The sequence below is a fragment of the Microtus pennsylvanicus genome, chromosome 6, assembly GCF_037038515.1.
Source record: "Microtus pennsylvanicus isolate mMicPen1 chromosome 6, mMicPen1.hap1, whole genome shotgun sequence".
NCBI classification, from domain to species: Eukaryota; Metazoa; Chordata; class Mammalia; order Rodentia; family Cricetidae; genus Microtus; species Microtus pennsylvanicus.
Window position 1 is genome coordinate 87,906,348 of NC_134584.1, and position 144,179 is coordinate 88,050,526.

Here is a 144,179-nt window from a genome sequence, read left to right on the forward strand (position 1 = left end):
AGCTCGGAGCACGCTCGCCAAATTTATAGGCAGACATTAGCCCGAGGCGAACACGCCCCCTAAGGGGCGGGACTTATCCCTACAACTTCTTTTATCTTTGTTAACCACAACCACACTTCTTTCTCTTGGACTGCTTTTACTCCCAGTTAGTTAGTTAGTTAGTTAGTTAGTTAGTTAGTTAGTTAGTTAGTGGGACACCTGTTTTCTCAGCAAATGTCCCCCTGCTTCAGTATCTCCAACATTTTGGAGTCTCCAAAGCAGTCCAGGCCTTATCTTCATAGCTTCACACAATAGCCTCTCTAGGCGTCTACGCAAGGGGCACTCCCCTGACACAGGCCTGGCCTTGGTCTTCCTTAGTCATGAAGGGAGATTCTGTCTCCCCATTCTCTGTCCTTGGCTCTAAAGTCAGAACCACATGGCCAGAGCGCCAAGTTCTGCATTTTGCGTCACAGTAGGTGGCATGCAGGCAGACATGGCCCCCTTGTTCAGTTACATCTCTTCCAGCTTTCTGTTTTTGATGGTTTCCTTCACTGTTTAGCTGTCCTGAAACTTGATATGTAGACCAGGCTGGCCTCAAACTCAGAGACCCTGCTGCCTCTGCCTCTCGAGTGCTGGGATAAAGGTGTGCACCACCACACCGAGCTCTAAGCCTTTCTTTAGTTCCCTGTCACCAGTTGGAAACTCATCTGGGTGGGATCTTGTTCTGAAGTCTCCACTCCCTTTTTATTCCTTTTAACATCAGGATTTTCTTCAATCTGTTTATCTCCTTAAACACAGGGCTTAGCTCCATCTCACTTCCTGGTGCTCCTTTTCCATACACTTTGTATTTTTCCTTGCTCAGCTCGTTCCTTTTCATATAGATCTGCATAATCAACATAGTTAATGCTACATTGTTTGAAATGTTCTGTGCTAAGACTGTTAATGTATAATCCCTCAATTAAGCCTCAAACAGACTTTTTGAACAAGGGCAGAAAGCAGTCACATTCTTCACCAAAACATAAAAACAGTCTCTAGGCAACATACTAATAATTTTCTCCTCTGCACTCTCTTGAGCCAGGCTCCCACAGTTCAAATCACCCTCGGCATCACCGTCTTCCATGCTCCTACTAATATGGCCATTAAGCCCCATTTGAAGCATTCAACTGCCCTTTTAATCCAAAGACCACATTCCTCCTGACAAAAGCACGGTCAGGCCTGTCACCACAATAGCCCAGTCCCTGGCACCAACTTCTGTTGCTGGTTTACGGTTTTAGAGGTAAAAAACCCGTCCATTTAGAGGTAAAAAATAGTCCATTATCATCATGGCAGACATGGTGCTGGAGAAGGAGCTGAGATCTACATCTTGATCCCAGGCTGCAGAAGCAACTGTGTGCTGTACTGAGTGTAGGAGACCTCAAAGCCCCACCTTGTGACACACTTCCTCCAACAAGGCCACACCCCCTAGAAGTGCCCCTCTGTGTTGGCCCATGGTGGGGCATTTTTATTCAGACCACCTCAAGGCTAGACATTGTTGAATATGCATTTAATCTCAGCTCTCAAGAGGCAGAGACAGGGGCTATTTTTTATTGCCAGCTTGGTCTACCTTGACATAACTAGTTCCAGGCCAGCCAAGTCTACATAGTGAGAGCTTGTCTTAAGAAAGAAAAAAAAAACCCACTCTCTGGCAGATGGTCTTTAACAGCTTGGAACTTAATCGGTGTTGCCTCATATAAACAAGTGGAGCTTAGATCCTGATGGTCCCTGGTGCCTCACAGTAACTGGCCTGGAAGAAATGAAGATACAATAAAGAGACACTTGTGCCTCTCAGTCTAACTATCAGACTGTTGAAACCGTGGACCTCAAAGAAATGGACATTTCAGGCACCAGCAGAGGGGAAATGTTTCCTGGAAAATAGATTTCACACAGTCCCACCACCTTACAGAATAAGACCAAAGCCTAGACCGTGATGGGACACTAATGTGCAGGACCACCCTGCCCTGGCCTTCCATTTACCCTTTACTCCCACTTCCAGATCCTGAGGAAGACCTGAGTGGGGGGGATCAGGGGATTTTTCGTCTCTTCCCACTGAACTCAATTTTTTGAAGTACAGACTTTGACCGTAGGTTTAGTAATGGGACCTCAAGTGGTATATCGCAGGGAGGACAAGCGTCATTATGTCATATAAAACAGTGAGCTGCTGTCTTGAACTCAGTTCACATGGGAGCCCCAACAAGTGGTCAAAGAGGCAAGCCTAGGTAATCCCTTCCAACTTATATAAAAGAACTCCTATTCCCCAGTGGGGGCATATCCCCCTTTTGTATTTGTCTCCTGTTTCTGCTCACAGTATCTATTCTTTATTACAGCTTCCATATCAATTCTGGTCTGACAAATAGTTTTGCTCCTCAAAATTATGCCCATTGTTCCTATCACTCCATTTTGTTTGAGACAGGCTCTTAATATGCAGTCCATATTGGCCTCAAATTCACATCAATCCCCTGTCTCATCACCTCCTCCCCAAGTGCTGTGACTATAGGCATGTGTCGCCATGTCTGGTTCTTTATAGTTTTGCTTCTGGTGTCTTGTTTACATACTATATTGAAACATGGATGCTCTTGTTACCATACTTGGGGTTATACTGTATCCCAAGAAGCCACGTTTGGCCACCCACTGTTAAGAATTCAATTAATAGCAAAAAGTGAGCCAAACGAATAGTAAAAAGCAGACCAAAGAGGCTTCTTTAATTGTGGCCACATTGGGAAGAGGAACAGAGATCCAATCCCTCAAGTCCATCTTCAGAGTCCTGAAGCGAGATTAAAAGTTAAACAGAGGGCCAAGGACTGGTTGTGGTGGTGCATGCCGGTAGGATTTGCTGAAGGAGGCAGAGGCAAGGGGATCATGAGTTTGAGGCCAGCATGGGCTATGGAGTGAGTTTCAGGACAGCCAGGGCTAAACAGAGAAACCTAGTCTCAAAAAACAAAAACAAACAAAAAAATAGAGGGCCAAGGATATGAACATTTAAGCAGTCCCAGTCAAAATGTGGTCCTGTCCGCCCCTGATCCATCACTGTCTGGACTCCTGCCTCATCTTCTAAGATGGTCTGACAAGGTGGAAGAACGGTGTGGAATGTCTTTTTTTTTTAAAAAAATATTTATTTATTATGTATACAATATTTTGTCCGCGTGTATGCCTGCAGGCTAGAAGAGGGCACCAGACCTCATTACAGATGGTTGTGAGCCACCATGTGGTTGCTGGGAATTGAACTCAGGACCTTTGGAAGAGCAGGCAATGCTCTTAACCACTGAGCCATCTCTTCAGCCCTGGGATGTCTTTTCTGGGAGACAAGTTCACCCCTCTGACTGAACTCAGGGATAAGCTGGTTGTTTTTGCCCTTAACTCTTTGTTCTTTGGGGGGCCTGCCACCCAGTTCCCAATAAATACACATGGAAACGGCCTGTTTCTTACACATGCCCAGCCTTAGCATCCTTTGTTTCTAGGCAGCTTTTCTTAAATCATTCCATCTGCCTTTTGCCTCTGGGCTTTTACCTTTCTCTATTTCTGTATAACTTTTCTTTCTTTCTTACTCTGTTGCTGGTTGTGTAGCTGGGTGGCTGGCCCCTTCTTTCCTTGTTCCTTGATCTCTCTTCCTTCCCCATCCCTCTTTTTCTCCTCCTACTTAATCTCTCTGCCAGCCAGTCCTACATATCCTTTCTCCTGCCTTGCTATTGGCCCTTCAGCTCTTTATTAGACCATCAGGTGTTTTAGACAGGCAAAGGATCACAGCTTCACAGAGTTAAAACACATGCAGCATAAACACCCTGGCCTCATCCTTTTTCTTTTTTCCCCACTAGATTCAGGGAAGGGGGGGATTCCAGTTTCCCAGAGTCTGTTGCTTCAGCAGTTACAGTGAGGGACACAGGTGTCTCTAGAATGTATCCACTTTTGTCATTTCAGTTACATTAGAACAACAGGTCCCCCCAGAATTATAATTTCTGCCAGGAAAGGATTTCACCCAATTTTCTAGCTTTTGTTTCATCCCTTTTTCCTTTTTTATTATTTTAATTTTATTTCATTTGGTTTTTCGAGACAAGGTTTCTCTGTAGCTTTGGAGCCTGGCCTGGAACTAACTCTTGTAGATCAGGCTGGTCTTGAACTCACAGAGATCCACCAGCCTCCGCCTCCCGAGTGCTGGGATTAAAGGCATGCACCACCATCGCCTTTTTAATTTTTTTCTTAAATTTAGATTTATGCATATGGGTATTTTGCCTGTGTGTAAGTCTAAGCACCACATGCATTCCTGGTGCCCAAGGAGGCCAGAAGAGGGTGTCAGATCCCCTGGAACTATGTGAGCTGCTGTATGAGCATTGAGAATCAAAGCCAGGTCCTCTAGAAGAGCGGCCAGTGCTCTTTCCAGGTGAGTCATCTCTCCAGTCCAGTCTGTCTTGTCTGTGATATGGTACACTGCTATAAGAAAGGTGGAGGGAGTTTAGGAAAAACTTTCCCTGGTTTGGACAAACAATGGATAACTCAATTTTTTCTATACCGATTTTTGTTTCTTTACATCTTTAGGAATACAGAGAAACCTTATGTGGTGACTTACATATGGAAGCCTGTAAGTGGGTGAAGCAGGAGGATTGCTACAAGTTTGAGGGTGGCCTGGACTATAGAATAAGATCCCGTTTTAATAAACCTTAAAAAAGTAAAGAAAGAAAAAAGAAAAAGAAAGAGGAAAGGAAAGAACAGGGAACTGGGGTGGTGGGCTCATCTTCCTGAGTGACCTGCAATGGTTCTGGTGAAGTCAACCAGGAGCAAAAGTCGCTTCCTACAGCTGAATCACGGCAAACTCCCCACCAGGAATTTTTCCTGTTTTTCCCTGGTTCTCAGTTCTTTCATTGATTGCGTATGATCTCATATGGATTAATTGCTGAAGAAAAGGAGTTTTTGTTTTCCCAGTCTTGCTTGTGTGAAGTACTCTAGTTGCTCAGTTTTATGACCCAGGGAGTTCTGGACCGTGGTTTGGTTTGTGCTCTTGGTACCAATTTTTAGAGAAGTTAGAATTGAAATGGCTGTCATTTTGAAGCCTCAGTTGAGCCATTCACTGAATGGTTGTTTGATAATGTTTTGTTTCACAGAGACAGTCTAATTTGCCATTGGTCTTTAGATTTTAATCTTTATCTACATATTTGAGATGTGAAAGACATTTGGACCAGCCGACAGAATAAAAAAGATCTAAAATATACAAAGAACTAAAAAACTAATCACGAAAACAAACCAATCAACAAATGGCCTAATGAAATGAAAAAGAGTTCTCAAGAATTTTGCTTTGACTTTTTCTCTATTTCTGTGAATGGTGTTGGATGGAAGTTGCATTAAATTTGTAGATTGCTTTTGGTAGAATGACTATTTTCTTTCTTTCTTTTTTCTTTTTTTTTTCCTCCCGTTTTAGCTTTTCAAGACCGGGTTTCTCTGTGTAATCCTGGCTGTCCTGGAACTCACTCTGTAGACCAGGCTGGCCTCGAACTTAGAGATCTGCCTGCCTCCACCTCCCGAGTGCTGTGATCAAAGGTGTGCGCACCATCTGGCTGCTAGTCTCATAATATCAGTTCTTCTAATCCCTGAGCATAAATCTTCCCATCTTCTAGTGCTGTCCCAGTTTCTTCTCTGGTGTTTATACTGCAGAGAAGTTTCACTTCCCTGGCTGGGTGTATTCCAAGTGGACTGTCCGGGAGGGTTAGTTTGTTTTCTTTTGTTGGTTTTTTTGTTTTGAAACTATTGTAAATAGGAGTGTTTCCCTGAGCCATTTCTCAGTATGCTTGCCATATAGGCTATTGAATTTTTTTGGAACAAAGTATCCTGCTAGTTTGCTGTAAGTGTTTATCAAGCCTTTAAGAGTTTTCTTGTGGAGTCCTTAGGGTGTCTTATGCATCCTATGTAATCATATATCTGCCAATGGGATATTTTGACTTCAGATAGAATACAGTGCCAAATGTTTAGGAGGCAGGTAACTGGCACCAATAGAAATTGATGTACCGCATGGACTTGAAATCAACCAAGCAAATCAAATTAATTTCTTTTTTCTAATAATTTTTTATTACTTTATAAATAATACCATTCAAAATTTCCACTTCCTCCCCTCCTCCCCACTTCCCTCCTGCTCCCCCTCCCCCTCAAATCAATTTCTTAAGAAAAAGCACAGTTCAGTGGAGAAAAAAGAGGTTTTGTAATATGGTATCCATAAGGATTGTCTGAAAGTTCAGTTCTTCATTCAAATGTTATAACATTGCTTATACTGTCATTTTATCTATTTTTCCTAGATTTTCTTTTTGGTCCTGAGTACGAAACTTAAGGACCTTGCACCTTGATGTCAACCCAGTCCTCTTTTACTGGATTAAAAAATACGTGTATGCACATATATACATCTATAATTAAAATATGATATTAAAATAAATATAAAATTAAAATATTTTCTGGTTATCTCTTCTGGGCAGCTCCGTAGGAAAGAGTCTCAGTAGGAAAGCCATAGATATATAGTTAAATGCTTAAAGAGGGAGATACACCTACTTTTTTTCCCTCACAAAGGATTTAAGCATTTATTTTGGCTATTACATTAGTTATCGCTCCTGCAGGCTGCCTGTGAGTGGTGGTGGGGACCCAGAGGGTTATGAGCTATAAAAGAGAAATAAAATCTTATGAACAAGCTGCTATTGAGGTAGGTCTTGGCACTTAGCACAAGTAGTTCATATTTGGAAACCAGCTTTGCAATTCAGAGAGACATTTGCTAAAGGCCGTAATCTAGCTGCTCTGCTTTGGTCTGAAAGCAGAAGCAGGATGGTGGCCAGAACTGTCCTCTGAGCCCAACGCCATTTTCACGAGTTCTGCTGTGCCTGCTTGCAGAAGATCATCACAGCTGGGCTTGTAGATTGTTGACATTCCCTCAGAGGAAGGGCAGGCAGGCTCATGGGACCTTCTCCCAGTACCAGTTACTCATCCCAATCAGGTCTATGCAATCTTCCCTAACTGCACTTGGCCTGGGGGAGGGGGACTAGAGGTCCACAGGAGGGAAAGACCAGGACAGGGCTCCATTTATGCATAAGGAGTTGTCATTCTGCTGGGTATAGACCTTCCAGTGTGGCTGCTTTAAGGCCACCACATTCCTGATGGACTCCTCACCCGTGCTCTGTAAGGAACCCTAATAAACTCATTGGCTCCTCACAGTGAACTTTGGTAGACTCGTACCTGCCTTTGTCATTATGAGGAAAGAAGCTCCACCCCCTGCCACACACATATACCTGGAGAAAATTCTCAAAACAAAGGGCAAAAAATTATTTTCCTTATTTCAGTAAGGGTTCTGTTCATGAGCAATGACTTGTAGTCTAAACTGTTTGAGACTCCCAGCTCTTGCTGCAACGACAGCTCTGTTCTGGAAAGTTCTGAGATGATCTCAGTCCAGTGTTGCTTCGGAGAGCATAGAACTGTCTCGTCAATCTAATCTTTATTGCCATCAGCTCGTAATCTAGTCTTGGCACCAAGAGGAAGCTGACACAACTCTGGGCCACAGAACCATTGCTCTCAAACTAGAGCGGAGCAAGGCAAATGCCTTGGCTCTCAAGTCACGTGTGCTGGGCTGAGACACACTGTCCCTGTCTGCTGATGTCCTATGTCCCCGTTCTTCTGCCTCTGTGATGTTACAGGGCTGGAGGGCACAGGACTGGGGAGGTGAGCAGGCCCAGTCGTGGAGCACATGCTGTCTTCACGCGGAGATTTTAGTCTGTAACAGAGGACTGTATATTGGGACATTAAAAGGATGACTGAGAATAAACTCAGGCCTGCACGATTGCTCAGTGGGCGGAGAAACTCACTGCTAAGCTGACCACCTTAATCCAATGGCCAGTACCCACATGGGAGAAGGAGAGTTCTGGCCCCTCTTGGGTGTTCTTTGACCTCCACATGTACACCATGGTACTTACACATGTCCACATGTACACCATGGTACTCACACATGTCCACATGTACACCATGGTACTCACACATGTCCACATATACACCATGGTACTTACACACATGTCCACATGTACACCATGGTACTTACACACGTGTCCACATGTACACCATGGTACTCACACATGTCCACATGTACACCATGGTACTCACACACATGTCCACATGTACACCATGGTACTTACACATGTCCCACATGTACACCATGGTACTCACACACATGTCCACATGTACACCATGGTACTCACACATGTCCACATACACACCATGGTACTCACACACATGTCCACATGTACACCATGGTACTCACACACATGTCCACATGTACACCATGGTACTTACACACGTCCACATACACACCATGGTACTCACACACATGTCCACATGTACACCATGGTACTCACGCACATGTCCACATGTACACCATGGTACTTACACACATGTCCACATATACACCATGGTACTTACACACATGTCCACATACACACCATGGTACTCACACACATGTCCACATATACACCATGGTACTCACACACATGTCCACATGTACACCGTGGTACTTACACACATGTCCACATGTACACCATGGTACTTACACATGTCCACATGTACACCATGGTACTTACACACATGTCCACATGTACACCATGGTACTCACACACATGTCCACATGTACACCATGGTACTCACACATGTCCACATGTACACCATGGTACTCACACACATGTCCACATGTACACCATGGTACTTACACATGTCCACATACACACCATGGTACTCACACACATGTCCACATGTACACCATGGTACTTACACATGTCCACATACACACCATGGTACTCACACACATGTCCACATGTACACCATGGTACTTACACACATGTCCACATGTACACCATGGTACTCACACACATGTCCACATGTACACCATGGTACTCACACATGTCCACATGTACACCATGGCACTCACACATGTCCACATGTACACCATGGTACTTACACACATGTCCACATGTACACCATGGTACTTACACACATGTCCACATATACACCATGGTACTCACACACATGTCCACATGTACACCATGGTACTTACACACATGTCCACATGTATACCATGGTACTTACACACATGTCCACATGTACACCATGGTACTTACACACATGTCCACATGTACACTATGGTACTTATACATGTCCACATGTACACCATGGTACTTACACACATGTCCACATGTACACCATGGTACTTACCACATGTCCACATGTACACCTCCACATGTACACCATGGTACTTACACACATGTCCACATGTACACCATGGTACTCACACACATGTCCACATGTACACCATGGTACTCACACATGTCCACATGTACACCATGGTACTCACACACATGTCCACATGTACACCATGGTACTTACACACATGTCCACATGTACACCATGGTACTCACACACATGTCCACATGTACACCATGGTACTCACACATGTCCACATGTACACCATGGTACTTACACACAGGTCCACATATACACCATGGTACTTACACACAGGTCCACATGTACACCATGGTACTTACACATGTCCACATACACACCATGGTACTCACACACATGTCCACATGTACACCATGGTACTTACACACATGTCCACATGTACACCATGGGACTTACACACATGTCCACATGTACACCATGGTACTTACACACATGTCCACATGTACACCATGGTACTCACACACATGTCCACATGTACACCATGGTACTTACACATGTCCACATACACACCATGGTACTCACACACATGTCCACATGTACACCATGGTACTCACACACATGTCCACATGTACACCATGGTACTTACACACATGTCCACATACACACCATGGTACTCACACACATGTCCACATGTACACCATGGTACTTACACACATGTCCACATACACACCATGGTACTCACACACATGTCCACATGTACACCATGGTACTTACACATGTCCACATATACACCATGGTACTCACACACATGTCCACATGTACACCATGGTACTTACACACATGTCCACATGTACACCATGGTACTCACACATGTCCACATACACACCATGGTACTCACACACATGTCCACATGTACACCATGGTACTCACACACATGTCCACATGTACACCATGGTACTCACACACATGTCCACATGTACACCATGGTACTTACACACATGTCCACGTGCACACATGCACACCACTTTTTTTTATTTAAGAAATTTTGAATAAGATCTGAATAGCATTCAAAGAGCTGAAAATCTAGTAAAGAGCGAGAGAAAACACCAAACTTTTGCGGACTCCAAGCAGTGTGCATGACATTGGCAAGAGCTGAATGAGGACAGAGCCGGTATTTGTAATCAGAGCCATGAAGGAGTCTGAAGAGATATGCCCAGACCTGAGACCTCTCGTGTGAAATGCAGTGTCATCTAAACCACCCACATTTTGGGGTCTTTATTCCGGGATTGGTAGGTGTTGAATGCAGGGATTATTCACCATATGCAAATCAGTAAATGTAATACGTCACACAAATGAACTTGAGGACAGGAATCACATGATCACTTCAATGGAGACATGGAGGCCTGTGACAAATTTCAACATTCTTTCATCATCATCATCATCATCATCATCATCATCATCATCATCATCATCATAAACCCTGAAGATGGTGGCATGGTGCCCCTTCTTTCAGGATTAGCACTCCGGAGGCAGAGACAGGTGTGGCTCTCTGAGTTCAAGGCTAGCCTGGTCTACATAGCAAATTCCACACCAGCCAGAGCTGCAGAGTGTGACACTGTCTCTACATAAGAAGGACAGCGTATGAGAAACACATACCCAACATCTTACAGGTGGAGAAAAACTGAAAGTCATTAGCTAAGATCAGGAACAAGACGGCATCATCTCCCTCCTCCACCCGTCAGATACACTGCTTGTTGACTTAGCAGGAAAGTCAAGAGAAGGAGAAAGGGATGCACATAGAAAAGAAAGAAGTCAAAGCATCCTATTGGCAGATGATATGATTATTTTATACATAAGAGACCCTGAAGACTTCACAAGAAAACTTGATAAACACTTTCAGCAGACTAGCAGGATACTTCATTCAAATAAAAATCAATAGCTTTTCCTTATTTAAAAAAATTTTAATTGCTTTAATTTTTTTAAGCCATAATGCTTCCTTTTAAAGCCTCATTTATAATCTTTCTTTATTTAAAGTTTATTTTTTAGACATATATAACTTTAATTATTGATTTTTTAAAGATTTATTTATTAAGTATAGAGTGCCTGCAGGCCAGAAGAGGGCACCGGATCTCATTACAGATGGTTGTGAACCACCATGTGGTTGCTGGGAATTGAACTCAGGACCCCTGGAAGAGCGGTCATTGCACAGGTGTTAGGGCAACAGCCTGGAGTTTATACAGGTGAAGACTCAGCCCCCGAACCTGCCACCGGAGACTCAGGATGCGGAGTTTCACTTTCCGTGTTGGACTTCCTCGGAGGATCTCTGTGGTCCCAACGCTACTGGAGGTCATGCTGGTGTCTGTGCTCCACGCTGCTGCCCCAGGCCATGAGGAAGCCCGAGATTCATGTGCACATTCGCAGTCTGTGCTGCTGCCCGATGCCTTGGTGATATTCTCGGGTCTCTGCTGCCTCGGGGCCATGCTGATGTAAGTGTAACCACCAGAGGCCGTGCTGAGGTTCACGGTCCATACAGTCGCTGAGGGCCGTGAGTGGGTCAGTGGTCCTGATACGGCCAAGGGCCGTGTTGAAGTCTGTGGCCCACGGTACCACTGAAGCCCACGCAGATGCCTGAGGTCTGGGTTGCTACCTGAAGCCGTGCCACTATCCATGGGCACTGAAGAGCTAGTCCTGCTCCTTGTGGGAGCTGGCTCCACCAGCCCACAGCGTGGGGTGCAGGTGGTGGCATGGGTGAGGGAGAGCTGGCCTTGCCCCACTGTGGGCACAGACGCTGGGGGAGAAAGATTCATCCTCCCTTGGAGGATTGGCCACTAGGAATTTGACCATGCTCCAGTGACTATATAAACAACACAAAATAGACGACTTTTTTCTTGTTGGCAGGGGACAGAGGTCACAGGGGAGAGGGCAGACATGAGAAGACTGGGAAGTGAGCGTGACTGGGGTGCGTGATTGTGATTCCCAAATAATCAATAAATAATAATAATAAAAGCCCTACTAGAGGGGCAATGGAGAGATGGTAGCAGTTAAGAGCACTGGCTGTTCTTCCGGGGGACCCAGGTTTGATTCCCAGCATCCACATGGTGGCTCACAATCATTTGTACCTCCAGTCCCAAGGGATCCAGCACCCTCTTCTGTCTTCTGCAAGTCCCAGGCACGCAAGTAGTGCACAGACACACACGCCAGCAAAACACCCTACACATTTCTCAAAGCTGCTAGAAACCTTTATAGGAAAATGGATGGAACTGGAAAATATTAGGTTAAGAGAACTAGATTAAATTCAGACACCTCCTCCCCCCCCCCACCAAAAGTGAACAGGAGGTATCTGGGCTGCTTCAGAGGGGAGAAGGGTAAATATAATGTGTTTTATGCACGTGTGAAATTCTCAAAGAATCATAAAATAGCATATATTTTAAAATAAGTAAACAAAGCATATAGATTTGAGAGCTTGGGAAAAATCTCTTAACATCTAATGATGCTCTCGGGCCTATTTAGTGAATCTGTTGGAGATCTCTTTCTTTTAAATTATATGTCTGTGTGTCTGGCTCGGGGTATGTGCACCTGAGTGCCGGTGCCTTGGGAAAGGCAGACGAGGACATCAAATCCCCTGGAGCTAGAGGTGGTTGTGAATCATCTGACAAGGGTCCTGGGGACTAAGGTTTCCTGGCAGAGCAGTTTGCTCTCTTAACGCCTGGGCCGTTTCCATTTCCAGCCCTCCTTGAACTCTTCTGACATATGTACAAGTGATAGTCATACTGCATTTGAGGTTACGAACCTTTGTGTGTTTTTTTTTTAACAAGGTCTCATTTAGTCTGACTGACCTTGCCCTCACTATGGAGCTAAGCCTAGTCTTTGTTAACCGAGGTTTTCTCTCCCACCTGGTCCTGTGGTCCTGCAGCCCTTAAGTCCCAAAGAATCACAGAGAGGTCTATATTAGTTGTAAACTGATTAGCCCATTAGCTCAGGCTTCTTATTAACTAATTCTTATAACTTACATTAGCCCATAATTCTTGTCTGAGTTAGCTATGTGGCTTGGTACCTTTCCTCTGAGGGTGGGTCACGACTGCCGACTGAGCTTTCCTCTTCCCAGAATTCTCCTGTCCTTATTGCCCCGCCTCTACTTCCTGCCTGGTTGCCCCGCCTATACTTCCTGCCTGGCTACTGGTCAATCAGCGTTTTTATTAAAACATAATTGACAGGGTATAGACTGCTGTCCCACAGCAGGTCTTGAATCTCTGATCCTCCTGGTCCTCCTGTTACTTTCTTTCTAAAGCTTTGACCACAGCCCAAGCTACCATGCCCAGGTTGGGGCTCAAGTATCTTAAGTAATAGGACTGAAAATTCTGTAGATTCTTTTGTCCAGAACTTGTAAAGCTACTTGCTTCCTTGCGTTTAGAGGTAAACTACGCATGCCCTCTAAAGTCTGTGGGGCTCACCATGCTTGCTCTCCTGGCTGCAGGCTCACTTGAAAGAACAGCCCTTCTGAAAGACACTTAGGGAAATGCTCAACATCCTTAGTCATCAGAGCAATGCAAATCAAAACAACTCTGAGATTCCATCTTACACCTGTAAGAATGGCCAAGATAAAAAACACTGATGACAACTTATGCTGGAGAGGTTGTGGGGAAAAGGGAACACTCCTGCATTGCTGGTGGGAGTGCAAGCTGGTACAGCCCCTTTGGATGTCAGTGTGGCGATTCCTCAGAAAATTAGGAAACAACCTTCCTCAAGACCCAGCAATACCACTTTTGGGTTTATATCCAAAGGATGCTCAATCATACCACAAAGACATGTGCTCAACTATGTTCATAGCAGCTTTGTTTGTCACAGCCAGAACCTGGGAACAACCTAAAAGCCCCTTGACCGAAGAATAGATAAGGAAAATGTGGTATATTTACACAATAGAGTACTACACAGCAGAGAAAAATAATGATATCTTGAAATTTGTAGGCAAATGGATGGAGCTAGAAAACATCATTTTGAGTGAGGTAACCTAGACCCAAAAAGACAATTATCATATATACTCACTCATAAGTGGTTTTTTAAACATAAAGCGAAGAAAACCAGCCCACAAATCACAATCTCAGAGAACCTAGACAACAATGAGGACACTAAAAGAGACATAGATAGATCTAATCTACATGGGAAGTAGAAAAAGACAAGATCTTCTGAGTAAATTGGGAGCATGGGGACCATGGGAGAGGAAGGGAGGGGAGTGAAGAAAAATGTATAGCTCAATAAAATCAATAAAAATAAAAGAAAAAGAAAAAAACAGCCCTTTCTCCCATTTTCTGTCACATGGCAAAGACGGAAAAGCAAATTGTCAAACCCTTTCTACGAGCTGGGTGGTCCATTACTGGTCTGCGGAAGACAGTTGGCCCACAGGTCAATGCAATGCACTTTACAAGGTGTGTTGGTTACGTTTTTGTCAACCTTACACAAGTTAGAGTCATCTGAGAAGAGGGATTGTTCGAGGAGGTACAGGTCCCATCCTTAGCAGGAGTCAGATCTGGTCCTATAACCCTGGAGTACTGTAGTGAGCACCGCGTCTTGAAGGCCGTTAGGCTGATCTGAGCCCGTGAGACAGAGAGGAGAATTGAAGCTTAGGAGGCTTCAGTCCAGCTGTTTCAGTCCTGAGACCCAAAACAATGTCCAGAGTGGCAAGAACAAGGATGAGTCGGGTTGCCCATGGCCCATTAGTTCTTCTAGAGGTCACCCGAATTACTTTTAGGGGTTTGGGGACATCAGTCTCTCATTAACCGCTTCAAGGCTGACAGAGGGCGGTGAGGGGAGCAGCAGTTAGAACGCCTCAGAAGAGGGTCCATCAAGGGGCCATGACAGAACTTGACAGTTGGTAAAGATCCAGAACAGAGGTCAGGGGGGAATAACTGTACAGCTTTGTGGGGAGCGTGAAGAGATAGGGTTACACGGGCAAAACTTTTCAACTTTTTTATGGTTTTTATTTGCTTGTTTTTTGAGTCAGGGTTTCTCTGTGTGGCTCTGGCTGTCCTGGAGCTTACTCTGTAGACCGGGCTGGCCTCAGACTGATAAATCTGCCTGCCTCTGCCTCCAGAGTGCTGGGACTAAAGATGTGTGCCACCACCACCCCGCAACACGGGCTTTCACACACGGTGAACTTTGTATATTTATTTTCAATATTAACAACATCAGCTATTACGTAATGAGCAAAACCAGAATTTCCTTAGTAAAACATACCTTTTGGTTAGAAACAATTTGATAAGGTAAAATTGTAAAATTGGGACTATTACCTTAAATATCCAGTGTTTGAAAACACAACAATGCATGTTTTTGTTAGCATCGAATTGTTATAGCTAAGTTCCAAGATTATACAGTAAGTATATTTTATATTGTCAGGCTACATCAAAAGATAATTTAATTCTAAGTTGTAAAGTCAGGCCTGGTGGCACACCCCTTTAATCCCAGCACTCAGGAGGCAGAGGCAGATGGATCTCTGCGAGTTTGCGCCAGCCTAGTCTACAAAGCGAGTTTCAGGACAGTCAAGGCTACACAGAGAAACCCTGTCTCTAGAAATCAAAACACAAACAAAAAACAAACAACCCCCCCAAAACTAAGCTGTATTCCCTAAGAAGAAATGATTTTTAACTTTCAGTTTAAAAACCCGTTCAGAGACAACAATACCTTGTTTCTCCTCAGTGGGCATTTCTTTAGAACACTACAAAACATCCAAAGTGACTGCCTGAGTCAGAGTGCCAGGTCAAGAGTCAATGCTTTCTTTAACCACCATGTTATAACTGATCCTACTAACAGACCCCTTTAAAATTTCCCTATAACATTCTCATTCTATACACTCAACCAACAGATGGCGGAAGCCTTCACACCTAGTCTGTAATAATTTACATGTAACATGGACTGAATTGGCAGAAAAAGCTAGAGCCAATTGTACTGCTTGGTTTTGTGTGTCAACTTGACACAAGCTCGGGTCATCAGAGAGGAAGGAGCCTCACCTCAGCTGAGGAAACGCATCCATGAGATCCAGCTGTAAGGCTTTTTGGTCACAGTGTTTGGGCGTAGCAGTAGAAACCCTGATTAGATACCAACTCTTTATGCTTTCTGTAAATGGACAGATCTCTAGGTCACCACACTGTGACAACACTAAGCATATTTCTTAACACTGCTCTATCTGAAAAAAAAAACTTTTAGAGGCATTATTTATAAAGCAAGATAACTACATTAAACGAACTTTAACAAATATTGGTCCTTAGAATTTCTCAGAAAACATCCACAAGCATCAGTGCCAAGGCCTGCGTGCTCTCTGTCTGGGTAGAGATTAGATCACAGTCTCAAAGCCACTGGTTCCGGGGATCTCTGCAACAGGCAACAGAATGATGCGTTACAGAGGCAGGAAGACACAGGCACAGCACCACTCAGTAGCCAGGGTTAGTTCACACTTCGGGGCCAGCCCCCCAGTTGTTTATTTTAGGTGCATTTAAGAACTGCATAATCTGACAGAAACAAATGTTGTCTCCTTCCATGTGCACAACAAAGCACCTAAGTCTCTTTGAGGGACGAAGTAAACTAAATAAGGACAGGCTGTGGCCAGATGGAAACTCTAGAGAACACGGGATGCCTTCCATAAAGATAGTTCTACAGATTGACTGAAGGAAGCAAGTTTACGAGCAGGGTTTGGAGGAGGATTTGGTGCCGGAAAGTCTCTGGCCACACAGACTTTGCAAAGGTCCCCAGGCTAGAAAGCATGTCCACTTCGCCTTCTCAGCCGGAAACGGGGCTTTCACTCTTTCTCTTGAGGCTTAATGTTCCAGGTTCCTTTAGCACAGTGATTCCAAAGTGGCGGCCCCATTGCGGGTTGCCTAAGGTCATCAGAAAATACAGATATTTATATTATGTTTCATAATAGGAGCAAAATTACAATTATGAAGTAACAGTGAAAAGAATTTTATGGTTGGTGGTTATCACCGCATGAAGAACTGTATTAAAGGGTCGTAGCCTTAGGAAGGTTGAAAACCACTGGCCAAATTCATGTCTGTGAGCATGAAGACCTCTGTGCTCCCTATAACAGGTGAGTCCAGGTTGGTGGGAAACTCCTTCATCTGAATCATCTCCTCCTGAAGAACCTGAGGGCTTCATAGAATCCTTTGTTGACTAAACAGACACAAAACCAATTGCCAAAGATACCATTTGAATATTCTGAATAACTTTCAAAGCTGTGAGATTAATAACAGTATCTGGCATGCTCCTATAATCAGGGAATATAGGTAGCTAGGATATAGATCCCGAACTTAATTTTTGCTAGGAGGAGGAATTGAATGCCAGGGTTAAAGTGTTAGGATTTACCGGGGGCGGGGCCAAGGTGTGGTGCAAAGAGATCACAGCGTCTAACATCTCCCACGAAAGGTTGACTGGGGTGGGGAGCAAAAGGCTGTCTGAGACAGGAGAGATTGAGACAGAGAATGAGAGAAAGCCATCTGGGATGGCAGGGACCTTTCAAAGGGCTGGCAGCTCAATGACCTACCTGCTGAGACCCTGAGTCCCTGGGGAACAGTCCCATGCTGTTGAAATGCCTGATTTTTGATTATTACAAACGGTGAGGAGACAGGAAGGGGAAAATGGTGAGGCAGGAACGGATTCACCATGCTCTTTAGACTGCCTCCTGTTGTCTGGGGGTGTCGACATTTTTGGGGACCCAGGACAGTTGGGATGCTGGCCAAGGCCTGGGAGAGCAGGCTGTTTCATTCAGGTCCAGCCTCTGTGGGACCATCTGGAGTTAGGGAAATGTAGGCCTAGTTGAAGCAGTCTGTGAGACTGGACCACTGGGGGACTGCCGAGGAGGGAACACCTGGACCTGGCAGGATGCTGGAACAGTATAGTGGGGGCAGGAGATAAAGTTAAGGAGTTTAAGGGAAATCTTTCCTTAGGTGTACATTTGAAACTTTTAGGCCCATGGTCCTGATAGTTGAGAAAGGGGGTCCCAGGAACAGAAAAGGGGGAGTACTCCCACCCTCAGGCATAGGCAGTAGGTGAGGAACTTAGGCTGTTGATTGACAGGAGTACTTACCTGGAGTCCAGCTGACCCAAGAAAGGTGGATTCAAGCCTCTTTCCTGATGCTTACAAGAATTTGTGTGTGGAGCGTGGCTCTCTCCTCTCCCCATCATGGCTTGTGCCCGTCCTCTCATATCGGTGTACTCTGAAAAGGGGAGTCATCTGGCAAGAATGTCACTTTGCCAGCTGTCTTCAAAGCTCCCAATTGACCTGATATTGTTCACACCAACTTGAGGAAAAACAACAGGCAGTCCTATGCCGTCAGTGAATTAGCAGCTCATCAGACCAGTGCTGAGTCTTGGGGTACTGGCAGAGCTGTGGCTCGAATTCCCAGAGTTCGAGGTGGTGGTACCCACCATTCTGGCCAGGGTGCCTTTGGAAATATGTGTCGGGGAGGCCGCATGTTTGCACCAACCAAAACCTGGAGTTGTTGGCACCGCCGAGTGAACACAACCCAAAAGCGATATGCCGTCTGTTCTGCGCTGGCTGCCTCAGCCTTATCAGCTTTGGTGATGTCTAAAGGTCATCGTATTGAGGAGGTTCCCGAGCTCCCTTTGGTAGTTGACGATAAGGTTGAAGGTTACAAGAAGACCAAGGAGGCTGTTCAGCTGCTTAAGAAACTTAAAGCTTGGAATGACATCAAAAAGGTCTATGCCTCTCAGAGAATGCTGGCAAAGGCAAAATGAGAAACCGACGACGTATCCAGCGCAGGGGGCCCTGCATCATCTATAATGAAGACAATGGTATCAGCAAAGCCTTCAGAAACATCCCTGGTATTACTCTGCTTAATGTCAGCAAGCTGAACATTTTGAAATTTGCTTCTGGTGGGCACGTGGGGCGTTTCTGCATCTGGACTGAAAGTGCTTTCCGCAAGTTGGATGAGTTGTATGGCACTTGGCGTAAGGCTGCTACCCTCAAGAGTAACTATAACCTTCCCATGCCCAAGATGATGAACACAGACCTTAGCAGATTCTTGAAAAGTCCAGAGATCCAAAGAGCCCTCCGAGCACCACGCAAGAAGATTCAGCGTAGAGTCTTGAAGAAGAATCCACTGAAGAACCTGAGAATCATGTTGAAGCTCAACCCATATGCAAAGACTATGCGCAGGAATACCATTCTTCGCCAGGCCAGAAATCACAAACTCTGGGTGAAGAAACTGGAAGCAGCAGCAGCAGCACTGGCTGCCAAATCAGAGAAGGGGACTGCAGACAAGAAGCCTGCAGAAAGGAAGAAAGAAAAGAAGCCTGTGGATGTCAAGAAGCAGAAGAAGCCTGCAGGAAAAAAGGCTGCAGCTACCAAGAAACCAGCAGCTGAGAAAAAGCCAGTAGAGAAGAAACCAACTAAAGAAGAGAAAGAGTCTGCTGCTTAATCTATTAAAATTACTTTCATTCCATTGAGCAAATAGAGACAGCCTATTTGAATAAAAACCTAATCAAAGATGCAGTGAAAAAAAAGAATTTGTGCTTGTGTGTGTGTGTGTGTGTGTGTTTGAGACAAAGTTTCTCTGTAACAACACTGGAACTCCCTCTGTAGACCAGGCTGGGCTCGAACTCACAGCGATCCTCCTGCCTCTGCCTCCTGAGTGCAAGGATTAAAGGCGTGCACCACCACCACCCCACTACAAGAAATTTTTTATGCTTATGAAAAGAGATATATTTTAGATATGTTAGCATTACCACTGTAATCTGTACTGAAATATGTGTTGGAGAAAAGACTCACACCTTTGTGTCATAGTTGAGAAAATGACTTTGGGTTTGAAAGACCCAGATAAATCCAGACTCCTCTAGCAGAAAGAATAGAGCCAAAAATCTAGCAGGGAGAGAAGAACCAAAAATCTAGGTTACCCAGGTTCAGTGACTCTGTTCCAGGAACTAGCTGACCATAAAGTTAGATTATAATCTTGAGAAATGGGGAGTTACCCCCTTGTGATTATCACTGGTATTTTCAGAATTTTCCAATGACGCCTTCCCTACCCCCTTTAGGTTATGGTTTCTACCCATAAATACCTCTTCTCCTAGCTACTTGGGGTCGAATTCCTCTACCCCTGCGTGGAAAATGAGTTTTGCCCCCAGCACGCTGGTTCCTGTCAATAAACCTCGTGTGATTGCAGCAAGGATGGTCTCTTGTGAGTTCCTGGGGGGTTGTGTTATCTCGAGACTCGAGTGAGAGTCTCCCCACCCTGGGGGTCTTTCAGGTTAAAAGCATGTGTACTCTTTACAGCGAGCACAGGGAGGACAGAGACCGGCCACGGAGCAGAAGGGCAAAAGCTCACCTGATCTAGATTTTCAGTATGATTATAGACCGTGGAAGCAGGGCCTCTTTCCTCTATCCAGAAGACTAGGTATATATAGATTAGACAGATGTTTTTAGCACAATGAGAAGCACTTTCAAGTCTATACTTAGAAAACCACCAAAGGGGATTTAAAATCTCGATCTTGTAACTATAATGATAGTAGTCAGTGCTTATCAGAGCTAGACTAATAGCTTATCGGAACTCTGTTGGTTAATGTTAAAGCTCTGAACTTTTGAAGTCTTAATATAGCAATAGCATGGCGAGGGAAAGAGACCTGAAACCTGTTTCAGTTTTGGACACCTTCAGCCACTTTCCTATCCCACTGGCGCTTCCCGGCCTCACGCTTCCCGGCCTCACGCCTTACATACGCTTACACCTTTTCCAAACAACCGTTCTCAGGAGACACGGGAGGTTGATGGCTGAGGGCAGTCATTGTAAACGGAGTTCCGTTTAATAAAGGAATAGTAAAAAGTCACTTTGGAATGTGTGTAGTGATTTATCTCTTTTCTAAGTCTGGTAACAAGGTAAACCGTGTCTAGATCTTGCAATAGCTCTGAGGAGGCAGCTGAAGCCTTGGTTGTTACTGTTAAGCCGGCAAAGCTACCACCAGCCTCATCATCAATACAGAGACTGAGGATAAATCTCACTGGAGTAAACAGGAACTGCAGACCACGCAGCTTCCCGATCTTTAAAACTTACAGAGACTTTCTGGCTACCTGCATAATCGTATTAGGTTCCTCCATGGTCGTTAGGTGCAGAGGTCTCAGGGCAACATCAGACTCTGGCCATCAGGCCCAGGCAACCCCACAGACTTTCCTTTGGAGGGGGATCTTGAAGAACTGGTCTACTTCGTCTAGGCAAAGCGGGACAATCAGCTCTGGGTCCTGCTTGTGCAGTGTTGACAGGGTGCCGGCAGCAAATGGTTTTTCTCCCAGTGGCCAGCTTTACCACATTTAAAGCAAGCTCCAGGAGGAGGTTCTTCTGTGCCCATTGTTGTCTGTGGAGGAGGCAGGGGTGCTTCCACGAGCTGGTGTGTCTTTCTATCATGGAAAGCTTTTTTAAAAAACACTTTAAATGCCATACTCAGCAGATCTCTGAAGAGTCTGAGTACCATTATCTATTACATATACCTGATTTAGTTGCTAAATAAGGCTTGTTCCTGTAATTAATTACATTAGTACTTAGCATGATTACAAGTATAGCTCTTAAGAATTTGATCATTTATAAGGTGACTATTAACTTACAAGTCTGAATATCTTTAATAGTTTATAGTAACTTAATAGCTTTCATAAGACTAGGACTTTACATTGATCCCTGTTAGGTTTAGCCTTAAAAATAAAGATTTTTGAATTGAAACTCTTTAAGTGTCAAAATAAGACACCTAGTCTGTACTTCCTGTTTATTCCAGTGAATCACTAACACACACACACACACACACACACACTCACACATATACTATCACACATACACACACTTACACAATACACTCACACACACATACACTCTCACACACACACCTATGTATAGATTTTAATGATAAGCCTTTTGTTAAAAGTTTAAAGCCAAATTTTATTACAGATTATATAGATTTTAAAGCATACCAGATGAGCAACTTTTACAAATCCTGAGAGTTTACAGCATAATCTTAAGATTGTTTTTGAGAGCAGAGTACAAAGAAATCATAGAGATTAAAGGTAGTGGCATTTCAATTGTATTTTAATAAATCAAGACTGCCTGAAGATCTTGAGAATAAAACAGTCCCACTGGTCAGTCTTATAAACCAGGTTATGGTAACACACACCTTTAACCCCAGTAGCCACATTAGTTGCCACAGAAATCGGGCAGTACATGCCTCTAATCCCAGCCCCAGGGAGACGGGGTGACACAGCTCTCACACTGTCTCATTCATTCTGAGATTCCGGGAGGCAGGACCACCATTTCAGACTGAGGTTGAGATAAAAGCCAGAAGCTGGCTGTTTTGTTTTTCAGGTTGAACCCCAATTTCTGACCCTGACCTTTTATTAATCGTGCTTCAGCTAAAGATTTTCACGAGTGGGAAGGAGAACCTTCGAGGTAAGAGACCTTTGGAGAGCAGAGTGAGTTTAGACAGGGGTAATCTGGGGATCATTTGTTTGTGGCGGTAGCAATTGTTAGAGATTTGTGAGAATTTGGAAATCAACCCCCCTTTTCCCCACTGATTTGTACTGAGGCCATACTGTTGTAATAAAATCTGAGGAGGAAGAGAGAGGGAGTTGCAACGCGGAAAACTGTGTGGGTGTGCATAGTAAATAAAACATATCAGCAGACTTCTGGCGTGTCTTATTTCTCATGCATCCTTGTTTGCTAAGAGGCTAGCATACAACTTACTATTGTGCTTCATGCAAGGGAACTACTTGAGCCTGCAGACTTGCTGCCACGTAAGTTTATTGTAAATTTAATCCATTTTTACCCAAGCATTCCTTTTCTTCACAATCAAATTTTTATAAACCTGATTTTGATATTGTTCTACATTAAGCAAACCAAGTTTACATTAAACTTGGTTTACATTAAACTTGGTTTGCTTAACATGTTCCAGGTTTAACTTTGACAACATATAGAAAAGTGTAGGAGGCACAGGAAGCATGCCATTGACTTTACCATCTTGGTTGAGGTAACCACATGGTTTTCCTCTGCTTAGCATTGTATCCCTTTTTATAGACTAAGATAGTAACACCAAGCTTAAAATGATTTGTTTTAAAACCAGGTCATATAAAAAACTGTGATATTTTTGCTATCTTTGTTAAGCTTTAGCTATCTGGTGAAACTGAGTCCAATAAAGAAACTTGTATTTTATAAAATCACACTACGGAGAGCCAGTTGGTGTGTGTGTGCAGATGGGAGCAGACAATCTGGAATGCTTTTATCTCCTAGTTGTTAAAGATTCAAACAGGACTTTCCAGGCTTGGAGAGGCAGAAACATAAGTAGACCATAAGCATCAGGCAAAGAGTTCTGTGCTATCTCAGCTAGGAAAGACTCAAGTTTGGAGGCCCAGCAAACTGTTATGGTCTTCCTGGCTGAGGTCATCTCATCTAGGAGTAGCTGTAGCAGAGCTCAGAGAAGTTTACAGTGAACTGTTGGGGACTGCGGACCACCAGACCCTGAATTCCCTGATGACAGGGGAGTGGGGTCTGCTGAGTCTGCGGCTGAAAGATCCCGAGAGCTGGGGCGTGGCCAGAGCCCTGTATAAGCTACCCCTGAGCACAATAAAGGGGCATTCTTGGCATTCTTGTTGCAAGGATGTTCCCGTGGCCCCGTCTGTCTGTCTGTCTCCATTTGTGTGTGTGTGTGTGTGTGTGTGTGTGTGTGTGTGTGTAGCAAGTAGAGTCTTCACTTGACCAATGTACCTGGAAAGCAAGGGGATGTCTCCAGCTTCTACAGTTCCAGGGTCAGGAAACCACAGAGCCAGTGGAAGGTTCTTGGAGCCCTTTGGTGGATCAACTGCTAGACCAGTGGAGAATTCCCAGAGTTAGAATGCTCAGCCAGACGTTCTCACAGTCAGTGGAAGGGCTCTGGTGCCTTTGACCAAGTGGGTCCTAGGACAGAAGAAGGCTCCCCTGAGCTCCTGGACCTAACTATGGCACCTCTGAGCTATGTCCTGTCACACTCGATTCGGTGTTACCCTCTCGGTACAGTTCGCTTGCCACTGTACTGTTCGCGAGCCAGGCAAGGGCCTGGAGATTGAAAGAACACACAAGAGACCTGGGTCATTTGAAAGGCGGTCAGCCGAATGTAGTTTATTTAACTTTGGGGAAATCCTTATATACCTAGCTGTTGCACAAGGAATTCCCCCCAGGCAGGTGGGAAACTGTCATACCCAAGAAGGGGTAAACAATGTCCTACAGCTAATCACCAGGCAGAGCAGAGGGGGCACAGGAACAAACAGAATGTTTTAGCTGGCTGACCAGAAACTGTCGTCAAGATGAACCCCAGGAACAGGGGTAGACCCGGGCCCTACAATATCCATCGGATTGCCTTGTCCCGGTGTTTTGCTATGCTTCGCAGGAGTGTTCTGGCTGACTGTAGTGTGGCTTCCTCCTTAGAGGTCTATGTCAGAGCAAGACAGTGAAGTGAGAAAGGGCAGAGACAGGAAGCGAAAAGAAAAGACTGTCTGAGGGTGGGCCTTCCTGCCCCCCTCGGCCTGGATCTGGGGAGTGTATGAGAACCAGGGAAGTTTATCTGGGGGTGGTCTTGAGCCACTGATGGGCTCAGATGTCCCATTCTGGAATTCCAGTACCCATTATGTTAGGTTATTAATGCATGGTAGGTCATTATGAGTAGACCTTTAGGCAGGGGCATGTTTATTGGTAGAAACATGGCAAGGGGATCATCTCAGATCTTACTCACATGGATGGATGGGTCATATGTCCCATGCCATGCAGGCAAATAAGAGAAAATCTAAGAGCAGGTGTCTGTGTTGTTGGTGGGACCGCAGCATGAGATGGGGGTCTGGAGTATCTGTTTCGGGGAGACAGACTGAAGGTCTTGCGCCACTGACAGTAGCAGTTGAAGGGGGAACGGTACCACAGCCTCAGGCTCCTCTGTCATCCCAGTCCACACGGGGCCAGAATGGAAGTGTGACCAGACTTAGGGTTAAGCTTGTGTCCCAACAAGACAAGGTCCACCACACATCCTGGGTAAGCCAATCAAAGGGCCAAATGAAGAACGAAAAGCAGAAAAGGGAGATTTATTCAATATAGCCACATTAGGAAGAGGGACAAAGAGATCCATGACCCCCCAAGTCCATCTTTGGGGTTCTGACACAAAGTTTAAGTTTAAGTAGAAGCTCAGAGTTATACACAGCTAAGCAATGTAGTCAAGGTGTGGCCCCCATCACTGTCTCCAGCAAGGTGGTCTGATGAGGCATTGGTACTATGTGAACTGTTCCCAGGAGACAAGCTCTTCTCTGGCTGGCACCAGGCTTCCTCTTTTCCCTTTCCAAGCATGAAGGAAGGTCTAACTCCCTGGGGTGCCTCATTTCACAGTCCCATGGCAAAAGGAGAGACACAGTGTCTCCTGCATCTCCATCCTTGCCAGGCCAGGTATAGGGTGGCCTAGATTTTCGTTCTTATCTCCAGTTCCTAGTTCATGAGTTTTCTCAATGCAAATAAGACTCTCTGTTTTACTTGGATATAAAAACAATGGTTCTCCTACGAAGACAGTGAAGGTGCTGGCGGTTTCAAATTACCAGGGGCAAGGAAAATAGCCGGGAATAGCGAGCAGACGACATGTGTGTTCCTGCACACGTCAATGTCCATTTAAAGAAAGGGTGTCTCGTTCTATTAGCATTGCAAGATGGGTTTGAAAGCCACTGAATTTTTCATCATTAAAGTCAACCTGAATTTCCAAGGAAAAGGATAAATGAATTTGACTTGCCAGGCCTAAGCAGCCCTTGCTTCTTTATTTAACCCAGTAATTACCTCCCAATTTTTCTTTCTGCATTAAAATGAAGGTCAAGAGAATCAGATGACACCTTGATTTTAGAGACAGAAATCTCCCTGGGGGCCCTGGAGACTATGGAGAGACCATGGGCCTACAACAGAGTGTATGGGCCAACCTTGGTTAGCCACGTGTAGTCATAGCCTGTCTTTAGGGCTTCCTGGGCAGAGTCAACTCCCTCCCTCCCTCCCTCCCTCCCTCCCTCCCTCCCTCCCTCCCTTCCTTTCTTCCTTCCCTCCCCTCACCCACCCCTTCTTCTTTGAGACAGGGTTACATATAGCCTTTAACTTGCTTTTAGTTTAAAATACCTTTGAACTTCTGATTATCCTGCCTCTACCTCTCAAGTGCTAAGATTACAGGTACGTTCTGCCATGCCTGTCTCTTTCTGCTTCTTGGCGCTTATAAAGAATGTACCTACATGAATCTGTCTCACAGGCTTGGAGCCCAAGCCTATGCCTATGGTGTTCTGGAACAGCTACATGAGAAGTGGAAGAACCTGTTGCAGTTGTTATTCTGGAAACCTAAACATCTGGCTTGTCAATTATTTTCTTTTTAACCTAGCAAAGCAAAGACACAATTTCAGAGATTCTTTTAAAATATTCATCATCATCATCATCGTCGTTGTTGTCATCATCATCATGATCATCATCTGTGTGTGTGTGATCCTGGGGCACATTGTCATTGTCATCTGTGTGTGTGTGTGATCCTGGGGCACATTGTCATTGTCATCTGTGTGTGTGTGTGTGTGATCCTGGGCACATTGTCATTGTCATCATCTGTGTGTGTGTGTGATCCTGGGCACATTGTCATTGTCATCATCTGTGTGTGTGTGTGATCCTGGGCACATTGTCATTGTCATCATCTGTGTGTGTGTGTGATCCTGGGCACATTGGCATTGTCATCATCTGTGTGTGTGTGATCCTGGGCACATTGGCATTGTCATCATCTGTGTGTGTGTGATCCTGGGGCACATTGTCATCATCTGTGTGTGTGTGTGATCCTGGGCACATTGTCATCATCTGTGTGTGTGTGATCCTGGGCACATTGTCATCATCTGTGTGTGTGAACCTGGGCACATTGTCATCATCTGTGTGTGTGTGTGATCCTGGGCACATTGTCATTGTCATCTGTTTGTGTGTGTGATCCTGGGCACATGCTATGGTGTGCATTGGTTCTTTCCTTCTACCTGTTCATGAGTTTATTCTAACTCAGGTGGTGGCTACACCTTCTTCTCATTGGCTGGGTCAGATCTCACAGTCTTATCTGATTGGTCAATCTTCAGAAAAGCCTTACAAGGTGGGAGAGATAAAAAGATGTGAATTCTGTCCTAGACATCAATTTATAGTATTTGATAGAGAAGACTCATGCCTAATATTTCTTACATGCAATAAGGGCCTTTACCCATGAGCCGTCTCACCAGCTAACAAGACTATTTTGAGTCAGGGTCTCACTGGGTAGCTCTGGTTGGCTTGGAACTCACTATATATACCAGGCTGGTCCTGAACTCACAGAGTTCTGCCTACCCCAGCCTCCCTCCTGAGTTGCTGGGTATAAAGGATATGCCAGTCACTTTCAAGGTTTTTTTTTTTTTGTCAAGAGTGATAATTTGATATTAAGCATTAGATATGGCACAAATACCAGCTAAAGCAGCAAATATGTAATAGTGGCTAGATGACATCCCCAATTGTCCTGTTCCCTTCAGGCCTAGGAGAACAGGGGCCCTGAGGCCGAACTTTCAAGTGCCATGTCCATGTGTGACCCCATCCTATGGAAAGGCCGAGGGTGATGGGCAGCCACTGTGAATTTGATTCATGGGGCGGATTTCTACTCCAGCAGGTGTGGAGTCACTGCGCATCCCTGGATGCTTGAACAGGAGAACACAGATCTCAAGGTCCTGAATTCCGAGACGGCTGAGCTGTGTGATCAAAAATGACAGCCCAAACTGCTTCCAAATGTAAGCATATTTCAGAACGGCGACGGCACTGATTGTCTCATACGGCTCCATGTTTCACACGCTTTTCAGCTCAATGAAGAGCCCTGCTGGCCATCAAAGCCCTGCCCAGCACGGTCACCATAATCAGAATAAATGAGTCCCAGTCACAGGAAATGGTGTCAAGAGATCACGGCAGCCAGGAAAGGCAGATTGTCTCGTCCTTGGCTCAGGCAGAAGGCAATCTCTTTTCTGTTTTGTGAGTGTGGCTTAATGGAAGAACACTTGCCCCTAGTTCTATCTTCAACACAAAACCAAAGAAAACAAACCAAACATGACGGGCAGAAAGCAGGGCTGTGCTAGGAGAAAGTCCAGGAATCCATGCGCAAACAATAAGAAATGTAAGGGCTGCTAGCATCAGTGGGTGCAACTATGGTCCCTCGTGAGGTCGGCTTCGCTATTCCATGCTGCCAAGGCAGAGACTGGAATAGAGGAGGTTGCAGAACTGGTCTACATCGCTTGAAAATACACAGACATGCTCCTTTAGGGTGAGATCTCTCTCTCTGTGTATTTACTCTTGTCATGCAGGGATTGAATCCAGGGCTCTGGCATTGTGGTATATACCCAATCCATTTAATTAATCAATGAGACAAATATTGCTATGTAGCCAGGCTGCTTTTGAACTTGACATTCTCTTGCCTCAGACTTCTGAGCACTGGTATTTTAGGGGAATGTCACTGTAAGATGGCTTACCAGTTGGGACAGTTTTATTTCAGAGTAAACCTGAGAAGTTCACTCACAAGAGTAGGCAGAAGCACAAACTTCTGTTACAGGCTGGGGTTTTTATTCAGGTTGAGGGGACAAAGGTCCGGTTCACTGCAAGCGTGAATAGTTAAGTTAGGACCGCAGCGGGAATGGCAACAGGAAACCGACTCTGTAAAACTGAGTGGCAGTCAGGTCAGGGGATGCCATCCCAGCTGGAATGTCGTCACAGGGCAGGAGTGTGGGGGGGAACAGTCACAGGGTGGGGGCTGCTTCAGTGTGGTGCCCTTGTTCCTTCTGTAGTTAGGGGCAATGTTGTCTATTATACCACTTTGGCTTTGGGGATGAGGAGCCTGAAGAAGGAAGATGGCTCTGATGCATTCCTGGAGGTCACTCAGGAAATTTCTGGAAGAGGTTAAATAAGAGAGGAAAGGAGGGGCCACAGGGAGGGGTCAGCAGTTAAGAACAATCTCTTTCTTTTGTAGAAGACTGGGGCTTGATTCCCAGCATCCACATGGTGGCTCACCTTATTCCAGTTCTAGAAGATCCAGTGCCCTCTTCTGGCCTCTGTGGGTACCAGGCACACACGGTACACAAGCAGACATGGCAGCAGAACACACACACACACACACACACACACACACACACACACACAAAGGTAGGTCTACAAAAGACTTTTAAGGGAGAAAGAGGAGCCCCCATATGACAGGGATAGAAGGCTACGGGTACGGCAGGGATGGGAGGCTGGAGGGCTGGCCATGAATTGGGGGCCCGTTGAGGGCAACGGCTCTATCTCTTCATCTTTGTGTCTCTTCTCTTCCCAGAGCTGACTTCTTGGTAAAGATGCATCACTGTTCATCCAGACGTGCCCAGATTTCTCATGGGTAGCTGCCAGGAGATGGGGATCCCGGCAGTCCTGCAGGGCAGCAGCGGCTAGGGAACTGACCTGGACTTGGACTGCTAGAGCCGATCAGGGGACACCTGTTAGGCTCTCTGATAAATGTTCAAGGAGGATGCCATGAGGGAGGGGTCCTTCCTCTGTGTTCTTCCTGCTAGCTAGTGTTGGTATAGCTGCCCAACATTCCCATCCAGTGCAGAGACCCTAAAATCATTTGAGAGACGTATGCTGAGTCCGTGTGTGGGTTGGGGGTGAGTTAGCTCTCAGCCACCAGACAGCTTCTCTGGCTTCCCTGAAAACCATCTGAACCTTCTTCCCAAGGGGCTTGAACCCTAGAAGCACTTACCTCCTGGTCAGATAGGGGCACACCCCACAGCAAGACTGTATGCTGCCAACCACTCTGACTGACAGAAGCTGGGGGAAGGCTCCAGGAAGCAGAGGTTTTGGAGGGGGCCTTCTGGGGGTGCTCCCGTGGCTAAGAAGAGCAAGGGCAGAAAGATGCTGTCAGAAAAGACTCAGGTGGGCTGTGTCACAGGACTGCAGGTGGAGGAGCAGTTTCAGGTGAAGGGTTTCCCCGATGAACGAACCAGTTTCCAGCTCTGGCCAGCAGAGGGCAGGCTGGCTTGTGAAATGATCCCCACCACTAGTGCTTTCCTATAGAGATGGTCCATTAGAACCAAGACAGGAAAACCCCTGGATGAATCCTCACAAAACATGGTACCTTTGGGGGCCAGAGGTGTTTCCCCAGCATTTACCACTAAGCTCCCTGCGTGGAGGGCATGGCGAAAGGAGAGGGAAGAAACAGCTGGGCCAGTTCACAAAGGTGTCTGAAAAGAAAGTCTATGTTCACGAAGGGAACTCTCAGAGGCATTTCCTCCCAGATGTTTGGGATACCGATTTCTAGCTGCAAAGGGGAAGATGTCAGAGAGGCAGAGTCATGGGAGACTGGAAGAGAGCAGGGTGGTGAAGGTGATGGAAGACTGGCACCATGGGTTTCCAGCTGTACTGTGTGACCTTGCTTGAGCCTCCACGTCCACATCTGGGAAGCAGAAGTTCAGCTCAGCCGCTTCAGTGATCACGCTGGAAAACATGTGCCTATGACGAATGCTCTGTCAGCAAGGGGCTGAAATCAGCATGACTGACACTCTCTGTGCTTCTTAAAAAATTAGGGGTTCAGGGGCTGGAGAGATGACTCAGAGGTTTAGAGCACAGGCTGCTCTTCCAGGGGTCCTGAGTTCAATTCTCAGCAACCGCACTGCAACTCACAATTGTCTGTAATGCGATCTGATGCCCTCTTCTAGTGTGCAGGCATGCATGCAGACAAAGCACTCATATACATAAAGTGAATAAATAAATCTTTAAAAAATTAGGGGTTCAGTCAAAGAGTGGGAAGACAGCTAAAAGGGGGAACACAGAGGACAGGAGCGCTCCCTGGAAGGATTTGACGTCCCCCTTCCTTGTGTTAAATATTCTAGAAAACCTGGGCTCTGTTATTATCATCATCATTATCTTCTTTGGATGAGGTGATCGTTCCTAATTCAATAAACATTTGTGGATCTCAGTTTCTGGTGTCCTTGGAGAGACTATTCGAGCATGGCCGCTGTCTTATTTGCTTGGCATGGCGTCAGAGATACAAAGCATATTTAATGGCAGTTTCTTAATTTGACCTCTAATTTTCTAAATTGGCTGAAATAAGGTTATATATCTATATCTATATATTAATCTTAGCGACAGGAAGCAAGAGTCTCAGTGGTACTGAGGCTGTTGCAGTGAGGGCCAACACTGCCCTTCTTCCAAACAAAGTAGCCTTGTTTATTGAATGAACGAACTGGGAAACCAGGATCTGGCCCCGTGTCCCTCAGTAGGACAAGATGTGACCCCAAGACTCTATAGGGTGTTTTGTGGCCTGGTTATTAAACCTAGGGTCAGTGCTCTACCTCTAAGGTTATTAGACATGCTAGACCAGTGCTCTACCAGTGAGCTAAACTCTAGCCCAGTTCATCCACCTTTTGAGATAATAATCATGACTTTAATTACTCTGGGTCTTCTGTGTATCAGGGAGCTCCGTCAAGCCTTCCATACAGATTCTCACTTAATCCTCCTAGCATGAGGCAGGTACTCAGGTGGGCTGGTGACTCTGCCAAGGTCCCACAGTGGGAGAAGGTGGATGGGCTCTGCAGGGCCCTGAGGACTGCCGGTGGGAAAGCTGAGTAGACTGTGCAGCCGCCAGACTTTCGGCACTGATGTGGTGTCTCCTCATTGCCGCCCAGGCATCACGCTGCAAGTCTTTGTAGGCTTGGTGGGAGAAAGGCTTGGGTGTGGCAGGGAGTTTCTGCTGAACTGAAACACAGAGTTCACATTCATTTATATTCTATTTATGTTTAAGAACAACTCGAAGATGGCAACTAGTTTTCAGTGACCACTTCTGTGGGGACCTTCTGACCTTCAGGCTGAAGGGGACATAAAAATGTACAGTCTTTGAATATTCTGTAATAAGCTTAATATTTTTAGAGACCTTGGAATTGAACTGCTTGTCATAGTGAAAAGGACGTCACTGAAATGTCCCCAGCTAACCCCAGAGATCCTTCCTGATCTATCTGGCCAGGATGCCCTTCCAGCTCAACTTCGGTGGAGGTGTTGAAGGTTCAGACAACATCTGAGAATGGGAATTGGTACAGATGCAAGGTGGAGGGAGGCGGGCTGTGGGACGTGGCAGGCTTGTCTTCCCGGTTCTGCCCAGTGGGGTCTGGTCCCATCTGGCTTCTACCAGTTTCCTTCCAGAGGAAGCCTGTCCAGGGCTGGGGAGAACAGAAATGCTTCCTGTCCAGCTCTCAGCTGAGGACAGGTACAGCTAAAGCTTTCTCATGGTCGCATCCCTAACCAGACTCCCTGAGGGGATGGGGTAGGAAAGGAGACTCGGTTCGTCCTTGTCCTGCGTGATCCATCTTCTAGACCAGTAGTGCTCAACGTGGGGTCCTAAGCCTTCTGTCAAACCTCTGTCTCCAAGAACATTTACATTACAATCCACAACAGTAGCAAAATTACAGTTATGAAGCAGCAAAAAGTAATTTTATGGCTGGGGTCAGCACAACAGGAGGAACTGTGTTAAAGGGTCACAGCATTAGGAAGGCTGAGAACCACTGCTCTAGACAGCCTGGATTCAGATTCTTTCCAGTCCCCTTTCTCCAGGCGGTGGCAGGCAAGCCTTGCCTCTCCATAGTTCTCCTAACCCCCTGACTTTTTCTGGAGTTACTGGGACAACGGAATGCTATCTTTGGAAATCCTGATTTGATGGTAAGCATGTAGCTATGTGTAGAGAAAGCCTGTGAGGGGGACTTGTCTAAAATGGTGGCCATCTCCAAATAAGAAGACCTTGGCTGAACTTCAATTTTATATTATTATTATTGTTGTTGTTTTTTGAGACAGGGTTTCTTGTAGCTTTGGAGCCTGTCCTGAAACTAACTGGCCTCGAACTCAGTGATCTGCCTGCCTCTGCTTCCCGAGGACTGGGGTTAAAGACATGCGCCACCACTGCCCAGCTATTATTATTATTATTGTTGTTGTTGCAACTTAGCTGGGCAGTGGTAGTAGAGGCACATACCTTTAATCCCTGCCCTCGGGAGGCAGAGACAGAGGCAGGTGGATATTTGTGAGTTCAAGGCCAGCCTGGTCTACAGAATGAGTTCCAGGATGGTCAGGGCTACACAGAGAAATTTTGTCTTGAAAAACAAAACAAAACAAACAAACAACAACAACTAGTCTGAAGCTCAGACCCACTTGCTGTCACTACCTAAAGATCTAAATGCTGGGGTCCCAAGTTTACACTGGTCCACCTGGCCCTAACTTGTTTTTAAAAGTTTGTCTATAGCCTCATAGATACAACCATCAAAAGAGAAAGAAGAAAGGAAGAAAGGGAGGGAGGAAGAAAGAATCACTGAAGAGAGGAAAAATAAAACTAGAAAGAGATGGCATCGGGAGGCAGAGGGTGGATGAACAGGCAGCAGGCAGAGGGGAGAATGGGGATGCACCCCAGTTCTAGACTAAGGTCTGGACATGTTCCCCAGAGTAGGGTCGTAGCTTGTATCTCAGAACTGTCTCATCAGGACCAAAGGCCAGGCATGGATTGATGTCACATTTTCTCTTTGGGGTTCCCTTCAGATATTATGATAGTCTGGACCCCTTCCATGGCCCTCCCCAAAGCCTTCCAGTCTGTCCAGAGGGTGGTGAAGTCGAGTAGCTGTTGGGATACATGCCTTCATGGGTCTCCCAAATCTCTGCACAGATTGTGAGCAGGGACACTGCTGCCTTTGTCCCCAACCCTTTCTTCCTAGGACACTTGAATGGTAGAGCTTTGGGAGGAAAGCTGTGTGCAGAGCTGTCACCTGAAGTCAGTGTCTGAACCGGGTGTTCCAGGTTCTTGGACCCTTGTTCAGAGAGTCGGAGAAGCCCATATAAACAACAGGCAATGACGAGGCTTCTTCAAAAGCAAAGCAAAAGTACAGAGCAGATAATCTGTCAGAGAGCATTAGGCCCAAATAAGGTTTGCTCAAGAGCCCTGGACTAGTGTTTGGGCCTTTCTTTTATGGGCCCAAGAGAAAGAAAAGCTGGCAGCCAGGAGGTAGACGTGTGTGGTTTCTTATTTTGATTCACAGGCTTGGGTTATATAAGCCTTTGCTCGCTATGCACATTTTATTAATGAGAATTTCACACACTGTATTTGATCATATTAACTCCTCCCAATCTACTCTCAACCCCCCTCCCCTTCAACTTTTATTTTATTTTTAGTAACCCATGAACCCCCATCAGTGTTGCCAATATACCTGTGGGTGCAGGGTCATCTACGGGGGCATGGCTGATCTACTAGGAGCTCCACTGTTAATGAAAACGGATTCTTCTTCCCCCCAAAGTCATCCAGTGTTCACAGCTCCTCTGGGGTAGGGAGTCTGTGAGACTTTTCCCGGTCCATGCTGATTGGCTTGATCTTGTGCAGGCCTTGTGTCGGTCAGCTGTGAGCTCATGAGCACAAGGCTCCTGGTACCCCCAGAAGTCACCGCTTGCTCCTGTCTTCCAGTCTTTCTCCTTCCCCTGTGGAGGGGTCCTCCTCTTCGGAGGGTGATGCGGATGCTCCATGTGTGGTTGCTCCTGTCTTGCAGTCTTTCTCCTTCCCCTGTGGAGGGGTCCTCCTCTTCGGAGGGTGATGCGGATGCTCCATGTGTGGTTGCTCCTGTCTTGCAGTCTTTCTCCTTCCCCTGTGGAGGGGTCCTCCTCTTCGGAGGGTGATGCGGATGCTCCATGTGTGGTTGCTCCTGTCTTGCAGTCTTTCTCCTTCCCCTGTGGAGGGGTCCTCCTCTTCGGAGGGTGATGCAGATGCTCCATGTGTGGTTGAGCACACCATGGACACTATTTCCTCACTGTGACCAGTTGGGAGCTTGTGCAACAACCACCATTTACTGCCCAAAGGAACTTTAAATTTTCTTGTTTTTAAGTGTGTGTGTGTGTGTGTGTGTGTGTGTGTGTGTGAGTGTGTGCAGGAGTATGTGCATTTGAATCAGTGCTTCCAAAGGACAGAGGTGACGAATCCCCTCAAGCTGGAGTTGTGAGCCACCTGATGGGGGGTCCTCCGCAAGAGTAGCATATGTTCTTAACCCCTGAGCTATCTCTCCAGCCCCTCCCGAAAAGTTTAATCTGAGGAAACAATTTACTGCTCATGCTCCCCAAATTAGTACAGGGCGATCATCTCCCTGCTGGTTCCAGGATATGTTCCAGATGTGTTTGAGCACTAAGGGAAGTTGTCAGGGAGTTAAGGGCAGTGACTGGTTGTTTTGTTTGGAGAGAGGTGTGTGTAAAGTTCAGTGCAGGCAGAAGTCCCAGGTTGCTAAGATGGCTCCACAAACTGCCTGCCTGTGTCTCACTCCTGTAATCCTAGCACTTGGGAGGTGAAGACAGGAGGATTCTGTGAGTTCAAGACAGGCTAGGCTACAGTGTAAGTCTGTTACAAAAGACAAAAATAAAGTAAAATAAAATAGAATAAAAAGGTCCTCCTAATCAGGGGCAGGTTTCACTCCGGGGCAGGAACAGGTGTGTATTCTGCCCAGGACAAGCTATTTCACTCCTGTGAGGCCTGCAATGCTCTGGGGTAGGCTTGCACTGTGAGGCATTCTCTGTGTGAGACTCTTCTCAGCATCCTCTGCAGCTGTGTCACGACTGCAGACTGAAACTTCCCTCTTCCCAGAATTCTCATTGCCCCACCTCTACTTCCTGCCTGGTTGTCCCACCTCTACTTCCTGCCTGGTTGTCCCACCTCTACTTCCTGCCTGGCTCCTGGCCAATCAGAGTTTTATTAAAATACAATTGACAGGGTACAGACCATTGTCCCACAGCATTAACAGGTAAGAGTTTCCTACCTTTCTCTCCTAATACTTGAGTAGCCGGCATGCACTCAGTATTTAACAAGGTGATCTGCTTGTTCCTTGCACAGAGGTATGCGACACTTTTCCTGGAGAGACGTGAACAAATGTCTGCTCACCCCGATAGGAAGCTGGTGGCAGACGGGACACTGCCAAAGTACACCCTGCTGAGCCAAGGAGAGTTACTGGGGCTGCCCACCGGAGCAGACAGCAGGCACATGACCAGGTGGGAGAAAGTCTTTCCTAGGTGGTTCTGTTGGTTTGAGCCTCTTCTAGGCATCTCGGCTGGTCTGAGAGTGTCCCTCAGCAGTTCTGACTGCTTATATATGCTTGGGCAGGGAGAAACAGCGGATATGGTCAGTTTCAGAGACTTCCTGAAGCTACTGTGTTGTTTATTTCTTGAGCTAAAGAGCTTCCTTATAGGAAGTAAAACTCTACTTCCCCTGAGAACACTCTGAGTCTGTCTCAGGGTTTCCATTGCTGTGTATCATGAGACACCATGACCCAGCAGCTCTTATAAAGTGGGAGTGGCTTACAGTTTCAGAGGTTCAGTCCATTATCATCATGGTGGGTATGGCAGCGTACAGGCAGACAGCATACTGGAGAAGGAGCTGAGAGTTCTACATGGAGACTGGCAGGAAGCAGGAGGCGAACTGGTTTAAGCTTCTGAGACCCAGTGATACATTTCCTCCAACAAAGCCACATCTACTCCAACAAGGCCACGCCTTCTAACAGTGCTACTTCCGATGTCTATGGGGCCATTTTTATTCATACCACTGAAGAGTCTCCCTCTTATACAGGGTTTCTCTGTGTAACAGCCCTGGCTGTCCTGGAACTCACTATGTAGACCAGGCTGGTCTTGAACTCACAGAGATCTGCCTGCCTCTGCCTCCCAAGTGCTGGGATTAAAGGCATGCGCCATCACTGCTGGACAACTGCAGGGTCTTAAGAAACTTCTCTCGAGCAGGTCCTAATCTCAGAGGATCTGGTTATGCAACAAGAAGAGCGCACTGTGCCTGCATTAAAGTGGCTTACAGGCACTAAACCCGAGCAGGCAGCAGCCTCTACTAGGTACTAAAGCCTTGGCTCTCATGTAAGGGACTGTGGCTCTTGCTAGCCTAAAAGGCCTGAGTTAGGATAGAACGTGCCTACCTCTGCTTTCAACGTCTCACTTCCTTCTGTGTCTGGGCAGGTAGAACAGTCTGCCAAGAAATAGAATTCACTGGAGGAAGACAATAGGGAGTGTTAGTGCTTTTGGCAAGCTAGGATAGGATTGACACATTCAAACACATATTTGCCTGCATATGTATCGTCTGTGCATCAGGTGTGCGGTATCCACGGATGTCGGAGAGGGCATTAGATTCCCTGGATCTGGAGTTACAGACAGTTGTGGGCTACCATGGGGTGCTGGGAATACAGCCTGGGTCCTCTGGAAGAGCAGGTACTGCTCTTAACCACTGAGCCATTGCTCTAGCTCCAAGAACTTTAAATTTAGAAAAGAGAAACAGCACAATTATGCCATTTTAATTACCACTTAATGTGTTTAAATTTAGTATACCCATTATTCTAATAGCTTTAAAACCTTCCTTAAGGTAACGTGAATATTACCACATTTAGCCTTGCAAAAATACTAAAACGTAAAGATAACGTGTATGTGCATGTGTGTGGTACAGAAATGGGTTTTCTTCCACCATGTGGGTCCTGGGGTTTGAACTGAGCTCCTCAGCCTTGACAGCAAGCACCTTTATTCACTGGGCCATATTGCATGCCTTATTATTTTTCTTTGTTTTGGTGTGTGACAGAGTCTCCCTATGTATATCCAGCTGGCCTAGAACTTGTGTGTAGACCAGGCTGGCCCCAATTTCACATAGATTTACCTGCCTTTGCCTCTCAAGTTCTGGGATTAAAGGCCTGACTATCACTCCTACCATGGCCTTATTTTATGAGACGAAGTCTTTCACTGAACCTTGAACTCACTGGTTCGGTTAGGATCATCAGGATGGTGATGGCTGTGCAGTGAGCACCACGGAGCTGCTTATTCTGTGTCGCCACGCTTCCGTGTTCAAGTCACAAATGGGGTCTGAATCAGTTCAGAAGAGCAGCAGCCTAAAGCACGGGCCTGACACACAAGCCAGGGAATGGGGGACAGCGAGGCAGTCCTGTCTAGGTGTAGAGGCACTGTCAGCTAGCTGGAGTTGGAGCACCCCAGACAAACGCTGAGTTCTGGAGCTGGGCTGGCTCCTGAGACCTCCTCCAGTCCTAACCTCCCTGTCGCCAGCCAGCCAGGCTCTCGGAGGTCTTGCACCAGGAAGCTCCGAGAGGATTCACAGCTGCTGCACCTGGATTTTCTCTCAGCTCAGTTAAGGGGACTCAGCAGGACTCCACAAACGATTATTGAGCTTAAAATCTAAAGAACAAAGTGACATTGTTCAGCTGGAGAAAGGGCACAGTAGTTCTTGGGGTTCTCTGGTTTCAGGGGAGCAGCGGTTGGCTGATGTAATTAAGTGTTTACCTAGACACACAAGGGAAGCAGCCGTTTCCAGAACTCAGGCTCCTCTCCCAGGAGGAAGAGGCCCTTTGACTGAGGGTCCCACCATGAATACACAAGCAAGGAGAAAGGGATGCAGACACTGGGAGGGTGAACTCTAGCTGCCAATGGCTTTCGGGATCTGTGCTCACAGCATGGAGTCTCTGGCAGGCCACCCTGGCAGGGTAAGAAGTTGGGAACTTTCTGGCTTCTTGTGCCCCTGGGATCTGACTCTGACTTGGCCTTTCCACTCTAGCTCATGAAACTGGTCCCTGTGCTTGCCCAGGCTGGAAGATCAGACAGAGAGCCCAGGGAATCAGCTGCCAGCATCACGACAGTGACCTAGCCTATAGAAACTAAGACAGAAGATACTTGTTCAGGGTCAGGGGGAAGCCAAACATGCATAAGGGCCATATATAAAGAAATTATATTTATCAACTGAAATGATTAAACATATTCAAACAAATTCATCTTTAAAATTTTTTCATGAACAGGATTCTACATAGGTGAAAGTAAAAAGTAGGAAGTCCGCACTCAAGTAAACAACATTTACAGCTTAAACCCAAGTCTTTGGCAACGAGTTCTGGGGACAAATGATACAGCAACACTCTCAGAGAACTGGCTCTGGCGCCCTGGGCTAGACAGGAGGTGGGTGATACCTGTCGTCTGTAAAGAGGTGCTGTGTAGCAATTGTGGCCTGGTGGTGAGAAATGCCCAGTGTCTCACAGCATTGTCTCCCATCTGTGAGCTCTGCTGCCAGTCCCAATCCCTTCTCTCAACTCTTAGGTAGTTTCACAGGACTAGGTTTCTGGAGTATTGCCTGTTATTTTCAGGAGTAATGTATTTTTTTTTTAAATAATGTCTTTTCTTTTTTTAATGATTTGTTTTTATTTCATGTGTACTGGTGTAAGAGTGTTGAATCCTCTGGAACTGGAGTTACAGACAGTTGTGAGCTCTGTCTGGAAGAGCAGACAGTGCTCTTAATCTCTGAAATTTTATTCAGTTCATTCTTTAAAAAGCAGAGCTTGTATCTAGGGGATTGTACTGAACAAGGTAGGATAAAGGACTGTCAAAGCAGGTGAGGACCAGCAAGATGGCTCAGTGGGTGCAGACAGCGGTCACCCAGCCTGACAGTTTGAGTTTGGTTCCCGGGACCCCAGGAAAAGAGAGAACTGCCTCCCGCAAGTGTCTTCTGACTTCCACAGGTATGCCATGGTGGCTACATGGGTACATACACATGCAAGTAAACTAGCATGTAGCATTTCTCAAACTGAGAGAAAAAAGTGACAGCCGAATAAGAGGCAGTTAGGACCAAATAAACATGACCAGAGAACCTCACCCCAAGACAAGAGTAAACACTGGAAGGGGAAATCATCAACACCTCACTGTCAGGGCTACAAGCATGGGAAGACAGTCCACACCTTGCCACCCAACAGTCATACCCAGCAATGCTATCTTCCTAAACCTGCAGAATGTCTATTCTATAAGAAACAAAGGGAAAGAGTTGCTGGGAGGAAGGGGAACCCTGCGCAGTGCTGGCTGTAATAGAAGCTGCACAGGAAAGAAAGATGGCACCAACGCCAAGCAATGCACACTCCCATGGTCACTACAGCACTGTAACAAGAGCCAAGGTACAGAATTCATGGAAGGTTTTGCTAATATGTGAGTGGGTAGATGAATTACACTGTTTATATAAAACAGTATATCCAGCTACAGAAGGATGGGAACCCTGCCATCTGAGAAATGGGTGAACTCTAAGGACATGCTAAGTGAAGTAAGCCAGATCCAGAAAGACAAATACTGTTCGGTTGCTCTCAGTAGAGTGTGGAATACTGGGGGCAGGGGATGGGTTAGGGATCTGTTGGTCAAGAGACATAACATTTCAGTTGACAGTCTGGGCATGACCTCAGCACTTGGGGGTCAAGGCCAGCCCGAGTTACTATAAGACCCTGTTTCAAAACATCAGAACCCAATCAATTTTTAGCATTTATTTATTTGTTCATTTGAGACAGGGTTTCACTATGTAGCCCTGGCTCTCCATGAACTTGCTATGTACACCAGGGCTGGAATGAAAGGCATTCCCCATCATACCCTGTTGAAATCAAACAAAATTTAGTTCCTTCCAGGAGCCACCAGAGGCCTAGAAAAGACATCAACAGAGAATCTACCGGCGTGGTCTCCTGAGCTGGTTTCATTTGTAGGGTTCAGAGCTCTGACTTCAAATTCCAGGCATGATTTTAACAGCACAGCCGCAACGTACAAGCTGCATGTGGTACATCCACCACCTGGAGCCAAGGGTGAAGGGAGAGAGGGCCCTGAGCCAAGGTGCTCAATAGGTTCATTTTGTATTGGGAGCTTCAGGTGGCTGCTTTAAATTAGGCAACACTACTTTCAGGAGGCCACACTGTGAAGAGGTAGCCCCTAGATGTTCCCAGGCAAACGTGTGAATGCCATTAAAAGGGAGTGGCAGGAAAGAGCCCGATCTGTCGGGCAGGACAGTCTCTAGGTTTCTGTCTCTGGTCATCAGCTGTTAGGGCGCGGTACAGACGATACTGGACACCTGTCCAGGGCAACAGCTTTTGGTATAAAAAAATTCAACTATTTAAAAATGGACGCTGAGGCGGCATAAAATTATAAACACTGTACATGGTGGCTACAGATAGCACTGTAATATATGCTTAAAAATTCCTGAGTAGATCTCAGGAAGAAGGGCAAATGGCACTTCTCTGAACTATTTTGAGCAACTGCTTATGAGTCTATAAATTCTTCCAAACGAAGTTTACAAAATGAAGATGGGTAAAAATGCCTAGGCATGGTAGCACATACCCACAGTCCTAGCGACGAAAGAGGATGAAATGGCAGGTAATTTGAACCCAAGTGTGTGAGGTCAGGTCTAGTTATTTAACACACCCCCACCCGCACCACCACCACCACCACCAACAACAACAAAATGACTGAAGATTTCTTCCATTGTGAAAAAAATTCCACAACAGAGGTTAAAAGCATTAAGACGAAAATGTATACCACAAACAATAATTTCGCGAAGCTGGACTGAACACACTGATTAGAAACAAATCAGACTTGAGGGTGGGAACCATTGCCAGGGACGCAGCGGCTGAGTCTGAAATGACAGAGGGCTTAACGCCATAAGACAAAGAGAGCTGAAAACTTGCAAAGCCTCAGCCGGGAGTGGTGAGCACTAACCCAGCACTAACGAGAAAGGGGAAGGAGATCAGAGCAAGACCCAGGTTAGAGACCTATAGAGCTAGTTCTAGGCCAGGCTGGGCTTAGCGTTAGGGTGAGACCTTGTATTGAAACAAAACAAACCCCAAAGGCAAAACAGCAAAATAAAAAACCCTCTAAAAAAAACAAAACAAAACAAAACAGAAACTCACCTCAAAACAATTCCAAACAAACAAAAAAATTATAAAACCTAACAAAAAGAGAGGAACAGGCAAGCAGATAACTGTAGTTTAAGGAATCAAACAGCTTTCAATACTGATTAAAAAGCAATCGGCAAACTAGGGTAGAGAGTGGACAGGGCTGAAGAGGTCCATGTGACCCGATGGTCTCATCAGCACAGATCTGCTGGGCCTGTCACTAAAGTCAGAATTTCTTAAGTTCTTTTAAATTCTGTGCATGTATGAGTGCAAGCTGTCCACAGACCTCACAGGACCTCAGCGCATCGGGAGTCACAGGAGATGGCGAGCCACCTGATATGGGTGCCGGGAGATGGACTGGGGTTTTCTGTAATGTTCCTAACCACTGAACCATCTTTCCAGTCCTCTAAATAGAAATTCTAAAAATAAGCAATACAATCATCCAAATCCCATACTAACTGTACCGTTGAACACAAGCTGAACGGTGGCTAAGGGAATGTGTACTGCAACGGAAACAAGAACAGACGGAAATGCTGGAAGACCGAGACTTGAAAGCATTTTCCAAAACTGATAAAAGGTATCACAAGAACCATGGAGTCACCAGAATAACACCCTAGATTTGGACACCTTGCTAAACAGAATACTGTAAACCAATAAAGAGGGAGAAACAGATCACAGGCTCCTGGATTCAGATTTCCCAGCAGCCAGGTGACCCTGAAGTGAGCCCAGAGACAGAACTGTGGGTGGGTGGAGGCATTCACAAGCAGGTGCACTACCAACCATGACAGGGAGAGTCTCAGAAATCCAGGTCCCCAGAGTGTCCACGAATGATTCTGAAAGACACAGGGCAAAGGTGGGTGACACGCAAGCAGGTAAGAGCGAGCGAGCTGATAAGCAAAGGAAACTTGGAATAGGTACCACACAAAGAAAACATTCACCATTCCAAGAGCTAATCAAGACACTGAATTAAGACACTGAAGAAATATTCAAGATGGGGAGGTTGCCGCAGGTAACACTATATAATTCCTTATCAAAAAGAGGGTAGAAAAAATAATTTAGGTTTGCTTGATTATGCATGAGAAAATCTGAAAATAATAAGGTTGCTTATTAAGAAAATAAGCAAAATATTTATGTCTTCTACGCTGTACACGCATAACAATTACAAATGTCAAGATTGGGCCCTCTGGGATGGAGCGGGAAGAGGGAAATGCATGTAGAGGTCAGTAGGTGACTTGTAGGAGTTGGACTCTAATGTGTTGGGCATCAAATTCAGGTCAGCCAAGTTGACAGCAAGTTCCTAGACCCGCTGAGCCGTCTCACTAGACCGGTTCTATCTTTAAAGTAGGGGTCTGTGTATGGTGGTGCTCATTGCCCTTTATATTTAATCATGTCCAAACTAATGGAAAAAGAACATCATTGGTGTTTTTTCACTTTTTTTTTTTTAATCCTCAAGCTTTCCTATAAGCGGTAGTGTTTTTCAGCGAGGCTCTATGTTTATCTCCCATCCTCCAGTAGGGGACATTGTCTTCTTTCAGTGGTTACCACTGGAGGTGTGTTGGGGGGGGCAGGTGCAGCTGGCATCTGGTCAGGGAGGCTGCCCAGTCTTACTTACAAGGCATACAGTGGTCTCCTCACTGCCAAAGATCACTGGGCCCACAACAGGCACAGTGAAGAGCTTGAGAAACTGTTCTTCAGTGCAAGAAAGTAAGCTTCTCAAAAACTAGATTTTCGTTTTTTTCATTTAGAAGATAGGGAACAGAGCTGTTATCACTTGGCAACTTGCTCACAATATTTCTTGTGTACATAAGCTTCTTCAGGAAATAAGAATGCTGGACCAAAGCCACTGGGAAACACTCCAGTACCCAGGAAGCATGGTTTAAAGCATTAGAAATGGACTTTCCATCAGCATGGCAGTGCACACCGATAACCCCAGCTTAGTACTGAGCACCTGCATAACAAGTGTAAGATCCACACCTGACTCTTGGCACTGCACTAAACAACAATTGTGCTTCTTTGCTAAGTAGCAGATACGTAGCTCAAATTCGGAGTGGCTTCTGGTTGGAATCTCTTGTGACAGGCAGCAGCTTCCCGTCTCCCTCTCTTCAGGGAAAGAACGAAAGGGCAGGTGAGAGAAACAGCTTGGGCTTTCGGGCTGCAGCTCATTGGTGTTCCACAGTGGCCTAAAATCTGCAGCTGTTATTGCGATGTCCTGATTAAGTTCTCCCCTTACACACCTGGAATGTCAATTACAGGCCAATGAATCAGAGCTCTTGAATTTTAGTTTATGTAAACCTTCAATTAAAACACCTAATGGGGGAGCAATGAGTGGTTAGCTATTTCTAAGGATGGAGAGGTGAGGACGGAGCTTAAAATAGAAGCATTCTTTGGCACACTCTTTAAAATGTGCCTTTTGGTAAAGCTAATTTCTCTAAATGGCTCCAGTCTACTGCTGATAGGCCCAATCTGTTACTTCCTTCCCTTTCATGACTGGCCTGTTCTTCACAGAGCCCGATTTGTGTGGCTTCTGAGTAGTGAAAGAAAAAGAAACCAAAGCAGATTTTCAATACAGGAAGTGCTAAGAGCAAGAGAGGAAGGATTTAGCAGAGGTGCATTCTCTTAAAAAAGTAACAGGCACTCAGGAGGCATTCTTCCAGCTTTGTGCAAGACAGACTGAAGTACTTCTGGAATACAGCCACTGCGGGGTGTGACTTCAGCACGGTGGAGGCCAGGTCTCTAAAACACAGCAGTAAAGCCGCATCAACAACCCTGGTGTGCAGGTTTTATGTCGACTTGACACAAGCTGGAGTCATCTAAAAGGAGCCTTAATTGAGAATATGTCTCCATAAGATCCAGCTGTAGGGTATTTTCTTTTCTTTTTTTTTTGATTTTCGAGACAGGGTTTCTCAGTAGCCTTTGGTTACTGACCTGGAACTAGCTCTTGTAGACCAGGCTGGCCTCGAACTCACAGAGATCCGCCTGCCTCTGCCTCCCGAGTGCTGGGATTAAAGGCGTGCGCCACCACCACCCGGCTTTGTAGGGTATTTTCTTAACTAGTGTTTGATGGGTGAAGACCCAGTCCACTGTGGATAGCAAGTACTGGGCTGGTGATTCTGGGCTCTAGAAGAAAACTGGTGGTTTGAATAGGAATGGGCCCCATAGACTCTTGAGTTTGAATGCTTGGCCCATAGGGAGTGGCATTTTAGGTGTGGCCTCGTTGGAGGAAGTGTGTCACTGTGGGTCAGCCTTTGAGGTCTCATATGCTAAAGCTATGCCCAGTGTGGGACAGTTCACTGTTGCTTTTGGACCATGATATAGAATTCTCAGCTCCTTCTCCAGCACCATGCCTGCTTGCATGCTATGCTTCCTGCCATGACGATAATGGACTAAACCTCTAAACTGTAAGCCAGACCTAAATAAATGTTTTCCTTTATAAGAGTTGTCATGGTCATAGTGTCTCTTCACAGCAACGGAAACCCTAAGGGCACTGTTGAGCAAGCCATGAAGAGCAAGCCAGTAAGCAGCACTCCTCCATGGCCTCTGCATCAGCTCCTGCCTCCAGGTTCCTGCTTTACTTGAGTTCTTGTTCTTTTTAATGCTGGACTATAAAGTGGAAGTGGAAGTCAAACAAACCCCTTCCTTCCCAAGTGGCTTTTGGTCATGGAGATTCATCACAGCAACAGAAAGCATAACCAGGACACGTGACTATTGACCGTCATCTAGAAATTGAAAATGTCAGGGTGGGCACTGAGGGTACAGATCAGTGGTGCGTTTCATGGTTCCACCCTGGGTTCCACTTCCAGCACATCAGAGGGGTGGAGTGAAGCTTACAGATGGTTGTGAACCATTTGTGTGTTTTGGGTCTTCTGGAAGAGCAACAGCTACTCTTAACTACTGAGCCATCTCTCCTGCACCCCCTTCTTTTAAGAATTTTTATTTTGTGTGCTTGCATGTGTGTGCACCACACATGTGTCTGCAGAGGCCAGAAGAGGGGGTCAGATTTCCTGGAACTGGAGTTACAGGCAGTTGTGAGTTGCCATCTGGGTGTTAGAAACTTAACCCGGGTCTTCAAGAGTAGCAAGTGTTCTTAACCATTGGACCATCTCTCTAGACTTTGCCTTCTCTTTTTAGTTTTATATTAGTTATCTATGACTGCATAAAAAGTTAATTTCCAAATCTAGTAGCTGTTTTAAACTGCAAACACCTTTGTTTTTTTGAATCCGTGTCCTGGGTGACTCTCACATACCTGCAGGTAAGGTATTGGCTGCAGCCACTCCATGGTTCCAGATGCTGCTCCTCTTCTTGAAACAGGGTCTCACTATGCAGCCTTGGCTGGCCCGGAACTTGATATATACACTTGATACACAGACCGGGCTGCCTGCCTCTGCCTCCCTGAGTGCTGGGACCAAGCCAGGACACAGACTCCATTCTTTACAGGATGAGGCAGTCGGGCCTTAGTTCCACTTCAGCTGCTGGACAGAAATTTCCATTTATCACACAGGCCTTTCTCTCAACATTGCAATTGGTTTCCTGGGCAGGAAGCCCAACAGTAAGACTGCACAAAGCAGCTAGAGGTTGGTCTGTCACCTTATCTCTGAAAGGACATCTGTGGCTAAGTCCTACTGAAGGACAGAGAACTATAGGCAGTCTCATCTCAGAAGTCTCCAACTGTGAGTGTTTTTGTACATTGAAAGCCAGTGTCTAAGAAATTCCTTAATTGAATTTAAATGGCTTTGGTTTTAGAGCTGAGCCAGTTGGCTATCTTGTGAGCTAATTATCTCATGAGGTGTGCAATAGCAGAGTGTCAACTCCAGGGGCCAAGAACGTCCATCCTCTTCCTTTTCAAAATTTGAGAACAGTTCTTTGAAATACCAGTTAACACAATGCCACATGTTACTGATGAATAGAAGATATGTAAAGAAAGCATGGTTCAATATCCAGATTTCTGATAAAAATTCCTTCTAGCAACAGCATCCAGTCTCAAAAATGAAAAAAAAAGACATGTTTCAATGATATACTTGCTGGCTGAGAAGACCGATAGCACTGAATGTTGTAGAGAGAGGATGACAGAGATTGAAAGATGAGAGCACTTTCAAAAGAAACCTGCATCTTGATCCCAAATAATGCAGAAAGTACAGCTTCTCTGTAATTACTAGTGGAGAAAAACCTTTAGCTCCCTCTGTTCCTCTTCCTTTGTTTCTGGGTGTGTCTGGTAACTGTAACAGTTAGGGGAAGAGGGGTGTTGCTTTCCTTGGCCGCCCCTCAGCGTATGTATACCTTCCAGAGATCTATCTGTTCATCCTCACTAAGTGAAGGCATGACGGATGCATTCTGCATCTCCAAGGAACAGCAAGGGTTGAGGATACAATACACCTCAGCTGGTAGAGCATAAAGCCCTGGGTTCTACCACTATCAAGACACAATCTGGATTTGGTGGCAAATACCTATAATCCTAGCTCTGAGAAACTAGTTCAAGGAACATAATGAGCCAAGAGGGTAGCGTGGGAAATACTAAACCCTGCTAGCAATGTACAACAAATATGCAGTTTTAAAAGGAGGCTCAGTGACTGGTGAGATGGCTCGGCAGTTAACAGCACTTGTAATTCCTCCAGAGGACCCAGATTATTCCCAGCACTCACCTGTCTAACTCCAGTCCTAGGGGATTCAATGCCCTTTTCTGGCCTCCACATGCACTGAACACATGTGCTCTATAGACATACATGCAGGCAGAGCATCCATACATATAAAAATAAAGGTTATCTTTTTAAAAAAGAGATTCACTTTTATTTTTATTTATGTCTATTTGTGAAGATATACCACGTGTGGGTGCCCTCAGAGGCCAAAAGAACTGAAGCTGGAGTTACAGGTGACTGAACCCAACTTAAGTCCTTTAGAAGAGCAGCAAGAACTCTTACCTGCACTGCTGAGCCATCTCTCCAGTCTATAACTTTTTTTTAAAGAGTCAGAGAATCTTTAAAATTTTTGAATTTTTATTTTATAGTATACATTTTTACTTTTATTGAGATTTTAATTATATCATCACCCCTTTCCTTTCCTCCCTCCAACCCCTCCCATGTATCCCCTCTTGCTCTCACTTAAATACTTGGCCCTCTTTACTTTAATAGTTGATGTGTGTGTTGTCTATTTCCCTAAATCAATCAATCAATCAATCAGTCAATTGATTGATCTGTCTAATTATATATCTATCTCCTACCTATCCAGAGTAAGTAATAGAACTTACTCAATCTGGATAATGTTACTTGATATTTGCTTTCAGGGCTGACCATGTGCTATTGGATATCCGACTGCTGTGCTCTTGCCCAAGGGAAACTACTTCTCCAGTTCTCAGCACTCCTTAGTTGCCTGTAGGTCTCACGAGCTTCCCCTTCCATGCATGCATGTCTGATGTCATCCTTGATGTCATGTTTATGTAGTTATGTTGGTGAGCCTTCGAGGATATAGTATTTCTGACACTTCAAGGAGACATAGTCTCTCAGAACTCCTGGTATCTGGCTCTTACAACTTTTGCACCCTGTTTCACACAGATCTCTACTGTAGTACAGGAGTTGTGCTGTAGATGCGTCAGTTGGGATCGGCTTCCACAACTCTGTAATTTGATCAGTTGTGGTTTCTGTAATCATCTCCTTCCATTGTACAGAGAAATTTTCTTGATGAGGGGTAAGAACTACACTTATCTGTGGGTATAGGAATAAATAAAGTGTAATTAGGCTTTGTATTGCTTTAGTAAAATGGCAGTTATAGGTTCTCCTCCAAGATCCACGACTTTACTAGCCCTGGGTATTTGGCTAGGTTTTCAGAACTAGGCATCATCTCTCTCTCGGTGAGTAGGCCTTAAATCCAATTAGAGAGTTATTGGTTACAAATTTTATTTTATGAAGATGAGTGTTTTGTCTGCATGTCTGTCTGTGTATGGCATGCACGCCTGGAACCCACAGAGCCAGAAGAGGAGCTAGATTCCCTGGAACTGGAATCGCAGTGGCTGTGAGCTGCTATGTATGTAGGTGCTGGGAATTGAACCCTGGTCTTCTGGAAGAGTAGTAAGTGTTCTTTTCTGCTAAACCATCTCTTCCCCATTCTATAACTTTATTTTTTAAAAGATCATCTTCTCTTAATTTAAAAGTAAAAAATGATTCTTAATTTTAATAATCATCCAAAGTTACTTTAACAAATAAATCTCAACTATGACTATTTTATTTTGAAAATAATAAATAGGAAATGCCTACTCTGTCCTAGGAAGGACATGTAAATTCTGATGCCCAAAGTGACCTCAATGGTCTAATTTTATACACCTTAGAAATTGAGGCAAGCAAGAAAATCAAAACAGGAGTTTTTATTTGCAGTTCAAGGGTTAAATACTTTAAAGTGCCAAATGTGGATTAAGCACATGAGAAGTCTTACATGATCTGGAAGTTCACCTTTAATAAAAATCTACTGCTTTAGAAAACAAGTTTAGGTAGTACTCACTATACGTGCACCCTCATCCTTAGGTTGGTGGGCTTTTTGAGCCAGTAAACCAATCTCAGAAAGATAGACACAAGTATATTAAAAAGCTTAGTAAAGAAGAGCATATTACTAGTAGAGGTATATAAAACAGGTAATTGATGGTGCAGGAAGCTAAAAAGATATTCCAGGTCAGCTTGTTTCCTTATTGTGGTTCAGACTCAAATAATTCTCAAAACTCAAGATACAGTACCCAAATATTTATAATTTCTATAATGTACATCGTTTGTTCTTTTAACTTAAAAAAAACATTACAAAAGCGAAAGCACAGGCGCTTCCTCTCTGTCGTCACCCTGTGTGCTGCTAACCAGCACTGTTTATTAAGAATTCACAGTAATCACATATTTTTCAGGTACCAAGAAAGTCTGACAACAAAAAAGATAGGCTAGCAGTGTTCTATAAATTAAAAAGGGGGGTTGGTGGAAGCCACAATGTAAACAAAATTACAGCATTACATTTTAGGTAAGAACAACTTACGAGCTTTGCATAGAACATCTAGGCTGACGTTTAGAACTGTGACTTTAAACGCTAAGCAGGGAGGGAACGAGAAGCCGAGGATGAACACTGGGCTAGGAGTCCAGACATGTGGGAAGTCTGTCTTTAGGGTTTAGTCTTCTCATTAACAAAACTAGACGACATCATCTCTTTTGGATCTTTAAAAAGAATAAAACCTAAAGTTCCTTCTGTCCAGAATCAATGTGCCAAATCAGGCATATTTCTTTTAGTATTTTCAATAAAGAAACATGGACATACAGCAGACACCATTTTGCCACAAAGTGTAATCTCTGACTGCTAATTATTCCTGGAACAACCAGGCTTTTCTCATCTTCCCTCAGCAGCTGACATGCCCCGGAAATGAGCAAGCACCCTCATTAGGTAGTAACATAACTACAGAAGCGTTCAGGGATGCTGCGGTTCCTCAATGCTTAGCAATTATACAAAACCCCACTAGGATAGTGACAAAGGTTCCATTAAATCAAAGTAAAGGAGCCATTTAGATCTCTGTGATATGAAATGTGAATATCCTTTGGCTTTGGTTAAATATTTATTATATTGAATATCCGTCCTCTGCAAAAGGAATAGCACAGTTTATTCCTATGTCTTTGAGATAGTGGTGGAGTAGGTTGTGGTCTGTGGCCACTGGGCACTGACTGCTTGTGCTAACCTTGGGATGCAAGATAGCAATGGTGATATCAGATAGCCAGTACTTAGTACTCTCCGGCCTGGGAGATTTTTACCACCCTCTGCTTTACATTTTTAGTCAGAAGGCATGTTTAACACTGGGGTAATCTGTAGGATGTAATAATTCACATAAAATGGCTAAATTTCATGGCGGTTGTTACTAAATTTATGGCTTTCACTTTAGCCTCTGAATATAAGTGTTTTCTACTGTGCAAAGAAACAACTTTCAGGTTTATTTCGTCAGAGAATTTAGAATCAAATGACTGCCCAAGCTGAGTTGCACGAGATCATGCAAATCTACACTGTTGTTACATCCAGTGTTTTCTACAAATACCGGTGTTTTGTAAGTCTCTTCAAATTCCTTTAAAATAGGATACAGTGTTAATATATATATATAGCTACAAGTGATAATGATGAACAAAATCAAGGTATAAGCTCTATAACCTAAAAATTAAGAATGAGTATGGCAACTATTTTTATGATGGCTATAATTTTATACAGGAAATGTTAATTTTTCTTTCTTGAGGTCACAGCTGTCAGTTTAAGTATTTACTGTGCTGCTGGGACACCGGCTCACCAGTCTCATCTAATAAAATGCCGACTTAATAGCTGCTGAAAGAACACAGTTACTAATCTTTCTCTGCAAAGTTCAGTGATTACTATGTTTTGAAATTCCTTTTCCCTTTTCAAGTTCTATTTTTAGAAGCAGGAATGTTTATTTACTGGCTTAAAAAAATAAAATCATGCTTATGCTAAGTGTAGGTTTTCCTATCTTCTTGATATAATTTCCTTTTTAAAAATAAAAACGTCATACAGAGAACAGAGTTTGGGCAGAAAGTACATCACACTGAAGGTCACAGTTCTCAGCAATCTGAGAGATCAGATTTATGTAGTACTTAAAAGAATTTGTGAAATCTAGTGAAACCTGACGTGTACATTTCATTTGAAAATTTAGTTCAATAAAGAAAGTGAGAATTTACCTCTTTAAAATGAAATTATTTATATGAGCTATCATTAAATATATGGATTCTTCCCCATTCATACTTATCCAAAGTATTCCTGCTATAAATAATGTAAGTGAAGGATCATTAACAATGTATACTTTAATATAAGATTTCTGTTGTGATTTGGAACAATAAATACCACAGTGAAAAACTTATCACCAACTAAATACAGCAGCAAAGAAAGAAGCTTATGTACACGTCCCCATGACCAAGGTCTTTATAATAGTTTATGGTACAGTCCCATCACAGCCTATTTCTACATAGAGTCTCTAATGTGAACATTCAAAGAAATCTGTCTCGTGTGTCTTAAATATTGGTTTGATAAAGTTTGTACAGTATCAAATAATATCAAAAGTCTAAAAAACCAATGAGTTTTGATGTTTATAAATTATCATTTTATATACTTTATAAAACATAAGGTCAAAAGTGCTTTTTTAAAAAAAGTTGAAGTTTCTATTGATGATAATGGCTAGAAAAATGCACTGTTCCAAGCAGAAGCTATGTAAAGGCTCACACAGTTTCTCAGAGGACTTCTTTAAACTTTCACTAACCATAGTTACCATGTGCCAGAGACAAACCAATACCAAGAGAACAAATAAATGTTTTGGAAAGATGATAGGGAGCACAGATCTGACGTGAAGCTCTGCATGAAGCCATATTAAAGGCCTGCCCACAAGTGAATTCTGGGACCGATTACTGGGATGAATGTCTGTCACTGAATGAGACCCAACAGGAACGACTTCAGAGGTTGCTGCATGTCTTTAATCTTTCTCAAATCCCCAGTCAGGATTAACTGGTAATAACACACCCCAGGATTATTCCTTTTCTAGCATAATTAAGATGAAGCATGATTTCAAGGTGATAAATCATGTCATCTACTGCTTCCCACATAAAACAGGACTAAAGTTACAGTTATTAAAGACAACAGTATAGAAATGATTCCGGGAGAAATGAAATGTGACTGTGTTTGAAACTGCCACTCATCACAGGCCTAGCCATACTCTACACATAAGAGCAAATACAGGCCCATGCCGAATACAGTGACGCTTTGTCCCCTTATGCAGGAAACTGAAACGGTAAAACCACAGGCAAACAAACACATCGGCGAAAAGAAAGACAAAAGGAATAGAAAGAAAAATCTTACTTTTAAATTTACTGTGGGATCAAATTGATGGGGCTGTGTGAACAAGAACAGTATCCTGATGTCAACACCTCCAGGCTGCTGAGCCTGGCTCAACATGACCACGTGCTCCTCAACTACTGAACTGGTGGTATTTTGTAGATAAGATACCAAGCAACGGATGATGACTTTTTCCACTGAATACATTAAGTTCCTTGGTTGGTTTCACATATATAGATTGCCTGAGATAATAAAACATCAGCATTGTGAAAGATTATGAAGGTCTTTCAAATTCTGACAGAACAAGATTGGTTGCTGAACAGAATGGGTGTTGGTGTAGGCTGCATACACATACTTAATAATTAACACCTTAAGCTGACAATTAGAAGTCGATGGATATGGATGCTTGCGCAGAATCATCTCGCCCCCGGACATAAATTTCACAGGGGATCTCTTCCATTACTCTGTCCTCTAGAGCTTGTTCAGGGCACTCATGTGCTTGTTTGAAAGTGTAGCTGCTTTTTTTGAAGGTGCTATTAAATGTTTTCATTGGCTGTGGTTGTGCAAAATCATTTCGGAAGGGAAGTTCCATGGAACTGAGGTTGGTCCTGCTTTGTTTGACACTGGATGCTTGAGAGCCACAGTGGTGGTCATGAATGCACCGGGAGGCCGTGGATGAGCGCCGCATCTTCTGGTAGTTGTCAAGTTCTTCTGACAAATCTGCCAGGTCTGCGGAAATCTCTTTCTCTCTTAGTGAAAATAGTTCATAATGAGGAGGATCAAATACTTCCTGGAACCCAGTTTTATTGAATGCAGTTTTACAAGCCATTACCTTTTTCCGGGGCTGTTTCACTTGTACTAAAATAGAAATAATGAGAAGAACCAAGACAATCCCTGATGTAATGCCAATAATTGTTCCATGAGTTTTAGTGATTTGTTCAAATAGTCCAGCTTTCTTCTTCTCTATAAGAAAGAAATGTTGAGGTTTTCACAATTTATTAATAGGAATTCCAGCACATATTGACTAGACATTTTTCTGTAAAACAGGATATTTGATTCAAACATACCAGAGAAAATTCAACTGAAGAATTGTTTTTGTTTTTTAAACAAATAGAAAATACTATTAACCATGATTTTCAAGTCAAGTAACAAATCATGATATAGCTAGCTAGGAACAGAAAAACTCAGCTCCCTTACTCAAAAGGTTCATAAGTGCTTACAATCTGCAAATTACATTAATATAGAAAATGTCAAAACAAATACTCTTGATCTATCAAGTTTGGTTTTCTGCTGTAAGGCAGATTTGACAAATGCTGTGTTGATTCATATCTGTGGGATCAAACTAACAATCCAGGTGTACTACCACAGCCTACTGTTTTGGAATGATAAGTACTTGCCAAGTAGTAAGTGTTGCCTTCAGACTACACCATGTTCCCCCAGTAAGATATTTATTCATCCAACGCTCAGGAAGACAAAAGACAGATATGTTCTATTTCTCCAACTATGCAACAACCAAGCTACAGGTATCTAAGGCCTCTCATCATCATATTTGCACTTCAGAGTGTATGATAGAAACACAAGTAACTCGATGAAGGGAAAAGAACAAGAAGAAAAAGCATTCTCTAACGCACTGCTTTACATCACTGTGCTCATCTATCGGCTGGTCTTATCAGTTCTTCCATTCTCGAGGTTGTCCTCCACACTCTCTAACTCCACGATTCAGCAACAATACAGGGCGAAAAATATACAGATAAACTTTTCACTCTACAAAGAAATGCTTTAGAAGCCAATTATTCTTCAAGAATGTTATTATATCAGGTTGTGGGGGCATGCACCTTTAATCTCAGCACTTGGAATGCAGAGGCAGGTGGACCTTTGAGTTTGAGGCCAGCTTGGTTATGGAGTGAGTTCTAGGACAGCCAGGGCTACCAAGAGAAACCTATTCTTCGGTGAAAAAAAAAGAATGTTATTATGTGCTATAACAACTATGCTAAGCATATCAGTAGAAAAAGACTTTTTAGTTTGTTTCTTATGAAAGGAACCCCTACTCCTCACAGAAATGCTGGCCTTTGCATCAGACTTACCTTTACAGTGGTTCTCATCCCAAGGGTACGCACAGTTTTGAACACCATTACAGACCAAAGAATTGTTGATGCACATGTTGCTATGGCAAAAGAAAGTACTGCTTGTACAGGGAGCTGTAGGAAGAAAGAAAACTAACATTGCTAAGAACAGTGACATAAAGACTAAAAACTCATCTTCATTTATTTTGTACTTCAGAATTTGACTTTAGTCTGGTGTGAAGTCACACGTCTTTAATCTCAGCACTTAGGAGGCAGAAGCAGCTGGATCTCTCTGAGTTCAAGGCCAGCCTGCTCCACAAAGTGAGTTTCTGGACAGACAGGATTATGTACAGAGACCCTGCCTCAAAGTAAATAAATAAAGAATTGACTTTATAAGAGTAATTTCTTAGCTTAGAGACCTTTCCATGAACACAATGTAATATCCAACCAGTAAGACCAGGGCCAATATTCTATAATTTTGACTCATACAACTTTTTGAATGCTGGGCACCAAGAGGTTATTTTCAGTGTAATGACAATATGAGTATATGCCCCATACTTCTCAACAAATTTCTACATAGGTGAGAAAAATTTTTCAAAACTTTAAAAGACCATGCTATCAACTGTGATGGCTAATTACGAGTTGATGCGATAAGAACAGCCCAGGAGACGGAACTGTGGACATGTCTGTGGGGATGCTGCTAGCAAGGTCTGCTGAGGTATCACTGGCTGGAGCCCCTCACTGAAGGAAAGGAGAGGGCAAGTGTAGCACTAGTGTTTATTGGCTGTCTGGCTTCCTGACCTTGGACATCACATGGCCATCTACCTCTTGCGCCTGCTGTCAAATCTTCCTTGCTATGATGGATTGTCTCCGTAAACTATGAGCCAAAATAAACCTATACTTTCTTAAGTTGCTTTTGTCAGAGCAACAAGAAAAGCAATCAATACAGAGGACATAAAAACATTAGGAGCTGTCTATGTATTGCAGGTGGGAAAATCCGTAAGATGTGGAAATTTGGTTCCTGCTTAAAAAGTTGAACACGAGATTGTCTCATGATCCAGAATTGCTACTGCTAGCTATACCCAACAGTATACTCTGTAGGAGCTCAAATTTGTACTTGAATACTAATGGAGGGCAGTATTAATCACATTAGCCAACAGGCAGAGGCAACCCCTATGTCCACCACGACCAAAAGAAAACAAGACAATGGAATATTAAGACAAAAGAACTTGCTGCACATATGGCTGAGAGCTGATAACACAATGCTAAGCAAAGTAAGGCAGCTATTCAGTTCCCATAATTAGATAATAATTATTATATAACAAATACATATGACCTCATTTATATGATGTTACCTGAGCAAATTCAGAGATCAAAAATAGAGCCAAACTTCTCAGGTACTGGGGGACGAAACAGTATTTCAAGGAAAGAGTTTCAGTTTGGAATGATAAAAATGCTTAGGAGGGGCGGGTGAGATGTCTCAGTAGTTAAGGTGCTTGGTATGTTAGACTAGGGACTTGCCTACCATCCCCCTGGAAACCACATAAAGGTGGAAAAGGAGAACCAGTTCCACAAAGATGTCCTCTGCCCTCCAAACACATGCTGGGGTACACAAGCTTATCCTCCACACCCATCATGCTTTGTACATACATGCACATACACACACACACACACACACACACACACACACACACACACACACACACCAACAAGACACCAACAAAAAGGAGACAGTAGTGATGGTTGTACAAGCACAACAATGTGAATGTATTTGATGCCACTGGATCATACAACTAAAAGTTCTGGGGCTGGAAATGAATATGGCTTAGTGGAGGAGGATTTGCCTAGCACATGAGGCCTTGGTTTTGGTTCACAGAAAAAAAAACCAAAACCTGTTTTGTGTTGTTAATTTTTTGCCAGGATAAAATCCATTTAAAATTACAAAAAAAAAAACGCCTTTTCCCCAAGAATAGCACACATACAGAGAAGACAGGCCATGTATGCACTACCTGTAGGTAGTTCTTGCAAGTAGGAATGTCTCATTTTCTTAAGGGTTACTATGATTTTTGCTTTTCGAGATAATCTTTTTCTTCTTGGTTTTCTGAATCAGGGTCTTATCCTGTAGCCCAGGATGACTTCTTGCAATCTTCTTGCCTCAATCTCCCAAGTGTTGGGATTACAGGCATGAGCCCTTATGCCAACTTCAAGAAAATCTTTAATATTTTCCCATAAATGAGAAATGCCCTTTACTCTCCTAAGTGTTAATGCCTCTAGTGTGTTTTTGCAATGTTCCATGCCTCTGTCTTTGATACCTTCTCATGTACAGGTGAACATTTATTATGCCGGGTCATGATGCAGTGTGCTTGCTTCTGCTAAGATAAAACAATGCAGGAAAAAATTGAGAACAACAGTATCATGTGATCCAGAGTATACACACACACACACGGCCAAGGAGACGGGTGACTTAATATTTTCCACCATTAAACAAGATTATGGAGGTAGGACAAGCTTGCCAAATTCAACTGTTCTAACTTCTAAAAATTGTAGCTTTCAACTGTATAAAATGTATATCCCTCCTAAGGCTATATTTTTATTTTTAGAAGTATATTATTTTTCAGAGAAGAATTGAATATTGTGATATATTATACTGACACACACATATACTTATAAATTAAAAAGCTTTTTTTCTTTTCAGTGGGCTTTGGTGGCACATGCCTTTAATATCAGCACTTGGGATTCAGAAAGCAGGTTAAGTCTCTTGAGTTCGAGGCCAGCCAGGACTGTTAAACAGAGAAACCCTGTCTCAAAAAACAAAAACCAAACCAAACCAAACCAATCCGATCCAACAAACAAACAGTCAAATAAAATCCTAAAAGTTTCTTTTCAAGGTGAAAGGTCTAAAAATGTACTAGATTAATAAATTATTTTTCTTTCCAATCATTGTCTTTTTCTTAATATGTAAACAATAAACTTCATTAAAATATAGTTAGGGCTGTAATATTTTTTCCTCTAAAGAGTAGTTTTTGGGTGATTTTGGAATGCCTGGCCATCTTCTCCTACTGCACAGTATCAGCTATATAACTAGCATCTTAGTGCCCACCAGTCAGAGCTGTAGTCTCTGCCGCTGCTGACTCTCACTCAGTATGGGCAGGGGAAACAGGTAAAATCCAGAACAAAACCTGGAAGTGAAGTTGAATGGAAATTATCCAAAACTTCTTTGCTACAAAAGGCTGACTCCCCTGGAAGGTAGCATTCACTAAAATTCCTGTGCAGTTGGTAATTAATCCATAGTTAATTATCAGGAGCTACACAGTCTGTTTCACGAAACAAATAAACCTAAAAGTTTCTGGGCATTCCAGAGACAACTGTAATCCCAGCAGCTGGAGCAGACAGTGAATGCAGCAAATGTGAAGTCAGTCTGGGCTGTGGAATGAGTTTCCATGAGACCCTGTCTCAGGAAAAATAAAGGCTTGGATAGCATATGATGTATTCCAGAGTTCTTGGTTCTAAGAGTGGACACAGCAATGTAATCAGTAGTCACAACAATGTGGATCCTTCTGCCTTTAATATAAGAGCAAAGAGACATATAACTAATAAGAGATTTACTATACTGCTAAACACTGTCACTTAAAACATTACATAAGCAACATTTCATGATTATTCACTCATTCATACATTTAATTTTGGGTGCTGGGGATTGAACTCAGGACCTTGTTCATATGGGACAAGCACACAAGCATACTTGCCAATTAAGCCTCTACCCCAGACTCAAGATTCTATGATTCTTCAAAGTGCTTAGTGGCTTCAAAGCCATCATAAAACGAGAGGCACTAGTTAATATATATAAATAAAAAACTGAAGGTTTTCAATGAAAAAGCACAATCACATTTTATTTACGTTGTAAATTTGCTAGTATATTTACTTTAGCTGTGGCATGGATGTAATAAACTTATCTATGATGAATGCACTTTAATTATAAAGAATGGCCTAAACAATTTCACAAATTGTATTATACACGATAAAAATCATATTCTATTTCTACAACCTATTGTATATAGTTCACAACTAGAGATCCAGAGGAGATAAGTTACTTTTAAAGACAAGTTGATGAGGCTATAAACATCATTATGGCTCCTTGGTATTCTGATTTACTTTAGACCATCATGTGGCCACATTTTGATGGCTTTTTCTAACTTCAAGGTGTTGTAAAAGATAGGTTCTTTGCTCTTTATTTCTCTTTTTTTTTTGTTGTTCTTTTCAAGACAGGGTTTCTCTGTAGCTTTGGAGACTGTCCTGGAACTTATTCTGTATATCAGGCAGGCCTCGAACACACAGAGATCCACCTGCCTCTGCCTACCGAGTGCTGGAATTAAAGGTGTCCACCATTGCTCAGCAGGTTACTTAATTTTTAATTACATTTTAATTCATGTGTGTGGGTGTGCATGTCACAGCACAGGTGTGAGGTCAGAGAACAACTTGCAGGAGCTGGTTCTCTACTTCTACTATGTGGATCCTGGGGATCAAATTTAGGTTATCAGGCTTGATAGCAAGCACCTGTCCCTGCTAAGCCATCTTGCCAGCCTATTAATACAGGGTTTTTTCTTTTACAATTGTTCTCTATATTATTTAAAGTAACCATAAGACTGCACTGATATAGTCAGACTACTTTATATAAAATTGTGTTACATATCTTTAAATTAGTGTATACTAATTACAATAATGTTTCATTGTGATACTTTCATATGTGCACATAATGTACTTTGATCATATTTACTAAGTTATTTATAACTGCAAATCTGTTAAGTTTTATGGCCTTTTATTTCATAAGTACAGCTGTTTAAGACTTGGGTTCACTAAACAACAAAGAGGACCCTAAGAGAGACATACATGGATCTAATCTACATGGGGAGTAGAAAAAGTCACAATCTCCTGAGTAAATTAGGAGTGTGGAGATCATGGGAGAGGGAGGAAGGGGAGCAGAGAAAAATATATTTAGTAATAAAAGCAATAAAAAAAGATGGGTTCAGTCCTTAGCACTGAATAAACTGGGTGTGGTTCAAGCTTGTAGGATCAGGAGTTGGAGGTCACCTTCAGCTACAGCCAGACAGGAATACTGAGACCTTGTTTAAAAGAAAAGAAAAAGAACATTGTGTACATTTTGATCTGTAGGCAGCAGAAGCAGAGACTGTGTACTGGATGTAACTTAAGCATTTTTTAGACCTCAAAGCCTGCCCTCACAGTGACACACTTACTCCAAAAGGCCAAGAAAGCCACACCTCCTAATAGTGCCACTATGGGCCAAGCATTCAAACACATGAGTCTACAGGGGCCAATCCTATTCAAACCACCATATTCTACTCCCTGGCCCCCATGGGCTTTTAGTTGTAACATAATACAAAATGCATTTTGTTCAACTTCAAAAGCTCCCAGAGTCACTCACAGTTTTTAAAAGTGCAAAGTTCAAAGTTTTTTTCTTAGATTCATGCAATCTCTTAACTGTAATCCCCTATAAAATCAAAATAAAAAAGCAGATCACATACTTCCAACCTACAATGGCACAGGGTATGCATTACCATTCCAAAATGGAGGAAAGGGAACACAGTGAGGAAACACTGGACCAAAGCAAAGACAGAAAACCAGCTGGGCAAACTCCAAACTGCATCTCCACATCTGATGTCAGCACTCTTCAGAGCTACAACTCCTTTCATCTTTGTTGACTGCAACACACTTCTTTCTCTTGGGCTCCACTCCCTGTTAGCAACTGTCTTCAGGACGTGTCCCACGACTTTGGCATCTCTAACATCTTGGGGTTTCCAAGGCAATCCAGACTTCACCTTCACAGTTTCACACAATGGCCTCTCTAGGCTTCCACACAGGGACACCCTACCACACACCTGGCCTCAGAGGCTTTCTTTTTTCCTTAGTCATGAAGGGAGATTCCATGTCTCCTTTCTTGTATCCTTGATTCTAAAGTCAGAACTACATGGCTGAAGCTGCCAAGTTCTGATGCTAGCTGGGGTTGAAACATGGCCACCTCATTCAACTACATCTTCACCAGCTTTCTGTTTTCCAGGTTTCCTTAACTGCCTAAGCTTAGCTTCCTGGAAGCTTGCTCTCTATATAGACCAAGCTGGCCTTGAATTCAGAGATCGGCATGCTTCTGTTTCGTGCGTCTTTAGATTAAAGGTGTGTACTACTACACCTGGGCCTAACTTGTTCTCTAATTCCTTTTCGTAAGCTGGAAGCTCAGCTAAGTGGGATCTTGGCCTGAGGTCTCTACTCCCTTTTATTCCATTTAACATCAGGATTTCCTTTAATCTGTTTATCTCCTTGAACACAGGATTTAGCTCCATTTCACTTCCTGGTGCCCCCTTTCCCCCTCAAATTGTACATTTTGTATTTTTTCTTGCTAAGCTTGATCCTTTCCATCATTTATCTTCATAAGAGTGAACGCTATTAACCATATGACAGAGTCAATACTAGACTGTTTTGAGATTTCCTCTGCCAATGGGACTAATCCAAAACTCTTCACTTTAGCCTCAGATAGACTCTTCAGACAAGGACAAAAAGCAGCCACATTCTTCACCAAATATCACACAAGACCGGTTTCCAGGCCACATACTAACATTCTTCTCTGAACCTGTTGAGCCAAGCTCCCACAGTTCAAACTATCCTTAGCAGTTCAGTCTTCCTTGTTCCTTCTAGTATGACTCATTAAGCCCACTTAAAGCATTCAACTGTTCTCTGAATCACAGTACCAAAGTTCATATTACTACAAACAAAAACATGGTCTGGCCTATCACAGCAATTCCCCAGTTCCTGGTGTTAGGGTCTCTATGGTGGTGAAGGAGATGCTATGATTTCGGCAACTCTTGGAAAGGAAAACATCTGGGCTGCCTTATAGTTTCAGAGCTTTAATCCCTTATCATTGTGGGGCATGGTGGCATGCAGAAGGAGAAGGAGCTGAGAGTTCTATATCTTGATCCATAGGTAGCAGGAGAGACTGTAAACTGGGCATAGCTTAAGCTACAAATCCTGCCCTCATAGTGACACACTTCTTCCAACAAGGCCACACCTCCTAACAGGCCACTCCTTATGGGCCAAGCATTCAAACATATGAGTCTATGAGGGCCATACCTATTCAAACCACCACAAACACAGTAAGGGGAGGCCCTTAGATGATTCTCAGAAGAATCATCCTGCCACTGATATTAATGAAAAGTCACAGAGTGAGGTATTCTCATTGGAAATGAAAACTGATCTGAGCAAGGCTGACCTCTCTTCTCAGTAGGAACGAAATACTTCCATATCTGAAGGAACCAGGGGAAGAAATCAAGCTTTGACAGTTGCTAGAGTAAGGCTGTGCTTTCCCCCATTTTTGCAAGGGCTTTTGGTGGAATGCCCATGGAATCGGGGAAGCCATTATGGACGTTCTAGAACCATAAGTCAAAATAAATTCTTCCACAGCAGCAATTTTCAGCCTGTAGATTGTGATCCCCTTGAGAATCACATATCAGATATCCTGCCTATTATACATTACAATCCACACAGTAGGAAAATTATAGTTATGAAGTATCAAAAATAATTTTATAGCTGGGGTCACCACTTCATGAGGAACCATATTAAAGGGTCGCAGCACAGGAAGGCTAAAAACCACTGCTCTACAGGTTGTTTCATCATGGTGCTTTTTCATAGCAGCAGGAAACTAACATAGTGGAGAGAATCTATTTTTATCATAATAAATATGCACTAACATAAACTGCAAGGAAGTTTCACAAAGGTAACGAAAAACTTAGAAACTGAAAATTATAAAATATTATTAAAAAATGAAAGATGACCAAAGTCTGTATTTATGGGAAGACATTCTATGTTCACTGATTTGAAAATGTAGTTTAGATGGCAGTATTACTTGAACTGATTCATAAATTTAAAGTGACTCCTATCAAAATCCCAGTAGTATATTTTGCTAAAATTAAAAAAAAAGAAAAGAAAATCCATAGTAAACTTCATCAACTCTGAAGTGAGTTAGAACAGTTCAAGCTGTCTTGAAAAAGAAAATATTGGAAGACTTGTACTTCCCGATTTTATGACCTTCTACAACACTCCAAATCAAAACAGCTGGAAGCAGCCAAGAGCAGACCAGAACAGGGGCCAGAAGCAAGAGTTCTCATAAGAAGTCAACTGGGTTTTGGGAAGAGTGCTAGCACCATCTTTCCAGCAAAAGTAAAACTGGTTATGTACTTGAACATGAATGAACTGGGTCTTCACCTTGTACAAATACAACAAATATATTCCAATGTATCAAAGACCCAAAATAAGAACTAATCTCATACAACTCTTAGCAGAAATAGATGAAGGAAAAACTTCATGACATTGGTTTATTAGTGATTTTCTTGTTTATCACAGTAAGAGCACAGGTAGCAAAAGAAAAAAAAAGATAAATTGACGTTTATTTAAATTAAAAACCATTTATATTGTTGAGTGTGGTGATGCATGCCTTTAATCCTATCATTTGGGAGATAGCAGAAGAAAGGGAGTTAGTGGTCAGCCTGGTCTACATAGTGAATTTCAGGCAAACCAGGGCTGAATAGTGAGATATTGTCTCAAAAACAGCAGCAAACCTTAAAACTCTGTCAAATACTGAGATAACACCCAGAATGTAAAAACATTTATCTGATAAGGGAATGATACCAAACATATGATTCCTACAACTTAGTAACAACCCCATTTAAAAATGAGTAAAAGGCCTGAGAAAGCCTAAACTAAGTAACCCTGAAAAGATGTTTATGACTCACACCTCCAATAAGATTCCGGTTTTCATACAGTGAGGGTTATAAGTAAAAAAATAATTGAAAAGCTGCTCAAATGTTGCAAGGTTGTGGCGAAACTGGAGCTCACTCCTGGTGGGACAGAATAGTATAGCCATTGTGGAAAATGTGTTGGTTCCTTAGAAATTTAAACATGTATTTACCACATGAGCTAGCAAAAAATTAAAAGCAGGAACTGTGGTCCTGGCACCTCCATATCTGCAACATCACTCCTCATAACAACCAACAGGTACAAACAGCAAAAGTCTCTATCAGTCAGATTTAAGAACAACAGGATGAACAAATACTGCTATGGTTTGAATATGAAATGTTTCTCACAGCTTAAGCTTTAAATATAGACAGTGGTGCTATAAGAGGAGCTTGTGGATTAGGTAGGATGTAGGACCTATAAACAGACACACACACACACGTCATGGTCCCTAGCCATTTCCTATAACTACTGCTTCCTGCTTGTCACAAATGAATGCTACCAGCACCACCACGATTCTCTGTCCAAGTGAATGGAGACAAATGACCAAGAACTGAACTTTTTCAAACCATGATTCAATAAATACCCTTCTTATATTGGTTTTGGTAGGTATTTGTTCATAGGGATGCAATTATCATGGGCTATTATCAAGTTTTAAAAAGAACAAAATTCTGATACATGAAAAAGCTCTAAAGTATGAAAATAAGTGCACCAAGAGGAAAGGGCAAGCACGGCAGGGTCTGCTTATGTGAGTTACTATTACTAACAGACAGTGCAGGAGAACAGAGCTTACAAGGAAGAGGGAGAGCAAAATAAACATGGCTATTTAATGTGTGGAATTTCAGTTTTGATGACAAAAATGTCTCTGGAGATAGATAATGGTGTGGAAGTTTGAATAAGAACAACCCCCACAGGCTCATATGTTTGAATGTTAATAGAGAGTAGCACTATTTGAGGATTAGAAAGATGATTAGGAAGTGTGGCCTTATTGGAGGAAGAGTGTCTCTGGGGTTGAGCTTTGTGGGATCAGGATGTAGATCGTAGCTACTGCTCCAGCACCATGTGTGGGCCATGCCCTCCAGCACGATAATAATGAACTAACTCTCTGACATTGTAAGCCAGCACCCATGGTCATGGTATCACATCACAGAGACAGAACAGTGACTAAGATAATGGTAACAGATGTAAAATAAGATGAAAGTAGCTGAATGCTAAGCACCACAAATTTGTACATGTAAAAATGGTTGATGATAAATTTTATGTATATTTTACCTAGTATGTAAAAAAAAAAGAACTGGACACATGAATACTCTGTTAGGATGTTCTTCACAGAGATAATGGCTAGCAGTTTTGAAATTATGTGTATGCGTTGAAGAAATCAACTAGACAGGTTTTTCATAGTAAGAAAAGGAAGTGTGCCCCTAGAAATATGGTCAGTTCTAAAGCTGGAAAAACAAAGTGGACCTGTTTCATCAACAAATGCCATGAAGTATAGGGTTAAAAGTAATGACTGGAATGTAGCAGGATACAAGATTAACTCAAAAAAATCAGTAGCCCTCCTGTACACAGATGATAAAAGGGCTGAGAAAGAAATCAGAGAAATATCACCTTTCACAATAGCCCCAACTAGCATAAACTATCTTGGAGTAACTCTAACCAAACAAGTGGAAGACTTGTATGGCAAGAACTTTAAATCTTTGAAGAAAGAAATTGAAGACACCAGAAAGTGGAAAGATCTTCCATGCTCTTGGGTAGGTAGAATTAACATAGTAAAAATGGCAATCTTACCAAAAGCAATCTACAGATTCAAAAATTCAAAAATCCCAGAAAAAATTCTTCACAGACCTTGAAAGAATGGTACTTAACTTCATTTGGAAAAGCAAAAAAACCCAGGATGGCCCAAACAATCCTGTACAATAAAAGAAGTTCTGGAGGCATCACAATCCCTGACTTCAAACTCAACTACAGAGCTACAGTACTGGAAACAGCCTGGTATTGGCATAAGACAGACAGGAGAACCAATGGAACCGAAGAGAAGACCTAGATATTAATCCACACACCTTCGAAAACTTGATGTTCCCAGGCCTTACACAGCTGTATCTAAACCTGAGTGCTTGGTTGTAAATTCAGTTTCCTGTCTTTTCCATGCTCTGCTTGCTTCTTTGTAGCCTATAGATCCCCCTGTCCTTGGAAGAGAGATTTGCTCTGCCTTACTCTTTGGTAGCAAATTGGTCCAATGATATACTTTGGCCAATAAAAAGGGAGAACGAGAAAAAAAAGTAATGATTGGACACTGAAAGAGACAGGAGGCAAACTTAGAGACTCCTGGGTTGAAGCTGGGATTCTATACATCAAAATCCCAGGATTTTAGAATAATAGCAGTAATATATAATCATATAATAATAGAATACATATCTAAAAACTCACTTATGTATATAAATTACTGAATATCAACTTCTTCTGGAAAAAATCCCCTCTACCTGGCTGGGAAGCTCTTAAAGCTCAGACAGTAAACAACTGAAAATGGCCCCCACCTGGAGAGGTGAGCATCTGGGTCCCCACCTGGAGGGCCCTACTCTCTAGGCGCTAACACCTGAAGTCACATTCTGTGCCTCACCTCCACCCAGCAAAGCCCCAGAGACCTGGTAGTAGCCTCCTCACACCCCCAACCACCTCCCAGAGCATTTGTGATCCCCAGAGCCTTGACCCTGAATGCACCTGGAGAGGTGGGTATCTGGGTCCCCACTGGAGGATCCTACTCTTTAGGCTCTAGCCCCTGGAGGCATATCCTGTGCCCTACTCCCACCCAGCCAAGCCCCAGAGACCTGGGAGCAGCCTCTACATACCCCACCTTCTTGCAGCCACCAGAGCCTGGGCCCTGTCTACAATTGCAGGAGCCCCAGGTCAGCATCAGTGACCACCAGAGGCAAGACCAATCTGTACCTGAAGGAAGATCGACCACATAAGCTACAGGTCCCACTTGCACCCACTGGAGGGAGAGATGGGCACACGCCAGTGCAAGAACACATAAAACATAAGGAGCAGTATGACACCACCAGAAACTGGTGGTCCCACACCACAAGACCTGAACAGCCCAACACAGATGAATCAGAAGAAAAGGACCTTAAAAATAACTTTAAGAACATGCTAGAGGCCCTTAAAGAAGAAATGAAAAAATTCCATTAAAGTAGAGGAAAAGACAAACAAAAATGGGAAGAAATCAACAAATCCCTTAAAGAAAGCAAAGAAAGCCAAGAAAAAAAAAACATTCAAACAAGTAAAGGATACGGTTCAAGACTTGAAAACTGAAATGGAGGCAATAAAGAAAATACAAACCGAGAGAATTATGGAAATGGAAAATCTGGGTAAATTATCAGGAATTACAGAATACAAGAGATGGAAGAGAGAATCTCTTTTTATGAGGCTACAATTACCCTGATGCCCAAACCACAGAAAGACTCAACAAAGAGAATTACAGACCAATCTCACTCATGAACATTGATGTAAAAATACTCAAATTACTGGAAAATAGAAATCAAGAACATATTAGAAAAATTATACACCATGTCCAAGGAGGCTTAATTCCAGAGATGCAGGAATGGTTCAACATATGAAAATCTGTCAATGTAATCCACCATATAAATAAACTGAAATAAAAAAATATGACCATCTCATTAGATATAGAAAAAGCCTTTGACAAAATCCAATAATATCTAAACATAATAAAGGCAACATACTGCAAGCTAACAGCTAACACCAAACTAAATGGAGAAAAACTCAAAGAGATTACATTAAAATCAGGAATAAGACAGGTTGTCCACTTTCTCCATATCTAGTCAATATAGTATTCAAAGTTCCAGCTAGAGGAATAAGACAACAAAAAGAGATCAAGGGAATACAAATTGGAAAGGAAGAAGTCAAACCCACTATTAGCAGATATATGATAGTTTACATAAGTGACCCAAAAAATTCTACAAGGGAACTCCTATAGCTGATAAACACCTTAGTAATATGGCAGGACACAAGATTAACTAAAAGAAAACCAGTAGGTCTCCTATATACAGATGATAACGGGCTGAGAGAGAAATCAGAGAACATCATCCTTCACAATAGCTACAATATAAAATATCTTGGGGTAACTCTAATCAAACAAGTGAAAGACCTGTATGACAAGATCTTTACGTCTTTAAAGGAAGAAATTGAAGAAGATACCAGAAAATGGAAAGATCTCCCATGCTCTTGGGTAGGTAGGATAAACATAGTAAAAATGGCAATCTTACCAAAAGCAATCTACAGATTCAATGTAATCCCCATCAAAACCCCAACACAATTCTTCACAGATCTTGAAAGAACAATACTCAACTTCATATGGAAAAACAAAAACCAAGCCAGGATAGCCAAAAATTCCTGTACAATAAAGGAACTTCTGGAGGCATCACCATCCCTGACTTCAAGCTCTGCTATAGAGCTATAGTAATGAAAACAGCTTGGTACTGGCACAAAAACAGACAGATGGACCAACGGAATTGAATTAAAGACCCTGATATTAATCACGCACCTATGAACACCTGATTTTTAACAAAGAACCTAAAGTTATACAATGAAAAAAAGAAAGCATCTCCAACAAACAGTGCTGGCATAACTGGATGTCAACATGCAGAAGAATGCAAATAGATCTGTATCTATCCCCCTGCATGTAAAATAAAAATATCTAAAAGAGAAAAAACAATTCCTTTGGATAATTCATTGGTTTGTAATATAATTAATGTTGATGCTTTTAAAACAAGCATGTTTCACTATGTATTTAAAGTTAGTGTTTTATGGTGTATAAAATCATTTGTCTTTGCATCATGTGCCATAATCTGACTCCCAAATTCTGCCCTGACGACCTTTATTCCTGTATTAGCTTGCTGACTTGGCAAAGGGTTTGCTGTAAGTTAGTGAGGAAAATGTTCCTGTTGAGTTAAAAAGTGTGATGTGACAATTTACAAAATGACATTATAAAAGCACTTTTCTGTCAAAAAAGTAGATATTCAGAAAGCATATCGTGAATGAGGAAAAATTAGGCAATAGATTTGAATTAGTTACTTACGTTCCACAAAGGAAGTGAAGAGCATCCTAAACCTGCTAAGCCGACTGCCTTCATCTGCCCACATCCGTATCACTCCCACTCCTGTTTTCAGCATTACATCATTAGCCACAGTGCTACAAAACTTGGCCTTCAGATTTTCAATAGCACTGCTTCCATCATAGACCGCCACAAAATTTCTCTTGCATTCATTTGAGTGTTCCATTTGGTAATCTAAGAACCTCAAATAAATCTGTAATATCAAAACACAAGAGTTTTTAAAAAAATACTTAAAAGTTTTCTATTTTACGATTCGGTCAACATAGTAGACTGAATTGTAATGACCGACTGAAAAACACAATGACAGAAGGATGATACCTCAGTAGTTAAAGGCCTAAGATTAACAGTCTTACTAATGGATCCAAACATTAAGAAATCTAAATATGCTTTTTTTTAAACAAAGAGTATTCTTACATAATCTAATCTCATTATAATGATAATTTCATGGTATTAATATATAAAGAAAATAAAAGAATTGCTCAAAGTTTTTCTATTCTATCAGTTATTAGTGGTACTAATAACTTTCAGTTTTTCTGTGCATTCTATTACTTATCTATGTTCAAGGCAACATCTCATATAGCCTAGGCTGACCTTGAACTCAAAATCTAGCCAAGGGTGATGTTGGATTTCCAATCCTCCTCTTTCCTCCATCCCAGTGCTGAGATTACAGGCATATGCCACCCCACCTGGTCTTATGCAGTGCTGGGAGTCAAAACCCAGAGCTGCATCCATAGAAGACAAGTGCCTTGACAGCTGCACTGCATCCCCAGCCTTTTCTGTACCTCTCAGAACCTGAGTTTAACTATAAGATGCACACGATAATGCACCCCACTTCTGTAGTAACACATCACCAGGCTCATCTACAGTCTTTATTCCAATCCTCCCCCACACAGCACCCTATCATTTACTCACAATTCCACTGCTACACACTTAAGCATTTTTAAAATTCTACTCTGTAAATAACACTTTCTACTTTTCAGACAAAACATAGGATCCGTATTATAACCACTATTAGTGTTTGCTTTATTCATTTTATAAAATTTCTTAATGTAAAAATGTAAATCTTCAGACAAAGGTAAACCAACTTGCAATAAATAATAAGTCAATTTTTATATTCTTTGCTACAAAGACTATGCATTAATCTCTAACAGAACCTTATAAAGTATTGTTATTTATAGCAAGAGAGATCCAACCTGTTCAGGGTCATATGGAGCAGAGAGTTTAAAAATAGATTTATTTTGATTTATGTGTATTTGTAGGTTTTTGTGTCTGTCATGTGTATGCGGGTACCCATAGAAGTCATAGGAAATTACCATAACTCCTGGCGCTGAACTCACAGTGGCTGTGAACCTCTAATACAGGTGCTGGGAACAGAGCCGGCTCCTCTGGGAGAGCAGCAAGTGATCTTACCTGCTGAGCTACCTCTCCAGCTCCCAAGGGTAAGAATCTGAACTCAGGCTGATTTGTGTTTAAAGTGTGTGTTTCTCAACTTTAAGGGAAGCCTTACATTTACACACATACACATATTCTCACTTTTTGTCTCTACCTGCCTTGTCGGTGCTATAATTAAATTTCCTTGGGTGAAAAGCAGTATTTCCTCTGACTTGTCACTGGACTCAACCTCCCAGATGGCACTCATGAGGCAGTGGTAGTCTTTCTACCCTTAAAAGGCTTAACCCATGGGGGCTGGAGAGATGGCTCAGTGGTTAAGAGCATTGCTTGCTCTTCCAAAGGTCCTGAGTTCAATTCCCAGCAACCACATGGTGGCTCACAACCATCTGTAATGAGGTCTGGCGTCCTCTTCTGGCCTGTAGGCATACAGACAGAACATTGTATACTAAATAAATAAATAAATATTAAAAAAAAAGGCTTAACCCAACAAAACCATGGCAAAACAGCATCCTATATAGCAAATTCCTGACTAGCCTGAACTACATGAGACTCTGCCTCAAAAAAAAAAAATCCCCAAACCAATCAAACAAAACTACCTATAGCAAAATCCAGAACAAGCTTGGCGAAGTGGTGCCCACCTGGAATCCTAGTACTCGGGAAGTGGAGGCAGGAGTACCAGGAACTCAGACTTGCATCACATGCCAAGTTCAAGGGTCACCCTGGACTACATAATAGCCCAGTGAGAAATCAAAAGTAAAAATATTAAAAAAATAATTAACATTAATATTAAAATAAAGTATATTTTAAAAATTTAAAATTATGTTTACTATTTGTCTGTGTCTTGGTTGGCTTTTGTTAACCTAATACTAGACATCTAGGAAACAGAAACGTCAATCGAGTAAATGCTTCCATCAGATTGCCTGTAGGAAAGTCTGTACAGGTTTTCTTATTTAATGATTGATGTAGAAGGACTCAGCTTGTAGTGATATTTTGTTTGTGTTTTAACAAATAAACCTGCCTGAAGATCAGAGTGCAGAGCTAAGCCACTAGAGACCAGGGCAGAGGGAATCTCTGTTAGTTCAAGGTACCCTGGACTACATGAGATTGAATCTCTAAAAGAGAAACAAGCTCACACAAAGGTGATCCCTGCGACTCTATGCCTTTAATCCCAGCACTAGGGAGGTACAGACAGGAGTGATATGGCTGGGTGGAGAGAGGAATATAATGCGAGAGGAGACAGGAGCTCATGGCAGTCTGAGGTTTGGTGGAGACAGCAGTACTCTGGAGATGCAGTCTGAGGACAGGCTCGCCCCTTTGGTCTGAGCATTGATAAAGGTAAAAGCTCTCTTTTATATAGTATATATACTTCTCTGATCTTCAGCATTAACCCTATATCTGACTCTGGGTTCTTATTATTAATACCAATTAGAATTTGTAATATATCAGCCCACTGTAGGAGGTGCCATATCTGGGCAGATTATCTTTGGTATATAAAAAAGCAAACTGAGCAAGCCTGTAAGCAGTAAGGTGCTATGACTTCTGCTTCAGTTTCTGACCTGACTTCCTCAGTGATGGACTGTTACCTGGAAGTATTCAGATAAAATAAACCCTTTCTAGGTATATAGAATAAGCAGTTTTCATTAATTCACTATTTATGTAATAAAAACACTCTGCTCATGGTTCTAACACTATAATTTTCTCTTCCATTAGATTGTAATGTCTTCATAGAGAAGGATCATATGCTAAATCATAATCTATCATATTCTTGCTCACAGAAGGTAATAATTAGTTTTTTAAAACTACAAATTAGATCAGGTTGTGAGGCAGATGGAAGGAGAGAATATTGGGAGAGACAATTGGAATCTCTGGGATGAGCTAGAAACCTAGGAATCTATGAGAGTGACTCTAGCTATGACTTCTAGCAGTAGGGGATATGGAGCCTAAACTGGTCATTTCCTGTGGAGTGATACATCAACGCAGCCACACAAGGCCCACTCCCTGAGACAGAACCCATGCCTGATACTGACAGAGTGGCCCAGAGTCTAAGACTAGATAGGCCCGAGAGCCTGGGGGAAATCCAACTACTACTGCTCTGCTAAAGGAACGAAATAATAAAATGGCTCCTGTCAGTCAGATACACTCATAGATCAGTGCCTTACTCAGCCATTCTCAGAGATGCTGCCCAGAGAAGCTACTGCAATAGATAAGAACAAAAACCAGAACAAAGTACAGAGTGAGAAACCTCTGAACACTCAGCCCTAAATGGGATGTCTTCATTAAAACCTGTTCCTCAGAGCTCAAAAAAAGTGAGAGAAAAGGCAGAAAGATTCTAACAGCCAGTGGGAATGGAGGACACCAAGGCAGCGAAGCCTTCTAAACACAACAGGACTGACACACATATGAACTCGGGATACGGTGGCAGCAAATACAGGGCCTGAATGGGTCTGTGTTAGATGAGGGTCCAGTGCTGAAAGAAGTAGATACAAGATCCCAGCCTGGACTCAGAAGTTAGTTCCAATTAATAACCCCTTGCAAATGAAGTTTTTTTTTCTCTCTTGAAAAAGGGTTTCTCTGCATAGCCCTGGCTATCTTGGAACTCTCTGTAGACCTGGCTGACCTCAAACTCAGAGATCTGTCTGGATTAAAGGTGTGCACTGCCATGCCCAAATCACAGTGAATTTAAGTCTGTAAGTTTTATATTTTTCACCAAACTTGAGATTGTAAAAGCAAACACTTCTTCTAATGTTTATTCTGCACTAAGCTTTCTCTTCATAGATTAGATGATGCAATTGCGAGACCTCCTGAAATCGTCCTACAGTTGCCAGAGGCTCTATCAGCTTGTTTTCACTCATTTATCTATAATTTAGGTTAGATAATTTCTACCAGTTCAAGTTTGATTGTGCTGACTTTCCATTATCTCCATTCTGATCGACATTATCTTCAGCAGTTCTGAAGACTTCAGACACTGTTTCAGTCTGGTTCTTAAATGCCAGTTTCTCTGCTGAGTCCTGTCACCACCACTCCCAACCTCCTCCCCGATTTTGGTTACACTTATGATCTTAAGTTATGACAATTTGATATTTGGATCCCATTAAGGTGGGGGAATTGTTAGAATCTAATTTCAGAATTAATTCTATTTTCTTGGTTGTTTGTATGCATTAAACTTATTCTAGACCGTTTCTGTGTTAAGACAGAATCTTGTTATGAGGCCCTGGGTGGCCTGGAGCTTATAGTCATCCTTTTGTCTCAGCACCCCAAGAGTTGGGATTATAACATAAGCTAACTTACTTGTCAATCCTAGACACTTTTAATATTATGATGTAAGACTGAAATATCCCATAGATCACTGATTTTTGTTTTTCTCCCTAATGCCTTTGCAGGCAATCAATGCTGTTAGCTTCCCACTACAAGCTCAACTTTACTTCATGTGGTGGTGGGCGTATTTAAGCCTCTGCTGTGCTGTGTAAGCTTATCCAGGTAATGCTCCACTCAGAGACTGAGAATGTGGCTTTTTCTGTGACTTGCCATGCTGTGGCTCTGCTGTCTGCACAGCGGTGGAGGAGCAGAGTCAGTGCTGTCCCCCTCTACTTCTCTCCAGTGCCTTCTCTAGCGGAGTTGGCAGTGTTCCTTCTTTCCCCAGCTTCATTGGCAAGAATGAGAGAATTTCCTCAGTTTTAGTCTCCTAAGCTATTGTGAAGAGAAAGATACAGGGTAGAAAGAGAGGCAGAGAGGAAACAGGGAGATTCTATAATCCAGACATCACAATTTAGACTATTTATCATCCTATTAATAAAGTTTCCCATGATATTCTTGTGATCATCTAAAAATTCAACTGGAAAACTTTAAACATGTAAAACAGACAAAATATATAATATTTCCACAAACTATCCCCTCAACTTCACTAACTAAGTTTGGCTAATTCTGTTTTGTCTTTTGTCTTTCATTACTTCTGCCCCATTACAGACAAATGCCAGACACTAATTTTATTTGTAAGTGGTTCTATATGCACCACTTTGAAAAAATGTGGAGAGATGGCTTAGTCAATAAAGTATCTGCTTTATTTTCCACCAAAGTGGAAAGTTGGGCATGGTGGGCTTGCAGTACTGGCACTGGAAAGGTGGATTAGATAGGTCTCCAGAGTTGCTGAAGCCAGTTTGCTCAGTCTAAGTGGTGATCCCTCAGCCAGTGAGACAGCCTATTTTCAAAGGCAAAGTGGATGGTTTTCAAGGAACCATCCCTGAGGCTGACCTCTGGCCCCTACTTGCAAATGTGCGCGCGCGCGCGCGCGCACACACACACACACACACAAATCCTATCTCACGCTACAGTCAAAACAAATAAGCAAACTGTTAATATCAAATACACCAGTGTTCAAATTTCCAATCATCTTTTAATATCAGGAATCATTTCCTTTTATAATTTAATTCTGTGAGTTTACTGGATTTAATATCTAAATCCAGTGGCTCTCTCAGATTTGTATCTGCTGTTTATTTGGTATACTTTATGGTTGATTTGTCTTACAATAGTTAAAAAGATCTTTATTTAGGAGGCTGGAGAGAGAGACAGAGAGAGAGCTCAGTAGTTAAGAGCACTGGCTGCTCTTCCAGAAGACTCGGCTTGGTTCCCAGCAGCTCACAATTGTCTGTAAATACAGTTCCAGGGAATCTGATGCCCTCTTCTGACTTCTGAGGGTGCCAGATATGTATGTGGTACACTTATATACATGGAGACAAACACATACACATAAAATTAAAAAAAAAACCTTTACCTATATTTTTACTGACTCTTTAAAAGATAGGATTTTACTATGTAGTTCCAGGTGGCTTAAATTCACTGAAGCTGGCCTGGAACTTGTCATCTTCTTGCCACTCTCTCCTGCACTTTGCAATTACAGGCATGTGATACCACCACACCCAGCTTATTTTTCTTTTTTTTTTTCTTTTCCGAGACAGGGTTTGTGTAGCCTTGGCTGTCCTAGAACTAAAGGGGGTGTGTCACCACTGCCTGGTTTATTTTTATTTTTAGTAAACACATAGTAATTGTTCCATTCAAACTATACTATGTAATGACTAAAGCTGATAAGCATATAGCGATTACTCTAAACATTTACCATTGTGTTAGAAATAAAAAACAACCTCTGTCATTTTTGTTGCAATACACAGAGAATTGTCCACTAATTATCCCACAGGACCCCGGTACCTGTCAGTCATTCTTTCCCTTCCTCTTCCCTGCTTTCCAGGCTCGGCTCATCACTATTCTACTCTCTAATGAGACCAGCTGTTTTTAGCTTCCACATTGTAAGTGAGCACGTGTAACACCTGTCTATATTTGACTTAATCTCATCTAGGCTCAGAATGTACTTCATTTTCATAGCTGAATAATATTCTACTGTGTATATATAACCTCTTTTGTTCATTCGTGTATCTGTTGACTTCATAGCTTGGCTTCTGTAAACAGCACTGAGACACCAAAGTGCAATCATCTCCTTGAACACTGACTTGTTTTCCATTTGGATATATCTGGTCACAGAGGAGCTAAATCCCATGGCAGTGCTATTTATAGTGTTCCGAGGAAGTCCTACACTGTTTTCCATAGTGGCTTCAACTAATAGACATTTCATTAAACAAGATACAGGAGTTACCCTTTCCTCAGCCTCCTCAGTATTTGCTACTGAATTTTAGGTAACAGCCATTCTAATTGGTCAAATTTTCATTTGTTTTTTTTGTGATTAATAGTGGTGCTTAGCTATTTCTGAAATCTATTGGCTATTTGCATATTTTTATTAAAAACTCAAAGTATGTTATTTATCAAAAATGATACAGTTCAGAATTATAATATATACTGAAAAGAACAAATGCCTGGCATGTTACTGAGATTCAGGGACAATAAATCAATATTACCAGGTGTTTTCAGTGCTTTCAAAATTATTTTAAATATATACCTAACAACCTTTATACTATAATTTGAATTGCTAAAATTCTTGTTTAAAGAATAAAATACACAATTAAACATAGCACTTACAAGGAACTACATTTTATAGGAATATTCAGAGAAAAGCATAACTTAAAGTTTAGGTCTCCCAGTAATAGCCCCTCACGGAATCACATATGGACACTGCTCATTTAAGGACCTATTTTGCACTGAAAATGCCTTATACCTTGACACAGCATTAAAAGGACTTACACAAACTATACTATAAAGGAACTCATTTGTAAGCATTTTTCTTTTCTATAAGCACATGTAATTTGTTTACTTATACATGTATACATTATAGGCTAGGATCTGCGTATGAGGAAGATCATGAGAACTTTTACTGAGACTGGGTGATACTGATTAAGATGATATTTTCTAAGTCTATTATTTTCCTTCAAATTTTGTGGTTTCATTTTTCTTTTAGGATGTTCCATTTTAAATATATACCATATTTTCATTATCCATTCATGTGTTGTTGGGCAACTAGGTTAGTTCTACTTCCTTGTTATAGGGAAGAGAGCAGCAATAAATATGGGGACTGCAAATATGATAGGTAAGGAGTTCTCTGGGTCTACGTCTAGGAGTAAAATAGCTGGGTCAGATGGCAGCCCTACTTTTAGTCCCTGCCCCCTGGAACCTCCAAACTGATTTCCATAATGGTTGTGTTAATTTGTACTCTCATGAACCATGAAAAGAGTTCTTCTTTCTTATCTATGGCATCTATAACCAGTTAGTTTTTCTTTCTTTCTTTCTTTTTTTTTTTTGAGACAGGGTTTCTCTGTGTAACAGCCCTAGCTGTCCTGGAACTCACTTTGTAGTTTGGTCTTGAACTTACAGAGATCCTCCTGCCTCTGCCTCCTGAGTGCTGGGATTAAAGGTGTGTGCCACTACCACCTGGCGAGAGGTAGTATCTTAAAAACAGCTTTAAACTACATTTATATAATGACCAGGGGGGCTGAACATTTTAGAAATTATTGGTCATTTGTATTTCTTTGAAAACTGTTTATTAGCCCATTTGCTGACTGACAGTTTTATTTATTTGGTATTTAATTTCTGCAGTTCTTTTTTTGCATATTAGCTCCTTATCTGAGGTAAAGATTCTCTCCCTTTCTGTAGGCTGTGTGCTCTACCGACAGTTTCCTTAGCTGTTCAGCAGTGGCAGTGTTTGTTTTTTTTTTTAAAATGTAGATCCCCTGTTGACACTTGGTGCCTCTTCCTGTGCAATTCAATTCCTGGCTTCAAACAATATTGTAGGGCTATAGTGATAAAGGAGGCCTTGTACTACTACAGAGAGGTCAATCGGAACCCAGGAGTAAACCAACAAAACTATGCCCACAACTAACTGACAAAGGAGTCAGAAACTTTCACTGGGGGAAAAAAGATAGTCTATTCAATAAATAGTGCTGGTAAAACTGGACCTCTACCTGCCAAAGAATAGAATTAAATTTATATCATCCACATTATACAAAAATCAAATAAAAATTGATCAAAGACCTTAATTTAGAATGTGAAGCACTGAACCTTTCAAGGAAGTCATAGGGAAACCCTCTTCAAAACCCTGCAGTGGGCGCAGGAACTTTCCCGGAAGAACTTCAATAGCACAGGAAGAGGCACTGAGTATCAACAGGGGGTCTACATAAAAAGTGCAGCTGCACCACTGAGGAAACTGTGGTAGAGCACAGTCTACAGACATGCTGATAGACTAGTCTGTCAGCAACTCCTCAACTGATGCTTCTCCTTTCAGATGACTCTAGGGTAGCTGACAATTACGACTAACAAGGACATTAGGCTTTTACTTATATCTGTTCTTAAAATTATCTTTCACCTTCTTGAAATTTATCATTTTTCTTTTCAGGATGAACATTAGCTCATTAAATTCAAGCTTTTCTCCCCAAAAGACGCATGTATGGTCATAAATAGTCTTAAAGCATTGTTTTAAATGTATCGCACAATTTTTAATTTAAGTATTTTAATTACTAAGTTTTATATGTATTTAAACTTCCATCCTGATTTCTTTTGTGCTATATAAATTACTAAGTAGCATATGTCCCGTTTCCAAACATTTGACCTTGTATATACATTAGTTTAACACAGTTAGTTTAAACTTTCTAATGCTGCAACCCTTTAATACAGTTCCTCATATTGTGGTGACTCCCAACCACAAAATTATTTTTATTTTTACCTCATAACTGTAATTTTGTTACTGTTATGAATTGCAATCCTGATATGCAGGATATCTGTGTTTGCTGATGGTCTTGGGTAACCCTAGCGAAAGGGTCATTTGACCCCCAAAGGGGTTGAGACCTACAGGTTGAAAACTGCTGGTCTAATACATGTATCAATTTTGATAAGTCTAAGCTTAGGAAGAACATATATTGTCCAGATGCTGTTATCAAGACACCACATGTTGTTTAAACCTTAAGAGCCTTAATAATTTTTTTTAACCTTTGGTCTATTAATTATTGAAGTGAAAATTTAGTTTGTGCTTTGTATACTTTGAAGCCATAATCTGTAAGATTTTAAATTATGTTTTTCTTGTGAATTAGTAACTCTAGATTCCTATTTAAAAGGTAATATCTACTTTCTTTTGGTATTTTATGGGCATGTCTTACTATTTATTTATTGTGTGACTCATACATTCATGTGCGTGCAGGTACGCTCACTTGCGTGTGGATGTTTCGAGGGTATTTTCCTCTCTCCATCTTATTCTTTGAGGCAGGGTCTCTCACTAAATCTGGGACTCCCCATTCCAGCTAGAGTAATTGTCTACTGGGATCTGCCTGTTCCTGCCCCTTCCATCCCAGTGCTTGGGTTATAGACATGCCCAGCATTGCCCTACATGGGTGCCAGGAACCAAACTCAGTTTCCTAAAGCTCACACAGAAAGCATTTTACTCACGGAGGCAACTCCTAGACACATCTCCTAACTTCCTATCTTCAAACTTTTACACAGTTGTCCTATAAACAGGACTCACTTGGATTTTCAATGTTGCACCTAGTTCACTTATCATTTTCAGCCAGAAATCCCTTAGCTTTGCTTTCATTCTTCATCCAGACATAGAAACGTAGTTACCAGCTATTATTTTTCTTACTTTCAAGACATCCATCTCCTTGGGCTTCTATTTTACTAGGGTCAATTCAAATAGCATCAAGCCAGCAAGATAACTCAGTGGGTAAAGACACCACTGTGAAGGCTGAGTTTGATTCCTGGGTCCCAAGAGGAGAAATGAGAGAACTGACTCTAGCATGTTGTCTTCCGTCCTCCACATGTATGCCAAGCACGCATGTGTCTCCTTCACATATATAATAAATAACTACATGCAATCAATAAATGAGTAAATATCCCTTTGGAGACCATTTTCCTATTCTCAGGTGGTTTAAATTTTTTCCTGTCTGTGAGCTCAATCTTCACATCATTTAAACATATTTCCTTTTTGGGAGCCACCGTGTTATGCCTTCCATCAATTCTTGAAAAAATATCTTAAGATACTGCTACACATTCCTATTACTAAATTTCCTCAGTTTAAGAAAAATAACCATTCCTTTTATTATTGATGTTCTATACATGTCGTCCTTTAAAAGAATCTACCTGGTCATTTTTCTTTCTGATCTTTCTGTTCCTTCTTGTAGGATACAGTTCTTGGAAATCAAAAACCCAGGAGACTAAACTTCTTTCTCCTTGTTTTGTCTACTTTCACCTCATGATGGACTGTGAGCAGACGGGTTACTTACTTGGGATTGGGAGGTGACCATTAGTGACATTTTATGGGTGTAAGCTCCATAGTATGTTTGGCTATTTTGGATGAATTAATTGCCTTACAGTTGTGAGCTCAGGACCAGACTCTCTTATTAATTTTTGTGATCTGTACTTCCTGGACTGACCAAGCAATATCAATTCACATCCCAAACACAAAGTTAACCATCTAGGTATGAAATCACAGAATAATGCCAGGCATGGTGGCACACACCTTTAATCCCAGCACTTGGCAGGCAGAGGCAGGTGGATCTCTGCAAGTTCCAGGATAGTTAGGACTGTGAACACAGAGAAACCCTGAGCTCCCAAGGTCCCAATGAGGAGCAGAAGGAGGGAGAACATGAGCAAAGAAGTCGGGACCACGAGGGGTGCACCCACCCACTGAGACAGTGGAGCTGATCTATTGGGAGCTCACCAAGGCCAGCTGGACTATGACTGAAAAAGCATGGGATAAAACTGGACTCTCTGAACATGGCGAACAATGAGGGCTGATGAGACGCAAAGGACAATGGTACGGGGTTTTGATCCTATGTAATGTGCTGGCTTTGTGGGAAGCCTAGCCAGTTTGGATGTTCACCTTCCTAGATATGGACGGAGGGGGGAGGACCTAGGGCTTACCACAGGGCAGGGAACCCTGACTGCTCTTTGGACTGGAGAGGGAGGGGGAAAGGAGTGGGGGGAGGAGGAGAAGGGTGGGAGGAGGGGGAGAAGGATGGGAGGAGGGGGAGGGAAATGGGAGGCTGGGAGGAGGTGGAAACTTGTTTTTTTTTCTCCTTTTCTCAATTAAAAACAAAAACAAAAACAAAACAAAACAAAACAAACCTTACCTCACCAGAAGAAGCCATGTAACGTGTTTCTTGGTTACCCTTTCATTTCAGTCATCTCCCTTTGAGAGTTCTGACTGTGTGGGGGAATCAGCATAGGACCAAACTAGGCCCTCTGAAGTGGGGGACAGTTGTGTGGCTGGGGCAGTCTGTGGGGCCACTGGCAGTGAGACCAGGATTTATCCCTAGAGTTTGAATGGAGCCCATTCTCTTTGGAGGGATATTTTGCTCAGCCTAAATACGAAGGGCGGTACTGGGGAGGGCTTTGGTCCTGCCTCAAAATGATGTGCTAGACTTTGTTGACTTCCCAAGGGAGGCCTTACCCTCTCTGAGGAGTAGATGGTGGGGGGGAAGGTGAAGGGAGCTGGAGTCTGGGAGGGAGTGGGACTAGGAATGTAAAAGGAGAAAAGATTGGTAAAATAAAATAAACAGTTCTGGTTGTGTAAGAGGCCTCAAATGGTTACACAAGCCCTATGCTTTATTTCTTTTTTTCAGAGTTAGTGTTAAAACCAAACTCCTTGTATGTCCATCCTTGACCCCTGGGCAGTAATGAGTAACTGAAATTGCCAGAGGCATTTGTATCAGTTTTATTTTATTGTACTAATATACAGTTGTCTGTTTTCATAAGAATTACTGGTTTTATTTTGAACTTGTATTTGCTTTCTGGGGAATACCTGTCCAAAATTTCCAAGTGTTTTTGGTCTATTTTAAAACATTTAAGGCTATTAATCATTTCCATAATTATAAATCTCATTTTTATTTTTATTTTTTTGTGGGAGGGTCAGATCTCACTTATGTAGCCCAGGTTGGTCCCCAAATCATGATACGTTCTCCAAGTTCCTTTTTCTTTTCTTTCCCCCTTTTACATATGCATACATTAAGTCTAATTTTATTTCTGTTGATAATCCTAGAAGTACCAATTGAAAATAAAAGCAAAGGTAGTCAGCGATCATCCTCAAAGTCATTGAAAGGCACTCTTTCTCACAGCATGGTTCCATAATAGTTTCACCATCACAGAGGGCAGCAGTGAGAACACAGACGGGAGTGAGATTCAATGATGTATTTCAACTTATATGACCAACTCTTTAAGACATATTAACTTCTTCCAGCCTAGAGGTCCTTGCCATATAAGGGGGAAGACATTTTGTACATATGTGTGTGTCATGTCTGTACATGTGTAGCCAGTAACTTCTCTTGATATTACCTAGTTATTTTTTGAGACTGGGTTTCTCACTGAACCTTGGAGCTCCCCTTCTGAGCTAGACTGGCCGAGTAGCACGCCTCTGGGAGCCGCCTGTCTCCCTCCCTCCTTGTACGGAAGTGACAGATGTGTGTGTGCTACCACAAAGGGCCCTGATTATGTGGGTGCTGGAAATCTGAACTCAGGTCCTCAAGACTGCACAGCGAGCACTCTACTCACCAAGCCATCTCCCTGGGCCCTTAAAGCACAGAAACAAAATGAAACCAAGCAACCAAAACAAACACATAACCAGGCCGAACAAGTGATTGATCAATACTTGTATTCATTAGTTAGGACTCCATGGATTTTTTAAAAATTGTAATACTCCCAGATTAAAAATCTTAATATAGAGTTGATAAGATGGCTCAGGAGGTAAAAAGATTGTTGTGCAATCCCAATAACCTGAATTTAACTCCCAGAACCCACATAAAGGTGGAAGGAGAAAACCAACTCCATGAAGTTGTCCTCTGACTTCCAAAGGTGTGCTGTGGCATGTATGTCTTTGTGCACACAATACTTAAAAATTAAAGAAGAATCTTAATATATGTATAAAATTTTTAATTGTTTCTATCTCAGTTTATTTAACTGCAAAACCACTATGGTCTTAGTAGGTGCCCAATAGAGGAAATGAAACAAAAAATTTAGCGTCACAAATATTTACATGATTCATACAGTACATTATAGAAATCATGTCTCTTTAGGTCCTTCTCTGAGTAAGTCAACGTATAATAAACAATACCTTAGCTTTTGGGGTGGCTTTAATTGTCCAAATGCAATCAACTGCTTGGCCAGGTTTTGTTTTTTCTTCTTGTTCTACCTGGCTAGAACGTATTATTCCATCAGCTCCTGAGAGCTCAAACTGGCAATCTAGAAAAAAAAGAAAATATATTCAAAGAAAAATAAGACTAATAAAAAATGTCACAGGAAGAAAAAGGTAATATACTAAACCTGGGATGGGATTTAAAATACCTCCAAGGTAAGTAAAGTCTGGATCTGCAACAAAAAAGAGAAGAAAGCCATTGGTGCTGAGCTTCTTTCAGACCTAACTTAGATCTAACGCTTCACCACATCGCAACATTAAGAGGCATTTTTATTGATAGATGCTGCATATCCCTAGCCATCTGTGACAATGCTTATGGGGTTGGCATTTAATGAAAATTTGTAACTTTTTATTTAATTACGCATGCTTTACTACTGAAAATATCAACTGTCAAATGTAATAGCTAGTCCACTAACATATGAACAGATGAATAAAATATGGTACATTTAATACAATGGAATACTATTAGTCTTAAAAGGAATAGATTTCCTTTGTGTTGAGCTATATTAAATGTTTTCTAAAATATTTGCTTTAATTAGTAGTGGTGATATTCGCAAAATAATATACCCAATGCTATTGAGTTGTAAATAGTTCATATTTAATCACGGTCAAATGTTCTTTTGAAATATATTACACAGATGCATCAACATTTATTTCTAAGTTAAAATAGAAATTACAAATATAAGACTCTATATGTTGTTACAGAATATTATTTTAAGGTGTGTTACATTTGTTTATGCTCTGCAACAATATATGCTCTAAAAACTAATTTACATACATGGTTTACTCCAAGTAAGAGGGCACTCAATTCTTACTGTCTTTAGTTGAAGATATTTCAGCAAGTTACCAAATTACATATTGGAAAGTGGAGAAATAAACTATTGGCTTAACTTCAAATACATTTCAGTGATTGTTCTTTTTAAACTAAATTAAATTCATCCTTGTTTAAAGAGTCAACTAGTGGACACCAATTCTTTTGCAAGAAAAAAAAATCAAAGCAGAATTAAAATCTTAAATTATACTGGGGAAAAGCTATAGGATCTTTTTGGAAAATTAATCAGAATTTTTTCTTTCTTTTTGGAAAATTTATTTATTTATTTAGAGAAAGGGTCTCTTTCAGGCTGGCCTTGAACTCACAAGTTTCCTGTCTACCTTGCTACTGTAGTGTGTATAGGCGGGCCTTAAACTCTCTATGTAGTGTATAAATGGAAATATGCCTTTAAATAACAGCAAAATAAACACAGCTGCTCTTTAGCTCATGATGTATCACATATTTATTGATATGAGTTTGTTTTCTAAGTTTGGAGATAAAACTGGGGAATCCCTGTCCTACAGAAAAGGAAATATGACACATTAGAAGAAATAACCTAGGAAACTCAATATAGTCCTGGATTTGCTACTGTATAGAAAAGTACTTAATTCCTAAGCTTCCTCTATAAATTCTATAAAACAGGATAATATATAATCTTTATGCTATTTCCATTAGTATAAATTTAATGTAGGTAGTACCAGAAGACCTATAAAGGTACAAAGATAAAATATTCCAGAAATTCCAAGCAGTTTTATCTATAAACTGTATAAAAATTTCTCATGATATGTAAAAAGCACAAAACAAAACTATTTTCGTTTAAAATGAGTGTCTTTACATATAAAGTTAGATGATTAAGTTAATTAATTAGGGGTGTGTTTGTCAGAGGACAACTTGCAGAAGTCAGTTCTCTCCTGCCACCTTGTGGGAGTCTGTGGATTAAATTCAGTCTGCCTGGCCTTTGTGCAAATGCTGAGTCATCTTTCTAGCCCTAAATTTGGTGGATTATTAAAAAATATTTTAAAAAGACTATTAAAAATTGTGTATGTATGTAGAGGCCAGAGGTCTACTTGGGTATCTTCCTCTCTCATGCTCCAATTTTTTGTTTTGTTTTAATAAGAAACAGATCTCTCATTGTACTTAACAATTCTCTCACAGAACCTAGAGTCTGAAGTTTTTGGCTGGACCAGCACGGGTCAGAGCTGCTAGGATCTACTTGGTTCCAGTGCTGGGCTACAGGTGTGTGCATTTTTACATGGTTTCTTTTACATGGAAGTACAGCCTTCAAGTGCAGAGCAAGCAGTTTAATCACTGGAACTTCTTCCCAGATCCTGAAAAAAACATCTTTTACTCTCTATTTTGTTGTTTCAAGAACTTATAACTCGTAAAGATGTGATTCATATGTAAGATTTTGTAATAGCATTTCCGACACTAAAATGATTACTTCAGTTAATTTAGACTGTAAATATTACATGCCTGACCTATTTAAGCAAATCAATTTTTTACACTTTATTAGAATCAGCTGGTCCCGCTCTGTGAACAAGTTTACAGGGAGACTATCCTTTGTATCACTGAGTCAGCCATTCTTCTTAACTTTGCCATTTTGAGAAAGCAAATTACTACATTTTTACTTGTAATAAATTCCAAATGAAACATACCACGGTAACTATGGTTTTGAGATAGTCTTGCATATAGCCCAGGCTGTGCTATCTGCATTTCTCAACCTCCTGAGCAGCTGGGATCGTAAGTGTGTGGCACCATTCCTAGCTATGCTAACTATTTTTTGATGTACAGTTCAGTGGTTTTAGTACACTTACATAGTTGTATTGCTCAACAATCACCCTTTTTATTTTCAGAACTAGTTTCCACCATCAGAAAGGAAAGTCTGTACTCATTAAAGTACCAATTTTCTACTTTCTATTTCCATAAATTTGCCTACTTGATGTCAGACCACAGTACAAGAATGGAGTTGTGTGATAATTTGGAGTGCTTGTGAGAAACTCCAAGAAAACAAGAGTTTAGTGACCTCAGTTTCTTCAAAACACAGAATTGTTCCTAGAATGTTCTTTTGCCTTTCTCCCAGGTATAGCAGATAGGAGTGAGTTTGCTTCTGCTGTTGTTATTCATGTGCTTCTCTGAAAAAGCATGTCTTGGCCAAGTATGGCCTGTCCTTGTAATTGAGTACCTTACTCATGTGATCCTTCCTAACCCTCAGGTATAAACTGTCTGATGCTCTGAATAAAGTTGGCTACTGCATGAGACTTTAGCCCACCTCATTTTTAGGAACCAGCTTTCCCAGGTTCATGTCACCAACTAGAGCAGCAAACAACTTTATATAACTTACACAATTGGACTTAGACAACTGGATTTGCCTTTTGTTTTTAAATAATTTTCCTTAGCACATATCATAATTCACCTTGGGGCCCACTTGGTAGAGAGAACTGATTTCTTCAAGTTGTCTACTAACCTCTGCCCATGCACAGTGACAAACATATACACAATAAATGTAACACACCACACACCCTATCGACTATCAAGCCATGGAAAAACCTTATGTTCATATAACTAAGTGAAAGAAGTTGACCAGAGTGTCAACATACTGCATGATCCCAACTGTACATGATGACATGGAAATGGTAAACCAAGAAAGAGGCCAGTGATTGCCAGCAGTTTAGGGGGAGGAAGGATGTGTAGTGAGTGGAACACAGGAAAATTTTAGGCAGTCAAACTTCTCTGTATAACAGTGGATATATGCTATTTATCAAACTCATCAGACATATAATCCAAGGGTGAACTATATTGTATGCTAAAGACTTTGGGTAATTATGATGTGCCCGTGTTGGTTTATGGATTCTACCAAAGATACCATTCTTTTGGAAAGATGTGGATATAGGGAAATGGAGGGGCTTATCCAATAATTACTCCTGCTTAGTTTTGTTGTGATTCTAAAATTGTTATTAAAGTTTATTGGGGGGGCTAGAGAGATGGCTCAGAGGTTAAGAGCATTGTCTGCTCTTCCAAAGGTCCTGAGTTCAATTCCCAGCAACCACATGGTGGCTCAAAACCATCTGTAATGAGGTCTGGTGCCCTCTTCTGGCCTGCCGGCATACACACAGACAGAATATTGTATACATAGTAAATAAATATTTTTAAAAAATCATAAAGTTTATTAGGTGAGTTTTACTGTTTGAAAATACTGTCCTTTCAGTATTAGATAGATGATACAGGTGCAAAAAACTTCCATAATGCTTATTGATTCAGATACAAAGTTGTTTGATTTTTAAGGAAAAAAATGCTAGTAATAGAGTTTTATGCATAGCATGGCCAGTTTTGTAAAAACAAACTGAATAAAGAAATTCATCTTAAGAGGTAACTGCCAAATTGTTAGCAATGATTTTAAACATAGCGGGACAGGATTATAATTAGTTTCATTTGTGTATTTTTCAACTAAGTTTCTTCCATAAAAAACAAAACTAAAGATTATACACTTGCTGTACAAGGTTGTTTGCTCATCCTGTTATGTTTGCAAACTCCTTGGGCACAATAACATACTAATTTCTGAGTTTCCACATTAGTGTATATGTACTTTTCACTGGATAGAGCTTTAGACTTCTTATAGCATTTGATCAGTATTTTTTACCTAAAAGGTGTAGCTAAGATGATGCAGTAGGCTGACGGTGTAGTAGTCCAGATATATCCACATCCAAATCTCTGTGAATTTTACTATATATGATTATTAAAAAGAGTGACTATTACATTACAACATAAAATACATCAATAAGAATTTTAAGAAGACTGAGTTTGAAGAGATGGATCATCGATTAAGAGCACTTGCTGCTCTTTGCAGGGAGAACTCGAGTTTTGTTCCCAGAACCCATAAGGCAGCTCACAACCACCTGTAGCTTCATGGGACATGATCCCTCTTCTGGTCTCTGTAGGCACCCTGTGCATAAGTGGATGCAGACACACACACACCACATATAGAAATAAAAAGAAAAAGAATTTTAAGAAAAGCTGTGAAGTCAGGAGTTACAGCAATATGGTCACAAACACAGAAATGCTGGGATAATCTTCCAGACAATGGAAGAGATAAAGAACAGATCTAATGGGGTGTGGTGGTGCACACCTTTAATCTCAGCACAGGCAGGCGGAGTTCTAGGACAGCTTAGCGGTACATAAAGACTGTCTCAATCTCCCACCTGTATCCCCCAAAAACAAGATTTGTTCTTTGAGCTAGGCTTTACTGGATTTTGGAATTCTTGGCTTCTAGAACTACAATTCATATTTCTCTTTTCTTAAGCTGCCAGATGTAGTTATGTCAGATCCAGGAGGTGAATTCAGGTATTGCTACATCTCAGGGACAACTTCATGCTTCAATGTTATAGCTACTGAGTGGTAGAGAAAAGACAAACCAAATCTAGCCCTCTTAAATGCAGGTGCAGGAGCATTTCTATTGTTAAGTAGTTTCTAAAGTAATTATAGAAAGTTCAATTAAAATCTGCCTTGTGGGAATTGTGAAACGACAGTGGATTCAATTATTTAAAGGTATATATTTATTTTGTTGTTATTGGTCTTAGATGTGTGTCCAAAAAGGTATATAAGAAGAAAATGCAACTTTGCCTGATCTACCACAGAATTAGACTGGGATGTGGTCTAATGCTTCCTATTTTAAAAAGTTTTTACTTGTTCCTAGACTGATTTTCTTTTGACTTTGACAATTTCTTTAGTCTTAATCTGATTACCTTGATCAAATTATCCTTTTCTAACCTTAAGATTCTAAAGTCAGTGGTATACTCAAATACTGAAAGGTAACTTATTTTTTAAGAACGCTTAACTTGTTACCTGGGATGAATGAGTATTTTGCTCGAAATCCTAGTCCTTCAAGTTCTTCATCAGAACTAAATTTAATCCACATGAATCTTCCTGTTGACCTAATTAACGAAGGGCTTTTCATGCCACAGTAACGATCTATGAGAGGTGAGAAACCAAACGGCCCATCTCGAACTTCCAAGTGATCAAAGCGACATTCAAATGATGGCTCTATATAATAGCGTTCGTCAAAGGTCAGCTCTATCCGTTGACGAGGAGCAGCTATAAAGTAAGAGTAGGCAAACAGGGTAGCATGAACAAGACAGGTGTGGACAAGCAAATCAATCACGTCAGTGCTTCACATCTGAGAATCTCACTGGGAACTGTGTATGCAAAGCCGTAAGAAAAGCTCTTTCACAGGAATAGTCATGCTATGTTATAGAATTATAGTAACATTTCCTGTGGTATATGTCATTACTTTAGTTAAATGTATTTGGTTGACTAAAATTAGCAGAGGTGAAAGGCTAATTCTTGTTTACTTTAAAAACAATGTACAGTGTGTCATATGTAATACAGAAGAAAGCAAATGCACTCAGCATGAACAGAAAGCCCAGCAGGGACGCTGGTGAACTTACGTTCCTTATCAGGAAGTTTCTCATACAGTGATGCACATAGTTTAAACAATTACAAATTCTCATTAAAATTAACTATTATTTTGTTAATGTATTTGATATTTACAAATATTTATCTTTATTATAATTTAATTCAAAAACATATTTAAAATTTGTCCCAACTTGTTTAAACAGGGCATTTAGCTAATGTCCTCAGTTTTATAGTGAAGTAGAAGTTTATCCAAGAAAACACAGATTTGTTAAATACCTTCCAAAATATAGATACACTCCTTGTTTGGTGGATATGAGTCAGGATAATTTGGTGAAGCAAAATGACCTCCATTGCTGGTTCGAACCCAAATGCCACACTGGGTTGCAGGAATGTGCTTGATTCCAATGTTCTGTCCATCTTGAAGGGAATTTTAAATACCATTATAGCAAAATATAAGAAGCATTCTTTTCTTTCCCCCAAACACCCTAAACAATTGCCTACTCAGTTGCATATATAACTTCACGAGAACCACTGACAAATTTAGTATAACCAACTGATCACAGCAGAAGTGGAAGAAAGCTGTTGTATATTAATTATACTTATTTTGAAGGCTTGATGGTAAAGGATGCGTTTGCCACAAAAGGTACCTGCCACCAAGTCTGACAACCCGAGTTTGATTCTTGGAAGCCATATAGTGGAAGAACAGAAACAGCAAGCTGTCTTCTGACCTCCACACCCATATAAGTTTCACCATTACTTTGGTGAAAGTAAAGCAGAATTAATGAACTGGGACAACCAGGTGCAGCTGAGGTGCAAACAGCAATTGAAAATTGGGAGGCTGGTGAATGTTAATGAACTCACTGACAGTCCCAGCTTTCTCCCACTTGGTCTATTGAAGCAAGAGACTCTGACAGCAAACAGAGATTTCTATTTTGGGAATCCAATCTATCTAAGAAAGGGTTAATCATACAGATCAGAGAGTCCCAAATGTCAGTTCAAATCCCAGATGAGAGCCACGGTAAACACATCCTACCCATACCTACAGACAACTCACGGTCAGCTTTTCAGTGCCCCCGTTAAAATATTAAGCACATAAGCAAGGACAACCAGGAATTTGAAGAAAGCTTCCAGTATGAAAAACATGTTGGAAAACATGGAATAAAGCAACCCTGAGTAAATAAAGCTCATGCAAGGAAATGAAAACAAACAATAAACCCAAGTTATCAACCAATGAGTAACAACAGGGTTTCATGCGATTTCTCCAGAGACAGAAAAGCAAATACAGTCATAAAACAAAAACAAAAAACATTCTTTTTTTTTTTTAAAAATAGAAGCAAGCTCCACCAAACGGAGAAAATCAAAGCGCGAGAAAGTTTAGAGCAGAGGTGTAATGCCATAGGCGTGTGTTGAGTTTTACTGGAACATATTAATACCCTTCAACTGCTCATTTTGGTTGCTTTCACAACAAAAGAACTGGGTAACTGTTTCAGAGACAGGCTCATAGAAGCTTAAATATTTATTGGATCTTTCCATAAAAAGTTTTGTAATTGTTAGTTTATGGAATAAAAATTGAGGAAGTCTCTCCAGATTGAAATAAAAATATGTGTGAAAATATACATAAATTAAATATATATTGAATTCATTATGTTGAACTTCATAATAAACTCAGGACTTTGTATGTTAACTTTAAAAAACAGCAATACAAATCCAAAAAGGCTGTAAGTATTATAATAATAGGAAATCCCCTAAAACACTAGAGAAAATGAAGGAGGAATTTTTTATAATTAATTAATCAATTAATTTTTCCCCAGTCCAATCAGTTTCCCCTTCCTCTTTCCTCCTTCTCTTAGTCTCTCCTGTTACTCGCCCCAACATCGACTCTCTCTCTCTTCCTGGATGAGGAAATTTTAGAAACTGAACAAACCCAAAATATTTCTAAACCTAAAGACAAATTTGTATTGAAAAATTTTAATAAATGGTTTAAATGCTGATTTTTGCTTTTCTTACTTCCTTCCTCCCTTTTTTGAAAAAAAAATATTTATTTATTTATTTATTGAGACAGGGTTTTTCTGTGTAGCTCTGGCTGTCCTGGAACTCACTTTGTAGACCAGGTTGGCTTTGAATTTAGAGATCTGCCTACCCCTGCCTCCCAAATGCGGGGGTTAAAGGAATTCGCCACCACCACTCAGTCATAAAACTATTTTTGTTGGTACTTCATAACTATAATTTTGCTACGATTATGAATTATAATCATAATGCAAATATTTTTTGGGGATAGAGGCTTGCCAAAAGAATCTTGACACACTGGTTGAGAACCACTGGTTTAGAGGATTAAAAGTTCATGTTTTGCAAGATGATGGCATGACTTCAGTCTCCATGACTCAGAGAGTGGTAGGAGAGAACTCACTTCCCAATGTTATCCTGCTCTACAATGTGTACTGTATGTGTGTCTACCTTTCCCCACACAAAATATAAACAAAATATCATATATATCATAGTCGTGGTTTAAAGCAGGAAACAGGAAGAAGAGAATGAAAAACAATTTTTCCAATTGTTTATAGTTTGATTTTTTATCATGTGAACATATAACTTTGATGAAAATAAAAAATAAAATTGTACAGAAAAATGCACTAACTCTAACATGAAAATTTGCTTTAAAAAATCACAGTAGCTATTCTTCAAAGTCAGACAGTACAACAGGACCAAAGGGCTTTGAAGACTGTACTGATAGACTTTTCTTGTTCACACTAGAAAAGACACTTTTTTATTCTTCTTAGTGATAAAACTGTAAATTTCATTTAAATTTTGGATATAATTAACAGTGTATTAAAAGTTATTAGTGATGCTGGCTTTTAAAAAGCTTATCAGGGCAAACTTTGCGCAGACAATTTATTAGCTGATTCTGTTTAAGTTGAGATCCATAGGTTAATAGAATGCTTTTGGTCACTGAAATGATTAAGAGGAATGTGTTAGTTAGTATTTTTTATCAACTAAGCCAGGGTCATTTACGAGGGCACCTCAGTTGTCTGTGGGGCATTTTCTTGACTAATGACTGATGTCGGATGGATCAGCTCACTGGGTAGGGCCACCTTGGGCAGCTGATTCTGGGTCCTGTAAGAAAGCAGACTTAGCAAACCCGGGAGAGTAAGCCAGTAAACAGCACTCCTCCATGGCCTCTGCATCAGCTCCTGCCTCCAGGATCCTGCCCTGACTCCTGCTCTGACTTCCCTTGATGATGCTTTGTAATGTGAAAACTGTAAGCCAAATAAATCTTTTCCTCTCCCAAGCTGTTTTGGTCATGGTATTTTATCACCGTAATAGAGAGAAAACTAAAACAAAGGATTATGAAATAGCATCCAAAAGTTGTAATTCTTTCAAACTGCGTAAACATACCATGTTCCTCTCCATACTTTACCTTGGGTCTTTTGGGCCACAGCAATCCCTTCCACTACAAGTACTGTTATTAGCAACACTAGAGAAAGAACAGAAAAGAACAGTTAAAAAGTTGCATTTATTTTACATTTTACTACGCCTCTAAGGAAACTCTGATGACAATAAAGGACTAATGACTAAAATTAGATGGGTACTGTTATAGAGGTCACATTGGCCTTGAACTCAAAATCTGGCTTCCTTTATCTCCCCCGCGCTAGGATTATAAACATGTGCACACATTTTGGTTAAAATCGCCATTTCTTACCAACATTCACACTGAGTCTTTGAGATATGAAATGCTGTGCCCTTGGGCTAATGAGGGGGCTGGCTCTTCGGGTAAGGATGCTTGCCATTGAGCCTAAACACCTGAGCTTGATCTTTGGAATCTATAAGGTGAAAGAACAACTCTGAAAGTTGTGTCTAACCTCCCATGAGTACCACAGTGGGAATGTGTAAAAGCTCAAACATGCGAATATTCATGAGCACACATACATATTCACAATGTAAATAAACAAATGCTATGTTCTTATTTACTATTTGACTCCAAAACAACCAAAGAAAAGATGTAACTGATTTTGTACTTATTTATATAAGAAGTAATGAATACCATGTGCTGTTAAAAACATTTTTTTTCAACATGAAAACAAGCCCACATATATGTGTTGTGCAGGCTTTTGCTAAGCCTAACCACTCCATTTACTCTACCCGAAGTGTGTTTATGCATTTGGTCAGTTGTGCAGTGTGTTATGCCAAAGCTCGAGTGGCTCACCTGACTTCTAGAAGTCCACTGACACTGCTGCTGTGCATCACTGTGCTGGTTTTGCTCTAACAGGAAGCCATATTAGACACTAAAGCTATTTCACTCCTCACCCCGAACGTTTGAGACCCAACCAACAATATATACCTTTTTTCTGTGTTTTGGAGATTTCAAAGACATTTTTTATGAATGGCACCTTTTTCCATTTAATAGAAAACGGGCTACCAGGCTGCCCTAAACTACCAGTTTGGTAGATAGACGTTTAGTCAATAGCATTTATCTCCTTCTAAGAAGGCAAAGGTATGGCTACAAAATTAAGCAAAATGCCTAACAGTATGGACTTCAGGAGACAGGTGAATATAGGAGTTTAGGTTTCTGTCTTATATTACTGTACTAGCTGTGAGGTCTTTTTAAGCTTCATGTTAGTTATCTGCAAAATCCAGAAGATGTACTAATATGATGGGACCAGTCTCAATGGTGTGAATATCATATCATATGTACCAAGCATCCTGCTAAGTAAATGGTAGATACTGTGAAAATTATCATCTTCCTAGAGTCAACTGTCAAAGACTACCTGAAATACAGGTGAAAAGAGAGGTTTAGAGACCGCATAATGGAAACATGGAGAAGGGAACTGGTATTCATTCTTTCTGAGATAAAAGGGCAGAGTGAGGAAAACATCTGGAACAGACTAATTGGACTTGAACTCCTGAGAAAGAAATATGGTAGCATAGCAGGTTAGAAAAAAAGCAAGATAAGACTTAAGAGTAAAAACTCTTAAATACCATGTTGATGAATTTATATTTTCAATTACAATTAAAAAGAAAAAGCACTGAAGACTTTTGTTTGCTTATTGTGGTGTTAGGGAATGAACCCACAGTGCTGTGCATGCTAGCCCAGTGCAGTGCCATTTAGATACATTCCTAGTTACTCACTGTAGGTTTTTATTTTTGATTTTTTTGTAGACAGGATTTTACTACATAGTATTGGTTGGCCTGGAACTGCTAGGTAGAGGAGGCTGGCCTAGAATTCAGAGCTCTGCTGGGATCAAAGGTGTGCACCACCAAACCCAGTCACTCACTATTGTTTTTAAACCAAGAGAGTATATCACTACTTCTTTCATTCTCCTAATGGTTGTCTGGAGGCTAACCTTATGAGAAAATCATTTGTGAAGTAAAGTAATGGTGATGTATTGAAGCAGAGAAGTCTGTGGAATTGGAAAGGAGAGACTAATGACATGCTTAAGACAGAGTGAACTGCAATTTATAACTTACAAGATGTTAGGGAGAGGGAAATAGAGTGATTGACGACTTTGCCAAATGACACACACACACACAGAGTAACAGCACAGGTTTGCTTAATAGCATACCTTTAGTGTCTATTAACAAGACTATCAATGTGCGAAGATATAGTTCTTGTCACTTAGTTTACATCTTAAAATCTAAGCATTTGACCTCTTCATCCTTGGCTTCTTGAATCCTTTGTCTCCTTTCAACTATATTGACTGCCTTTCCTTTTTCAAAGTTTTTTTTTTTTAAATGAATGGTGCTTTCTTCCATTCAGTAGAAAGCATACTACCAGTCTGTCTGGAATAGGTATTGAACTTTTAATTAGGACAAGAAAAACCACTGTAGGTTTTTGTTTGTTTGATTAAAGACTCCATGTCAGAATGAATGATTCTTTTTATTTTCTTTTAAATTTGTTTTAGGTGTTGTGGGAGCATGTCTTTAATCCCAGAAATCAAGGGGCAGAGGATTTTAGTGAATTCTAGGACAGCCAGGGCTACATAGTGAAATCCTATCTCAAAACAAAACACTTCCCATCTTTATACTGGAACTGAGTTAGAGGAACAGAGCCTTGAACTTAAAAAACAATAACCACAACAAAATTAAGAGATTTATGATTACAAAACCAAACTCATAATCCCCAAACATTAGGAGTCTGAGGCTCAGGAAATGAAACATTCCTTTATGCCGGCTATCCTCTCAGAGGAACCCAGCTCCCATGTTGTGTCATTTAGGTGACACACAATGGCTCGATACATTTTGTTCACGTTCTTTTATTTCTAGAATCACAGGTAAACTATCAGTTTTCACATTTATAGCTCACAGCTTTAAAGTAAGTGACACCAAGAGAGCTGAAAGGGTAAGAAATCAACAAACATGGGCTGGAGGTGGCTCAGGGGTTAACAGCACATAATGTTCTTGCAGAGGACCTGGGTTAAGTCCCCAGCACCACATGGTGGCTCAAGATGATCTGTAACTCCAGTTCCAGTGGATCTGATGCTCTCTTCTGAACTTCAAGGGGACCAGGCACACATGTGGTACACATAGATACACGCAGGTAGCACATCCATACATATATAATAAAGATAAATAATCTTAAAGAAATTAACAAACAGAAGCAGGAGACCAATAGTACAACTAGAAATAAAAAAAAGTGTGTCAGAAAATTAAAAGCATAGTAAGCAATAAAAACTCACACATATAAAATAAAATTTAAAAACAAATGGTTTGGGGATAGTATATTAACTAAAGAAATAGCTGGGTGGCAGTGGCATATGCCTTTAATCCCAGCACTTGGAAGGCAGAGGCAGGTGGATCTCCGAGTTTGAGGTCAGCTGGTTTACCAGAGTGAGTTCTAGGACAGCCAGGGCTATACAGAGAAACACTGTCTTGAAAAACAAAAGCAACCCCACCAAACCAAACCAAATGGGTGTGTGTGAATAATTTTAATAAAGACAGAAACAAATGTTTTTATTTTGCACATTATATTAAAATATAATATATAAATTTATTTTATATACACATGGAAAAATGGTTATACCATCAGAAATATGTACCAAAATAAAAAATCACAAAATTCAGCTTTATTAATATTAAACAATGTATATTTGGGGCTGCAGTAATGGCTCTGAAGTTAAAAGCAGCTGCTGTTCCTCCAGAAGACTAGATATTGCAGCACTCAAAGCAAGTGACTCAAAACTGTCTGTAACTACAGCTCTAAGGATCCCACATCTTCTTACAGCTTACAGCTTCCTTGGACATCTGCACAGATGTTCTCTCTCTCTCTCTCTCTCTCTCTCTCTCTCTCTCTCTCTCTCTCTCTCCATGCATTCTAAAAATGTACTTCTTAATGAAGATGAAAAATATTGCCAGGAACAATTTTAAGGCAAAAAACTTCATGTAGTTTGCAAACTGGGGAGACAGAGCCATTGGCATAAACTTAGTATGATCCAAAGGAATGAAGAAGGGTTGGTTAAAATAAAGCTCTTGACCAAGTTCTCATGCTGGCTCAAGTGTTCATTACAGATTGGCTGATATTTAAAGCTTAAGGCTGGGTGGGGTGGTGTACACCTGTGGTAGTTTGAATGTAACTGGCTCCCATAAACTCATAAGGAGTGGTACCATCAGGAGGTGTGGCTTTACTGGTGTAGGTATGGCCTTGTTAGAGGAAGTATGTTACTGTGGAAGCAGGTTTTGAGGTCTCATACATGCTCAAGCCATTCCCAGAGACAGACCACTTCCTGCTGCCTGTGATTCAAGATGTCAGAATCCTTAGCCCCTTCTCCAGCACCATATCTGCCTGCGAGTTGCCTTGACGATAACAGACTAAACCTCTGAACTGTAAGCCAGCTTAAATAAAACAAATAAAATAAAAATAAAAACAAAGTAAAAAATAAAACATAGTTTACTGTAGGTCATATAGCTCATTGGTTAGGTTTGTTTATCTTGGCAGCTGAAATAGGAATATGACTAGGCATGAGACCCCAAAAGTTTAGCTTGTCATTTTTCCATGAAAAATGTGACATCAACCTATCCCTCTGTTAGCAAATTGTCACCAGACTTCATTTTTATTGCTAGCTAGTCATCTGGACCTCTTCTTGGAGCCAGCTGCCAGTGAGGGCATCTAGATACCTGTTAGATCTCCAAAATCTCTTGGGTTCTGGTTTCTTGTTGGGATAAATTCAAAGTCTTAAAGGTTTTAACATTACCCTGAGTCTGGTCTGCATCTCTTGTAGTACCTGTTAAAACAGCTTATGATACGCTTCAAGAGAAGCCAAATGTCTTCCTTGTATGAAGAGAATGGTAGGGCAGAACACAAGAGGGAACCAGTGCCAGATAAGATTTAGCCACCTTTAAGAGTTTGAAAGTTTCCAATTCAATCTGCCCCAAAGTCTCCAGGTACAACTTGAGGTACAACAGAACTGACACCGCCCCATGCAGCAAGGACCATTATTTAGGAGTATATGAACACAGGAGTCCAAAGGGCTCTGGTGGGGCCTAATGGTCTTGGGTAGTGAAACTGGTGGCTGTGTTAACAGCACAGGAGGGGTCAGTGTGATGACTGGGTAAAAGCACTTTCCAAATAATGCTAAATTCACACCTCAGAACAGACTCCTTAGAGTTGTCCTCTGATCTCTATTCATATATGTACAACACACACTCATACACAATAGTAAGAAAAATTAAAAACTCAGAATGGAAAAAGTTTTCAATTATGAATTCATTCTAGATGGTACCAATTCCTAGCAAAGATCCTAGTATTTTTCCATGTCCAGGATAATTCCTCTTAGTAAACCACAGTTGTTATCCTTAGAATTAAGGGTTGGCATCATGGTAACTACCTCTAAAATAATTTTTAAAAGTTTCTTTCTACACCGTGTTATTTGGGCTGGGAACAATAGACTACTTTTAAGATGGCAAAAGGCATAGCCAGATATCCAAGAGGTAGGTACCTCCAAATCTCTAACTGCCAAGTTCTGTTCTCATAGCTCAAATGAAAATAATCCCAACCCTGACATGTGGGATTTTCTTCTTTTTTAAGGTTAAGATGAAACCTTTTTTTAAGGTTTCAGTGGGAGAGAGGTAAGAAGAAATAAGCACCAAGTCAGTGAGGAAGAAACCTCGGCAATAATTCATTTGGCTTGTGGCTTGTGATGGGAGAGAGATAGGTTTTCCAGGTGACCAGTCCAAGCGAGAAGGTTCTTGTTGGTAACAGTGGAATTTGGTTTTGTGAGTAGCTTTTTTTTTTTTTTTGGATCATACAAAGTTAAATCTAGAGTAAGGAAAAATGCTAAGGAAGAAACTTCACAGATCTTATTAAGACGATTTATTCCTGAGTGTCTCAGGACAGGACACTGTAGAACAAGCCTCAGTGAAGTTGCAGACTCATACCAAAGTTTTCAGTAGGGGTGTCATGGCATGTCCGGTATTCCACTAAGTTTCTGTTCATGGCCAAGATCTGGGAGGTAGATAGTGGTGATCTGTGCAGGGCAGAAGGGATGGCTAGGATAGGCAGAACAGTAACAAAAGTCACTATTATATTTCAATGTCAGAGAAGCTGAGTGGGGAAGATGTAAGTATCAGGGAGATGTTAGGGCAGTGGTTCTCAACTTTCTTAGTGCTGCGATCCTTTAATACAGTTCCCCATGTTGTGGTGACCCCCAAACATAAAATTATTTGGTTGCTACTTTAAGACTGTAATTTTGCTACTGTTATGAATCATAAGAATCTGATATGCAGGATATTTGATATATAACCCCCAAAGGGTTGTGACCCACAGGTTAAGAACTGCTGTGCTAGAGGTTGTTTATGATTTCATCTCATGGTGGATCAAACTAGCATAGGTAGTGAAGACATTTTGAGAAAAATGTTAGCAAGAAGATTAAAGAATTGGAATGGATGTCAATGTGATTAACAAAGAGACATTGGTGTTAGAGGACTATGAAGGACTACTTCATGGGGAAGTAGCATAAAGAAAATCTGTAAATTTTCAGCTAGATGCAAATTCATTTTGAAGTTGTACTGTTCTTGTCCTGGTTCTTGGGAGAAGATGCTTTCTCAGATGTCATTTTATTTCTTTTGGAATATAAGCTTTCTTTTTAACTTGATTTTCATACTAGTGGCAGGAGTTGAAGTCCATTAGCTGAGAGTGAGAGGGTCAGGAAATTTTTGTAAATGGGTACAACCCTAGAAAATGAACCCCTATGCCATACCCTTTAATTTAGCTGTGATATGGGGTTCCCCTCTGTATGTTGTGAATATGTTTTATTACCACTGGTTAATAAAGAATCTGCTTTGGTCTATGGCAGGGAAGAATATAGCAGGGTAGAAAATCCAAGCAGAGACAGAGGAGGAAAGAAGGTGGAGTCAGACAGATGCCATGTAGCTGCTGAAGAAGAAAGAAGCTGGAACCTTACCAGTAAGCCACAGCCTGTGTCAATACCTAGATTAATAAAAATGGGTTAATTTAAGATGTAAGAGCTAGCTAGGAATATGCCTGAATCATTGGCCAAACAGTGTTGTAATTAATATAGTCTCTGTGTGATTATTCAGGTCTGGGTGGTTGGGAAATGAACACAGTCTCTATTTACATAGCTGTACACGGGTTGAAAAAAGCTTCTATAGAAGGAAAGATATAGGTTAACTGATAGTACTTGAAAGAGTCCCTTTAGTGGGACTAGAAGGAAGCTAAGGTAGTACATTTCTAATAAACGCTCCAGGCTTCAGGATGTAAGAGTGAGCTTTGTATACTTGGGGCATGCAGTTGAAGGAATCTTTAACAAGGGTAGCAGTGCACTATAGGATGTCAAGCAACTCTTTGTAGCAATGCACTTATCCTCTAATAAGCACAGGCTGGCGAAGTGCTTTGTCGAATGCTTAGATGCTAAGTGCTTTGTTCAGCCAGTAATGATCTCAAAAAGATATAAAAATGTCTTCCTATAGGAGTGGAAGGTTAAGGGAAACTAAGGGAAGGAACCTTAGATAATGACAGACTAAATATCTCACAAATTCTTACCAACTAGGTATTTATTTCTCCAAAGGTCTGTGCAATGTATCTTAGACAACTGGGTATATTAAGTACAATGGAGATACTGATGGGCTGATTTTACAACTGGAATAATCTGTCTAGTATAATGAATCCTTTCATCACTACAAAGTTCTTAGGGGATCCTCCTGGTAAATATTTTCCATGTTCTAGACTAGTGGTAAGGGAAAGCTTCAACTCAAGATGAAACCATGCCAGCTATATATACCAGTATCCTGTGAAGTGGTACAGCAAATAAACCTTGTCAGACTTCCAATGACCATTAGACAGTTGAGAGATGACCCTGGAAGCATGATTTGGCTTTCCAGGGTTGTACCAAGGACATATTTGCAGTCAATGTATCTCATAAGCAGTGATGAGTGAGGGCTTTCGATAATATTCCTTTTCCTATTTGACCATTTTGCCAATATTCTAGGAAGTCAAGACACAAAGGAAAAAATTTGTGCAGGATGGGATGCCAGTTCAGACCTGTCCAAAGATATCTCATTTAAATCAAATAATGCTCCTGTCAACCCCCATTCCCAACCATTCCCCACTCCTGGTCATGCAGAAAATCCTTTATTAGTTGGTTGCACTAACCTAAGGTTGAGGAGGACACAGGGCAGCTTATATAGGCTATGACATTAATATGCTTACTTCTTAAAAGAGAGCTTTTATATGAACTCTTGGAACCTGAGTGACATGAGGGGGCAAAGATATAGTCCTTACTGTCACTGGTAGTCCTAAGGAAGTAAACGTCTTCTGGGCTTCTAGAGCAGACCCAGAACACATGTAACCCTCGATGTATCTACTGTCTGTATAAATGTTTCTATAATCAGTGAATGGAGATGAAGCCTTAGCAAAGGTTCTGGATTCTATAATCTTGTTAAAGGAAACTATAGAAAATCTGATTTGATAATGGCTACTGGATCATCTGAGATAAAATCTTTTACAAACTAATTATTGTAGCATGTACTCCACAAAAGAGTTTCTTGTTCATCTAGTCATGGAGAAGTCACGTTGTTAGTGCAAAAAAAGTCAGGAGGGACACCACAGCCTGGGAGAGGAAACAGAACAGCAGAACCCAACACGTTCTAACGAGTGAGAGTGAGATGAGGTGAGGAGGAAAAGACTTTCCCTAGCGAGCTGCTAGCTGAGTTAGCAGCCAGCAGTAGTTAGCTAGGTAGCATTCAGTATATTGAAGAGTTGAAAATAGCTTCAACAGAGGGAGGGATACAGACGAAAGAAGATCCTATGAAAACTGTTCAGTGAGGTAGTAACCTCATATAGACAGGAACACAGTCTTTGCGCCAGTAGGTCTAGCTGCTGTCTGTATTGGTCCAATGGTCTGTTTTGCCTTCCTAGATCTGAGGTAGGATTCTTAGTGCCTTCCTTTCTCATACATAAATATGTGGAAAGACAGAATGTAACTGGGTGAGCTAATGCCAGTTACTTCCTGATATACTTGAAGAACTGTTTTCCATTGTAGAACCACTAAATATGGTAAGGACAGGAATTTTTCAGTAATTGTAAAGAGATTAGAGAACCAAAGAAAAGTTTAGTAGCCAGTTCTGGAAAAAAGTAATAAGTTCTAAAAATTCCCGGAGTTGTCTTTCAGGGCAGGGAAGAAGAGAAGCTAAATGTCTTGAGGGCAGTAAGGATAAGATTCAGATCCTTATGCATCAAGAGCTAACTCCCAAGTTTGATAGGGGTTTGACAGAATTGGAGTCCTTATACCTTCTAGAGGACAGGCTATGAGAGAAGTGGAGGCTTTCAGTACAGGCTTCTTGGGATGAGGCATATAAAAATAGATTATTCTAATACTGAAGAAAAATTGAACAATATTAGAAAGATATATTACCTAAGACATCCTGAATTATCGAAAAGAAATTAGGCAGGGTTTTCATCTTATCTTCCCAGGTAAACTGCTGATCCTTTTGTGTTAAAATAGAAAGGTACTGGCTATGTACTAGATGTACTGAAAAAACACCATAGAAGCCAATGGCTGCTCAGGGAGAAACATTGGACAACAAAGTATGAAGGACAATAATCACTGGCTGTTAAGGAATAATGATTTTGTTAACAGCTATTAAATCTTGAAGAAATCTCCATCCTTTTCCATTAGGCTAGTGGACAGGTAAGATAAAAATACCATAAGAGTAGGTAGAGGGAACACATTTCTTATGTGTAAAATCATCTACTATGAGTTGTATGCCACCAACAGACTTAATGACTATTGCTTAACACTGGGGAGAAATTTGTTAGGATTCATCTGGATTTCCCCTGGAGATACTGAGGATATGATCAACACTAGTACCGGAGTGAGCCCAAAGGTTCTTGGTCAGTTTACCATGTAGGCAGGTGTGGCAGTATTAGAACATGGCTTTCTGGAGGGATTAATTATATGTTTCTCCCTTTGGGAAGAAAACTTGATTTTGTGTCCCTAAAATTTCTCCCTAAAAGGTGCATGGGGGAGGGGCTGTAGCAATCAGTAAGCAGCAGAGTGACTTTCCAGGAGAGAGCATTATTAGAAAGAAAAGGTTGAGATTTGGAAACTGTCACAGATTGGGTAACAATCTCAACCATCTGAAGGAACTTGGAACTCTGGGGGAAGACATGAGGGTGTCGAGGTTAATAAGGAAGAGAATATCTGCTGTGTTGTATTTAAGGAAAACGGCCCTCAGAGGCTCATATAGCTGAATGTTCCGCTTCCAGTCTGTGGTCCTGTTTAGGAAGTGTGGCCTTTGTTGGTGGAGCTATGTCACTGGAGGTGGGCTGTGAGGTTTAAACCCACACCAGGTTCAGTCTTACTCTCTCCCTTGCCTGGAGCCTGTAGATCAGAATGTACTGCTCTAGCAGCGTGCCTACCGCCACACTCCCGACCATCATGACCACAAGCTAACTCTCTGGAACTGTTAAGGAGGACCCGATTAAACTCTTCCTTCTGTAAGTTTCCTTGGTCATTGTGTCTTTTCACAGAAGTAGAACAGTAACTAAAACACCATGGCAAACAGTGGATCTGATTAGCTGCTCTAGCCAGGCTTTTTGTGACCATGACAAACACCTGAGAAACAAAGTAAGATTTATTCTGGCTCATTATTATATCTGTTTCAGTGATTTAGTCCACAGGAAGACTGCTCCATTGCTTCTGGACTGAGAATGCATATAAAGGTAGAAAGAGTGTGGTAGAGTAGAACTGCTCACCTCACAGCAGCCAGGAAGCAGATAGAGCAGAGGAAGAGGCCAAGATATATCCATCAAAGGCAAACCCCAGTGGCCTCCTTCCTCCACAGGGGCTATTTTCTCAATAGCCCATATGTATGATAATTACACATATCAAGTCGTTGATAAAGTTAACACTTTTATGGTTCAATTATCTCTCAATAGTGCCATAAGGGTTTTTTTGTGTGTAGGAGTAGACTTTATTTTTGTTTATTTTTGTGTGTATATGTGCATGTGTAAGCTAGAGAGGCTGATGTCAGGTGTCTTCCTCAATGACTGCTAATACTACAACACCCCCACACCCCGACACACGCATGCACATGTGTGTGTGTGCATGTGTATAATTCTTTGACAACGTCGCATATGCCTAAATTGAATTTTGGGTCATTTTCACCCCTCCCGTTACTCCCTCTCACATTTGCATGTACTCTATTGCTGAAACCCTGCTTCTCCCAATAAACCTCCTCTTACTATAATGTTTTCTATTTTATTGACCCACTGAGGTAAATTAACGCTGTTTGTAAAAGCATGAGTAGAGGTACTGTGTTAAAATACCTTCTAAATACTGATATTTACACTCATAGCTTAGTACTCCTCTCAGCCTTTACCAGAGAAGCTTCGTTTTGAAGTGAATGGTCATGAATACATCAACTCATTAATGCAGTGGTTCACAACTGGTCAAACTGGAAAATAAAGCAACTGTGGAATGTTTGTATCTAAACAGGGCATCTACATCAGCTGCTCCAAGGCTCAGGGAACAATGGAAAAGGAGGTTCAGAGAATAGAAGAGGCCAAGGTCAGGAAAGAGTCCTGTGAAACTCACCACAGCTGTGGCGACCTGCACAAGACTGAGCCCATCACTACTTCACAGTGCATGGGAAAGGGTTCATGAGGCCCCACCTCTTACTGAGAGACTGGGTGCTGAGGGAGGGAACATTTCCTTCAGAGGAACAGCTTATGAGCAGACAAGTTATCTACCTTACTTTTTGCGGACAGGTTTCTCAATGAATCTGGAGCTGGTCAATTTGATTAGATTGTCTGGCTAGCAAGACCCAGGGATTCTACTGTCTCTGCCGTTCCAGTGCCAAGATTACAGCTATAGTCCACTGTGCCTCATATTGCAAGTACTATCCCAAGCACAGTACTCACTCAGACATCCCATCAGTCCCTGGGCTTACATCCACAGCACTAGTTCATCTTCAATTTTAATATTTAATTTTCCTAGTTCATTGTTTCAAATAAGAAAAATAACCATAGGCGATCTCTAGTTTTGCTTGAAGATTTGGAATGAAGTAGCTTTATCAGGGTTTAACTGTTTGTATTTGAAGCAATTGCTTGTAAAACAGTTAGTTCACAGAACCCAAATAGAAAACCAAAACCAGGACTTTTGGCGGAGATGTGGAGGCCATGGGTAGTTTTAACTGGAGAGTCCTTAATTTGATTTACTTTCTCCTGGAAAAGGCTTCAGTGGTTTTATGCTTCTTGTCCTTTTAATAGTTTTGGTTGGCTAAAAGAGGATGTTTCATGGGGATGTTGTGTTGCTTGTTCAAATCAGGCCATTGAAAGGTTCTGAATCTAGCCAAAGATCAAGTCTCATCACAATTCTGTAACTTCTAAGTTTTGACAAAAAGTACATTCTACTATATTAAACTGATTAAGGGTACAGGGCTAGGTTTTTGCAAAGGTCTTATACTAAGATACTAAGAAAGACTTTTAGTTGCATTCTCGTTCTCTCTCGTTCTCTCTCTCTCTCTCTCTCTCTCTCTCTCTCTCTCTCTCTCTCTCCCTCCCCTCCCCCCCTCCCCCCGTGTAAATTATCAAATCCCAGGTACTCAGCTAGCTTAAAATCTTTAAGGGACTTTGTCACTAGGCAACTAGCTTCCATTCCTGAGCCTGTCCATTTCCTATAAACATTAAGTGATAAAATTAACATGGAATTTAGAACCATCAGTTTGGAGGACTAGAAAATTTCTTAGAATTGCTGAATATTCCAGTTAGTATAAAGAGTGTCAGCAATATATTTCTACTTCTAGTTATTTGGATTTTAAAGAGTGCAATTAAAAAAAAACTCTCAATGACTGGAGAAAGGAGTAGGGAAATTAGGGGAAGAAATTAAAGGGAAGCCTGGAGAATGGGAGATGCATGAAGGGGGGTGGGATGTAGAGGGTAGGTGGCTGGGAAAATGTAGTTTTATCTTTGTTGGTGTTTGTTTCTTCATTAAACTTGCTGAGTTTTGGTTTAAAGTTCTGTGAAAAGTGACTGTAGGATCTCACACTTGTTTTTTTTTAAAATATTTATTTATTTATTTATTATGTATACAATATTCTGTCTGTGTATATGCCTGCAGGCCAGAAGAGGCCACCAGACCCCATTACAGATGGTTGTGAGCCACCATGTGGTTGCTGGGAATTGAACTCAGGACCTTTGGAAGAGCAGGCAATGCTCTTAACCTCTGAGCCATCTCTCCAGCCCCGGATCTCACACTTGTTAATGAGTTTTAAAGCACCAGCTTTAAAATGCTTCCCAACGCTTTGGCCAAATTTAGTGTTTCTTTATTTTTATTTCCTGTTTTGTTTGGAGACAGGGTTTCTTTGTGTAGCCTTCACTGTTCTGAAACTCACTCTGAGACCAGGCTGGCCTTAAACTCACAGAGATTGGTCTGCTTCTGCCTCCTGAGTGCTGGGAATAAAGGGTGACTTTAGCATTTTATCTGTTTTAATGAGGCATGCAAATAGACAAGTTTTAGCTCACTGTGGGTTATCTAGGTCCAGAGACCTAACCAATCACTCTTTTGGATATGACTCTTAGTCACAAAAACACTTGGAGTGGCAGAAGAGAGCTTAAACCCTGGTTTACCCCTTCTGTGTGTACCTAATAAAGTCTCTGCGTGCAGCTCAAGACCTCTACATGAATCACAGCATGTACGAAACAAAAGGGACTTACCCAGTGTGCCTGGTACAGCGACGGAGACAAACAAACTCAAGTGCCTTTTGTTCTTGCATATGTGCTGATTCAGAATACTGTACAAAAACTGGAAGAGCCCTTTGGATCTCAATTCTCATACCACTGAATGTCAACACAAATTTGTTAAGACAGACCTATAAGGAGGATGTATTTCAGTGTTTTGCAAACTGAGTAAACAACAGCCTTTGGTACAAAATCCAAATGAGATTTAAAAGAACAAAGAGCTGGCTGATAAAGACAAAGCTTTGGCTCTAGTCCTACATAAATGAGGCTATATAAATGGTAGCACAGAGGAAGTGCTGGGCTTGACTGGCTGATATTTAAACTCTGGCTAGTCCCAGTAAGCAAAGATGAGACTTCCTTTAGGGATTATTTATCTTTTTAAAAAAATTATTTATTTTATGTGTATTTTGCTTTCATGCATGTATGTGTACTCGTGTGTGCTTGGTCTCCTCATCAGATACCCTAGAAATGGATGTTTGTGAGCTACCATATGGGTGCTGGGAAATGAAGCCAAGTCCTCTGTAAGAACAAGTGCTTTCAACCACTGAGCCATTTCTCCAGTCCTGGAGTTACTTATCTTGACAGTTGAAATAGGAATATACCCAGGCAAGGACCAAAAGATTTAAAAACATTTGTGGTTTCTCTAAGAACAGAATAAAAATGAGCACCCTATACATGCCAACAGATGGCTACCAGACCTACTTTAATTTCAGTTCAGTTAGCCTACTAACTAGAATAATTGGGATGCTTTTAGAATAATTATCTTTTTAGTAAGTTCACCCAAGTGTTGCTAAGGCTATTAGAAAGGGTATATTCACATTTTGCCACTGGACTGGAAAGTGGCACAACTTTTTAGATGTTACATCTGGTAATGTACTATGGTTTAAAAAGTAGGCAGGTCCAGAACAGTCCTCCATTGCTGGTGGGAGTGCAAACTGGTACAATTGCTTTGGAAATCAGTATAACAATTTTTCAGAAAATTAGGAAACAACCTTCCTCACGACCCAGCAATACCACTTTTGGTATATACCCAAAGGATACTCAATCATACCACAAGGACATGTGTTCAGCTATATTCATGGCAGAATTCTTTGTCATAGCCAGAAACTAGAAACGACCTAAGTGCTCCTTGACCAAAGAATGGATAAAGATGTGGTACATTTGTACAATGGAGTACTACACAGCGAAAAAAATAATGACATCTTAAAATTTGTGGGCAAATATATGGACCTAGAAAACATCACATTGAGTAAAGTAACCCAGAACCAGAAAGACAAATGTAATATGTACTCACTCATAAGTGGCTTTTAGAAATAGAGCAAAGAGCAGGGCAGGGTTGGCACACACCTTTAATCCTAGCACTCAGGAGGCAGAGGCAGGCGATCTCTGTGAGCTCAATGCCAGCCTGGTCTACAAGAGCTAGTTCCAGGACAGTCCCCAAAGCTACAGAGAAACCCTGTCTCAAAAAACCAAACCAACCAACCAAACAAAGAAACAAACAAACAACCAAAGCAAAGGAAAACCAGCCTACAATTCACAATCCCAGAGAACCTAGACAATGAAGAGGACCCTAGGAGAGACATATATGGATCTAATCTACAGGGGAAGTAGAAAAAGACAAGATCTTCTGAGTAAACTGGGAGCGTAGGGATCATAGGAAAGCGTAGAAGGGGGGGAGAAGGAAGGGGGAAAGAAGAGGAACAGAGAAAAATATATAGCTCAATAAAAACAATAAAAAATATATACAAAAATATGTGCAGGCCTGACCTTGCAATTCTATTTCAGGTTTGAGAAAGGAATTACAGAGTATTTTTCAAAGTTCAGTGTGCACCAGTCACCTCCGGGGTTATTGGATGAGAGAGTGGTGGGTGAATGGGGTTTACTCTCAGCTGTCTCGAGGTCTAGAGCAGGATTCAAGCATTTGTGCATTTTCCTGATGCTGGTGCTACTGGACCCGGGACCATACTTACTGTGAGGTCCCTGCAATAGGAAAGAAAGAGAAAGGGTCTTTTCTCTTTCTTGATACTGAAAGAGACAAGTTTGGGTCAATAACAGATGGAGCAGGAGGTGGATTGACTGGTTCTTATCAGGAGAATTGCTTTGCTGTTTTCTTAAGGCCCTACAAACATTTCTCAATGTTTCTCATTATCCACACTTGTTAGGCATCTTGTTTTCATCTAGAAAATCATCTCTACAATGTCTAAAACCTCCTCCTTCTAAGAACTTCTTCTAGATTAACTTTACTTGACAGAATCCTCATTTTCATTTCTGGGACTATTTACTAGCTTCTCTACCAATCTGACTTTGCTACCTTTCGATTTGTGCATTCGTATGTTAGCATTAGGACCGAACTATGTAGCAGAAATACCAAAATGAACAGTTTAAACAGGATACTATCAAACTTCTGATATATGACAAATTAGAGGTAAGCAGTCAAAGCAAAGTGCAGATTGTTATCAGAGAGCCAAGACCGTTCTGTCTTATTATTCAGTTAGGTTTTCTGTTCCCAAAGTCATCTCATGACTCAATGTGAATATTAGGTTGCCAGCCATTACAACTTTCCATATTTACCATGACTGAATCATACTCTGCATGCAGGAAGACATGGCATAGGCTATTCCTTTCTCCTTAAAACAAACACAAACTAAAACAAAACTTTCCCAGAATCTAAAATTATTTTAAAACAAGTTTATTAAAACAGTTTCCTTAATATGTACATATAATTTTATATTTAAATAGGACAAAATGACGCAACCATACCTAACCTCAAGAGAGACTGGGAACAATTTTTATTGTAACTGTGCTTTTTAACTAAAATTCAAAGAATTAATAAAGAAGAGTAATGGCTATTTGGCGAAAATCAAAAGTTGTGCTACAGACCTCTGTGGACTAATGTGCGTACAGCAACCAGTTATCTTTTCAAAGTATAATTTAGATCACATCATAGCCTTTCACTAGATCTTCCAAAAGATGCCCATTACATGTAAAATAAATCCACCAGCCATACTCTTTTGAGGTATAGTGGGATCTGGAACCTTAGCATTTCTTCTGATTGCTCTCTGTAGGTCCACAGACCTCCTCCCATTACTTCAATGCCAAGTAGTTCTTGTCTTAGGGACTAAACCATGTTATATTCTAGAATCAGTCTCTGCAGGGCTTATTCCTTCATTCTTTCTGATTTTGTGATGCTTCTCCAATCTGTTTTCTTTATCATCTTTCTCCACTGTCACTATTATTTATAATATCCAGTATTTGTCATGTGTGTATGTGTGCTTATTTAGTTTCTTCTTACTAAAGAGCCATGTTTGTCTGGTTCACTGACAAATCTTCACTGCTTAGACTGACCTGGCAGGTAACAGCACTCCATACAGATTAGAGGAAGGCATGAAGTGACTAAGCAGGGATCTGACTGCACACAGTACTGAGAGAGCTGTACTTACTGGCAAACTCACATCTCACTTAAAAAATAGCACATATACAGCCTAGCTCTTTATCTGATCATAAATCAGGATCAGGGAGGATATGGAAAGAACAAACTTTTTTTAAATTCAGATACCAGACACTACTCTTGTTTATCAACTTGGCTCAACTTATCTTTACTAGCAATTAAACATGTTTCTTTCCAGGTATTCCTGTGGTAAGCATCGAAACAGTAAATATAAGGTTTGTTAAATCTGACAAGAGACGACAGCATAATGGCTTTTTTTTTTGACCAACTGAATTCCAAAGCACAAAAATACCCAAACTTAAATCTCCTCTATTACTGGCGGCGGATGAAGACGGTTGGTGAACATGACATCACTGCAGCCTGCAGATGCTGATCCCCCGGCCAGGCTCATTTCTAAGAAAGTGACTGCAGCAGAAATGCTTGCTCCTTCCTGCACAAGGGACACATGCGGCGAGGAGTGCTCTGAGCTCAGGTTTGTCTGCTACACCTTGATAAAAGGAGTCGACTTTCCACATCCATAGCAACTGTCGTCAAATTTTCATGTGGTCAAGTCAGACCTGAAATAATAACTGCTATCTTCTAGTGTTGTAATTTCTAATATATTACTCTATGCATATGTGATCCAACCAACCTTAACCAGGACACAATTAACTTTCTGATTAGCATATGGCACTATGTCATTTTGTAAGAAACACGCTAACATGTTGAAAGGTGAGTGGTTTTGGAACCACAACTACAGCAATGCTCCTCTTCATTGCTGCTCTGGGTTTTGTTGGTAGAAGGCCTCTGAAGGGGCTCCTGCCATTAAGGAAAGCTTAGGAATCCTGGTAAATCAACTCTTAAGAGCCTCCTTTTTAACTCAATTCTAGAAATTCATTTAAAACATCAGTAATTATTCTGAAGAATAAATAGGAAGATAGACTATGCTGAACAGGTAGAGCCTCTAAAATTTAAAATATTGTTTGAAAACTGCGTATGAAATTTGGAGTCTATCATTTTCCTATCGTATTCCCAAAGGACTGAAAGCAGCTTTGATTTAAACTTGCTTTGTAATGCACACATTCTCCCCACTTAAGGAACACTGTGGTTTTAAAATGTAAATTGGCTTCTAGTTCAACATTTATTATAATAAAGCCATTGTTTAATAAGAAATTTCAATTGATAATTAAGCAATTTATTCCAAGCTGTGTGTGTGTGCGCGCGTAGGTGGTGGTCACATTTAAAAAAAGGCTGTATTAAAAAGAGGCTTTGTGTTAAAGGGATAGTATCCCTGAACCTTCTGAAAGAACAGAAGGCAATACTCAGTTCCGACAGGCCTTTAAATGCATGTGACTAAGAGTCCTTAAGCTCCATTATGTCATAAACTTAACCTCAGATTATACAGCTTCAAATATTAATAGCTCTAACAGGATTTCAAAATCTCAACAGACGATTTTCATAGGATTATCATGCCTAGCTACCATAGACAGAAGGTTGACTCAAATTCTGTAATACCCGAAGGAGTTAATAACACAAGTGAAGTATTCACTTTCACTGATATTGGGAAGGCTCAAATAGCCAAATAATTCTTTTGCCTAACTGCTGCAAAATAGAAAAAGAATAATGGTACCTTTAAAAAGTAAAACCAGCGGCTGGCAAAATGTCTGTTTGTAAAGCAGCTGCAAAGCTTGACAATCTGAGTTCAGTCCCCAAGAGCGACCTCCCACAGGTTCTGACTTCCACGTGCATGCTGTCTTATATGCCCGCACACACTCATGTGCACACACACAAGTAAATTACTGTAATTTAATAAATCACTTCCTACTCATAACTTTACACTTGTTTCTGATATTTAACCCGAAACTGTCCATTATATTCCAAAACAAGGATTTGATCTTGTAGCATCTCTAATTATACAAGTGTTAAATGGCTACTTCAGAGAAGAACCTCTTGTTGTGGATAAAACTCACTTCTAAGACATTTAAGGGATGCTTGTTCATGCCTTGGTACCCAAGGAAATAGTAGCACTGGAAAAGAGTAGTTGTCTTAAAGCACAATTTTAGTATTATTTATATAGGAAATACATGCATTTGATTTAAAAAGCAAATGACTCAATGTGTGCAGTAAAGCCCAAGCCCTCCCTTTTTCTTTCAGCCTCCAGATTATCTTCTCAGGTTCAAATTTTGTTAACATATTTTCTTTTAGTCTTTCCAAACCAAATTCTAATGCTTATAAGGCATAGTATAGAAGAACTAAAAATAGCTTGCACTCTCTGTAGTAAGCCCACAACAGCACAATTATCTAGAGCTGTAAAAATACTTCTGCCATGTAAAAATAGTTCAGGTTGAATAATATTTGAAAAAAATAATAAAAGCCAGATACTACACTGTTTTCACTGGAGCTCAGCCATCAGGGAAGGAATCTTTTCCGGATAGGCGCAACAATCCGCGTTGGCCAGAGAGGGCAGTGTGTACCCACTGAAAAGAGACAGGCAGGAACGCTGCAATTCCTTGAGTACCCATGGAGATTGCCCAATCCAGTTCAGTTTCGTTCAGTTTTGCAGGTAAAGCTGCGTAGGAGATCCAAGTGATTTCTCGCGGAAGGCTACTCAAATGGACTTGTCATTATGATGTTGCAACACTAACATGGTGGGTTCACGATTAGAATGAAGAAAATTCCCCTAAAGCAGCAGAAATCCAGCTGTGCATGTGGTTCGTTTATTACCAAAGAGTGAAACAAAATGTTCATTTCCAAGGCAATGACTGCATCAATCAGGAGTTACAAGTAACGACAGAATTTTGGATTTGTTTTTATGTACTAATGGAATCACTAAGAATTTATGGAATAACCGAAATATTTACTGGCTAGAAGGTTATTGGTTATCCTGGCACAATTTGAATATGCAAGTATTGATACATATAGCTTGGTAGGTAAATATTTAAATTCAATGGCTGTAACGTCAATTACGAATTTATGAATATCTGTCCAGTTATGAAGTTTGTCTAAAACGTCATTAGTTCAAGAACGACGAAAAGTTCTATTGAACTTTCGAATAAAAACAAAAATTGAAAATACGGTTATAACACGGACGTGAGAAACACCAACATTTGTAATTGTGCAATATTCAGATTCAGTGCTAAAACTATACATGCCCATATTGTCACTGTCTTAACGTCTCTCTCAATATGAAGAGAGATTTTAAAATAAAGCAGTCAGACATTCCATTTGCAATTAAATCATTAAGGGAAAAGGGAGTCAGTTAGTGAATGGCGGTGCTTTCCCCGGAGATTTATAAAAGGATCAATCCAGGACGAGTTTCAGAATAAACTTTGCCTTCAATGTAAACGATCTAGAAATATTTAGCTGACACAACACCTCGGCGACGAGGCAGCCACCAAGTGGCTTTCCGAGCTTTGTGCGGTCGGCCGGCCGCTGATGACCGGCTTCCTCCTCCGCACAAGACTGGGCAGCAGGACCCTGCGATCCCTCCCGGGAAGGCGGCACGGGGTGCGGGGTGCGGGTCGCGGGCAGGGCGGCCGCGCGCAGCCGGAGCCCGCAGTAGTGTCGCAGCCTCCCGGCCGCAGCAGGTGGGACCCGCGGGAGGCGCGGGCGTCGCGGGGCTTCTTGGAAGCCTCTCCTGCGCGTCCGAGTCGGGGCTTTTGGGGTCTGTGCGGAATGACTTTCTGCGGTGGCGACCGGGGACCGCCGGCCTTCGCTCACACAGTTTGCGAAACGCGGCGTGGAATGGTCCGGGACGCGAGCGCAGTCGCCGGCGTCCCCCTGCCTCCGCTCCCCCCTAGGGCTAGCTCGCAGCGGCGGCCTGGGCCAGACAAAGGGCGCGAAGGCGGCGGCGGCGGCGGAGCGGAGCGCGGCCTGGCCCGCAGGGGGCGCCGTTCGCGCCCGCGCTTACCTTTGAGGACCGCGCAGAGCTGCTCCAGGGCCATGGTCCTCAGCGTCGGCGCTCCGAGAGCGCCTGAGGCGGCGGCGCGGCGGTCACGGCCCGGCGCGATGCCTCCGCTCGGTCCCCATCGCCGGACGCCGCCGCCTCCCTGCAGCGGGCGCAGCGCCTCAGCCCGCCGAGCCTGCTCCCCGACGGCCGCCGCCTCCCGCCGCGCCGAGGAAAGCTGGCGGCGCCCGCTCCCGCGGCGGGCTCCCTTGAAGTGGCGCGCGCCGGGAGCCCCGGCTCATTTAAGCGGGGAGCGCAGCGCCGCGTGCCGGCCGCGCGGCCACTGCGCACGCGCGGCCCCGCCCGCCCGCGTGCCCCGCCCGCCCCTCGCCTCCCGTCTTCGCGCGCGGCGGACCCCTCCCTGCCGGTGACTCCTCGAGGCCTCCGGCCCCGTCCTGTCTTCCCGGCCCCTCGCCGAGGACCCCCAAGTCTAGGTGCTTGAGAACGGGCTGCTCAGCCTTGCTGATCTCGGTGGAGGGGCGACCTCGGTGGGGCCCTGGACGTGCTCTGGTGAGTTCAGGGGAGCCGCCGTAACGGTTGTTGCAGTTGCTGATACTTCCACGGCAGTTCTTGAGCCGTGAGCAAGCTGCCAGGCATCGTTCTGCTGGTGGGAGCATCGCCTCGCCACTGTGGGCTGGAACTCTACACCAGCTGGAGGAATAAACTTTTTTGTACTGGCTGAAGTGAAGACGGGAGGCAAGACTGAATCCAGACAGTGGGCCAACCCAAGGACACCCACAACCATGGCCATACAGATGTATTTCACATCTGTTCACAACTGTATAGTTTGGGCATTATCATGTTTTCCTCTGGCGGTTGTGCTTTAAAATTGCCTTGGTCACAGAACTCCCTTCATCCCATTGAAACAGCAACTACTTGAATGTAGGCATGCTACAGTCGTTATTTCACACCTCACATAGTTACTAGCATGAGTTCTGTGCATGCTTAACAACGATGCTGTTGGGGAGACAACTAGTATTAAGCCCTACCGTAATAGATCGGACACATAAATGTTTTGTCCAGCGAATTATAGCTAAGTTAGAATGTCCGGCAACTGAACAAAATATCCCAAGGGTGTCAAGTTCTTTCTTTTCTTGACTGCCTCCAAGAAAGGCACAAAAGTGTAAGTAATTCACAAGTTTATAAATAAAACAAATTAACATTAATTAACATAAAGTTGTTTAACCCATTTGCTGTGTGCTTCAGTGGTTATGAAAGATGTGTGATTTGGGTTTCTAAGCTAATCACCTGCAGTTCAATTAAAACTGCACCCAAGAATCAGCAAATAAGGCATTCCAGAATCTTTCCCACCAATAAAATAATGATAAACGGGGCCAATAAGTAATAATTCAGTCTGAGTCCTGGGCAACAGTGGATAAAGAAATTGAGAAGCTTTTTGAGTTTCTGGATCAATAATGCATAGTTGTTGACTGAAAAAAAACAGTCATCAGAGATATGATGTCATCAGAGACGTGATGTCATCAGAGATATGATGTCATCAGAGACGTGATGTCATCAGAGATATGATGCCATCAGAGACGTGATGTCATCAGAGAATGACTATGAAAGAGAAAAAAGAATGGAAAGGCTTTGGCTGGCGAGTGAAGGTGAGAGAGGTAGGAGAGATAGTCAAGTGTCAGGTTCTGGAACTAAAAATTAAAGATAAGGTAGGCTTGGAATATAGAGGCACAGTTGTTTCTCGGTATCCAGGAAACACTGGTTTTAGGACACCTGTCCCTTACCTCAGTTGGCACATGTCCAGTCCTTCAGAGGAAACGGTGATCATGTATGCTACACATTCTCCCTTAGGCTTTCAGTCATTTCTAGATTAATTATAATACCGAGCACAGTGTAGATGATATGCAAATAGTAATTATTCTGTATTGGTCAGGGAGAGGTGATAGGGAAACTCTGCACATGTCCAATACAGACACTTAGAAAGTGATGTTTGCTCCATTAGCGGTTGAACCCTCGGAGGCTAACGCCTCAGGATTTGGAGGCTTGCTTGAATGTTAAATATAGCAGTTTGTACTTTGATTTATAGGCCAAGGGAATCATTTTCATTAGTGGAGTCATGGAGTTTTGTGAAGATTAATCTGGCGGCCAAGTTGAAGGGGTAAAAGGGATAGATTAGGGAAACCACGGTAATTAAAAAAGTAAATGCCTCCTACTCACTTAGCTTTGTGGCCTTTATCGATAGAATCATGTTGATAGAAGAAAGAAAGACTTCTCCAGTCTAACGGCTCGGGAGTAGACTTCAGTTGTGAATGCTAATTTAGTGACCCCCTTAAGACACCTGTCTTTTAGATGCACTGTGGTAAAAAAAAATGTAATAAAGCAGAACCCAGATGAGACTTCCGTGTGGCCATATGTAAGCTAAATCAAAAGGAAAAGACCACTCAGTAACACTCATTCTGTTCCTACATTACTTGCCAGATTGGGGGTGATCAAGGACCCTGTTTTTGTAGTATTGTGGCCAGTCCTTTGGGCATATACAGCCTCTGCCCCTTTGCATAGGATCATTCCTGTAGTTCAGATTTGGTTTTCTCTTAACCAAGTAAGAGAAGCATTTCATTAGTGCTGTCTGTGCTGGGCATGGTGGCACACACCTTTAATCCCAGCAGAGGCAGGTAGATTTCTATCAGTTTGAGATCAGCCTGGTCTGCATAGTGAGTTCCAGACTGGCCAAGGCCACATAGACCCTGTCTTTAAAGAAAAGAAAAAAGAAAAAGAGGGCCATTTGTCATTGACTTATTAATGAAATGAATCATTAAAAAAATAATAGACATGATCGAACATGCCTGTAATCCCAGCGCTTGGAAGACTGAGGTAGGAGGTTTGAGATGGAAGTAGCAGCATTTTATCAGAACGTTTGTATACTTAGTGGGCTTTGTTGCTTCTTTTTGGTAGTTTGGGAACTCTTAACTCTAAAGGTGCGTTGCTATGCATAGAGACAATGCTTATGTTCCCTAAACAGTGGAAGTTAAACCTCTTACGAAGTGTGGGTCGTGTTTTGAGATGGGGGCCTCGATAAATACTGAAGGTTGATTGAGGCTGTAAAGGCAGAGTTCTGAACTGTTGAATCGAGTGTCACCATAAGAGCAAAGAAAGCTTGTTCTCATCACACCGTCACCAAGGAAAGGCCATGCGAGGACAAGATAGTCATTTGCAAGCCAGAAAGAGAATCCTCGTAAGAAGCTGAATTGGCTGGTGCCTTGATGTGGGACTCCAGCCTCCAGCTCTGTGAGAAAATAAAGGCCACTATTTAAGCCACTGAGTCTACAACATTTTGTGGCAGCCCAAGCTGACTAATTCAGAAACACAGCTAAGGAGGACAAAGGGATTTATAACTTACCAAACTCTGATCCACAGAAAATCTATTTTATTAAAGAATAATAAAACCGCCCTACATTAGTGTGCAAGTATGGCTACAATAATGATGAAATTGAGAGAAAAACCAGAATTATACAGGATCTCAGTGAGTGAAGACTGCACACTATAGAGCTGTGGTGGGGGCAGGTGTAGGGAAGGAAGAGGCAAAAGTACCTTTTAAAAAAATGTTTTGGGTGAATTAGTATCCTGTGCCATGGGCATCTAGGAAACTGGAGGATTGGAAGAAAGGTGCCAACAAGCTTGCCTGTTGTTGCTCGCTCTTCCCCGCCTTGAAGGCCACCACATGCCCTCTACAAGTGCTTTTAACTCCACATTCCTCCCGTCTCTTCCACTTGTTATAAGGGCCCCAGTTGATTAGCAAAGAAACCAACAGTATGACCTTGTTTAATATTAATTATCTCTTTAGAGACCCTGTCTTCAGATGTAGCCACATGGGTGTTAGGGGTGCACTAATTTGTAACATGCTAATTTGTTACAGTCTAATGTCATTCAGTTCAGATCACGATACACGAATCCAGCTGTTAGTAACCCCAAAGAACATCAAGGGAATCAAAAATAAGTCTTAAGGTAAACTATCAGCAAAACTTGTTTCCAAATTTTTAATAAAATTGCAAATTATGACAGTTTTATGAAATATTGACTTTTTTGATAGTAGTTTTCTAAATTTTACTTTATCAGGAAAACTTCAATTTATCAGGAAGATTTCTGGTCACCAATTACTTTCACTTCACTGTAAAAGACAAAGACTCATTATATGTATTAGGATAAAATTGATAACATAAATGGTATCTTCAAAGATAAATTTAAAGCTAAAATCTCATTTTGAAATGTCTGTTTACTTGTTTAAATCTATTGTTAGCTGATAGAAATGCTTGTTTATCCATGTAATATGAAACTATGGTTTTTTTTTCATTTTTCTTTTTTTTCTCTTCTCTTTGCTTCTCCTCTCCCCTCCTCTCCCCTCCCTTCCCCTCTCCTTCCTTCTCCTCCCTCCACTTTTTTCTTTTGTGGTTCTGGGAATTGAGTCTGGGACCCTGAGAATGCCAGGCAAGGGTTCTTTCTATCTACCACAGAACCACACTGTTGGTTTTGTGACTATAGCATTAGAATGAAAACAGTTTGAGACAGGGTCTTGCTATGTAGCCCTGGATGGTGTATGGTGCTCACTGTGTAGCCCAGGCTAACCTCAAAACTTGCAGCCTTCCTTGTGGCTCAGTCTCCCTCCTAAGTGCTGGGATTATAGGTATGTACCATCCATCATACCTGACTTTAAGCATTTTCTCTTTTTTCTCTCTTCTCCTTAGGCCTCTGCCACTTTCTGTAGTGAGGATCTAACCCAGGCGCACATGCCTGCCAGGAAAGCTCTGTGCACTGCACTGTAGTTGAGCCTTAAAGCATAACTTAAAGAAGGTTACATTTACTTTCATGGAGACGAGTGTTTTGTGTGCATCTAAGTACCTGTACCACGTGTGCCTGGTACCCCTGGGGGCCAGGATTCCCTGGGATGGGTTATGGACAGTTGTGAGCCACCACATGGGTGTTTAGAAACAAACCTGGGTCCTCTGAAGCAGGAAATACTCTTAGCTGCTGAGCTGTGTCTCTAGCACCAAGTGTTTATTAGGAAATAGCAATTTGTTGGAAATTCAGTTTAAAGACTTGATGAACTAGGAATATTTGTACTGGTGGAAATACATGTATTATTTAATAATAAAACAATAACTATACACTAGTAATTTACACAACTCATTATATATAAATATATACCCTCGACATGTGTGTGTGTGTGTAAGGCATATAAAGTTATAATTAACTAAAATTTTTACTTTGTTCTATAAAATATATAACCTAGGATTTGTAATGAATCTCATTTATAGATGTATTATCTAAAAAGAGATCTTTGAGAAAATTTTATGATATTTTTAGGGCTGTGACTGTACCTCAGTAGAGAGAAGCATGTGTGGGATCTGCCGAGGGCAGGGGATGCAGCATGTTCCGTGCCTCGAGTTTATCTCTGTAGAGGAGACTAGAGGTGTGAATTTACAGAAAACCTTCAATGAAAGTAAGAGCCGCCATTGTTTACAAAGCCTCCGAGAACCTAAGGCTCGGTGCTCCACAGAGCACCAGCATTTGACTGTCGTCAGCTATAAGACTGTCAGTCTTTTTGCTTGATTTTTATTGTTATGTACTTTTCTTTAGAAACTATTCTAGTCTAATTTCTGTATGTTGAGTCCTAAGCAGTTGCATGCACTGAAAAATATTATCTTCATTTTTGTTTTCATCCTTTTTATAGAGTGCTGTGATGGACAGAGGTTGTTAATGTTAGTGCATTCCAGGCATTAACAGTGCCTTACTGATGAGCACTTTTCTTGTTTTGGTTGCTGCTGAATTTGAGCTAGCTGCCTGGCTGTGTAGCTCAGTCAGGCCCTCAGTCTTGGCTCCTTCTGCCACAACCCCCACTCTTCCTGGGCAATTACTGCCTGTTTTGACTTGGAAGCCAGATTCTCCAGAATCATGAAGTTACTTATATTAAGCTATAAATAATTATCCGAGCTTGGAAATACCTACAAAAGATCAAGAGTTCAAAACTAGCCTGGCCACTCCAAGACTGTTTCAAAAACCAAACCAATTCAAACCAAAAACCCCAACCACAGCAACCCCAACCCTCAAAGATCCAGAAGCTTATTCATTTACACATCACACTTACTCTCAATATGCTTGAAAGTTAGGAGTATTATTAAGCTTTAGTCTTCATGTAACTTGTTTCAGCTACATTTACTGTTAAAACTTTCTTCTTGGTCTGCTTACCAATGTGATGGTTAACATTACATGTAAAGTATGCTTGAGAGACCAAAAATAAAAGAAGAAGACTCTAACATGTAAGCCCCTAACTTGTATAGGCTGTACCTTAGCTGCCCACTCCCCCCACCCCCAATGTTGAGGACTATTTTTAAATCAGTTGATCTTGTAAAATTTGTTGTTTTAGAAAGATAGTAGGTCATAAGACTGTTGTTTTTGTTTTATAATTAAACCTGTTTACTCTGTTTAAAAGATGACTAGAGCAGCTATAAGATATATATGTTAAAACTAGAGCCTGTCTACATGTAGACAGAATACATGTAATCTTGTGATTTTGTCTTCATAAACCTTTGGCAGATGCTGCTAGGGCCTGTGTCTCAGGAGTGCTCTTGGGCATCAGTACCTATTAAAATTTATTTATGGCCATGGTGAATCTTTGAGTGTCCCTAGACCCCTAACAGCGGTTCCATAATTTATTAATCATTATAATTTGACATACGTTGGACAAGTCCTTGTTCTTTTTCAGACTTATCTTGGTTATATCTGGCTTTGTCTTTCTGGAGACATTTTAGAAACAGCAGTTCCCAGCATGGTGGCATACACCTTTACGTGGTGGTACTTAGGAGGCAGATGGTGGATCTCTGGGCTATACAGAGAGTCCCTATTTGAAAAACAAAACAAAACAAGAAACAACTTATCAATTTCAGGAATAACAACAATAATGATAGTAGCTACAACCCCCACTTAGAGTACTGGAGTACTGATTGGAGTTAGGAAGGATTTGGTTATCAATAATTTTGATCCTTATAACTAGGGTATGGATTTATTTAAGAACTTTTTTTGGTGTCTATTCCTAAAGTTTTATAAATTACTCCACAGAGATAAGATGCATACTGTGTTAGATCCTTGATTAATATTTTTGTGTGTGCTTGATTTTTTTTTTTTTACCATGCTGGTAATCTTTTGCATTTGGGAGGCCGACGCAGGAGGATTGAAAAGTTAAAGGCCAGGCTGGTAGGCTACTGTCTTAGCTAGGTTTTCTATTGCTGTGATACTGTGATAAACACCAATGACCAAAAGCAACTTGAGGAGGACCAGGTTCCCTTATTCCTACAGCTTGCAGGGAAAATCAGTGCAGGAACTCAAGGCAGGAATCTGGGGGCAGTAACTGATACAGAGACCATGGAGGAATGCAGAGGCCAAGGAGGAATGAAGATTACTGGCTAGTTCCCCTGGCTTGCTCAATTTGGACCACCTGTCCAGAGATAGCACAGTCTCCCTGTGTGCTGGACCTTCCCATGTCTGTCACTAAGAACATGCCCCATTGTAGGAGTTTTTCGTCGGGACTGATGGCTCCCGAATAAACATACAAAGACTTAATATTATTTATTTTATTTAAAAAAAAACAAACTATCTTTTTTTCATTTTACATATCAATCCCAGCTCCCACTCCCTCCACTCCTTCCATTCCCTCTCCCTTCCCCCCCCCCAATCTACTCCTCAGAGAGGGTAAGGCACATTGCTTTGGGGAAGGTTCAAGGCCCTCCCTAATATATCTGAGCTGAACAAGGTATCCATCCAAAGAGAATGGGTTCCCAAACAGCCAGTACAAGCAATAGGGATAAATCCTGGTGCCACTGCCAGTGACCCCTCAGTCTGCCCCAGTCATGCAACTGCCATCTACAGAAAGTCTAGTTTAGACCTATGCTGGTTCCTTCCCTGTCCGGCTGGAGTTGGTGAGCTCCCATAGCTCAGGTAAACTGTTTCAGTGGGTGTCCCCATCAAGGTCTTGACCTCTTTGCTCATATTCTCACTCCTCCCACTCTTCAACTGGATTTTGGGAGTTCAGCCCAGTGCTCTGCTTCGGGTCTCTGCCTCTGTTTCCATCAGTTGCCTGATGAAGGTTCTATGGTGGTATTCATTAATCAGACTACAAGGCAAGGCCAGTTCAGGTACCCTCTCCTCTATTAGGGTCTTAGCTTGGGTCATCCTTGTGGATTCCTGGAAATTTCTCTAGTGTCAAGTTTCTTGCTAGCCCCATAAGAGCCATCAGGGAAATACAAATCAAAACAACTCTGAGATACCATCTTACACTCGTCAAAATGGCTAAGATTAAAAACATCAATGACAGCTTATTCTGGAGAGGATGTCAAGTAAGGGGAACACTCCTCCATTGCTGGTGGGAATGCAAACTTGTACAACCCACTCTGGAAATCAGTATGGTGGTTTCTCAGAAAATTGGGAGTCAACCTACCTCAAGTAGCAATACCATTCTTGGGCATATACCCAAAGGATGCTCAGTCATACAAGGACATTTGCTCTACTATGTTCATAGCAGCATTATTTGTAATAGCCAGAACCTGGAAACAATCTAGATGCCCCTCAACTGTAGAATGGATAAAGAAAACGTGGTACATTTACACAATGGAGTACTAATCAGCAGTAAAAAGCAATGACATCTTGAAATTTGCAGGCAGATGGATGGATCTAGAAAACACCATCCTGAGTGAGGTAACTCAGACCCAGAAAGATGAACATTGTATGTACTCACTCATAAGTGGATACTAGCTGTAATCTTAGTGAGAACAGAACATTCTTAGATTGTTTTAGCTGTAGATTTTTAAATGCATGTCTTTATTATTAAGGAAGTTCTTTAGATTTATAATAAAAAATTAAGAATGTCTGTCATCATTGAAAGGATTTTTAAATTTTTGTTAATATGATGAATCAGCTGCTTTGGTTTTCCAAATACCGAATCAGTCTTGCATGAATGCGGCTCTGGTTATGAACTACCTTTTAATCTATTTCTGGATACTGTTTTCTATTTATTGATTTTTTTGTTTGTGTGTATGTCTGTGTGATGACATATAATAACCAGAAATTTTATTTCTTCATAATATCTGTACTGGTTTTCTTATTCAGACTCATTGGCCTCTTATAAGGAGTTTTCAAGAATTCCTTCCTTTCCTATTTCTCCCAAAGGAATGTATAAAATAGTACTTCATTCTTAAATGTTTTCCAGTTAGATCATTTCCCCTTAGTTTCCTTTGCTAAGTTTTCTTTAATTGTAAGGAAATCATAATTAGAAAGTATTGGTTTCTCTTGGATGACTTTAGTAACTTGTTGTTGTTTAAAGTTACTGATGGATGTCTGGGCATAGATTTGTTCCTTTACTGTCTATAGGACTAGCATGGTGTTTTCTCTTTCTTTCATTATTATGCTAACTCACCTCCATTATCTTTTTTCCTGATTAGCTGGACAATAATACTTTTCAATTTATTGACTTTTATAAAGTGATTCACCCTTATACTTCATTGATTTCTGTTCTAATCCCATTCCTGTTGTTAGGCAGAATATTATATAAGTATCAATTAGTTTGGCTGTTTTCAGGTCATTTCTAAACTGATAAAAACTATTAATATTGTGTGTATGTGGTATGTGATTTTGATATGTGCCCTTGCCATAGCACACATATGGAGACCAGAGGACAACCCTGTAGAGCCAGTTCTCCGCATCTACCTTTAGGTGGGCTCCTGAGATTGAACTCCCATTTCCAGTACTGGGTGGGAAGCACTTTTACATTTGAGCCATCCCAACTACCTAGCTTTCATGTTTTTTTTCCTGTTTTTAATTATTAACTATAGAGAAATGTTATTGATTTAAATGGTACAGTCACCTATTTTTCCTTATGGATCTGTCAGTTTTTACTGTACATATTTAGTTTATGCACATTTAGGGTTTGACCATTTTATATATGAATATAATGGACTCTGGACATATTCACGCCCTATGACCCTCTCTTGTTCTCTTCTACTTCGACTGATCTCTTTCCTCCCCCCAGTTAGTTGCTCTTCCATTTTCGTATATTTTTTTTCCTTTTTTGGTAACAAATTTTTAATTAGGGTTGTATATATCAGCATGGTGAGGGGTTGTTTATATAAGCACGTACATTAGTAGTGACTACAACCCTGAAGAAAATATCACCCCTCCCCAAGCAACCGCTTGCTGACAGCAACCCTTCAGGGAGGGGCTGAGCCTCCTGAGCCCCATCCTGAAAACAATTAGGAAGTGACCAGTGATCTTGGGTAAATGCGCTCTCTTTAGATGAGGCTGAGAGCAAAACACTGTTGGCACTTTAGGACATCCAAATGATAAGTTCTATGTTCTTAAAAATTTATTTTCAAGGTAGCAAAGCATTGGGTTTCATTATGGTATCTTTGTGTGTGTGTGTGTATGTGTGTTTTGCTCTTATTCAGCATGTTTCTCCCCAGCTGCTGCCCTCAGCTCACTTGCCCTGTTCTTGCTGATCTTCCTCTTCTAGTCTCATGTCTCATGCATTTCATTATTCTTTTTACTACTTCTCATTTCCCATACGTGTGTTACTTGAGGTAGAAGGCCTCAGTACAACATCACAGAATCAGCTGGAGAATTTCATATTTTTCTTTTGGAGTCCATTTTGGTGATATTTTCTTGAGAATCAATTTTGTATAAACTTCTAAATTAATTGGTATAAAATTATCTTTTTAAAAACATTTTTAAAAGTACAGTTTCTATTGTGCTATCTTTTGCAATTCACAATGTTTCATATTGTTTCCTTGCTCCCCCTCCTTTTTCTGGGTAGAGGTTTCTGAGCTGATGACTTGAGGGTGGAATTCAGCCTTCTGCCTTGTGGACAGGTCAGGAGAGGGGATGCTATCTCCTCTTGGAGTGCTCTGCTCAGGGCGCGATATACCTCCTTTACCACTCTGTCCGAGCTTCCTTCCGTCTCCTTGGGCACAGCTGTTGACCACAGGCATCTCTTAGCCTGGGAATTGTTTTACTAGCTTAAGAATAACCAGGAAGTGGAAAGTCAGGCTGGCTTTAAGTCATTTACAAGGATTGGTTTAGCACCCAGGTCTCTGGGACATAATTTAACTTTTCAGATTCCTTTGAAGTAAGAATGACAGGAAATGTGATGTTGAGTCCAAATCAACAGAGCTTTGGCAATGTGTTTATGGCATTTTCTGAGTTAGGCCTCTTTTAGATTATTTATGAGTGTTTTGCTCACTTGTATGTTTATGTGCCACATTTGTACCTGGTTCCTGTGGCGGTCAGAAGAGGGTGTAAGATCCCCTGGAACTGGAACTGGAGATGGTTATGGGCCTCCAGTGGGTGCTGGGAATTGAACCTGGAACAGCAGCTTGAGTTCTTAAGCACTGAACCATCTCTCCAGACTGACTGTAAACTTTAATCATTTGTCATTCCTCAGGAGGACCACTGAAATACAGCCCTGAAGAGAACACCAGGATGTGATGGTTGGCTGCTGTACCGGGAGTCAGCAGGGGAAGGAAAGGAGCTGCATGTTCCCTGTGCCTTCCGTATGGACACTGCCATTCCTGGGCTCTAGAAAGGTCTTCACGGCAGGTGTTTCTCACTATCCTTGTTTGATGAAGAAACCAAAGCTTGCCATGAAGTGACTAATTAGAAGCCACAAAGTTGGGGTGTCCAGTTGTGTCTGCTCTCTCCAACAGAACTTGTAAAACTAACAGAAGGATCTTTGTGGAATCTCAGTGTAGTGACACTGTTTTGTTTTGTTTTTTTGAGACAAAGTTTCTCTGTGTAGTCCTGGCTGTCCTGGAACTCACTCTGTAGGTCAGACTGGAAATGAATTTAGAGATCCACCTGTCTGTGCCTCCGGAGTGCTGGGATGAAAGGAATGAGCCACCACTCCCTGGTCTCACATTTTTTTTTTTAAAACCTGCTATACCCAATAAATATCAAAGTTTTGTTTGGTAATACAGAAATATTATTGCCACCAAATATATTTTAATTGTCACTAACATTTTATCTATAACACTATTCCTTCTAGATCCTGACTCCAAGTAAGTTTTAGAATTCACGTTTTACCAATGGCAAGGTGCTAAGCTTCCTTATCTCTGTAAAAGTATGGGCTGACCGGAGTCCTGTCCGTGGCTCCTGGAGGGAACAGGCAAGTTACTTCACTGTGGTCCTCATCTACTTGCTGTCCTCTAAAGCGCCAAAAAAATTACTCAAATGCTCACCACAGTGCTTTCATTCAGTAAGGAATTTTTATTAGAAGATATATTAACATGCTTAGATAGAAAGAAAAATGAACGTACACCCTGCATTCACGAATAACATGAACAAAACTTTCTCAGAAATTTTTATATTTTACAGCCATAGCATGTCTTGCTAATCAGAACACTGTTAGCTGTGATAATGATTTTATAACCGTTCTCCTGACCTCTAGATTTAAATAATTTTAAAGTAAACTGTGGCAATGCGAAGTTCACAATATAAACTCTGAGGCCTGCACAGAGATGAGAGACTTCCCAGCCCGAGGACAGAAATGTCCTGGCGCACCAGCACTTCCGGGTCCTGCCTGTGTCAGCTTTCTTTCCCGAGACCAAATGCTTCTCATTATCGCACAAGGATTTAGCATTCAAATACCAATTTTAAGGACACATTTACTCATGGAGAACATTTAGTTGAACAAATAATTTTTTATAAGATATGTACCACCAAGAATTTAAGTTTCCCAAGAATATGTCCTTATGTTTAAGATAACTATCAGTTCTCTATATTTTGATAATTATCTATAGAAGTCTAATAAAATCACCTGAACAGCAATAATGACGGCTGCTGCTTGATGAACACTTATTGTACAATTAGACACTGAGCTACGCACATCATGTACATCATTCAATTTACTGTTGATGATAACTCAAGGCCAGTTAACCTCACCATATAAACAAAACTGAGGCTTCCAGAGAGGCTAAGCAATCGCCATATTCAAATAACTATTAAGTTGTAGAGCCAGGTATCCGAGGCAGTCTGTCCTACTGTGACCCAAAGCCAGGCTAATTAATTAGTCTTACTCTGTGCCATTCATGAGAGCTCTGATCTGTGATAAATCTTAGTTTAATACCTTCATCTGCCATATATTTATGAAAGTATAGTTTGTATTTTTTAAGATAAGAAGCAAGATCAATTCAGGTGGAACAGTGCTTCTGCCCCAGCTCATTTAAATATTATTATTTACATGTCTTTGCACCTTCATTATTCTAGTAAGATTATAAGTGCAAACACACAAGAGTCCATGCAACTATCCCACAAAGGAACGGTAATGTTCAGTACTACTGAGTAAAGAATCCCAATTATTACATACAAAGTGCTTAAAAAAGACTATGAGATATCCAGGCCATATTTATTTTAGTATTTTCCAATAATTGACAAGATGGCATAATTTATAAATATCTCAAATCCATTTTTTTTACTATGAGTCAAAATGTAGTCTTTCACTAATCAAGTGAGTTCCATTATGTATACTTAAAGCAAAGTCACATAGCGTCAAAATGAAACCGATGGGCTTCCTGTCGTTTTTCTCTGTCGTCTGCTTTCTGGAAGAGAATTGTAGAGTAATTTAAGTGCTCAGAAAATATTAAGATTCACTTCTGAAACATAGTTTTTTAAAATATCAAAGAAATTTAGAACATAACAGGTATGATTTTCATAATTCAGCTATATTATAAAATATTTGTATAGATCTAGCAGCTATTATATGATTAAGGATATATTACTTGAATTTAAAAATCAAAAGAAATGTTTACATTATCATTACTTACTCTCTCCTTGAAAGCAAGAGTAAACATTAGATACTAGAATAGAATCACTGTTAACACTACTGTTAACAAGTCAATCTAAACTAATTATAGTAAGATGATTATTATGTCTTAGTTAGCTTATTGATTTAGCAGATCTTAATTGACCATCTTCTCCTAGTAAGATAGAAAAAAAAAGTTTTATATTTTGTTCTTCAAGCATTTAAAGCCTAGAAAGGATGAAAACAAAACCTACCATGCAGCAGATTGACCCTAACTGTATTATTTTGGGTTTGAGTGAGGAAAGGGCAAGCTTTGAAAATATTGTTTATGGAAATGGCGTTCATCTCAAACTGGAGTTTAGCATGAGGAAGCCTGGCGAGTGTAGGAGGTGGAACACAGGAGAGGAAATGGAACACACAAGCTAGGAGTGTGAGGGCCTGGGGAAGGAACACGCGTGTGTCTTAGACAGTGGTAGTGCCTGAAGTGAGCAAGAGGGTGAGTGACAGATATGAGTGCGGGTCTAGTGCAGCAGACAGGGGAGAACTGGGGTCGGAGACGCCAGCCTGGAGCTGAGGAAGGCAGCTGACTAACGCTGAAGATGAGTCAGGGAGGGGAGAGAGGAAGTTTAGAATATTGGCTTTGGGGTGAGTGATCCTGGTAGAGATAGATCATTGTTACAATTAGAAATGGAGACAGAAACTTTGAGAGACAGCGATGAAGAGAAAACATTTTGAGATGTAATAGTTGATTTTTTTAGGGGAAACAGGCTGAAAAGTGTAGAAAGAAGAGGGCTTTAGCAGATGTGTAGGAAAGGTGCATTGGGAGGATGGAAAACAGCCGCTGAGAGAGGTGAAACCTGGGTAAAGAACTAGAAGGCCCAGAGTCCCAGGTGATACAGTGGATACATGGTAAAGAACTAGAAGGCCCAGAGTCCCAGGTGATACAGTGGATACATGGTAAAGAAATAGAAGGCCCAGAGTCCCAGGTGATACAGTGGATACATGGTAAAGAAATAGAAGGCCCAGAGTCCCAGGTGATACAGTGGGTACATGGTAAAGAACTAGAAGGCCCAGAGTCCCAGGTGATACAGTGGATACATGGTAAAGAAATAGAAGGCCCAGAGTCCCAGGTGATACAGTGGGTACATGGTAAAGAACTAGAAGGCCCAGAGTCCCAGGTGATACAGTGGATACATGGTAAAGAAATAGAAGGCCCAGAGTCCCAGGTGATACAGTGGATACATGGTAAAGAAATAGAAGGCCCAGAGTCCCAGGTGATACAGTGGGTACATGGTAAAGAACTAGAAGGCCCAGAGTCCCAGGTGATACAGTGGATACATGGTAAAGAAATAGAAGGCCCAGAGTCCCAGGTGATACAGTGGGTACAGAACTAGAAGGCCCAGAGTCCCAGGTGATACAGTGGGTACATGGTAAAGAAATAGAAGGCCCAGAGTCCCAGGTGATACAGTGGGTACATGGTAAAGAACTAGAAGGCCCAGAGTCCCAGGTGATACAGTGGGTACATGGTAAAGAAACAGAAGGCCCAGAGTCCCAGGTGATACAGTGGGTACAGAACTAGAAGGCCCAGAGTCCCAGGTGATACAGTGGATACATGGTAAAGAAATAGAAGGCCCAGAGTCCCAGGTGATACAGTGGGTACATGGTAAAGAACTAGAAGGCCCAGAGTCCCAGGTGATACAGTGGATACATGGTAAAGAAATAGAAGGCCCAGAGTCCCAGGTGATACAGTGGGTACAGAACTAGAAGGCCCAGAGTCCCAGGTGATACAGTGGGTACATGGTAAAGAAATAGAAGGCCCAGAGTCCCAGGTGATACAGTGGGTACATGGTAAAGAACTAGAAGGCCCAGAGTCCCAGGTGATACAGTGGGTACATGGTAAAGAAACAGAAGGCCCAGAGTCCCAGGTGATACAGTGGGCACATGGCTAAGCAGCCAGCTTCAGCTACTGCACCAGAGCTGTTGTGACCCCACACCCACCGCACAGCCAGACCCTGATAAAATAAGGGACTTAGTTTCCTCTCACAGGTCAAGAAATATATAGTGCTTTGGGTTATGCTGCTTTTAGACAAAGTACAGTGTCAGTCTACAATCTTAATATATAATTTTGGGTTATTATTTCTCATACATAAGTGATTTTTCTTCAGAGTGACAAATCTATAAATATTTATCAGAATAATCAACATGTTCTCTTTTTCGTAAGTTACAAGAGCAGCGAGATACAATAGTAATTTTAGTTAGCAAAACATAATTCTGGTAGGCATGGCAGTCCAAAGAAAAAAGAAAAACCCTCTCCTTTGTGACAGAAGCCTTTTTGGAGGACATTGCTGGCATCTATGGCTGAGTATCTGGAATTACTTTCTTCTTTCTTTGTGTGCTGCTCGGAATTGAGCCTATTCCCTCCATCATGCAGTTATACAGCCCAGCTCTTCAGTTCTGAAGAGAAACATTGAACCATAGTAAACTAACCAAAATTACACTGAAAAACAAACCTTTTCCTGCCAATGTAAAATGGCAATTATTGCCAAGATGAAGATGCAGACACCAATGAGGGCTACTGCAGTCAGTAGGACAATGTTACTCGGTGTAAGATACAATTTGGCACTCCAGCTGTAAAAACAGAATAATTAAAATTGTAAATTTTAACATAATAACACAATTAAATTGAGTTCAGAAAGCAAAGAAGCTTATTAATTAATGAAACTTCATTGGTTAAATTGCTCACTCATCTAACAAAAGCAATTAAATTTAGATAATTTGAAGAATATTGATGATCCTAAAGTATTCATCATTTTCTTAGAAGTGAACTAGAATTTTCTTTATCATGTATGGTTTTGGGGATTAAATCCAAGGTTTCATGTGTGCAGGGCCAATACTTTACAACTGATTTATATTCCAATATTTCTGAAGTAGAATTGTTGATGGGATATATAATATTCATGTGTTTTTGAGTTTGATCTTCAGAATTATTAAGTAAACTTACCAATAGTACTTTAGACAACTAAAGATGTCTTTAAAAAAGAACATTTGGATGTGTTGAATTTGAAATTTTTAACTCTAACAGCTCTGTAAGTCACATGATTTCACTAAGTCTTAGTTTCTGATGCCCCTGCCCACACATGTAGTACAAGTAAAACAATCTTATGTCTGAGTCAGCTATGTAAAACTTGCTTCATTTCTATGTTACGTTGGACATTTTAAAATTATTACAGTAACTTTTATGTTGAGACTAGCAAAGTCATCTGGCCTCTCCAAGAATGTCAGTATGTAGACAATGACATCAGCATAAACATAACCAGGTCTTCTCTCTTAAAACACTAAACATAATGCAGCACCTGTAAACACGGCAGAGCCTAAATCTGGGGTCTTATTACTAACTCTGTGGGCAGTTATGCACACAGAGCTTCTTGTCCTCCCTGGAAACAGGAAATGACTCTGTTCTCATTTTAAAAGATTAATAAGGGCAAGATCATTCTAATGAACAGCAAGTACCTATTGATGTATTTTGACATAATTAAAATTTATTGATCCGTAAGTTAGTCTTTAGTCAGTAAATCTCAGAATACACCTCAAACAAAAATCAATTAGGGTTTTTATTATGTACATAAATTTGAAAAGGACATTTCTTTGGAAAGAGCAAGAGAAACATGAAAAATGTTCTGATTATGGAAGAAAGCTGTGACAGGATTTTTCAGGAATTCGTAAGTATAAGCCTTAAGAAAAACGAGTATTGTTGAGTACCTTACAGTAGAAAATAAAACTTACGTATTTTTTTGAGACAGGGTCTTGCTATATAGCCCAATGTATCCTTGAGATTATCTATCCTGCCTCAGGTTCTTGGTACTGGGGTTTCAGGTGTGAACAATTACGTTCAGAAAAAAACCAGTTTTAATAAAACATTTAAAAATAATTTCTGTTTATTTTGTGTGCATGCATGTATGCATGGATGTGTGGCTATGGAAGAGGAACTCAGCTTTCCTAATATGGATGCTGGGAACTGAACTCGGGTCTTCTCCAAGAGCAGCAATCACTCTTTATTACTGGGTCATCTCTTTAGCCCCTAAAACGGTTGTTTCTTTCCCTTCTTGAGTTGTTCTAGTTCTATTTTTTTTAAAAGATCTTTTTCCCCAAAGATCAAGATATTTGTCATTTTCACTTTAAGAGAAACAAAAGGATAATCTTCAGTTTTCTACTTAGGAGATTTCTTGTATACTCTGTCAGAGATATGCACACATGACCATGTATATACAGATATCTTCTTTTAAGATAACAATATATATTTCTCCATTTTGCTTGTTGTATACTGATCTATGTCCATGACAATAAACATAAATGAGGCATTACAGTGTGCTCTATTATTACTACATGTTCTATAGTTTTCCCGCTCCTCATACACATTTTATAGTTCCTTGTCAACTTCATGTAGAGAAAGATACCACAAATATACAACACTGGATCATTAAAAAAAAAAAAAGAACAAAATGAAAAAAACAAAACAAAACAAACAACTCCCCAAACAAATAAAAAAACAAAACCAGGCACCAGGGCCAAGCATGGTAGTTTCAGCTTCTCAGGAGGCTGACATGGTGAGACTTTATCACAATAACAAAACCAAACCTCAATCCACTCCAGCTCTGAAGCAGGCAAACAGCTACTTTTATTAGTGTTATCTTATACATGCAGTGATGTCCTGACAAGTCAGCTGTCTAGCAGGGTGCGTAAATCTGCTTTATGACATGTATTAGTTTTCATGGGGTAAATTCTATCACAGTAACAGACTTTAATATGACTTTACTGAATAAAGATAGAAAAAGATGGACACAGTGAACTCATGAGATGATATGTACTGGTTCTAGCATACCACTTAATATACCCATCTAAAATTTTAATAAATACTGGAGCTAAGAGAGTAGCTCATTGGTAGAATGCTTGCTTGGTATGCACAAGGCAATGGGTTCAACTCCCAGCACTGCAAAACACACACACACACACCCCAAACAAATAAATAAAATTAGTATTCACAACTAGTGAAAATTAAACATATATAATATGTATAAATTACTAGTTAAGTTGTCTTTTGCCCTAATAGGAATGAAATTTATTCCTTATGAAACACTAGGGTAGGTGTGTTTAATAATTTGAAGTTGACTAAGTAAATGAGGCATTGGGCACCCAGGGAAACAGATATAAATATGATAGTTTATAAAACATGCCACTGGATGTCTACCAAATTGAGTTCAAACAAGGAAGGGTATTACCTTCGAGGGACATTGTGAGGATATGGAATGACAATCAGCTGGGAATTTGGAATAATTGCTGTCCACTCTTGTTTTCTTATAGACTGAAAAGAGAATTTAATAACATTTAATAGCTAAGACACATATAAAAAGCAATTATTAGTTTAAATATGAAAAAGAAACCAATCAACCAACCAATCAAGCAACCAACCAAACAAAATCCTAAACCCTCAAGTATTTTGAGAATTTGAAATCCTAAGTAAAGAGGATTATATTTGTGTGTTATGAATTCATTCACTTAACAGATACTTACTGGACAGTTTTAGCAGGCATTATTCAAGGTGCCATGTGTAAATGCTGACTGGAGCGAAAATTCAAGTCAGGAAATATAAATTGTGTATAACTGCAATAATGCTACTTTTATGTTAACAGATATTACTTATGCCATAAGTGATATATATTAAGAAGAAATAGCAGATAAAAAGGATAAGAAGTCACAAAGTTTAATGGGGAAGAAATGGAAAAACTATATAATAACAAATCATGGTACGTTCTCAGATACACTTAGACAGGTCACTATGAATCAGTTTTTAATTATTTAAAGGCAATAAAGTATCTGAATTCAAATTCAATTATAATCAAATTATTGGATTTAAATGTTTAAATGGTAAATATTAAAACAGATTGTGAATAAACTAAATGTTTACTTGCCTTCTCTCCAGATGGACGGGGAATACCAACAAAAAGATGGTCTAGAAAGTTGGCACTTCGGCCTAAACCAAGTACATTGTAAGGTAGTTGGAGAGCTAAGTGTGCTGACTGGCTGAGCTGTCCAGCTAGATTCATGAAGACAAAAACAAACAAACAAAAACACCTTTGAAAATACTGCACTCATCAAGTCTTGAAGTCCTAAAATGTTAAATTCAGATATAATATGTGAGATGAACCTTCAATTAATGATTATTGGTTCACAAAAATCTGCTTTGTTTGAGATAAAATTTCTATACTATAAATAATATCTTCTTATAAAGTATAGCAAATGGCTCTGAGATATCCTAAGAGTTTACCTCAGTGAGCACAATGTATTTTAGGACCTTTAGTAAAAACTCGATACCCACGGCTAGTACACTTTACTTGTCAGCCATGCTACACTTGCGGCTGTGGGCAATCTCTCTAAGCCGTCTATCCTGAAGACTTCATATAAATACAGTCATACAAAATATGGCCTTTGTAGCTGGCTTCTTTCACTTGACATGTTCTCAAGGTTAATGTTATAGTATGTTTCAATACTTCATCAACCGTCAAATAGCATGATAATACTACATTTCATTAATTAATTTCATAAATAGACGAGTAATTTCCACCTTTGGTTATCATTAAATAATACTGCTATGAACATTAATATACATATTTTTGTATTTACTAGATTATATACCTAAGAATATGGATAATTAATTGCCTATTCCATAATAGGCACCAGAGACACTCTCTTGTATTCCCAACATGAAGCAATCATAAGTGTTTGAGATATTAGATTTGCCAGTTACCGCAATCTAATCATTATACATTATATATATGTTTTGAAATGTTATATTGTATAAATAAATATGTACAATCATGATGTATCAATTAAATGTAGTATATATGTATGTAAAGGTAAAATGTACCTGTCCCATTTCATACACATACAAGCAACTGTATGAAGGTCTAAAATTTTCCATATCCTAGTGAACACTTACTATTAGCATCTTGATGACTGGGAAGCAGCTTCTCTGATATCAGAGTTGAACTTATATTCCCACTAACAAATGATGTTTAACTTCTTTCAAATGCTTACTGTTCATTTGTGTGTCTTCTTATTTTTGTGAACTTAGTAGTTATCTATTTCAAACTGGATTTTTGTCTTTTGTCCTGATCAGTATAAGAAAAGGTTTGCTAGTTTTTAAATATGCTTCTAAAGTATCCTTTGGTTTTCTGTTTTTCTATATTCTCTACTTCATTTATTTCCTGTCTTCTGCTTGGCTTAGATGCTTTATGTTTTCCAGTTTCTCAAGGTGAAATATTACAATACTCACTACAGACAGTTATTTCCACGGGGTCACTAGTCCAGGCTGGTCTAGAATTCCCTATGTAAATTGCTGTTTATATCAGTCTTAAAGGGGATCTATTAAGTGATAAAGAGTTCTACTAGTGTGATTAATTCTGTTTCTGTTTATCTGAGCATATCTAGGGTACTTCATATATGAAGGATAGTTTTGCCCATCTTTGACTGATAGTTTCCCTTGCAGCATGTATAATGTATTATCCACTGCCTTCTTGTCTACATATGATGTGATAGGTTACCTTTTTTCGTGTTGCTTTCAAGAATATTTCTTGAGACTTGATATGCTTGAATATGGGTTTTTGGGTTTACCCTATTTGGGGTTTGCAGATCTTCTCAGATGTGTGTATTAACATTTGTCATAAAATTTGGGTGGTTTTAGCAATGACTTACACATTATTTCTGCTTTTCTTTCCCTGTTTTTGTTCTAATACTTCTATTATCAATATCTTGGTATGCTTGATGGTGTCTCCACAAGTCTCTGAGACTGTCACTTTTATTTTCTTACAATTTAAGAGGATACCTTCAACTGATATATATTCAAGTGTTCAGATTATTTTCCTAGCTCAAATATCACAGAGCTATCTACTAATATCTTCAAATACTGTACTTTCCAACTACAGAATTCCTACTTGATTTTGGTAGGTCTGAGGCCTAAACTGAAGGACGCATACACGCTGGAAGTTACTATTACTGGGTTGCCTTCCTACGTCTATCTGATTTAAAAATGACTCTTTATCCTTTTTACTTAGTAAGTTTGACTTTCTTTTCCTTTAAGGCTTTGAATTCAGAGGTAGCTGATTTATAGTCTATATCTACTAATTCCAATATCTGGTTCCTTAGACATATTTTCTTTTTTGGTATGTATATATGGTACATTTCTATTTATCTATATGACCTATAAATTTTGTTGAAAATTAACTTTTTAGGAAACATGACAACTAAAATATAGAATGATTTATCATGCCCTCCATCCTAAAGCTGTTTTTGCTGTTCCTGTTATGTGTTTGGTGGCTGTATTTGGTCTGCATTTGCTGTGACAAAATACCCAGCCAAAACAACTTAAGGAAGGAAGGGTCTATCTTTACATAGATGTGAAAATTCTCAGTGAGTTATGACAAACTTAATTTAAGACTACATTAAGAAAACCATACAGCATGATCAAGCTGGTTTCTTTCCTAAGATTGGTTCAACATATGCAAGCCAGTAAGTACATTATACCATATAAATAGACTTAAGGACAGAAAACACACGGACAGCTCAATGGATACAGAAAAGTTCTTTGACAATGCTTAACATTCCTTCATAATAAAACCTCTAAAGAAAGTAGGGAATAAAAGGAGCATGTGTCAACGTAATAAAAAGTTCCATATGCCAAATATATAGCAATAATTATATGGAAAAATGACCATTTCATCTAAAAATGAGAAAGATAGTATTCCCGCTTTTCACTATTAATAAAGTGCTGGAAGTCTTAGGGTAATGTAACAAGAGAAAAAAACAAGAGGGCTACAAACAGTAGTCAATTTATTCTTTTGCAGATGTTAAATGATCTTGTACTTCAAAGACCCTACAGACCCCAGTAGAAAACCCTTAGACTTGTAAATACAGCAAGTTTACAGAACACAAAAGCAATATATATTTGAATATATGATAAACTTGCTGAGGAAGAAATCCAGGTTTATGACAGGTTTCAAAAAATAGTTAGATATAATTCTAAGGATGTAAAAGACTTCTACAAAGGAAACTTTTAAGATACTGAAAAAAATTAAAGGCATAGGAAAAGGAAAATGTCTCTAAGACTCATGGATTGTCAAAATTAGTGTTGCGACAATGGCTATGTTGTGAAAAAAATGATACAGATTCATCACAGTGCCTATCAAAATCCCCATGGCATTCTTCACAGTACTAGAATAAAAATCCTAAATTTCTTAGAGAAGTAGATAAGATTCCAAACAGCCAAGGCCATCCTGAGCTGAAAGAACAGTCAATACTAAAAATATCTCAGATTACCTGATCCCAAATTCAAGAGCCATAGAACCAGTGTGAACTGGCACAAAAACAGACATGTTGACCAAGGGAATCAAAATAAACTCACACAGCTAGAGCCAAAAGGTATCAAAATATACACTGAGCTGGGTATATGTGCTAGCTCATGCCTGAAATCACAGTGAGGCTGGGATGTGAGGACTGCCATGAATTTCAGGTCAGCTGAGTACACAGACCATGATGTATGACTTGAAAGTGAAAGGAGAGGGCCTTTTAAGATTAATGGGCACAGGCCAGTGACTTCTGAAAATAGGACATAGGAACAATCCAAAGAATTGCAAAGTGGCGTTACACGAACCTAAAGCTTTCTGCTCAGCAAAGGAGACAGCTACAGAATGAGAAAAAAAAAAGGCTTTTTCAATTTTATGTCAAGCATGGAAATACTGTTGAGGATCTATAAAGAACTGCAAAAAAAAAAAACCATAAAGACCAAAATATCTGATCAATAAATGGGCTAATGAACTGAATAAGCTTCTCATAGAATTACAGATGGCCAATAGAAACTCAAAGAAGGTTCTAACATTCTCAGCCATCAGAGAAATGCGAATTAAAACTACTTTGAGATTCTACCTTAACTCTGGTCAGAAATAGCTATTATCAGGAAATAAGACATCTGCTGTGAGACTGTGTCTCCTATATAGGTCAGGAAAACTGTGCCCATAAAATTTCAGCAATACAGTAGCCCAAACAAGACCTGGACAGTAGAAAGACCAGCTGACATGTCAACATGTATGAGGGAACCCAGGAGGTTGTGTGTGTGTGTGTGTGTGTGTGTGTGTGTGTAAAGCATACACATGTATATGTATGTACAGATTTAACAATAATGAACAAAAGAAAACAAATTACTACTGTGAGAGAGGCCTGGTGAGGGTGTAACTCTTTTCTTCTTGTTTGTTTTTCAAGACAGGGTTTCTCTGTGAAAACGGTCATGGCTGTCCTGGAACTTGCTCTGTAGACCAGGCTAGCCTTGAACTCTCAGAGATCCACCTGCCTGTGACTCCGGAGTGCTAGGATTAAAGTCATGAGCCACCACTTCATGGCAAAAGAGCAACTCTTATTCACTGCTGGTGAAAATGTAAACTTGAGTAGCCACTATGGAAATCATTATAAAGTATTTTACAAAAAAACCCTCAAATAACTGAAAATAGAACTGCCATATGGCCCACCTATAACACTGTGGGATGTTTTACACACACACACACACACACACACACACACACACACACACACACACACACACACACACGAGATGGCAAGTCAACATATCACAGAGATACTTGCACATCTATTTATATTGCTGTACTAGAGAGCTAAGAAACAGAATCAGACTAGCTGTCCATCAACAGATGAGTAGATGAAGAAAATGTTGCAAATATATGATGCAATTTTATGCTACTATAAATAAAAATGAAACCATGACATTTTTAGGTAAAATAGAAACCACTCTTTAAATCAGACAAGTCAGACCCAGAAAGTCAAATTCTGCATGCCTCTGTTCTAATGTGTGGAATCTAGATTTAAACGAGTGTGGTGGGGAGGGAAGGGAGAGATCTGAAGTGGAGGAGAGAAAATGTCATCAGACACATTTGGCATGAAAGAAGAAAGAACTATGTGGGGGAAGGAAGAGAATCTTCCATAAGAGACTGTAGTGGAGAGGAAGAGAAATTAGAAAAGTTTAACATATGCATCACAATGTTGCAAGGAAATTCAATTTTGTATGGTATCCTAAAAAATAAAATGGAACATGGTAAGACGAGATAAAAAGGCTAATGATGAAGTTGAACAAAACGATGTTTTCTATGGGACCTTAGAGCATTTCCTTGGAACCACCACATTTTAGAGGATCTTTAGTTTTAACTTTAAGTTGTGTAACACACACTGATGCAAAATTTACCACCTTAGCCATCTTTAGCCGTGCAGTTACAGAGACCAAGCGTCTCCACAGATGTACAGCCATCACCACTTGTCTCCAGAGCTCCTAATTAAACTCATTGTCACTTCAGCCCTCTCCCCTTACAACCACAGTTGTACTTTTTAGATATGGATTCTGCAATGAGGGAATCTCATGTAAACACAATCATATAGTATTGATCTTTTTGTGACTGTATTATACATTTTACTTAATACAATGTTCTGTAAGTTCATTTATGCTGTAGCATGCGTCAACATTCCCTGTAAATACTATTTCTTTATGTGTATATACTTCATTTTGTCTATCTACTCATATATGCATAGATACTTTTGACCCTGTCTCAACAAAAACAAGAACAACAACAAAGACACCTTGGTTATACAAATCTCTCTCAGCAAAACTGCTTTTTTTGCATGTTATCTCCTGCAGACATAGTGATTCTGTTCACTCCTGAGGCACCAACACAGTTTTCCACAGAAGCTTCACAGTCATTTTTTCCTTACCTTAGTATACACCAGTTAATTTCTTGTGCGTTTGTGTGTGAGGGAGGGCATGGGTGGTGATGGTGGTGGGTGTAGTACTTACATGTGAATACTGGGGTGTATGTGCCTGTGCATGCACATGCAGAAGCCAGAGTTGGACACTCGGTCCGTTATTGATCTTGTATTGCCTATAAATGAGGTCTCTCATGAACCCAAAGCTTGCCGTTTTGGCTAAGCTAGCTAGTCATTTAGCTCTTGGAATCTACCGGTCTCCAACTCCCAATGCTGGGGTTACAGGTGCTATACACTTTTTATGTGGGTGCTTGGGGATTTGAACTTAGATCCTCATGCTTATAGAACAAGCACTCCTACTTACTGAAATATTTCCACAACCTCAAATTCTGATTAGCAGCAGTTATTCTGTTGAACAGGAGTCAAATTTTTTTATTTACATTTTCCTAATAATCAGACTGAGTTATCTTTTCATGTACTCTTTGGCCATCTGGATGTCTTCTTTAGGGAAGTGTCTATTCAAGGCCTATGCCTATTTAAATATTTTATTGTAGTTATTGTTGAATACCTCTATGTTTTAGGATCTTTTTTTGGGAGGGAATACCTATATGCATCTTTATGCTTAATTTTAAAGTAGTTATAATTGCTTAGAGTCTGTGAATTCTCACAAGTGAGAGTGTGAGAAAAATCAGTGCTATGAGAAGGAGTGACACACTTTAAAATTAATTCAAGGTATAAAGGTTTAAGTCAATCACTTTTGTTTCAACTATCTAGTTCTCTAAGCTGAAAACAACGTTGAACTTGCTAGGGTTGGGGCATAATTCTACTTTAACAGTAACAAGTTAAGAGACCACTATTGTCTATTGTTCTAACTAGTTTACCCACTTAGGTGAAAGACAAATACGTTGCTTCATAATAATCAATATCTATCCCACTTCATGTTTGTTTCAGATGTAACTAAAATTATAAAATGTTTATTGCTTATACAACAATGCTTATTACTTAGTGAACATAAAGAGTAACATAGGCAATAGCAGGTACTAGAACTGTATGAATCCTAGTGCCCATCCTTGTGTTAGTATACTGTCACTGTCAGTGTTCCACTGATGGAAAGAGACACCACGACCTGGTTCCTACAGAGGAAAGCATTAAATTGAGAATGGCTTACAGTTTCAGAGATCTATTTCAATATCATCATTGCAGGATGCACGGCAACATGCAAGCAGACATGGAGAGCAAGCTAAGAGTTCAACATATGGATCTGCAGACATCAGGGGAAAAAAAGCCAGCAGGCTTGGGCTTTTGAAATCTCCAAGCCAATGGTCAGTGACAGATTTCCTCCACCAAGGCCACACTTCCTAATCCTTCCAAGTAGTACTACTCCCTGGTGACTAAACATCAAACATATGAGCCTATGGGGGCCATTCTTATTCAAACCATCACATACATTTTTTTTCAACACAGAGAGTATTGTGTCCCACTAAAAAGTCTAAAAACTGCATTCAACAAATACTTGGGTATTCTTGAATAGAAAGAACCAAAAAGACAAGATTTAGAGCCAGTTCTCAATGAGGACTCATGGGCAGTTAAGATGGGGAATTACTAGTTGATATAGGGCCTCTCTCTACCCTAAGGCAGATATCACAGAAAAGTAAAAGATAAAGTTCTATTGAAACCTGGTGGAGTTTATTTCTAGTTTAGGGAGTGAGTTTAGTGATTATTGCCAGACTTAAAAGTGTTGAAGCATTGGGATGGAGAAAAGGTTGAGACTAGAAAAATGAAAAAGGGCCTGGGACATGGAGACAGATTAGAAGGAGCAGAAATCAAGCTGGACAGGTATAACACACATAAAGAGAACAGAAATGAATATGGATGGTAAGGAGTTCAAGGTTCACTTCTCAGTGAGGAGGAAGGCACTTGGATAGAAACTAAGCTTCTAGGATATTTCAATATCCTGAATGTTAACCTCTGATATTGGAGATGAAATGGAAACTTTTATCGTGAACTAGGCCAGAGGTGGTGGGAACAAGAGAAAATGCAGACCCATGATTTGAAAATATATGGGTATGGATAGGAGCTATGAGCACAGTGAACAAGTCTGTGCTTTGGTGTTTGCTTTTTGCCTCTGATTCTGTTGTTTGCATTGATCTATATGTTTGCTGCTTTAGGCAGTTCTATGTCATCATGTCTGTGAGTTTCAACCTTTACTGCAGCACAGTCGCTTTACATGGTATACTGACAATAGTCAAATGCTGAACTACAACAGGAATATAGAGCAGTGCTGAGTAATGTGAGAGGTGTTCAGATCTTTCATACTGAACATACTTATGGAGCAGAGGAATTACTTCAACACAGTGTATAATAACACATTCCTAGCAGAGACTGCAGAATAGAAACCCTATTCTCACCTCCTATTCCCAAAGCTGCCATGTGACAGTTGTTTTTTCGGCATTAGGCAATATATTGACTGTAAATATTTTACTAGAAATTAGTCTAAAGGGTTATTTTGAAAAATGGCAGATGATAACCAGGCATAATCTACTAGAATCTTCAGGGAGTACATTGGGGAGAGTTGGACAACAGCCATAGGAAGGTGAGTAATGCCCCTAAATCTAGTTTAATAGTAAAGTAAAATAGGAAATCTTACAAAGCAGAACAATTCAAAAAGCTAGTGTTCATCCTGGAGGAACTGATGTGTCTGGGGAGCTACTCCTGCCTCTAGACTATGGAGGAGAAACTCTGAGTTAGCTCTGCACACAATGCAAGGTGAAAACCTGCTTGAAGCTAGAGTCTGTATGGCAACGCAGGCTCTAAGTGGCACTGCTGACATCTTGAAGGACTTCCCAGGGGTGGGTACAATATTCATAACTAAACCAGTGGTATGACCAGCCATTATGTCATGGCCTGTGAAATGCTGCCCACTAATGGGATCAACATCTGTGATGTCTTTACAAGAACTGCTCAGGAGTACAACAGGCATTATGGAGACAGAAAAGGAATGCTCAGAATCAAAATTTGAACCACAAATCAGGCAAGAATCTCAAGGTAGAAGGGTTGAACATTTATACAATGGCAAAGATAAACTATGACTAGAACATTCAAGATCTATGGGAAACTACAAAAGATCAAATCTATATGACTCAGGTATAGAAAGAATTTCATGCTAATTGCATGGAAAACAGCTTCAAGTTATGGTCATTCTACCCTCTAGGCCTTGTTATAATTTGATGGGAGAAACCATTTTTTCAATAAAATAATAGCAGATTTCCAACACGTAGGGAAAGAGGTGTCCATCCAGGTACAGGAAGAATTTAGAATACCAAACAAATACCACCAGAGAAAAGCCTCGCTTCATCACAGCCAAAACACTAAACATACAAAACAAAGGATGTGTTCTGACTGAAAGCTGCAAGAGAAACAAGTAACATATAAAGGCAATCTCACTGGACAACAGCCAAACTCACAGAAGAAACTTGAATTGAAGAGAAGATAAGAGATGCTCTGGTGAGGATGTGGACAGGAGAACACTTAGTCTGCTAGTGGATGTAGCTAGTCCAGCCACTATGGAAACCAGCATGAGGGGCCTCAAAACACTAAAACTAGAACTACCATACTGCCCAGGTCTAGCACTCCTGTGTGTTTGTTCATCCAAAGAATTCAATACAGAGAGATCTTTTCTGCATATGTTTATTACAGATCTGTTCATAAGAGTTAAACTATGGAACCAACCCAAATGCCCAATGACAGAGGTAATGGATAAGGAAAATATGTTTTTATACATAATGGATTTTCTTCCAGCCATGGAGTTGTTTATAGTCAAGTGGAAACAAGGAGAGATAATCATATTACATGATGAAGCCTATCTGAGAAAGACAAATATCTCATATTTTCTCTTGTTTTGTGCTTTGATTTTATATACTGTGTATGTATATAGATCATGAAAGCAGAAACAATCTTGTCTAGAGGAATCACTATATGGTGAGAGTGGTGGGGAGTACAATAGGGGTCTACTCAATGTACATTCATGCTTATATGAGAATATCTTTACTGTAACACAGTATTATGCACAATGAAAATATACAAAGAAGAAAGTCCTGATTTGAGCTAATACCGACCTTCTGGGCAGCACCACCAAGAATTCTCTCATTATGGCAGTGTTCCTAGCTGTTAGTATTTATCTTTCATTTTGAAAGTTGGGTAGCAGCCTCAAATTGTACTCAGGTAAGAGTACAAACCTGCTAGTACCCCTCTACTGCCTGGACACTACATTTGTATGTCCTTAGTTTCTCTTCTATGTCTAGTCCATTGTTACCTGTGCTTTGCCGTGCTCCCCACAGATGTTTGCTGTTGCATTGTTTTAGTGTAGAGAAGCAGCAGAAACAGCAGCTTTAGTGTAATGACCAGCATAGCTGCTGGACCTCCATAACAAAGTGCAGAAGAAACCAGAACTGCTTGTGAATAGGTGTGTGTATTAAAATTATATAGCATATAATTTTAAGAAAAAAGTGGGATAATACAGTGGGATAAGATATTGGTGTGTAGCTGTGATAAGAGATTTTCTCTTCATTTTTAAATTAACAACACAGTCCTGTTGGTGTGAAATAGGAAGGTTTTGAAGTGTAAGTGAACTTAAGTTGCTAATGTGTAGATATGAGTTTCACTAATAATTCACCAGTGGAGGTAAGTTTTGTATTTGGAGTGTGCTAATTTGCCTGAGTTTACCAGCATTATGAAATAAATGAGTCTCAGAACATTTCACTTAGCAGTAAAGTTATTTGCATATTAAGAAAGAATTAACGGACAATAAAAATATAATATACAGGAATTAAAACTTAAGTGACTTCTTTCTTACAGTGATACATCAGATTATTTGACTTGTGATAATCTTATCAGAACTTTCATTAATTGTTTTTAGGATATTTTTGTTTATAGAATGCTTATATGCTTAAGCAGAAATACAATGAATTCTTTCTTTCTCTTTCTCCTTTCTTCCTTCCATCTTTTTTTCTCCCCCCCCCCCACTTTTTTTTTTGGTGACAGGGTTTCTCTATAGGGCCCT

General features: G+C 41.0%; 2 protein-coding genes and 1 pseudogene across 5 annotated transcripts in view; 1 reads left to right on the forward strand and 2 right to left on the reverse strand.

Moving 5' to 3' along the window:
• Positions 1–18,335: 18,335 nt before the first annotated feature.
• Positions 18,336–19,693, forward strand: LOC142852224 (large ribosomal subunit protein uL4 pseudogene; annotated as a pseudogene).
• A 12,186-nt stretch (positions 19,694–31,879) lies between these two features.
• On the reverse strand, positions 31,880–113,712 carry Neto2 (neuropilin and tolloid like 2). Of its 4 annotated transcripts, none has more exons than XR_012910942.1 (10): positions 113,482–113,712; positions 92,372–92,428; positions 89,233–89,373; positions 88,387–88,635; positions 82,865–82,909; positions 82,656–82,783; positions 68,699–68,927; positions 54,832–54,945; positions 52,772–53,710; positions 31,880–31,949 (listed from the first exon to the last, which is right to left on the reverse strand). XR_012910942.1 is itself a non-coding variant. In XM_075976780.1 (9 exons), exons 1-9 carry the CDS (start codon positions 113,513–113,515, stop codon positions 53,130–53,132), a joined length of 1,557 nt encoding a protein of 518 aa, XP_075832895.1. In that variant the 5' UTR covers positions 113,516–113,712; the 3' UTR covers positions 52,760–53,129. The 4 variants fall into 4 exon arrangements, 2 of the variants coding, with proteins under 2 accessions (XP_075832895.1, XP_075832894.1); XR_012910943.1 differs by lacking the exon at positions 31,880–31,949 and adding an exon at positions 48,755–48,771; XM_075976780.1 differs by lacking the exon at positions 31,880–31,949 and having other exon boundaries at positions 52,760–53,710; positions 82,886–82,909.
• A 12,043-nt stretch (positions 113,713–125,755) lies between these two features.
• The window catches only part of Itfg1 (integrin alpha FG-GAP repeat containing 1), a 109,684-nt gene continuing 91,260 nt past the window's right edge, over positions 125,756–144,179 (reverse strand). Inside the window, exons 15-18 of the mRNA XM_075976792.1 lie at positions 133,276–133,400; positions 132,586–132,668; positions 129,820–129,937; positions 125,756–127,106 (exon numbers count right to left, since the gene is read on the reverse strand). Coding sequence (XP_075832907.1) covers positions 127,047–127,106; positions 129,820–129,937; positions 132,586–132,668; positions 133,276–133,400 — 386 coding nt within the window. The 3' untranslated portion in view covers positions 125,756–127,046. The remainder of the gene's footprint in view (positions 127,107–129,819; positions 129,938–132,585; positions 132,669–133,275; positions 133,401–144,179) is intronic.

Bases quoted from the DNA above. Each gene is read 5' to 3' on its own strand.
- Neto2 (XM_075976779.1), bottom strand. From the start codon at position 113,515: ATGGCCCTGGAGCAGCTCTGCGCGGTCCTCAAAG. The intron at 89,374-92,371 runs GTAAAGTATGGA...ATTCCCTTCAAG, and splicing joins TGTGGCCCAAAAGACCCAAG to ATGGACAGAACATTGGAATC. The intron at 82,784-82,864 runs GTTTAGTATATT...TTTTTTTTCTAG, and splicing joins TATTTTAAATCCCATCCCAG to ATTGCCAGTTTGAGCTCTCA.